The following is a 104,823-nucleotide window of genomic DNA, read 5'->3' on the forward strand; positions in this document are numbered from 1 at the left end:
AATATATGGCCTTTTCATTTAATGTTTTAACCTGTATACGTTTATGTTTATATATTCAATTTTATGCATGCTGGCATGATGACTCAATTGAATTGACTTAATGGGTGTTAAAATTATTGCTCCTATATTGTGCTACTTCTAATCTGAGCGAAGTGGCAAAGTGCCAAGACGTGCGTATATGAAACATATTCCCACTTTGTCCAGGTTCAGTAGCAGCTCAATGTAGGAATATTAACAATGGATAATTTCATAACACCCCTTATCTTAGTATAGGAGTCCATCGAATTTGATTTTTTAACGAAAGAAATATCATGTTTTCTATCACTGAATAGAAAGTTAAACAACAAAATCAATGGCGTTTGAATCAGCTGCATAGGTGTTTGCGTGTTGGAGATACAACGAATTCAATGGCAAAATGTTGAGTTTCAATTCTGTAAGATTTACATTATTTACTTTAAGCATGTTTTATGGATCTTATTTTCCAAATCTACTGATATAATTGATTTCATAGGAATCCCCATTAAATAAACAATTACTTGATTTTTGAACCACGTTTTTACCACTCATAACAAAAACATTTCGTTTTTTCCTCCGAAACTTCGCACTGTCCAGGCGCGCATCAGGCAAACACCGCAATGCGACCAGACAATGCCAGGTGGCCCACCGTAGGCACGGACAAAGTATACTTTCGATCCCGCTGCACACAACGCATGTGTCCACGCATTATCACTTATAATACCGCGTGCCAGGCAAGGTCTGGCAATAGCCGATCCCACTCCACGCAACGCAGCAACACGGAACACGCGTGCATGGCGTAATTGCTGTTACATATGGTGGCCCTGAAGGGACATCGCATATCGCAAACGTGTGCGCACACGTATGCGATGTCGCGAAATTTATCGCGAATGTGTGCACACACGTATGCGATGTCGCAAAATTTATCGTGAAAGTTTGAAACTTGCGCGCGCAAATTTCAAAGTTGCGCAAGTAGCAAGTTTGCGCTCGACAGTACTAGTAGTAACGATTGCACGAGGAACAGCGTGCGCGCGAAGGTTTATTAGTCAGACCCTATTTATATCTAACAGTACGTCTAGATTCCAGACTAGCTGCTACAACTCCCCAGTTCATTAGGAATTTTACTGAAAGGTATGCGACAAGGTATGCAATAAAATTCACGACTTAGCAAACAAATTCGCATACGTGTGCGCACATATTCGTGATTAATTTCACGACATCGCATACGTGTGCGCATATATTCGCGATAAATTTTGCGACATCGCATACGTGTGCGCACACATTCGCTATAAATTTTGCGACATCGCATACGTGTGCGCACATATTCGTGATAAATTTTGCGACATCGCATACGTGTGCGCACACATTCGCGATAAATTTCGCGACATCGCATACGTGTGCGCACACATTCGCGATAAATTTCGCGACATCGCATACGTATGCGCACACGTTTGCGATATGCGATGTCCCTTCAGGGCCACCATAGTTACAGCCTGCCAGACTATGTAAGTTTGGAACCAATGCCATCAGCGTACAATAACATGCGATAGTAGACTAGTCTGGTTGCAGTGTTGTCTCGCCGTTGTACAGAATTATCTCGTTTCGCCTTTGTACCCCACCCTTGCAAAATGCTTTGCGGAAAGGTGCGGAAAGCTTCATATGGAGCTGATTGTCTCATTTAGGGCGCCGCCAACGATTGAACAGAGATAGGCGTGTAGAATTCGATGCCGAGAATGCTGTGTCATTTTTAAATCACTGTATGCTGCTCATTTTAAGTACTCCGCACAATTTGTTCACTCGGTATCTGAAACTACAGTTATTCAAGATCATAATATAAGACTTAATACAGCAGTTAATATGTGAAAATTAATTGGTAAATATATGTGGCCTTTGTGAAAACGCAATTAAATGTAACAAAGTTATGTGGCTCTTCGTGAAAACGGAAATCTCATTTGACCTACTTTTACGTATTTCCGTGCAATGGGTTTTGTACGCGAAGCCTTTGAGGTGAAGACCGGTGTCAATCACCCATCTTGTGAAGAACAAGCTCCCTAGCGGGGTCAATATCGCCAGTATGCAGACGACAATGATGTTATGGCCACCTCGAAGCAGAAGTTTCAGGCTATACTGAACGTCTTTGCTGAAGGATACCGAAGGCTTGGTCTTAGCCTCAACCTCAAGAAGACCAAGGTCCTCTACCAGTCTGCTCCCGATAATGTGCCCCATGCTCCTATCATCCGAAATAATGGACAACTCCTTGCCAACGTGAAGCATTTCTCACACCTTGGAAGCCACCTTGCGTCGGAAGCAGATATTGACGCGGAAAACCAACACCGCCTCCAGTCTGCTGGCAGCGCTTTCGGTCGGCTGAGGAAAGAGTCTTTGACGAACGAGACCTTCGTTTGAAAACTGAGATACAAGGCAATAGTCCTCCCAACACTGCTCTATGGCTCGGGGACCTGGACAACATACAGGCACCATCTGAAAGTTTTGGAGAGGTATCAAATGGGAATTAAATGGGAAGAGAGGAGCATCCAAATCAGCGTTCTGGAGGAAGCGAACAGCACAAGCATGGAAGCCATGGTTATCCGTATCCAATTGCGATGGACGGGTCACGTTCTCAGGATGTCGGACATTCGCCTCCCAAAACAAGTGCTAATTGGCCAACTCCGAGAGGGGCTCCGTTCAAAAGGAGGACAGAGGAAACGCTTCTAGGACACCATGATGGCGAGCCTCAAGAAATTCAACATTGATGTCAACACCTGGGAGACACTTGTACTGGACTCACTTTCGGGACTACTATCGCAGGACTTTCCTGCCGTATGCAAATGTATGTTCACAAAAGAGAGAGGCTTGGCTCAACTCGACTAAAAAGTAACAGCAGAAATACGACAGGCTTGTCACTCGGGATGGACTGCGGATCCTTCGAATTGCGCCCTGTTTTTGTATAAGCGTTGGATTGTCTTCAGCTTTTAATTTCAAACCATCAACGCAGGAAAGTTTTGAAATTCAACGACTCGTGCATGCATGCATTTATAAGCTCGGGTTTTTTTTTTTACCCAATTCATGGTCAATATATTTTGATTCCAACAAAATTGTAGCAACGTAGAAAGGGTAACGGCTCTTTTGGACACAATTTTGTATGAGCAAAAGAGTCGTGAAAAAGGAAGGATCTATTCGCAATCTTGGGAAATCCGCCATCTTGGGAAAAAAAGTGCCGCACTTCTGACATAAAAGAGGTGTTGAAGGATGGAGAGGGAGGTGCGTCTCTTTTTTGACATAATATGTGTAAACGTGTATGTGTGAACATGTGAGTCGATGATTATTTATTTTTACCTTGAGAGGTTGTGTTAATGGGGGATCACGTTTACGTGAAAATGAGAGCACTTACAATGCGAAATACAAACAAAAGGAAACATAACCCACTTTTTCCCTGTATAAATTGAAGAATATTAGTCGCAATAAACATAGACAGAAAGTGACATATTGGTGTAAACGTGTATGTGTGAATATGTGAGTCGATGATTATTTATTTTACCTTGAGAGGTTGTGTTAAGGGGGGATAACGTTTAAGTGAAAATGAGAATACTTACAATGCGAAATACAAACAAAAGGAAACATAAAAATCCACTCTTCCCCTGTATAAATTGAAGAACATTAGTCGCAATAAACGTGGACAGAAAGTGACATCTTGTTTCTGTTTGTACTTCATTGATATTTCAATTGAGATCCTCTTTGCTAAAATGTCTTCTTGCATGCCAAGTACACATCAGCTTGGAACCAGTCGATTGTAATCAGGCCAAACCAAAAAAAATGGTGTGTCTACGGTAACGGCCTAAAAAAAAATCCAGGTAGGTAGGTAGAGAAAAAAATTTATTTTGTAATTTTTTTTTTTTTCATTTCAGTTCTGCATGCCCATGTATAAAACCACTATTCAAGCATTGAAGATATCAATCGATACATTTCAATCCAAATTAATTTGTATCGTCGGCCAGGGTTCTCCCCAGGATTTTTTCAAACGTGGGGGAAGATTTGCTTCAACAACCCGAAAATGTTTGAACTTTAGAAGCTCTCTGGTGCACTTAACAGCAAATCTGGGGGTCTTTATCTTCAGATTTGTCCTTGAAATTCAGAGGAGATCTTGTAGGTCACTGATATTTTTTTGTAATTAAAGAAAAAAAATCAAAATTGTTTACTTAAAAAAAAAAAAACATTTCACAACCTGTGTTTCACTGCTTCCTAACAAGAAAAGTATGAATTACATTTACATGTAAGTTTCAAATTAAGAAATTAAGGTGGAAAAAAAAACAAGTTTTGCTTCCGATTACATGCCTTTCAAAATAGCGTCAGTAGGTCGGAAAACTATTTCCCCATTTTTTGAGGGGTGCTGATTAATGGAGCATCATTCGTACTAATCATAGAGCAAGGAATCATGTTTATTTTGTGCCTGGATTATTTTCATTTGCGCCACGAAAATTGTCAAGACTGGCTATCAAAAGTGATTAAAACTTGCCTCACCTAATTAAAAATATATTTGAGGTAGGTGATTCCACTTTATGCTTAACATACATCACGGCCGCTGGCACCGCCAACATTCCGCCTGGCTGGGCCGAACATCGCGCCGTGCTCACGGCCCACGTGGCCGAGAATCTTGCACTACTGCAGAAACACGCTACACTCTAAAAAAGCATTAGTCAGATTTGACAAGAAAACAGTTAAATATGACTAGCCATTCAGGGTCAGCTGGGTGCAACTGAAAATCAGTCAATCTGACTAGATTTTTCCAGTCAGTATTATTGACTTGGAAAAAATAGTTATGCCAATAACTGAATTTGGAGTCGAACCCAACAACTTTTTCTAGTCATAGTATGAAACTTTGCATGTTTAACTAAATTCCTAGTCAATTTTCAATAACTAGGAAAACCAGTCAATATTTTGACTAAGTTGTTTTTAGAGTGTACGATGATTCGCCACAAGTTCAAGCTTTGCAATCTCGTCATTTTAATGGAAAACACATACACAGAAAGTAAAGATCACGTTCTGTGAATTAATTCGCAGAAATTATTTTTCTCTCTAGCGATGTTTGTTTGGTAATATTTTTACGATCCAACTTCGGCCCAATACATCATCATGCTGTAATGATACAAAGTATGGACCGGAGAGAGGCAGTAGTCACTGGTTCCGGTCCTTCATCATAGCATCGATTCCGTTAGCTGGCGAAGGGAACCAGTGTACCATGCTGTATGTTAGCTGGGTGCTGCAGTCGACAGAAAACGTCATCGTGTGCATTTTGATCACACATGCATCGGAAAACAGGATTTTGGTCAAGATATTGCATGTCAAGATGAAATAATGACGTATGTAACGATCAAATTGTGCATTTTAATGGCGTGTATGATAATTATATTGTGCGTATCAGGGGCTAAAAAATGTGATCGGCATTTTTTTGGTCGGCGTATTGTGCCGGTGTGACAGATAATTCTGTCCCCCCGGACACTTTTACCTAGGTAAATTTGTCCACCTCTAGGTAAAAATGTCCCCCTGCCCAACGGTGAAAGTGTCTCCCGGTAAATATGTCCCCATGCAGTATGTACTGAGAGCAGCAGCGTGTCGCACGCGCCAGTACATGCTGCAAGATTTGAGGCAGTGATTATAACGTGTACCCTCTACATTTTAAATGTGTCCAATAGGAAATTTCGTTACGCGCTATGATGGGAACACAGACCAATCCAAGGAGACGTTGTATCATACTATCAATGAGACGAGGGCCATCGCCATGCATCGCCGCTGTGTTGACCTATTGCGGTAGAATCGCGATAGACTTCACCGTACTCCGAATCGAAACATTGTTTTCACGTATCATCTAATAGACTGAATTAATTAGCTGTTTCGGTGTACACACGAAAACAGCTCTTGTTTTCGTTAAGATTTTTTTTTTTAGCTGTTTCGGTTACACACCGAAACAGCTCTTGTTTTCGTTAAGATTTTTTTTTTTCTTTTTTCTTTTTTTTAGCTGTTTCGGTGACACACCGAAACAGCTCTTGTTTTCGTTAAGATTTTTTTTTAGCTGTTTCGGTTACACACCGAAACAGCTCTTGTTTTCGTTAAGATTTTTTTTTTTCTTTTTTCTTTTTTTTTTTCTTTTTAGCTGTTTCGGTTACACACCGAAACAGCTCTTGTTTTCGTTAAGATTTTTTTTTTTCTTTTTTCTTTTTTTTAGCTGTTTCGGTGACACACCGAAACAGCTCTTGTTTTCGTTAAGATTTTTTTTTTTCTTTTTCTTTTTTTTTTCTCCTTTTTCAGACTTTTTCTCCATAGGTTTAACACACGTTTCTTCTACCAGTCCACTTTGCCACTTTTAAAATCCGATTGATTTCAGACTTGGTACATACTTAAACCACCACCCACAGATGGTCCTAGAAGAAATTTGTGATCATGACGTCATCGGGTGTCAGGTTACATCACATCAAAGATGCATTTTTCCCCATATGTTTTGTACACGTTTTAAAACACTCCAGTTTGGTATCTTCGTAAATCCGATCGACTTTAAACTTTATTTATACTTAGACCACAACCAACAGATGGTTCTAGACGAAATTCGTGATCGTGACGTTATCAAGTGTCAGGTTACGTCACATTAAAGATGCATTTTTCCCCATAGGGTTTGTACATGTATTAAAACGCTCCATTTCAGCACTTTCGTAAATCCGATCGACGTTACACTTGGTACACACTTAGACCATCACCCACAGATGGTACTTGAAGAAATTCGTGATCGTGACGTCATCGGGTGTCACGTTACTTCACATTAAAGATGTACATTTTCCCTATATATTTTGTACACGTTTTAAAACACTCCACCTTGGCACCTTCATAAATGCGATCGACCTCGGACTTGATACATACTTAGGCCACCACCCACAGATAGTCCTAGAAGAAATTCGTGATCGTGACATCATCAGGTGTTGGGCCACATCACATTAAAGATATGTTTTTTCCCCATAGGTTTTGTACACATTTTAAAACACTCTGGCCCTTTTGTAAATTATGCGATCGACGTTAGACCTGGTACTGTACACATTTAGACTACCACCCACAGATGGTCCTAGAAGAAATTCGTGATCGTACCAAAGCCGAGATGGGTTATAGATGAAAATTCATGTGATGTCATCATCAAATGTCATGTGACGTCCCTTAAAGGGGCATTTTGTTCTTTATAGGCCTATATTTACAGACCTATATGTTCGATTTGGTTATAACTTGACATGTACGTAAAATGTGCTGTTATAGATGACATTTTTAGTGACGTCACTAATTGTTCATCACGTGCACAGAGTATTTCGAATATCCGAAACAGCTTGTGTTTGTCCACAAACACATTTCTAGTTTTTCTTTTTTTTTTTCTTCTCCTTTTTCAGACTTTTTCTCCATAGGTTTAACACACGTTTCTTCTGGCAGTCCACTTTGCCACTTTTTTAAATCCGATTGATTTCAGACTTGGTACATACTTAGACCACCACCCACAGATGGTCCTAGAAGAAATTTGTGATCGTGACGTCATCAGGTGTCAGGTTACGTCACATTAAAGATGCATTTTTCCCCATATGTTTTGTACACGTTTTAAAACACTCCAGTTTGGCATTTTCGTAAATCCGATCGACTTTAAACTTAATTCATACTTAGACCACCACCCACAGATGGTCCAAGAAGAAATTTGTGATCGTGGCGTTATCAGGTGTCAGGTTACGTCACATTAAAGATGCATTTTTCCCCATAGGGTTTGTACATGTATTAAAACGCTCCATTTCGGCACTTTTGTAAATCCGATGGACGTTACACTTGGTACACACTTAGACCATCACCCACAGATGGTTCTTGAAGAAATTCGAGATCGTGACGTCAGCAGGTGTCACGTTACTTCACATTAAAGATGCACATTTTCCCTATATGTTTTGTACACGTTTTAAAACGCACCACCTTGGCACCTTCATAAATGCGATCGAACTCAGACTTAATACATACTTAGACCACCACCCACAGATGGTCCAAGAAGAAATTTGTGATCGTGACGTTATCAGGTGTTGGGTTACGTCACATTAAAGATGCGTTTTTCCCCATATGTTTTGTACACGTTTTAAAACAATCCACTTTGGCACCTTCGTAAATCCGATCGACCTCAGTCTTGATACATACTTAGACCACCACCCACAGATGGTCCTAGAAGAAATTCGTGATCGTGACGTCATCAGGTGTTGGGTTACATCACATTAAAGATGCATTTTTCCCCATAGGGTTTGTACACGTTTTAAAACACTCTACTTTGGCACTTTTGTAAATTATGCGATCGACGTTAGACCTGGTACACACTTAGACTATCACCCACAGATGGTCCTAGAAGAAATTCGCGATCGTACCAATGCCGAGATGGGTTATAGACAAATTCATGTGATGTCATCATCAAATGTCATGTGACGTCCCTTAAAGGGGCATTTTGTTCTTTATAGGCCTATATTTACAGACTTACATTTTCGATTTGGTTATAACTTGACATGTACGTATAATGTGCTGTTATAGATGACATTTTTAGTGACGTCACTGATTGTTCATGACGTGCACAGAGTATTTCGAATATCCGAAACAGCTTGTGTTTGTCCACAAACTCATCTCTAGTTTTTTTTCTTCTCCTTTTTCAGACTTTTTCTCCATAGGTTTAACACACGTTTCTTCTGGCAGTCCACTTTGCCACTTTTTAAAATCCGATTGATTTCAGACTTGGTACATACTTAGACCACCACCCACAGATGGTCCTAGAAGAAATTTGTGATCGTGACGTCATCAGGTGTCAGGTTACGTTACATTAAAGATGCATTTTTCCCCATATGTTTTGTACACGTTTTAAAACACTCCAGTTTGGCATCTTCGTAAATCCGATCGACTTTAAACTTAATTCATACTTAGAACACCACCCACAGATGGTTCTAGACGAAATTCGTGATCGTGACGTCATCAAGTGTCTGGTTACGTCACATTAAAGATGCATTTTCCCCCATATGTTTTGTACACGTTTTAAAACACTCCAGTTTGGCATCTTCGTAAATCCGATCGACTTTAAACTTAATTCATACTTAGACCACCACCCACAGATGGTCCTAGACGAAATTCGTGATCGTGACGTCATCAAGTGTCTGGTTACGTCACATTAAAGATGCATTTTCCCCCATATGTTTTGTACACGTTTTAAAACACTGCAGTTTGGCATCTTCGTAAATCCGATCGACTTTAAACTTAATTCATACTTAGACCACCACCCACAGATGGTTCTAGACGAAATTCGTGATCGTGACGTCATCAAGTGTCTGGTTACGTCACATTAAAGATGCATTTTCCCCCATATGTTTTGTACACGTTTTAAAACACTCCAGTTTGGCATTTTCGTAAATCCGATCGACTTTAAACTTAATTCATACTTAGACCACCACCCACAGATGGTTCTAGACGAAATTCGTGATCGTGACGTCATCAAGTGTCAGGTTACGTCACATTAAAGATGCATTTTTCTCCATAGGGTTTGTACATGTATTAAAACGCTCCATTTCGGCACTTTCGTAAATACGATCGACGTTACACTTGGTTCACACTGAGACCATCACCCACAGATGGTCCTTGAAGAAATTCGTGATCGTGACGTCATCAGTTGTCACGCTACTTCACATTAAAGATGCACATTTTCCCTATATGCTTTGTACACGTTTTAAAACACTCCACCTTGGCACCTTCATAAATGCGATCGACCTCAGACTTAATACATACTTAGACCACCATCCACAGATGGTCCAAGAAGAAATTCGTGATCGTGACGTCATCAGTTGTCACGCTACTTCACATTAAAGATGCACATTTTCCCTATATGCTTTGTACACGTTTTAAAACACTCCACCTTGGCACCTTCATAAATGCGATCGACCTCAGACTTAATACATACTTAGACCACCATCCACAGATGGTCCAAGAAGAAATTCGTGATCGTGACGTCATCAGTTGTCACGCTATCTCACATTAAAGATGCACATTTTCCGTATATGCTTTGTACACGTTTTAAAACACTCCACCTTGGCATATTCATAAATGCGATCGCCCTCAGACTTAATACATACATAGACCACCACCCACAGATGGTCCTAGAAGAAATTCTTGATCGTGACGTCATCATGTGTTGGGTTACATCACATTAAAGATGCATTTTTCCCCATAGGGTTTGTACACGTTTTAAAACACTCTACTTTGGCACTTTTGTAAATTATGCGATCGACGTTAGACCTGGTACACACTTAGACTACCACCCACAGATGGCCCTAGAAGAAATTCGTGATCGTACCAATGCCAAGATGGGTTATAGATGAACATTCATGTGATGTCATCATCAAATGTCATGTGACGTCCCTTAAAGGTGCATTTTGCTCTTCATTGGCCTATATTTACAGACCTTTATGTTCGATTTGGTTATAACTTGACATGTACGTATAATGTGCTGTTATAGATGACATTTTTAGTGACGTCACTGATTGTTCATCACATGCACAGAGTATTTCGAATATCCGAAACAGCTTGTGTTTGTCCACAAACACATCTCTAGTTTTTTTTCTTCTCCTTTTTCAGACTTTTTCTCCATAGGTTTAACACACGTTTCTTCTGGCAGTCCACTTTGCCACTTTTTTAAATCCGATTGATTTCAGACTTGGTACATACTTAGACCACCACCCACAGATGGTCCTAGAAGAAATGTGTGATCGTGACGTCATCAGGTGTCAGGTTACGTCACATTAAAGATGCATTTTTCCCCATATGTTTTGTACACGTTTTAAAACACTCCAGTTTGGCATTTTCGTAAATCCGATCGACTTTAAACTTAATTCATACTTAGACCACCACCCACAGATGGTCCAAGAAGAAATTTGTGATCGTGGCGTTATCAGGTGTCAGGTTACGTCACATTAAAGATGCATTTTTCCCCATAGGGTTTGTACATGTATTAAAACGCTCCATTTCGGCACTTTTGTAAATCCGATGGACGTTACACTTGGTACACACTTAGACCATCACCCACAGATGGTTCTTGAAGAAATTCGAGATCGTGACGTCAGCAGGTGTCACGTTACTTCACATTAAAGATGCACATTTTCCCTATATGTTTTGTACACGTTTTAAAACGCACCACCTTGGCACCTTCATAAATGCGATCGAACTCAGACTTAATACATACTTAGACCACCACCCACAGATGGTCCAAGAAGAAATTTGTGATCGTGACGTTATCAGGTGTTGGGTTACGTCACATTAAAGATGCGTTTTTCCCCATATGTTTTGTACACGTTTTAAAACAATCCACTTTGGCACCTTCGTAAATCCGATCGACCTCAGTCTTGATACATACTTAGACCACCACCCACAGATGGTCCTAGAAGAAATTCGTGATCGTGACGTCATCAGGTGTTGGGTTACATCACATTAAAGATGCATTTTTCCCCATAGGGTTTGTACACGTTTTAAAACACTCTACTTTGGCACTTTTGTAAATTATGCGATCGACGTTAGACCTGGTACACACTTAGACTATCACCCACAGATGGTCCTAGAAGAAATTCGCGATCGTACCAATGCCGAGATGGGTTATAGACAAATTCATGTGATGTCATCATCAAATGTCATGTGACGTCCCTTAAAGGGGCATTTTGTTCTTTATAGGCCTATATTTACAGACTTACATTTTCGATTTGGTTATAACTTGACATGTACGTATAATGTGCTGTTATAGATGACATTTTTAGTGACGTCACTGATTGTTCATGACGTGCACAGAGTATTTCGAATATCCGAAACAGCTTGTGTTTGTCCACAAACTCATCTCTAGTTTTTTTTTTTTTCTTCTCCTTTTTCAGATTTTTTCTCCATAGGTTTAACACACGTTTCTTCTGGCAGTCCACTTTGCCACTTTTTTAAATCCGATTGATTTCAGACTTGGTACATACTTAGACCACCACCCACAGATGGTCCTAGAAGAAATTTGTGATTGTGACGTCATCAGGTGTCAGGTTACGTCACATTAAAGATGCATTTTTCCCCATATGTTTTGTACACGTTTTAAAACACTCCAGTTTGGCATCTTCGTAAATCTGATCGACTTTAAACTTAATTCATACTTAGACAACCACCCACAGATGGGTCCTAGATGAAATTCGTGATCGTGACGTCATCAAGAGTCAGGTTACGTCACATTAAAGATGCATTTTTCCCCATAGGGTTTGTACACGTTTTAAAATGCTCCATTTCGGCACTTTCGTAAATCTGATGGATGTTACACTTGGTACACACTTAGACCATCACCCACAAATGGTCCTTGAAGAAATTCATGATCGTGACGTCATCAGGTGTTACGTTACTTTACATTAAAGATGCACATTTTCCTCATAGGTTTTGTACACGTTTTAAAACGCTCCACTTTGGCACTTTCGTAAATTTGATCGACTTTATACTTGGTACACACTTAGACCACTAGCCATCGATGGTCCAAGAAGAAATTCGTGATCGTGACGTCATCAGGTGTCACGTTACTTCACATTAAAGATGCACATTTTCCCCATAGGTTTTGTACACGTTTTTCTTCAAACCATACACTTTGGCACTTTCGTAAACTTGATCGACTTTATACTTGATACACACTTAGACCACTACCCATAGATGGTCCTAGAAGAAATTCGTCATCGTGGCGTCATGAGGTGTCAGGTTACATCACATTAAAGATGCATTATTTCCCTATTGGTTTTGTACACGTTTTTCTTCAAACTGAACTTCGGAAGTACAAGTCTGATTGGGTTAAAACTTGGTATGCATACTCACATGGATGTGTTATAGATGGAAATTGAAGTGACATCATCATCAAATGTCATGTGAAGTTCCTTAAAGGGGCATTTTATTCTTTTATAGGTCTATATCTACAGAACTAAAATGTTCGATTTGGTTGTAACTCGACATGTACATATTATAATGTGCTGTTTAGATGACATTTATAGTGACGTCACTGATTGTTCATCCCGTGCTCAGAGTATTTCGAATATCCGAAACAGCTTGTGTTTGTCCACAAACACATTTCTAGTTTTTTTTTTTTTCTTCTCCTTTTTCAGACTTTTTCTCCATAGGTTTAACACACGTTTCTTCTGGCAGTCCACTTTGCCACTTTTTTAAATCCGATTGATTTCAGACTTGGTACATACTTAGACCACCACCCACAGATGGTCCTAGAAGAAATTTGTGATCGTGACGTCATCAGGTGTCAGGTTACGTTACATTAAAGATGCATTTTTCCCCATATGTTTTGTACACGTTTTAAAACACTCCAGTTTGGCATCTTCGTAAATCCGATCGACTTTAAACTTAATTCGTACTTAGACCACCACCCACAGATGGTTCTAGACGAAATTCGTGATCGTGACGTCATCAAGTGTCTGGTTACGTCACATTAAAGATGCATTTTCCCCCATATGTTTTGTACACGTTTTAAAACACTCCAGTTTGGCATCTTCGTATATCCGATCGACTTTAAACTTAATTCATACTTAAACCACCACCCACAGATGGTTCTAGACGAAATTCGTGATTGTGACGTCATCAAGTGTCTGGTTACGTCACATTAAAGATGCATTTTCCCCCATATGTTTTGTACACGTTTTAAAACACTCCAGTTTGGCATCTTCGTAAACCCGATCGACTTTAAACTTAATTCATACTTAGACCACCACCCACAGATGGTTCTAGACGAAATTCGTGATCGTGACGTCATCAAGTGTCAGGTTACGTCACATTAAAGATGCATTTTTCCCCCATAGGGTTTGTACATGTATTAAAACGCTCCATTTCGGCACTTTCGTAAATACGATCGACGTTACACTTGGTCACACTGAGACCATCACCCACAGATGGTCCTTAAAGAAATTCGTGATCGTGACGTCATCAGTTGTCACGCTACTTCACATTAAAGATGCACATTTTCCCTATATGCTTTGTACACGTTTTAAAACACTCCACCTTGGCACCTTCATAAATGCGATCGACCTCAGACTTAATACATACTTAGACCACCATCCACAGATGGTCCAAGAAGAAATTCGTGATCGTGACGTCATCAGTTGTTACGCTATCTCACATTAAAGATGCACATTTTCCGTATATGCTTTGTACACGTTTTAAAACACTCCACCTTGGCACCTTCATAAATGCGATCGACCTCAGACTTAATACATACTTAGACCACCACCCACAGATGGTCCTAGAAGAAATTCGTGATCGTGACGTCATCATGTGTTGGGTTACATCACATTAAAGATGCATTTTTCCCCATAGGGTTTGTACACGTTTTAAAACACTCTACTTTGGCACTTTTGTAAATTATGCGATCGACGTTATACCTGGTATACACTTAGACTACCACCTACAGATGGTCCTAGAAGAAATTCGTGATCGTACCAATGCCAAGATGGGTTATAGATGAACATTCATGTGATGTCATCATCAAATGTCATGTGACGTCCCTTAAAGGGGCATTTTGTTCTTCATTGGCCTATATTTACAGACCTTTATGTTCGATTTGGTTATAACTTGACATGTACGTATAATGTGCTGTTATAGATGACATTTTTAGTGACGTCACTGATTGTTCATCACATGCACAGAGTATTTCGAATATCCGAAACAGCTTGTGTTTGTCCACAAACACATCTCTAGTTTTTTACTTATTTTTCCACGTTTTGTCATATGTTTTGTACACGTTTTTCTTCTACCCATACACTTTGGCATTTTCGTAAATGCCATCGACCTCAGACTTAGCACACATTTAGACCACCACCCACAGATGGTCCTAGAAGAAATTTGTGATCGTGACGTCATCAGGTGTCGGGTTACGTCACATTAAAGATGCATTTTTCCCCATATGTTTTGTACACGTTTTAAAACACTCCAGTTTGGCATCTTCGTAAATACGATCGACTTTAGACTTAATTCATACTTTGACCACCACCCATAGATGGTCCTAGACGAAATTCGTGACCGTGACGTCATCAGATGTTAGATTACGTCACATTAAATATAAATTTTTGCCCATAGGGTTTGTACACATTTTAAAACGCTCCATTTTGGCACTTTCGTACATCCAATCGACGTTACACTTAATGCACACTTAGACCATCACCCACAGATGGTCCTAGAAGAAACTTGTGATCGTGACGTCATCAGGTGTCACGTTACTTCACATTAAAGATGCACATTTTCCCCTCTGGTTTAGTACATGTTTTAAAACGCTCCACTTTGGCACTTTCGTAAATTCGATCGACTTTATACTTGGTACACACTTAGACCACTACCCATAGATGGTCATAGAAGAAATTCGTCCTCGTGACGTCATCAGGTTTCAGGTTACGTCACATTAAAGATGCATTTTCCCCATAGGGTTAATTGTACACGTTTTAAAACAGTATACTTTGGCCCTTTCGTAAATGCGATCCATGCTAGACTTGGAACCCACTTAGACTACCACCCACGGATGGTCTTAGAAGAAAGTCGTCATCGTGGCGTCATGAGGTGTTAGGTTACATCACAATAAAGATGCACTGTTTCCCTATTGGTTTTGTACACATTTTTCTTCAAACTGATACACTTTTTAATTCTATACATGTATGTCTGATTGACTTAACACTTGTCAGACACTAGTAAGAGCAGCAGCCTAAGGTGGTCCCCAGTGAGTTCATAACGATGACGTCATCATGTGTCACGTGCCGTGAAATTAAATGAGCATTTCTTCGAATCGCTTTAACTTCGAAAGTACAAGTCCGATTAGATTAAAACTTTGTATGCACATTCACAGGGATGGTTTATAGATAAAAATTGAAGTGACGTCATCATCAAATGTCATATGACGTCGCTTAAAGAGGAATTTTATTCTTTTATAGGCCTATATCTACAGAACTATAATGTTGGACTTGACATGTACGTATTATAATGTGCTGTTATATAGATGACATTTACAGTGACGTCACTGATTGTTCGTCACGTGCACAGAGTATTTCAAATATCCGAAACAGCTTGTGTTTGTACACAAACACATTTCTAGTTATTTTTTATATTCATGAAGGGCAGACTAAAAGTCCAAAATGTATACCTTGTAGAGTGAATTCATCAAAACAATAACCTTCCGGGTTTCAAAAGAGGGGGACAAAAAAACCTGGGGGACAGAATTACCTGGAGGGGAAAAGAATTAACGGGCCAGGGAGGACACTTTTTCCTAGGTAATTCTGTCCCCCCGGACACTTTTACCGGGGGACAGAATTACCTTCCACACCGGCCGCAATTCCAACGTATCAGGCCGATACGCAGTACGCACGTTTGTACGTGGGGAGAACCATGCCGTCCGTCGGCCAGCCAGGCGTACCGGGTCACCCCGATGCGTTTGTGCAAAAAAGAATCGTACTTCGTAGTTTGAGATTTCAAGTTTTGAGATCGTCGCGATTTTCGCACATTTAACACAGGTATGTTTGTGTCAAATCATGGTCAGATTCAAGTGTGGAAAATGGATTTTGTTGGTGGCAAATAATTAAAAGTACTTGAAATGTTTGAAATTAGTCTATTATCAACCTTCATAATGGCAATAAAAAGGTTGAGGTCGGCAATTTGGCCGAAAAATTTCCAGGTCGGTCGGGTTACCGTAAACACACCATTTTTTCGTTTGGCCTTAGCAATACCCGTCGCACGAAAGTTTGACCGTTGCCTGCTTTCGCTGAGCAACCCTTTTTCTGTTCTCGGCTGAAATGTTTACAGCTCTATTGAAGGGCACGGCTCCCAACAACCAAACCATCGGGGTTTTTAACATCTAAAACAACAAACAAGCCACAAAAATGGCTTTTCCGTGCAGTGTTTGTTTTGACTTTAAACCGATTGCCAAGTTGGGACAGTTATTGATCCGGAATGGACACATCAAACCCGGATCTAAAATCATGCGATAGTCACTTCTTCCTGTTCTTATTATCTTGAGCACAGAAAAAATTAAGTAGCACATACATGTTCATTGTACAGCATTTTGTTGTGTGTACATTCAAACTTGACCATGAGTGATACTTGCCTCATGTGGCCTTAGATTAAAGAAGCCAATGTCGGTGAGCCTTTTAAAAAGCTATTCAGTGACCACATTTGGCAGCTGTAAGATTTTATGCTAAAACAAATCTTTTTAATCATTGCAACACCTTTAAGGTTTAAGTGTCCAAGCTGTTATAATACAGAAGACACCCGCTTTCCATTTATTTCCGAGGTCAATAGTTGATGCATTATGTTGTTCTTGACACTCAGCATTATAATTAAAGTAATAAAACTCCAAACAGCATGAATCCAAAAGTTGACATTTTGCTGAAAAGAAAAAGCATGAGGTTTATAAATAGTGATAATGCAAAAATATAGGGTGTCCAGTTCGTTTCTACCAGCCAAATGCATTAATATAAGCAGAAAGTATGTTTCATGACAAATTAATTTCGTAGCCCTTCAAAGCTGATTTACAACATACCAAATTGTTATGAAATTATTACGAAATACTTTACTTGACTGAAAGTGATATAGTCTCAACTATCCTGTGAAATCATGGCACCTGGTGTGCTATCATTTTGAAGACAAGTAGAATTTTTGTATCGACTTCCAACGATGTTGGGCCAACCACCGTTGAAAATATAACCTGACTTTTTTGTTTTAAAATACTGCCCCCAGTTCACCGAGTTAGTTCACATTTTGTTTGCAATCAGTTAAACATCCGCGAATGGGTGCAAGCCAGCTAGTTTGGTTCCTTGACCTGACAATTCCCCGGCGTCTATAAATTGCCCCGTTTTGTCTGAAGTAGGGTCAGGGAACCTACAAGAACAGCTTTTTGTTTTTATATTTTTTTCCCAGCATCTACGAACACAAAACTTTAAAGCAGGTCAGTGTACAATATTTGCTATAAAATACTAACCCCCAAAGCCATCCATTTCTGAAAATTACAGCAAAAGCAAATGTTGTATATTACCTTTAATTGTTCCACTGGCCACCATTGTTTTCATGCAGTCCTTGCCAAACATTCACGGACAGTCTGTGTATCCAGTCAATCAGGAAATATGTCTGTTTCTATTTCCTTCTCCAAACAGTCATACAAAAATTACAATGCCAGCTGGGCCAACACGGAAACTGGGGCATTTGGATGTGTTTCATGTCAAACTCATTTTGCAAAACAACTTAACGTCAACTTTGACATTGATTTTCCTTTAACCAACAATAGGCATGCACTGGTGTGTGACATCAACGGATGTGTGCTATCATATCCGGAATGTAAAGTCTGTACTAAACATTGTCTCCTCCTCATTTCTCATCTTGCAAGCAGCCAGTTTGGTACATGTTTTCATTGATAAAGACACCGGGAAAATGATCGAGTTCGTGAGAGTTTGGTAAATAAATAACTATACAGCAACTTGTCATGGACGCCATGTTCAACATAAGGTCAGGGAGTTCTATCTTTGTGACGTTTGCCATCCTCGCTTTTCTTGCCTTTGGATGCAAGTTCCAAGTGGTTGCCCTAGGTAAGTTAAATTCAATCAACTATTGCAGATCAATCAATTAGTGGCTGAGAAATTGGTAAATAAAAACAGACTCCGACTTGTCATGGACGCCAAGTTCAGCATTAGTTCAGGGAGATCTTTCTCTGTGACGTTTGCTATCCTCGCTTTCCTTGCCTTCGGGAGCTGGTTAATTAGGCAAAATGTGAGGCGTTCAGGCAAATTGAGACAGAACCAGGGCAGAAGTAGTCCAAGTGATCATTTGCGGGTATGAGGAAAGAGAATGAAATTGTCCATACATTACTGTTTGTTGCACTTCCGTTGACAAGTTATGACTGTTTAAAGTTGTTTTATATTGACATGTCAAAAAGTTAATATTTAGAAAAAAAGGCCTTTAAAGTTCGAGTGTTGTAGTCGTGGAAATGAAAGAAACTTTTTATCACAATTGTTTTCACTAAAGGTGTAGTACACAGTCTAACAAATTAACAAATATCAACAATCTGAAAAGAAAAAAATTGGAATCACCTTTCAATTCGTTTTTTTCCCCATTTTTCTCCGTTATGGCCTGTGCCCAGTTCTGTCTCATTTGGGCAGAATGTCTCACAAATAATATTTGGGAAAATAATTTTAACCGTTGACGATCCTATACTTGTATTGGTATTCGGTGTTACTTTTGTTTATCTTAAGGCTCTGGTTTTGTTTTGTGTTGATTGGAGAGTTAATGAAAATAATCCTTTTTTTTCACAATAATAAAACATTTTAGCTCGTCATTTTTAAATATTTAGCTCAGACTAATTTGTGACATCTGAGATTGATTCAAAAATACAGTATGGTGAAAACTACTTTTCATCCTTTATACTACTACTAATAATAATTACAATGCTTACTAATGCTATAATAGGGCGACTTTCCCATAGACTTGTGCACAAACCCAAACTGTCACCTAACCCAAGTTTACCTTATCCTTTTTGCATGAAATTCTGTATTTTTACCAATTGCACCACGAGGAATTGATCTAGATGGTTTGCGACACAAAAATTCCTTGTCATTAGGATTATTTCTAAGTATATGGTTTAAAGAAAAATGTGCACAAAACCTGTGGAGAAAAAAATGCATTTTGATCACGTCATGATGACGAAAATCTTCTCGGACCATCAGGGTGTTGGTGTAAGTAGGCTTATGTGCCAAGTCTAAAGTCGATCGGATTAACAAAAGTGCCAAAGTGTACTGGTGAAAGAAAAACGTGTACAAACCCTGTGGAGAAATGTCTTTAAAAAAAAAAATAAGGGAGGGAGAAAAAAAAAAGAAAAAAACAAATAATCTGGATAGCTAAAGGTTGGAATCGACATTTCTCTTAAAAGACGCCCGATCATGAGTACGGAGGGAAACAACCAACGGGCGAGCAGTTCCAAAGAGACACAGAACGTGGGAAAAGCTATTAAATTAGTATATGTTCTACATATCGGCACCGCTAGAGTGCATGGGTGGGAGGTAGCAGAGAGCCGGGTTAGACGCTCTAACACCCTGACAGGAGGATTCAAGTCAAACAAACTTGTGGAACAATTTCCATTGAAATATCTGTCGAACAGACTGACGGTGGCTACTGGAATGTAATGATTAGCCCAACTCCTCACCAACCAAATTAACGATTCGCTTCTGCACCTGATCTAAAAGAGAAAAATGGCAGGCAGAAGCTCTTTCCATATATGGGAACAAGATTCCATCCGGGGACGTATATAGTTGTCTTATACTAGTGCAGAATATCCTCAGGGGGAAAAAACTTCTGAGCTCGATAGAGACAGTCGACTCGCATGGAAGCACTCTTAGCGATACCGTACCTGAGGTATACTTCTCAGTGTTGGAGGTCTCGACCAAAGTCTTTTTCTGGGTTCGAGACTAGTCCCGAGACCATTTTTTTGAGGTCTCGACGATTTTGAGGTCTCGGAATGTTGTGGTCTCGGTCTCGACTCCAAATGTCTCGGTCTCGGACAAGAGTCTCGGATCAAGACCTTGACGAGGCCCGTTAAATATTTCAGTGTTTAAAGACAATTGTTCGATTAACCGCTTATGGAGTCGACACTGTATCACCAGGGCAAATCATAACGCATAGTGCATGTCAAAAGAATTTCCGCAGGGAGAGCACGCTTATCGCTAGCATATCGCCGCTCAGTTAGTAGCATTACTGTTTGTCAAAATCCATTTACAAACAGGATGTTGTGACGTCCGTCACGTGCGTGCATTGACTGATGGCGACAACTATAGACTGTGTGAAAAATACATTGCACACTGCACGCACGGTGGATGTGTGTAGTCTCTGCATAAATAATGAAAGGTTTGCGGAAACACCATGTGCGAATAATTTCTCAACTAAGAGAATGGTTCTGAAAAGAACCAGAGGTATAAACTCGACGTTCCGGTCAGTATGCTCTGACCGTCTTCAGGAGAGGTCAGAGCATACTGACCGGAACGTCGAGTTTATACCTCTGGTTCTTTTCAGAACCATTCTCTTAGTTGAGAAATTATTCGCACATGGTGTTTCCGCAAACCTTTCATTATTTAGTATCTTCACCATGCAAAGCCTCAAATCTTACTTAGTCTCTGCATGTAAACATCCATGCTGAAAGGTTCTCGCTCGTAGTATTACGGTGTAACGTTAATATTTCAGAAATTATTTTGAGTTGACGTTTAATTATCATAAAGTGCTGTCTTGTCGAATTAGAAATTATGTCAAGTAATTCGTTAAACATAAATTTTGCTTTTTAAGGAGCATGATTAGTTTGTGGACAAAACATCAGGAAAACGAAAGCACTCATCGGCTACCAACAGATTTTGTTTCAGTCAGAAGCGTATTACCGACTAGACTTAATTAGTACCAAGTCGGCTATTGTTCACGTACGTACGGTACCGGTTCCACGCACGCAAAATATCACTGCAATGCGCGAAGCCTGGTTCCCAGACCAAATGATGCTGACTATTGATGTTCAATAACCGACTTGGCGAAAACGTTTTCTATTTTGACACAACATATGGGAGTATTTTGAATCACTGGCGAATTCTATGCGAGCACTCTCATTACTTGTGCTTTGTGTCATATCACAAGTATATCACAATGATACATTTTATTTCTATACACAATTGAACAAGCTGAGTGATTTGGCCGTTAAAACGTCGCCCGATCTGCAAACATGTCCCGACGTATTGAGAAGAACTTTCCATATAACGGAATGAACGAGTCCTCATTTGCATTGCAGTGCGCTTCACGAATATATGAATAACGGTGGAGAACGTAACCTTCAAGTCGTTAGATATGTGACATATCTAGTCGCAGCCCGGCCGATTAGTACTAGTCTTATACTAGATGGTGTTCGACTGAAGTTCACAGACAAAATACGATATCAAGTCTAATTACCGACCAGGCAGAGACGAGTTCGGCCTTGCGTCTAATAATAGTTATTTTCATGTTAAAAAAGTAATCAAATTATCAGCAAGCTTTGACTTGAGTAGGATTGAAGCTGAGTGATCTATTTCGGTCCTCAAAGTTTTCATGGAACTTGGGCGCCGCCATCTTGGATTGAGTGTGCCCTCGCACGTTATTTATTTATGTATTTATTAATTAATTAATTATTTTTTTTAATGAGGTCTCGGTCTCGGTCTCGGATGGGGAAGTCTCGGTCTTGGTCTCGGACTATGAGGTCTCTGTCTCGGTCTCGGCCTCGGACTTTGAGGTCTTGACTCCTATACTTCTCCTAGTTTACACATTTGGACTGGCAATGAGGTCACTAGTGCACGTCTATGCGCCCAAGGGACTGTGAGTGACCACAAGCCCGATGGGGCGTAGACGTGCACTAGTGACTGAATTATGCCAGTCCATTTGTGTTTTATAACTCACCTCTGTCCAAAATATAAAATAAGAAAAGAAGTATTTCAGGGTTTGATAATTGAACTGTTTTAATTCAACAATTACCTCATAAGCAATTTAACTATAAGCAATTCAACTATTATTATTAAAAGGAACGGATTGTTGAGTATAGTGCCTGATCAGGTAGACTTTATGGGCCAGCCCAATCTCCCTCAATGTGGAAACTAGAGTTATTTGTCAGAATTGCTGTATGGCACCATAAGTCATTGCGTAAGTCATGATTAAGGGGCAAATTTGGGGACTTTTTTTTGTGTTTTGTTTCAGTGAAAATTTAGGACGCCATCTTCGATTTCTAAAATTGCATGACATCATCACTTTGCTGCATTAAAGTAAAGAAACGCTGTACGGACAAAATTGCTCAAGTTTATTACGTTATGTCCGGCCATTGGTATCCGGAAATTACGCGCGCGCGATATCTTGACGCGCGTCTAGTTCACGCTGACGCAAATTTCATGCACTAGCCTATATTAGTGAACCACACGTGACCGCGTTTCAGCCAACCTGGATAAAGAACAAGCAAGAGGTGTGTTATAGCTAGTATTAGTGGATATGTCGAGCGCGAGAAGGCGTGATAGTCCGGTACATCAGGCAAAGTCGACGAACCCATATGAATGTTTTCACTGAAGGTTATCAACCAGTCGTTTCCCCATCTCAAAACTTTCTATAGATCCCGGTTAAGTGAGTAGGCCACTTCACTGCGAGAAGTATTAGAGGAGTTCATAGGACAAACACTGTAGAGGGTTGAATGCAAGTCGTCAGCGTACATAGCGAGCTGAGACAATCGGGGGGATCGTTAATTATCCTCAACCCTCCATTATCTGCGCAGGTATTAAATGCTTGCATACGCGCGCGCGTTGTCACACACTAATTGAACGAAAATGCGTAGAAAAAGGACGCGTAGCTTTAGGGGGTCTGACGATATGCAAGAAAGAGAATGGGACCAAGGACCGAGCTCTGAGGAACACCAGAATTGACTGTGCGGGTAGGGAGAAGATTGACCTTTAAGGACAACTTTCAACTTGCGGTTGGATAGGAAATTTGAGATGATAGACGACATTCCACCTGCCACACCATTTGATTCCAGCCTGAGCTTGTAGAGAAGACCACTATGCCAGACTTTGTCGAAGATCAAATTTGAGATGATCAATGCTACAACAAGAGCTCCACCCCTGTTTTTAATGCCCTATTAAAATTGGTCAGTAATTAGGACAGCAGATCACCAGTCGAGCGGGAATGGTGAAATCCATACCGGCAGTCAGTGAGAAAGTCATTGTCCTCCGGCTCCGAGTATCCAATGATCATTCAAAGCTCTTGCTAATTTTTGGAAGCAGACTAATAGGACGATAATTAGTAGATTCAAAACTCGCCAGCTTACAAGCACCCTTGAAGATAGGGACAACGCATGCCACTTTCCAAGATGAAGGAAACACTGATTCAGACAAGCACATGTTAAACACCTTGGCAAGAACAGAAGAAAGTTCAACACATTTTCAATAACAAGGATTCCATTAGGGCCTTGGAGGCATCCAAGGTGTGAATGATGCGGGCAACCTTTTTAGGGTGATAAAAGGATCATCGTGTGTCACGTGACGATGCATATTATACAAGTAATAAAGTAATGAAACCCCAAACTGTATGAATCCAAAAATTTACATTTTACTGAAAAGAAATAGTATGAAGTTTATAAATAGCGATAATGCAAAATAAAAGGGTGTCCAGTTCTTTTCATACAATCCAAATGCATTGATATAAGCAGAGGGTATGAATCATGAACAATTTATTTCGTAGTCCTGTCAAGGTGATATACAACATTTACAATTGTGCAAAAAAGTAAACTACCAAATTATTATGAAATACCTTACTTAACTGTAAATGATTACTAGTCTCAACCATCCTGTATATTCATGGCACCTGCCGTGCTGTCATTTCCAAGACAAGTGGAATTTTTGTATTGATTTTTAACGATGATGGGCTGACCATCGTTGGAGAAAAAAAGCTATTTAAAAAAAAATATTTTGTCTCTTTTTTTTCGAAATCTGCCCCTAGTTTACCGAATTTAGTTAGTTTACATTGTGTTTGCAGTTAGTTACACAACGAACGGGCGCAAGCCAGCTAGTCGGGTTCCTCGACCTGAGAATTCCACGACGTCTATAAATTGCCCGTTTTGTTTGAAGTAAGGCCGGGAACCAGACTACTTTTACAGGCTTTTCGTTCTTGTTTTTGTTTTCCAGTATCTATGAACTCAAATCTTTCAGCAGGTCAGTGTGTACAATATTTGCTATAAAATACTAACCCCCAAATCCATCCACTTCTGAAAATTACAGCGAATGTTGTATAGTTTCTTTAACTCTTTCAGTGGCCACCTTTTAAAGTATTTTTTTATGCAGTCTTAACCAAAAATTCAGACACTGCGCATTTTAAGTCAATCAGAAAATATGTTTGTTTCTACTTCCTTCTCCACACAGTCCTACAAAAAATACGATGCCAGCTGGGCCAACACGGAAACTGGGGCATTTGGATATGTTTCATGTCAAACTCATATTGCAAAACAATTTAACGTCAACTTTGACATTGACTTTCCTTAAACCAAACAATAGGCATGCACTTGTGTGTGACATCTACAGATGTGTGCCAATGGGGAACCGTTGGTGTTTCCACTGTTCAAAGACACTTTTAAAATAAAAGACAAGTTGGACAAGACACCTGAACATATTTACAGTGTCATTTAGAGTATACTGAAAAATTCGACTCACATATTTAGCAAGTATTTATTTTCAAAGTGTCATTTAGAGTACATGTATACTGAAAAATTCGACTCATCTATTTCGCAAGTATTTATTTTCTGAAGAATTTGTGGACTTTTTCGATGTTTTTTTTAATGCATTTTTCAAAAATAAAAAATAATTAAAACAAAATCCAGGCGGCCTCCAAAAAGGAGGCGGGCGGGGACGAGAAACATGGGTTTGTTTTTACTTTGTCTTCTAATAAAAGCCTTTTGGTATGTTTTTTTTGGCATTGATTTCAACACCTCACCCGTCCCCTTTGGAAAATCCTGGAGCCGCCATAATCGTGTAACAAACGGGGGTTATGTTTTAATGATTGGACTGTTAGAATTGTTTGTGTGTGTAATGGAGGCCCGACCTTCAGCTTCCTGTACCGTATCGAGAAAGTCATTTTAACGCATGACCCAATGATTAGTGATAACGCTAAGTAATAGTCAATATCAAAAAAGAAAGAAACACGCTTTACATGTCAAAAGACATCACAGACCACTGTCCAATATAAAAAAAAAATCAGAAAGACAGGTAAAAACAGTCATAAGATAAACTGCATTAATTAACAGTAAGTAAAGTAAAGTCTGTCCCGAGCCAATATGGCCCATCAGGCCGACGTTTATGTCCGGTTTCAGTGGCATAAAACGATTGAGAATATTTCTATTCCCCTTGGATGGGATGCCAGTCTAGCTAATGCAGGTACCCATTTATACTCCTGGGTGGAGAGAGGCAAGTGGGGATGAAGTGGCTTGCCCAAGGACACAAAGTATGGCCAGCAGCTGGATTGAACTATATTCAAACCGTTACGGTTGCAGGAAAGTTTAAAATGGCTGCCATCTTGAAAAAGATTAATAAATACAAAATAAAAAGCGCCTTTTCCTCTTTTTTTTTCAAAAACCCGGACGAGAAACATGTTTTTTTAATTCGGCCTAATAGGCAATGAAACCATATTTCCAATTTTGACGGCGTTATTCAGAAAACGTACGTACTAATTAAGGAAATTAGATTTTCTTTTATGATTATTTTTTTTTTTCATTTGGACGGGTAGCCAACGCAACCGCTCCCTCGTATCCGCCCTGAACTGAATCCCATTTCTCTTTAAATGTGCATCTCAGACTTTCCAATTGTTTTTTTTAATTGGGAACCGAAGCTCCATAATTCTAACATTTAATCCATTCCAGTACCAGTGCGCCTTGTAGACGGTAGTGTACCCTCTGAGGGGAGAGTGGAAGTTTACTATCAAGGACAATGGGGTACTAACTGTCACAATAACTAATGGAGCATACACCCGGCCAATGTAGTCTGTCGACAGCTTGGATATTTACCTCCTGTGGTAAACTTGCACGCTCACTTAGGTCAAACAACAGCACCAATACTCTTTCATGACGTCGTATGTACTGGAAGTGAATCCAGCATTGATCAGTGCAGTCACAGGGGATGGGGGAATGTTGAAGGTTGTGATGGTAGTAGCGGCATTGGTGTAAAGTGTTCTCCTACACGGGGTGAGTTGCTGATAAACATTTAACAACAAATTTAATTTAAATATAATGAGTCGATTAAATAATAAAAAATGTTCACAATTTCATGTGAAGCCTCACATATAGGTGCCTATATAGAAATCACTTTGTTAATGGTTAATTGTGAATTCCCAACCATTTGAACAGCATATCTTCATTTTAAAAATGCTCAGGGATACATATTGCATACATAAAAATTAACTAAAATAACATATAGATTTGTTTAAAACTGCTGCGATATCATGATTCAGTCTTGTTAATTGGGCGAAAATATCCGTTATGTTTCTTATATAAAAAAAACTGCGCTCCCCCCCCCCCCCCCGCCCTCTATCATAGTTTGCCAAGCTGATGAGACAATACCGAATGGTCGCCTTTAGAGATAGAGGTAGTCATGAATATAATTAATAAACAAAACAATAATAAATACACAATTCAGGTAACCAGAAGATGCGACGGTGTTGCACCCTCATCATAAATGGGGCTCTAGTTAAATTTAAAGGGGCATGGTGTGTCATGGCTGCCATAAGCCAACTACATCTTGCCAAAGGTATCAACTGATGTATAAACTCATTGCTAAAACGTAACTACGGATAAATGCACTTGGCATCATTTAATTTAGCCATGTATAGGGCAAACGTGTTGCAGACCGACCGACCCTTCTTCAAAGGCAACATAACATGAGAACCATAGAAATATATATGGACGCCATTACCTTTATGTATTTTTATGTACCAGCTTATATACACAAGGAGAACATCTTATTTTACAGACGTGTTGACTAACTGAAACTGAAATTTGATAATGTAACATCATGTGTGATTGTTGTCTTAATGTTTCGGTACAGACACTGAGCGCCCCGTCATCACATGCCCATCCGATGAGACGATCGAGACGGATCCTAACCAGAACTTCGCAACATTAACCCTCCCCAACGCAGCCTCTGCATCCGACAACAGCGGATATTTCGAAATCACCATTGACGTAGATGGTTCTACGCACCGTGTTAATGACACTGTCAGTTTGAGCATTGCAAACTCTCCACACGTATTGCTATACACTGCGAGTGATGTGATCAACAACGTTGCATCGTGCCGCACGCAAATCACCGTTCGTGGTAGGCCATCATTACACGAAATACACTCAAAATAGTGAAATAACAATGAGTTCAAATGCAACCTTTCAATTTCAGCTGCACCCGAAGTGCCAGCCTACCTTCCTCGTTGTGACCGATCGACAAACTGACCAACTGACTGACTGACTGACATATTAACCGGCCGATCAACCAACTCACTGGCTGGCTGGCTGGCCGGCTCCCCGGCTGGCTTCCCGGCTGGCTGGCTGGCTGGCTGGCTGGCTGGCTGGCTGGCTGGCTGGCTGGCTGGCTGGTTGGTTGGCTGGCTGACCTGCCAGGTGGATCAGACGATCGCGACCGTAATATTTGCACTACCATATGGTCGCCCTTAGAGGTATAGGTAGTCATAAATAAATTAACAAATACAACAAAATGAATACAAAATTCAGACAATCAGGATCTGTGTTGTATAACAACGGTAAAATAATGCCATTTTTTTACGCGAAGTACGGCGTATAATAGCAACCAGTGTAATCCCAGAAGATGTAACTGTGTTGCGCCCTCATCATATTAGAGGTCTCTAGTTTACCTTTAATGGGGCATAGTGTGTCATGGCTACCAATACAGCTAAAACGTTATTGAGCTGCATGATGCAGATAATATCATGCAGACCGACCGATCGACCGACTGACTGACAAAATGACAAACTGACCATCCCACTAGAGCTTATCGGCCCACCAACTGACCGATAGACTCAACGACCAATGACGCATTGACCATCTTATCACTGACTGATCGACTGACTGACCAACTTGCCGACCCACCGACCGACATATCAACAACCCACTGACCGACACAACGACTCCACAACCCACCATTTAATTAAACGACCAACCACTGACCGACTGACTGACTGAATGGCCGATTGTCACATCGTCCTGGATCCACCGACCCACCCACCACCCACTGAATGACCCATCAACTGACTTCACACGCTATGTGTGAAGTCAGCTTTCATCCCGTCTGCATGAGTTTGTTTGAAGATTAACAATGTTTTGTTTCAGACACTCAGCTGCCGGTCATCATCTGCCCACCCTATCAGACCATCGAGACAGATCCAAACCAGAACTTTACTACGGTTACCCTACCTGATGTAACCTTCGCTTCTGACAACAGTGGATGGTTTGACATCGCCATTTACGTGGATGGTTGGTACAGTGTTAATGACTCTGTCAGTTTGAGCACTGCCAACTCCCGACACGTATTGCAATATGTTGCAAGAGATGCTGGCAACAACGTCGCACAATGCCTCATGCAAATCACTTATAAGGGTAAGCGGAAAAAAAACGATAAAATGTAATGGGATAAATTACTATAGACGTATGACGTTTTTGTTATCCCGAACCGTTATGTTTTGTGATATTGGCCTACAGTCCCTGTTAAGTCAAAAGTAATGCGTTCAATTCAGACTCGTTTCTCAGTTTGTTTGACCGAATGCAGTCAAAGGAATATATTTGTATGTGAATAGAAATTACACAAAGGTGTTTGTGTATGCACTGCTTCAGGTTTGATGATGTCACAACAATTACCTACCATTTAACGTCAACAAATTGAGCTGATTGTGTATTGATCGTTGGGTACTTAATCGTTGATTTCTAGCACACACAAAATGGTTCTATGATTATTCTTCTCGTCTGATGACTTCGTCGTTTTGAAACTTCGCAAAATATTTTTTTTTGAAATTTGTTTAACAGCAATTTCTGCTGACTTTTGATGCAAAGCGTGTTCTTCAGAGAGTTTCCTCTGTGTTAAGCATCCTTTCCTGAACATGTTAAATATTGTTTAGATTGTAATAAAATATTTCCTGTTTCACTTTTTTTTCATTTATCATGTTAATCCGGTGGTAAAGGGCCAATCGACTTTAAACACAAAGCAATACTCTCGTGTCCGGTGGCGAATAATAATTGGCATGAATTGGATTATTCACGTTTTCTTTCAGATACTCAGCCGCCAGAGATTTCCTGCCCATCCAATCAGACGATTCAGACAGATCCAAAGCAAAACTTCGCAACATTTATCTTACTCGACGCAGCCTCTGCATCCGATAACAGCGGATGGTTTGAAATAGTCATTGACATAGCTGGATCTTCGTATGAGTATCATGTCAACGACAGAGTCAGGTTCGATACTGAGCAGTCCCTCTATGTAATGCAGTACACTGCGAAAGATGCCAGCAACAACATTGCCACCTGCATCACGCAAATCACTGTCATAGGTAGGCAGTTATTTCCATTTCTTACACCCGAACACTTTTAACATAGAAACATTTTTTTTTTTTTTGAAATAAAAACTAAGCGCAATCATTACCCCAAAACTGAGTCGCATTTCCTCACAAGTGACGTTTCAAAACATGCGGCGTATTTGTTTCTGGTAATGGAAAGTAATGTTTGTAGTAGACGCTGCAGATTTGTTAGCCTACACTCCTCTGCGTATTCGTCTGTAAGTGAGGCGTACGTGAATAAAACGTAGTCACGCTTGATACAACCATATTGTAAGAAACCACGTCGCACGATCAATTAAAACGGTTGTGTCAAGTGAACCGGCCACGTGCCCACTTCTTGTTCTCTGTTTGGTGAACTTTTTGCGCCACAGATCTGACCCCACCTACTTTCACCACCGGTTGCCCGGGCGACATTTATCGTCTAGTGGACCTCAACATAGAATCAGTCCCCGTGGCGTGGCCTGTCGTGACAGCATTAGATCCGAACTCGCCGTTGCTATGGAACGCCAGCCATCACCCTGGTGACATGTTTCCCGTTGGTAATGTTACCATGGTAACCTACACAGTCGCAGACCAAGACGGTAACGTTGCGTCTTGTAACTTCACGGTTGCAGTGACAGGTAGGTACCCATCTCCAAAACAAACAAAAACACTTCTACATTTCTATTCTGTTTCATAAATTTTCTCAGTTTGAAATTACTTTATAAGACATTTTATAAGATTTGCACACAACATGGTGTCATCGTTCTCACTTTGCAGGGGTTGAACTTCGCTGTCCGGCCGATATCACAGCTGCCACTGATCCGGGAAGTAACGACACTTCTGTTTCGTGGGCAAAACCCCGAGTGATCTTCAGTTCACCTCAGGGGCAGGGTACCAGTGGGATGCATTTTGATCAATTGTCATCAGGAGACCACTTGATTGCCAGTGGTAGTGGTGGCATATACTCCCGTGATGATGGAGGGACAGCAATTCTGTTGCTTTCGGACAACTATCCTGGGGAGTCCTTCGGTATCGGATCGACTCCCGTTTTCTACCAGGTAGAGGGCACAAAGATCGAATGCGATTTCCTCGTCACTGTCGAAGGTAAAACAAAAAATAGACTGCTGCTTCGGGTACCATTTTTCTTTGACTTTCTACTATTCGCGCATGATACTGCTTTACATTTGGCCTATGTGTGGTATTAGAAACAGTCATTAAATTTATTGAACACATAATAAACAAGACAGACTAGCTGTTTCCAGAGTGCACTGACCTCTATTCAACCGATTCAAAATGGCTGTGCACTGGGAGATTTCATCCATTTGTTCAAATGGGCTGGATTTAGCCCTTTAATTTGTGTCACATGGTAATCCCTTTGCAAACTATTGGGCCAGAGGGAGACGTACACAAGTTCTACTCACAAGTTACAGTCAGTCAGTGAGACAGTCAGACAACAAAGAGAACTAGTGGCTACTCCCTGCCGGAACCAGCAAACAAAATAGGTTTAAACTGGACATTATATACCGAACCGCAATATAACACACAGGTGTTTTTATTAGACACCCTTTATACTTCCTGTAGCGCCCAAAACCGCTGGAGCACTCTGTGATTTTATTGATTCTTTGGTGAATAAACACAGTGTATTACAATGTTTATACCATTTTAGATAACGAGCCTCCTACGCTTGACGACTGTCCAGCTGACGTCATCATCCCTGTCAGCTCATCGGCCAATCAGGTGCATCACAGGTGGACTCCTCCAATGGTCTCTGACAACTCTGGTCGTCAAGTGGATGTGACGTTCAGTTGCTTAGCAGCCACAGCCAGTGACTGCGACCAAGCTGGAAATGGAACGTTTTCAGTCGGAGTTTCCACAATTACGTACAGAGCTGAAGATGCGTCTGGGAATGAGAACGCTTGCACGTTTACTGTGACGGTTACAGGTTTGTGTCCAGTGTACAGACTCTTTGGATTTGGTTTGCAATTCAGATCTCAATGACTCCATTATGTTTTTGGTTAGTTTCATCGGCTTGGGTAAAATTGTGTCCCTCTAATATTGCAGCCCTCACTTAGTTAGTCGTATATCAATTGTACAAAGGAGATATGTCTGTTGGCACTTGTAAATAATTATTTTGTTTTGTTTTCTCAGCTGTGGAATTCGTTTGCCCAGCCAATATCTCGGTAATAGCGATTCCTGGCTTGAACAGTACCAGTGTTAGCTGGTCGGAACCGGATCTAACTGGATGGGACGGACCTACAAACTTAACTTCAAGCTCAAATCCTGGTGTTGAGTTGTTGATAGGAACTCACCGAGTAGACTTCCAACAATATTTTGAGGCATATAACCTGAACTTGGAGTGTTCGTTCTTTGTAGCGGTATTAGGTGAGAATTTTGAAGTATTTGAAGACTTGGCAAAGATAGTTCAAAGGGTTTGTTTCAACCCCTAAGCAGGATATCATTTTAAATCGATGTTTAACATTAACTGAGTGACAGATTGGTATAAAAAATATTGTCGTGCTGGACATAAGATACAGAATCGTGATAAGACACACTGGCTACTAATTACAGTCAATATGTTTTTACCATTCTAGACAACGAGCCTCCTCAGCTTGATGACTGTCCAGCTGACATCATCATCCCTGTCAGCTCATCGGCCCATCAGGTCCATCACAGGTGGACTCCTCCAATCGCATCTGACAACTCTGATCGTGAAGTGGATGTGACGTTCAGTTGCTTAGCAGCCACAGCCAGTGACTGCGATCAAGCTGAAAATGGAACGTTTTTAGTCGGAGTTTCCACAATTACGTACAGAGCTGAAGATGCGTCTGGGAATAAGAACGTTTGCACGTTTACTGTGACGGTTACAGGTTTGTGTCCAATGTACAGACTCTTTGGATTTGGTTTGCAATACAGATTGATCAATGACTCCATAAAACTTTTGGTTAGTTTCATCGGCTTGGGTAAAATTGTGGGCCCTCTAATATTGCAGCCCTCAATCAGTTAGTCGTATATCAATTGTACAAAGAGGATATGTCTGTTGGCACTTGTAAATAATTATTTTGTTTTGTTTTCTCAGATGTGGAATTCGTTTGCCCAGCAAATATCTCGGTAGTAACGAGTCCTGGCTTGAACAGTACCAGTGTTAGCTGGTCGGAACCGGATCTAACTGGATGGGACGGACCTACAAACTTCACTTCAAGCTCAAATCCTGGTGTTGAGTTGTTGATAGGAACTCACCGAGTAGACTTCCAACAATATTTTGAGGCATATAACCTGAACTTGGAGTGTTCGTTCTTTGTCGTGGTATTAGGTGAGACATTTGAAGTATTTGAAGACTTGGCAAAGATAGTTCAAAGGGTTTGTTTCAACCCCTAAGCAGGATATCATTTTAAACCGATGTTTAGCATTAACTGAGTAACAGATGGGTATAAAAAGTATTGTCGTGCTGGACATAAGATACAGAATCGTGATAAGACACACTGGCTACTAATTACAGTCAATATGTTTATACCATTCTAGACAACGAGCCTCCTCAGCTTGATGACTGTCCAGCTGACATCATCATCCCTGTCAGCTCATCGGCCAATCAGGTACATCACAGGTGGACTCCTCCAATCGCATCTGACAACTCTGCTCGTGAAGTGGATTTGGCGTTCAGCTGCTTAGCAGCCACAGCCAGTGACTGCGACCAAGCTGGAATTGGAACGTTTTCAGTCGGAGTTTCCACGATTACGTACAGAGCTGAAGATGCGTCTGGGAACAGGAACGGCTGTACGTTTACTGTGACGGTTACAGGTTTGTGCTCGATTCAATCTCTATATTTTAATTTGATTTGCAGTACAGATCTCATGGACACCAAGTATCTGCTTTAGTTTAGTTTCATTGGCAAGGGGAGAAACTTGGGCCATATTAGATTGCAGCCGTTTTCCACGTGTATAGTTTGTCGTATATTCCTATATAAATTAGAACAAATATTTCTTCCTCAGATGTACGCACTAGATCACGCTTTTGTACTTTGTTATAACTATTTGGTCTGTTTTCTTAGTTGTGGAACTCGTCTGCCCAGCAAATGTCTCAGCATTAGCAAGTCCTGGCTGGACCAGTACCAGTGTGAGCTGGTCGGATTCGGATCTAACTGGATGGGACGGACCAACAAACTTCACCTCAAGCTATAATCCTGGTGTTGAATTGTTGATAGGAACTCACCGAGTAGACTATCAGCAATGGTTTGCAGCATACAACCTGCTCTTGGAATGTTCTTTCTTTGTTGTGGTACAAGGTGAGATATTCCGAGTATTTGAAGAATCGCAAAAGATAGTTCAAATGGTTTGTTTGGACTCCTTTTCAGGATATTATATTAAAACAAACTTGAGCATTAACCAAGTGAGAGACTGGTGAAGGAACTGTTGGTCGTGCTTTCACAACAGGTCAGTGCCCAACCAACACAACCAGTGACGGTCTGAGATGGCCTGTAGCAGTAGCTGGATCCACTGCCAAGTCTGTACAGCGATGTTCACTGACCACTGCAAATGGTTTGACTTCAGAATCTCTCACAGTCTTTGAAACTTTCTCCCTGGTCCGAAATGTTCCTTGTTCTGCCTGATATATCTAAATTTCTTGTAGTCATCAACATCATCTCTCCACCTCTTTTTCGTTTGCTGTTTTTGGCCGGAAGTCTCAATTTTGGGGGGGTATTAATGTGTACAACTCAGTTCCTTCAGGAAAACTGTTTTGTTCACGTGAATTAATGTTTTGATCATTTTTTATGAAGCTGGTCAACCCATAGCTGTCCGGAACTGTTCAAAGTTTGAGCCGCCTCTGTACTTCCGATGGGACGAACAGGAGACTCGTGAATGCGGGGAAGTCCAGGAGGAAGTCTCTCTCAAAGACGTGGTGAAGGTAATTGTTGGGTTTTTTTTATCTTAGGACGTTAGTTGGTATGATGGCTCAATTTTCCAAAAAAAAAAACATTCAAATGGCGGCTCTTGCAGAGAGGATCTAGTTTATGACCGCACCGCAAGCAAATGAGTAATCAGAGGAGGTATTTTAAAAGACTTAAATATGAAGATACCATAATGTGACCATGAATCATACTCGTTGACAGGTTGAGGTTAGCAAAGGCAACGCAATCGAAGTGGCCGAGTTTCTTGCCAATCAGACGTCAGAGTCATCTAAGGAGGCTGAAGATGTTGAGGTGGTTGCCAATATTTTGAAGAACATCGCAAAAGCAGAATCGGGGGACACGGAGGTATGTTGAATTGCCATTCCAGACGGAAGACTTAAATGATTCAAAGAAGAACCAGTAATTTGGTAGTATAATCTGTATCTGAAATAAGTGATAATCTCGATTTTATTGAAGGTGACAGAACTAGTGCTAGAGACTGTCAGCAATGTCATCATGAGTGTTGGGCCTGAAACCTCTGATGACTCAGAGCCCACTACAATAGAGGCTAGTACCTCCTCAGCCATCGTTAAATCCGTGGAGACTCAAATCTCCCTGACACTTCAGCAAGAGGGTAAAGTTAGTATACGTCAGGACTCTATTCACGTGGAGGCGGTCAGTCTTGACCCAAACCAGGCAAGGAATGGACTCAGCTTCGTGTCCGTGAAACATTCCAATGTCACGCATCCTGCACAAGGGTCACCGCAAGAGGGCACCCTTGCTGGTACCAAGGTCGAGACTTTGAACTCCAGTGTGATACCGAAGGATCTCGATGTCTTGGCATCGGCTCGGTTGCCTGACAACATCATCGACTTGCTACAGTCCCCTTATGGTAAGTCCATCATTTATGATCAAAGACTATGTCAAGAATCGATACTTTGATTTTTCAAAAGAAGAGCCTTCGCGGTGATGGCATAGAGTCTACAGATGGTTTAAATCCAGCCGTTGATTGTGCTTGTGTTCCTCAAGAGACGCATTGCTGTACTTGAAGTGGAGTTAGGTGGACATGTTGAGATAAGGAAAAACACTTCGGTATGTTGAATGGGGATGACCAAGATAGTCATTTCACTGATCCAATCCTACAACATTTAAACTGTAAATACTTGTTAAAACTCACTAAAACATAAACCTCTGTATCAATTTTATAAGATCTTATAAAACTTTAAATGGAAGACACTACGAAACATCATCAATTGTATTGTTGATCACATTTTTTGCAGGGGAAATGAAAAACAACCAAGATGAGAAATTTACCTTTTTACTTATTTCTTCTAATGCAGATAACAGCTCTGCCAAGCTACAAGCCAGTTTCCTGATCTACGCTGATGACACGTTGTTTCAGTCTGCTTCAATCAGAGAGTATCGAGGGGAGGGTAACTCGACTCGTAAGGTCGCTGGATCTGTCGTCTCACTGACTGTGGAGAATGTTAAACTTGTCAACCTCACTGAACCAGTCGTGATTCAATTCAAGGTGATCATGAGATAATTAATATTCTGATGAAACAAGCGAAGATTTTAAAATGTAGACTACTTCATTATTTCAGTAGGGCATGTCTTGGCAATTTAACTTCAATGTCCAAGTTAATCATTTTAGATTTTACTCTCAATTGTGTAACCTTTTAGCGATCTTTCAATCTCGCTAATCAGGAGGAATCAAGCGAAGTCTACTGCGTGTCCTGGGACTTTGAGCTGGAAGATGGAGTCGGAGATTGGACAACAGATGGATGCGCGCTTACTGAAGTGACCAATAAGACAGTCGCGTGTAATTGCTCTCATGCCACCAATTTCGCAATCCTAGTGGTACGTGTAGGGTAATCTTATTGTGATCCAAACCACTAAAGCTTTTTCCCATTTAAGAAATGTAAAAAACGCAGGCTCGAGTGACTAGACTCCCGCAGGGCACAAACCAAAAGAGTACCCCTTTTAGTAATGAGGCAGCTTAATATAGGAGCAAGTTGAGAACTGGCTACACCTGGCTCTCTTTATGAAAAGGTCACACTACTTTGAGCAATACGAAAAGGGTAGGTCCGTTAAGGTAGGAAAAGAATGAGATATATTGACAAAAACAAAAGTTTTATGAAATATACTTGATTTTCCTGGGGTTTTTTTAAAATTATTTTCCAAATTCCTATCTTCAATGCCAACAAATTGTTTATTTTCATTCTTTATATTTTTTCCCACATCTGCAATAAGGAGATTGTTTACTTGATTGATTCATAAATGTTATTACGAATATTTTCTGGATTGGTAACTGGTTTGTCGTTTCTTTCAGGACGTGAAGGGCCAAGCACCTGATGATAAAGATGACACTCCTGCTAAGCGAGCGCTTGATATCATCAGCCAGGTTGGCGCTGCACTGTCAATCATAGCTCTTGCTATCACGCTGATCATATACTTAGCCATTAGGTAAGATAATGTAATGAAACGAACAGCAAATTTCAAGCCAACCATGTTTCTCTGTATAATTACTACCATTTGCACACCCGTATGTTCTTTTGTGTAGGTTTGTCTCTGTCACAAAAAAAATCTTTACTTTTTTAAAGGAAACTGCGGAGCGGCAAATCTCGTCAGATCTTTATCCACTTCTGCTTCTCTTTGTTCATGTTGTACATCGTGTTTCTTGCTGGTGTTGACAATGCTAAGGTTAGCATTTTACATAAGTATCTTTCACAACGCAGGCAACTTTAAAGTTAGTTTAAGGTGTGTATGTCTCCTTTGACCAAGAGACAGACGTAGCAAAGTCAAGTCGGTATTAAGGTCAGTGTCCATATCTTGAAAAACATTGATTGCACCCGTTCTTTGAACATTTCATTTTGCTTTTCAAACGATAATAGTACGTTATATGTTTGTAATTACATGTATATCTCCTTCAATTTAAAAGGGCTCTGGAGGCAGTTGTGTGTTTGTGGCTGCTTTACTCCACTACTTGACTCTGTCCACCATGATGTGGATGGCTGTTGAAGCCAGGAACATGTACGTCAGTACGGTGAAGGTGTTCCCAGAAGACACGCCTCGATATATGCTCAAGGCTTGCCTCATCGCTTGGGGTGAGTTTATGTCTCAGCTCAAACATCACTTGAAAACAGACAACAAGCAAATTATTATTATCAATATTGAGCCAAATCCTGGAGTAATGACATACGTTTATTAAAAAGTGTTTGCATTCCTTTAAGATTTTAATCTCCCTTTTTAGGTACACCATTAATTGTGTTGATAATCACATTGGCTGCAGCATCACATCACTATGCCAACGAGCATTAGTAAGTAAATTGATTCACCACCCCCTCCCCCCTCTACCTAATTATCTTTATATGAGGCGCGCCCTCTATTGAACAGAATTTTATTCCAGAAAAACCTGTAATATTTTTACAGGTAATTTAGCACTGTGTTTCAGCTGGTATTTCCTACCTAAACAAACAAAATCATTGTTCTACATTTGCAGTTGCTTCCTTGAACCTGGTCTTGTGCTGTACCTCGGCCTCCTTGTTCCAATTGGTCTGATCCTCATCCACAACATCATTACATTCATCTTGGTCATGCGCAGTCTCCTGAAGGTCAAAGAGGCATCTCGCTCACAGCAGATCTCTAAACGCCTCCAGAATGCCGTGGGAATCTCCGCCCTCATGGGACTGACCTGGTGTTTTGGGTTCCTTGCCATCAACGAGGCGGCATTTGCATTTCAGCTCATCTTCTGTCTGGCCAACTCTTTGCAGGTGGGTGTAGTTTCTTAGCGCCTATTTTGAGCACGGTACAGCCACACTTACCACACCTTTACTAACCTAATTGTAGCTCACGGGGATAGGGCCTTGTGGCTTCCTTTCAAGAACCCAGAGTTTATTTTACCGGTACTTTCATTAGATGTGCTGAAGTAGACTACCACTCCTCGGTCCTCCGTCGCGTATCTTTACCTACTCGTATCGATTTTCTTCCTACTTTCATCCTAACACGTCTGTGTTCTAAGGTGTATGGTGGGGTGATTTCTTTCTACAGCTTCACTGTGTAACTCTTTCCAAGATTTTGCTTAACAGATTTGTATCTCTGTCTTTTTCTCTTTAACTTACTATTTCAATTTTAAGTGTATCATGTTAACAATATGGGTGGGAACTACATAACCAACATCACTGTAAATGGAGAGACTCTCTTAGATAACCAAGCCCTTTGAAAGCGTCGTAATTATGTGTTCCAATTGTAGGGTGTGATTGTGTTCGTTATGTTCTGCGCTCGACGTGAGGAGGTCCGCACCACCCTGGCGCCCTACATGAAGCGCATCTGCTGCGGCCATGAGTGCCGCTTGCCAACATTGCATCCTGGAAAGTCTAACGAGTCGGAAATGATGTCCGCAACGGCTCACACTTTGCCGTCATCCGGGAAGACTGCGGAAATGGAGATCTCTGTGACATCACCGCAATAGGAAGACTACGTTGCAATTGTTAGGTACCGTGACCATTCAGCTCTGATATGAAAAGCCCCCCCCCCCCCCACCTCGTCCGGTCCAGAGCCAGTCCGGTCTTTAGCCCAGTATCGTCTGGTACATATGCCTGTCTCACCAGAAGTCCACAGCAGCACAAAAGAAGACTTATCGACTTGTGGCAAGAGATTGAAGGTTTGTGACAAGAGATTCAGGGCTTGTGATGGGGCTCTTTTTTTCGCTCTGCAGATAAAATCCTTCCAAATCCGTTGGTAATTTAGGGTTCCATTGAGTGAGAAACCGCATGGCAGCGGTTTTGGTCAGTGCCGACGAAGGTTTTCTATTGTTTCTATTGTTGAGGGATGAAACCACGAGCGGGTTTCGTCTTACCCCAGGTTGGAAGAGTTTCTGATCAGCCACCGGACCCGGTAGCTGAGCCGGTACGAAGGATTTTTGTGGAGCGAAGGAGCTTACCGAGGGGGGCTTTTCATACCAGGGCTGAATGGTCACATGCCCTTAGAAAGGTTCACAGTTAAGGTTGAGCCATGCTTGTTCCATGCATCTGTTGAGGTATGGGGTAGTTGTGGTATCAGGATTACAGTGAAGCAAAAATTTAAAGTGTTTAAGCTCCTTCAGCGTTATTCTATGTTAATCACTGAACTTTAGCCTGTGGTATTTCATTTTCGCAGAGGTTGGGGTTTCATCGGCAAAAAAAATCTGAAATACAAACACGTTTTTTTCTCCTTATACTTTGCCTCCGTTAAATCAAAATGGGGGGGGGGGGGGGGGGGGGGCTCGTATCATACTTTCAATGGGTGCGCTGTTCAAATCCGACGATTGATAACACTATATCACGGAAAAATGTACATATACCCCCTAACAAGCTGGCTATGTACATATTTTGTCCAAGGCGGGCACTATTACATGTACTTGCCCAAAAAAAGGTTGGGTACGGAGCATTTTGTTTTTTTCATGAATTTCTGTGGAAAACCAAAATTGACGGAGCTAAGGGGTGGGTTGGGGGGTTTTGCCCCCTCCCCCCCCCCCCCCAATCCACGCTTGGTCATTCTGTAAACTGTTTTGTAGCCAGTTGTAGCCATTTTTGTAGCAAACTTGAGCCGATTTGTAGCAAATTTTATCAAATGTTATGCATGTTTTAAGTTGTGCATATATGAATATGCTGCAAGGAATTATAGGTTATAAATTATAGACAACAAATCAGTTAGTGTTCCAAAATGATAGTTAGTAAAACATTCGGAAAAAAATACATTATTCGACATGAAGTCTTTTAAAATCAGTGAAGGAAAAAACAGAGTCGTATTTTTCCCAAGGCAAAATTTGTAATCAGAAACCACTTCAATAATATGCAGGATCGAGAGAAAATATTTTATGGAGAATCGAATAATTATAAGAACCGAGTATCAAATATTTAGCATAACCGATATTTTTGCAAACTGTTAGTGATCGCTACAGCTGACATAAATAAAGCATTGTATTACAGCGATATATATTTTTAAGACAAACCGACTGTAGGCAAGTTGATAGCCACAATGTTAACCCAATGCTGAGCCAACACGAATCCCTCAACTAGATAATTCAAATAATAAAATGAACGTAATTATAATAACTTTGTTTGCTTTTTTTGCCGGTTGTATATAAGCTGTAATGGTTCACCACATTTGATATATAGGCCTATAATTTATGATTTCCGAATATTGGAGCAATTTGTATATTTTAAAAGTGTTGTCGGGGGTTTTGTTTGGTTATTTTTTCAAAGAGAAACTACGTTTGAAAGGAGATTAGGTACGAACAACAAACATCTTTACTTGTTCTGTGCCATCCAAATTGACAAATGTCGACTCACCGGGTGATTTGTTTGTTTGTGTTTGGGTATGGGGAAACTTATGAGTGGTGTATATACCTCCAATCTAGTGAATTTGTAAAACTGCATGTTGGTTAAAAAAAAAACAGTTTTGAAAAAAATATTAAAAGAAGATGATTGTCTAATATTAAAGTGTGGTCTTGCGAATTACCGGGGCGGATCTAACTGTCTGGAAACGGGGGTTGTTGATATGGGGGGGGGGGAATTAAAGTTGTGCAAAAGGAATGCCGCGCTAGGCATGCCGCGCTAGGCATTCCTCCCCCCCCCCCCCCGCTCCGGAAAATGTTGAAATCTGCGATGCTTTCTCCTGCATTCAAAGGCAATTGAGAATACATTTTGGCCCAGTTTAATAGAAAAGGGAAGTAGTTGCATTCCCGGTCCAGATCCGCTACTTGAAGTAAGAATGCTACACATAACAAAATTTGAAATACACAAACAATTTCCGTTCAGTCGTTTGTAGACAGTCAGAAACAGACATCCTGAACCCAATGTTTGATTCACTAATAATGTGCCCATTGCAGACGTGTGTCCTCCTAGGCACATTTCTTTGTTGTCAGCTTGTGAGATGGTCAGGTTTGAGATATATTATATGCAAACGTTTATCGGGAACAAGTTCAGTATTAATTAAACACCATAGAGTAGCTTTGCGAGATGGATGGTACCAAATCCCCCCTCCCCTCAAAACAAAAATATGCCGGTGCAGCGAGCGAATGAACGCACCTAGGAAGTACACTGATTACATGCATGTCATACCCTCCATTCCCCCTCTCAGCCCCCCCCCCTTCCATCGCTACAAGTAACCCGTTTTTTTGCGAGTACGGATTCGACCGTTTACGGGGTAGGCCTAAGCCTATTATTTTGGCAGCACTGTAGGGCTCTCTTTACCAACCTACAACCGGGCTAAGCCACACATCACAGTCAGTCAGTGAATAAAAATGAGACCTTTTGTAGAACAATGCAACCAGTCACGAGGAAGGAACATCACTTTGCTCAGTTAAACTGTTGTGTGATAAGTTGTGTCAGGCATCTCCAGGAAATCTGCCTCTCCGCTAAGGGTTGATCGGATATGTCGATACACTCTTGAACTTCCAGTTATTAATAGCATTAACAACAGCGTTTATTCTCGTACAAGTATTTCCGTGAACGCGCTTTCAAGACCCAGGGGTCAGGAGAACAATGCTCATAGCATTTACAAGAACTGTGCATTCACTTTCGCAGCCAATCAGCAACGTCAGCCCAAAGCACGTGAGTTTACATGAAGGTTGACCTATTCATGGCTATATGCTCCCTGATCCCCAACATGAATACACGGAAATTCTGTTCTTACGTGAAAGTTGCAACTGAAATAGGCTTGCATTGTGCTTGCCCCAAGTCTTAAAATAAAAGCAGCAATGTTGTGCATTTTTGTTTTGATTGTTGACTAACTTTAGAGGTTGAGTTAATGTGAGATCATGTTTCAATGAGAATGAGTCATCACATCGCCAAATAACCTCCTCCCCCCAAAAAAGAGCAATAAAAAAAGCCCACTTTTCCTCTGTATTAATTTAAGAACATTAGTCGCAATAAACATGGGCAGAAAGTGACATCTTCATTTTTTTGTTACTGCATTCATATCTAAATTGAAATCTTGCTTGCTGAAATTTCACTTTGCGTGCTAAATACAAATCAGATTGGAACCAGTCGAGTACGTGTAATTAGCAATACACGTCGCGCGAAATTGTGACCGGTGACTTCTTTCGCTGAGCAAAATTAACAAACAAGCAAACTTTAAAACAAATTGCCTTTCATGCTGTGTTTGTTTTGATTTCAAATCGATTGCCAAGTTGAGATGAGCACTGTTGATCCGGGATCGACGCATCAAACCCGGATCTAGGATCTTGTGATAGGAACTTCTTCTCGTTTTTATCATCATGAGAGAAAAAAATAATAAGCACATATATGTACACGTGCTTTGTCCAGCATATTTTGTGTGTTCATACTTGAAACTTGGCCATGAATGTTGCTGTCCCATTTGGCCTAAGAAGCCAACGCCGTTAAGCCTTTCAAAGAGGTATTCCATGACCACTTTTAGCAGGTGTGAGATTGTATGCTAATGCAAATATTGATATGCATGGGTACAGCTTTAAGGCCAAGGTGTCGTAGCTGTTAAGAATACAGAAGACACCAAGAATCAGGGGCGTAGCAAGGTCATATTTATTTGGGGGAGGGGCAACAATTTCTTGAAAAGGGCACTTGCACATCCATGTTGAAATAAAGACACATTTTTTTATTTCTCCGGACAAATTGGCATTCTTAAAATCAAATAATGGCAGGGGGAGCTGGTTCCATTAGTCGATGGGGGTGCTGTTTAAAACCGACAAGTATGCACACTAACGGACAATAATTATATGGCGCTTTACAGGGCGATAAATGCGCAAAATTTAACAAAAACGGCACTCGTAGAGGCTGCTGGCACGAAAAGGGCACGACTTTTTTGCAAAAGGGCACTTGTAAACAAAAGAAGGACACTCTTAAAAATATGGGGGGGGGTTAAGCGCTGGAAAAAAAGGCATTTCGATGGAAAGGGCAGTCTTTACAAAATACTGGGGATGGGAAGAAATACCCCTTACCCCACCAATACTTTCATTCATTTTTTAGGTCAATAGTTTATGAGGTCGGAGGTCAAAAGCTCACGAATAACGTTGTTTATGCCATTCAACAATTGAGTAAACAATATGTACCAATATATTTCCAGAACTCGAAACAGTATGAGTCCCAAAATTGACATTCACCATTACTGTGACGAAATAGCATGAAGTTTAGAAATAGCGATAATGTAAGATAATAGGTTGCTCAGTTGTTTTCCAACAAGCCAAATATAGATTGATATCAGCGGAAAGTATCTTTCATGAAAAGTTCATTGTGTAGCCCTATAACTCTTTCAGTGGCCGCTATTGAAGTGATATATTTTGTTTATTCCTCGAGCAGTCTTGCCAATTCTTCAGAGACGGTCTACGTATCCTGTCAATCAGGAAATATATTTCTATTTCCTTCTTCAAACAGTCATAGCAAACATTACAATGTCAGCTCGGCCAACAAGGAAATTGGGGAAAGTTGGATATGTTTCATGTCAATTAGGCCTACTTACACTCTCAGATGGGTAAACAACATTGCAAAGTCAACTTTGACTTTGACTTTCATCAAACCAAACGTAGCTGCACGGGTTGAGACATTGACTATGCGGAATGTATATATAAGCCGTACTGAAATTGCTTCCTCATTTTCCATCTTGCACGGAGCAATGTTGGTACATGTTTTCAATGAAAAAGACACAAGGAAAATAAGTGAGTGTGACATTGGAAAATTTATACAGAGTTAGAACAAGTTGTCATGGACGCCATGTTCAACAAAAGGTCGGGGAGATCTTTCTCTGCGGCGTTTGTCATCCTCGCTTTTGTTGCCTTCGGATGCAAGTTCCAAGTGGCTGTTTTGGGTAAGTAAATTTCCATTTACAATCAAATTGAAGACTGAATCCCATTTGGTCCTGCCGAAATTGACTGAATATTCCGATATTGACTGAATGAAGGAATTGTTTTTGTATATATATTTTTGGCATTTGGAGGGGATGGTTAGCAACCTCAACAGCTCCCTAATATTTCTCTCTGAATATGTGGCTCAGACTTTCCAAATGACGAATAAGTTAAACAAATAATCAATTAAGAAAGAAAGCTCGATTTTAACCGTTTATCCATTTCAGTCCCAGTGAGACTTGTATACAAGCCTATAGACGGTAGTACGTGTTCCCTCTGAGGGGAGAGTCGCCTTTAGTCAAGTCCCACGCGCTTACCCTGACACGTGACGCACCCCGGATGCTGACACGTAAAACGACTAGCACGAGCAAGCGAAGCCGCGAGGGCCTTTACCATCTCGCGGAGAACGCTTATGTTTTTCCTTACATTTGTCTACCGATTTGGTAGACATGCATAATGCATTACCCGTTGTGAATTGACCAATGAACTGCAGAATTACTAACGTAAATCAGCCGTCGTCTGGCGCCAGACAGCCAGCGCGCCATGGCGCGCGTGCTGTTGCTGGTAACCGCAAACCACCGTTAGATGATTGGTTTATACTGCTTGATTTATATTACGTGAATAAATGAATAAGTGATTAGTTCCACGAGATAGTAAAGGCCCTCGCGGCTTCGCCGCTCGTGCTAGTCTTTTTTACGTGCCAGCATCCGGGGTGCGTTACGTGTCCGGATGGTCCGGGTATAGGCGCGTGGGACTTGACTAAAGGCTCAGAGGAGAGTGGAAGATTACTATCAAGGCCAATTGGGGTATTGTATGTCACGACACGTGGAGCATAAACCTGTCAAATGTAGTCTGTCGACAGCTTGAATACTTACCTCCTGTGATAGACTCACACCACCACTTCGCAACGATACTCCTTGATGATGTTGTATGTACTGGAAGTGAAGCCTATTGATCAGTGCAATCACAGTGGATGGGGAATTCAGCAGGCATTTTTTTTTTCAGACTCTCCATAAGTTTTGTACTCGTTTTTCTTCCACCCATACACTTCGGCACTTTCTCAAATCCAATCGACCTCAGACTTGGTACACACATTTACGTTATGGAAGGGTCTTTTAAAGTATTCAGAGCTCGGTTGTTGAAGAGTTTAAGCAATTTTTAATTGTTGTGGCCCGTGTTGTAGGATGTTGTCATTTTTATCAGATATTTGTTCAGCCCTTTTTATCAGCTCCTTTTATCTGCCCTTTTTGCCTGGTTGGGATTCCAATTGACTTAAGTCCTGGTTTGGTGTGTAATTTGTATAATTGTTGTAAAATTGGGCCCGTTTTGCAGGGTTTTGCAATTTTTATCTGCCTTTTTAACCCCTTTTCTCAGCTTGTTTTAGCCCTTTTCATAAGCCTATTTTTTCGGACCTTTTTATTTGGATGGAAATTCCAATTGTCTTTTGTCCTGTTTATACAGTTCTGAGGGTGGCCATTGTTTTGTGGCGTTTGTTCTTTTTGGTGTGGAGGGGGTCTTGTCTTTTTTTTCATTTCAGTTATCAATATCGATTTTTATCCGAACCTTTGTAATTTTACCTTAATTGTAATCAGGGGTACGAATGAGCACATCATTTGATGACAGTTTTTGTACTTTTGTTCATTCCGTGACAGCCCCTGCTTACATTTTAGATTGTAATGTCTAAAGATTTAAAGTAAATAAAAATAAAATAGTTATCTTCACGTCATCTAGTGTCAGTTTACAGAGTCATTTCAAACAGCCGAAACAGCTGCTGTTTGTCCAAAAACACTTTTGTAGTGATAATATTTTTTTTTTTAATTTCCATGCAGGCTCCTGTTTGAGTGGGTGTGATTCCGGCTATCATGGATCGTGCGTTTGCGATAATCTGTGTATGGTGCTCGACGACTGCTGTGCGGATTATTTCAACCTTTGTTATGCTGCGGTGACTACCACGCCGCATACCAACTTTGGTAAGTAATGTTGGCTCACTGGCAGATCACAAGGGGTTAGGTTTGTGTCTTATCAACTTTATTGTTTTCTTTGTACACTAGTGACTTTTGTCCTGAAAATATATCATCTGTCACGACAAAACATGCTGATGACACCGCCTCACCTGGGCTGATCACCAATAATTCTGAGGCGGAGTACATGTATTGGTATGATATAAATTAATTTGTCGAGTGGTGCGACAGAAATCATCTGATTATAAATGTACAGAAAACCAAAGAGATTATATTTCATTTTCGGAGGACGAGCCATAAAGGAACCGGTTGAAATTGACAATGCAGATGTCGAAATTGTTCATTAGTTCAAATAATTGGGAACAGTTGTGGAAAATCAGTTAAATTGAAATGCGAAAACAACAAGGATCCAGAAAAAAAGACAATCAACGGCTTTAAGGAGACTAAAATCTTTGAACGTGAACTGTCCAATTATAAATTGTTGTATCAACGTACCATCCACTTGAATGTTATCTTTTGTTGAAAAACTTGGTCAAACTCACTTACTTTGTGCAATCGGGAAAAAACTTGAGTAGTAGGAAAGGGGGGTCCTGACCAAATAGTAAAAAAAGAGTGGCAAGTCTGGACACGCAGCTAGCGTCTCTACAAATTGTGAAAAATGGCCCCGGGCGACGAGTCTAGATTTGCCCCACCAGGCGCGACCTTAAACGTGTTGGGCTAACCTGGACACGCAGCTTGCGACCTTGCAACACGCGGGGAAAAAAGTTGCTCCCAACCTCTGAAAAGGTAGGGATCTTTAATAGCGGCGTATTATTGCAACTTAGTTGGATTTGATAAAGAACGTGTCAGAGATTTATTTGAAGTGACCCAAAATCAATTTTATAAAAGCTTTAAAAAAGCACGCCGATCCCTACGCTAACGCTATAACTAGGTGGGCCTTACTGATAACATTTATTCACTGGGAATCCGAACTTGAATAAGAGATATTTCTCTTTTGTCAACTGTTTATTTAACCGTGTTTTTTTTTTCTTTCTCGAAGTCCGACTCACTCATTGTTTTTTTTAGCTTTGTGCTAGTCTTTGACCCCTTTTTGAGCTCTTTAAAATGTTTGAGCTCACTTGTAATCAATAAAAACTCTTCGTGCGTTATATCTCCGTCGTTGATGGCCCGAGACACGTATTCTTCAATCGTGCTGAGTTTAGAGTCTGCTAATATTCTAATGGGGTTGTCCTTCCAACGTCAATCCAACGAGAGCTGATATTACTACCGGAGTCTTATATAGCGCACGTATCTACCAACAATAAGGTCCTCAAGGCGCTGGTATTTATGTCTGTTATCAAAGAAAGGAAAATAAAATTCATGAGAAATATGAGACCTTTTATGTAGCACTTTATAAGGGTTTACAAGGTGCTGCAGCGCATATAGCAACCACTGCCAGAAACACCGGTGCAAACCCCTCTCTTAGCGAAAAGTGTTACTGGGTCATAGGTTATTTAACATGCATTGCATCAAACACGGGACCTACGGCTTTACGTCCCATCCAAAGGACGAAGCAATATTGGTAAAGTGCCTTGCTCAAGAGCACAAGCACAATGTCCCCACGGTCAGGATTCGAACCCACGTACCACGACACACGAGTCAAACACCGTAACCATTGGACCACAGCACCCCACATGTGATAATTATGATACCCAAGATAGCCGGGATACTGACAGACCTGCTTCAACTCCCAATCATACGTACTTGATCTTGTCGATTACTTTCTTTTATTTTCATAAGTGCGCCCTCGGTGGTTTCTCTCTTTTAAGATTTGAGATCAAATCTCTTCGATCTTTTTAACTCTGTACACCTTTGTTTCTTCGTTGCTATTTAACAGCAGTACATCTCTCGAAGCTCAGAATAAATAGCAATCATCGGCTTATTAGCTAGACTCATGTTTTTTTCTTAATTTATAGCGATTTTAAAATGAAACGATTTCTAAATCTCAGTTTGTCGATTATACCGTTTTTCAGTATTTTGAAACCACCAGCTCTACTTGGGTCAGATTCGCGCGAAAAAACGGAGGCGATTTTTACGATGTCTGACGGTCGATCGTCGTGGAATGTTTCGCTAGAACTCAACTGTTGGCAGTGAATAAACACAGTGCAAATTGATTAGCGTGGTAAGATCCCGTATGCACCACTTAAAATTAGGTATTAGTATTGCCTTGGGTAAATTGAATAATTGAGAGACTTCTCTGTTGAAACGCAATTTGAGATTAACGCCGCTTACCACTAAGGCCAAAAAAAAGTCTCCGGCTTCTGGTATGCGCGCGCGTCGCCGTAGCCATGCGCGTCGGCAAAATGAATTTTTTTTTTTCAATGAAAGATGATGTCTCTAAACCGCCAAACTCACTGGTTTGACTGGAATCCTGCTAGTGCACAATTTTAACGTGTTTTTAGATTGGGTTATGGTCGAGAATAAGCTTTATGTAACCTCTCTGGACTCCCATATATTTGCACTAAGTTTAGTCGGGCACCATTTGCAGTCATCAGCCGACATTTGAAGCAAAAATGTCAGGTAAAAAAAAAAAAACCGCGTCGCCGCACTACTTTTTGGGCAAGCTCCATACCAGAAACCGGAGACTTTTTTTGTACGCCTAACGTCACCTTTTTGGATTCTCGATTTACTCGAAAACTCACTCCCGGTAGAGAATTCAAAATGAAATCGAAGTTGTATCATCCTGGTTGTACGGTGACCGAACCGATGACTCCGGGTGGTAACGGTGGTAAATGACACGGAGAAATAAAATCTAAATCATCACCTGACACGATAAGACTTCCTCTCAGTGTTGCCCCCCCCCCCCCCCGCATCTCTAAGTACTTCCCTCTGAGGTTCACTTATTATACCTTCAATATATTCAACACTATATTTTTTACCTTGAATGATCAAGTTATTTTTTCTTTTTTTTCAAATAAAACTTCGATGACAAATTCGAAGCGAATTCAGTTGTACGTTGATTAGTGTTTTTGTGAGCCTCCTATATTGTTTTCGGATAAAGTTACTAGTTGATTATCTATTTGTTTTCTTTCTTCGTTGAGCGAATGTAAAGCATATTCCGTTCTATATCTCTTTCGTACGCTACTATTAGATTGTTTATAACTGTCCTTGGGTGTCTCGGGTACCAGTCGCTCGATAAAATCTCTATTTGTTCTAAATTGTACATGTCAATCAAACTCAACGGATCTCTCAACGGGGTTTCCAACGTCAGCAGAAGTTTTAGCGGGTCTCCCTTCTACATCTGCCGTCTGCCAATCAATCTAAGTGGGTCTGAAAATAATATTCAAATATCCGGCGTTCAACATGACCTTTTTTACGCGTACAGATTTTTGACGGTTTAGATTCTCTACGACGTCTTCTAATTTAAACGCCTGCTCGTTTTGAAACAAGTGAAACGAATGCATTTACTTTTGGGTATTTTTATATTAAAACAGAGACTAAATGATGAGTCATTTGCATGCGAATAAGATGAAACAATTGGAAATTGCTACGGATGTATCCAAACGAATCAAGCGCATCATGCTGTGACCTCTGCGCCAGAAAAAAAGATTAGACAGCACTAAAACCAGTGAACTCGAGATTGTGGTAAACAATACCAACGGGTTTTTAACCTCGTTTCCCGACATGACCTCGGACTACAAACTACCTCGCATCAAGACCAACGCGGATGTAGATCGTTGGAAATCGCATCCAATATCATTCTATCAAAATCAGATAAATATCGCGGTATACTGCGCTACTACGGGGTGTGGTGTTATCTTCGATCTTTTAAACGCGGGCAACAAGTACATTTGGGCCATCTTTAGCTTTCATTTGTATTTTACGGTCAGAAAGATCCTGTACGACCTGGCCGCTCCTATACCGGGAGACGACACTTTTAACTCTCTAGCCCTCCGACGCAGAAACTAGCCCTTTTCAAACAAATTCTGGTGATCTTCCATCTAATCCTAGCCAGAGGCACCCACTACGGATATATGCAGTCACCTTTAGTGTGTGACCCCGGGTGAGGCATATCTGAGCCTGACAACCTGGGCTGCCCATATACACGTGCACAAAACAAAGTCACTTGCGGGTAGCCAAGTGCACGACTTGACCACAGACTATGTATACAACATCTGTTTCCTGTCAATGACCTCCTTATTTATAGTCTACAGACATGTCGAGATTGTATACATATAGATACAGTGTTGTGTAGCCTCAAACCAAGGCGTTAAATGTCTGGGTCCCCGGAGGGACCCCTTACTGTAAGTGTGTTAGTCAATGGGCCGTCTGCGTCGGAGGGCTAGACAACAAGAACAAAAATCACAGATCATTCGTCGACACCTGTCTATTGTTTGGCATCGATCAAATAAATCCTTCGGCCTATTACTGGAATACATCTTACGTGCCCGTACCCGTAAAAGATTATTATACGACACCCCTATTCTCTAAATTCTGAAGAGTGAAAATTCACTCCATTCCAGTGAAGATTCACACACACAGTCGGAAACTAGGGACTAGACGTTTTAGAGTTAAATTCCTTCAATCGTAAATATCACGTTTTCACTCGAGCTTCGACTGAGGTGCTTCTATTTTTTTTCAGATTTTTCAATCTAAAATGAGAATGATTTTCTCTTTTAAACGTCTTGTCCTTGATTTCACTCTTTGGAATTTAGAGAGTGCACCTCGAGCACAGTCAGTATCGTACTAATATGATGGATGAAACTAAAATGGGCTTTGGTTTGGCAGACCCAACCGAGGGTTTGGGGCGTAACAGCGATTACACCGTGGCCTACGTCAGTCAAACTCAATCGGTATAAAAGGCCTGGTTAGATTTATACCCAGCACGAGTTCGTTAACCCCCGCGGGGACTATCAAAATCAACGATTCGATCAGATCTTACGAGTCAAATATGGTCGAAAATGTGTATGTATATAGAGAGGGAGGTTTTATAGAGAAAAAGGTTGCGCCATGATGACGTCATAACAAGTCATGTAACGTCACATCAAAGGTTTATTTGTCTGAAACCTATATATCCCAAGAACTATTTGTAAGTACGTAAACGGGGGTGTGTTATAGATGAACTTTAGATTTATCACGTGGCAGAGTCATTAAAAGCAGCCAAAACAGCTGGTGTTTGTCCCCAAACACTTTGCTATATTTTCCTTTTTTTTCCTCCCTTTTCAGAGTTTTTTTCTTCATGATGGTTTGTACACTTTTTCGTCCACCACGTTTACTTTGCCACTTTTGTAAATCCGATCGACTTCAGACTTGGCGCATACCTAGACCACCTACCACAGATGATCCTAGAAACTGTTTGTCACGATGGTGTCATCAGCTGTCAAATAATGTGACATTTAAAGTGCATTTGTTCTCCACAGCTTTTGTACACGTTTTCTTCCACCCTTTGGTGCTTTTCTAAAATGTAATCGACCACAGACTTGGTACAAAAATATACCACCACCTGCAGATGGTCCCAAAGGATTTTCGTAATCATGACGTAATCAGGTATCAAGTTACGTCACATAAAAGGTGCGTTTTTAAAGCCTTTTGAAACACAAGCCAGATTGGGTCGAGAATTTGTAGGTAAATAGTAAGAGAGTAACGTGTTATTGTCGACAATTGGAGTGATGTCATCATTACGTAATCACATGTCATGTAACGTCACATTAAGGGGCATATTTCCAAGGCCTGTGTGTATAGAATTCCAAGTCGGATATTTTTGTAAGTTGGTAAGTTGATAGGCACTAAGACCGGAATGTAACACAAGTAAATTGAAGTGACGTCATTACATGTCATGTGACGTCTCACTAAAGGGGCAGATTTCGACGGCCTATGCCTAATGAACTATAGGTTTGATTTGGTTATAAATTGTTTTGTTTCTATACCGGGATATTGTTTACATGTAACTAAAGTGACGTCATCATTACGTCATCACATGTCATGTGACTCATTTCAAACTTCATTATTCTAAAGTCTGTATCTATAGAACTATTGCTTGGATTTTTTTTCTTAACTGTTTTTCTAAAACTTTCTAAACCGTTAGGTTCTTAGACCGGGATGCTTCACATGAATATTCAAATGACGCCTGATGACGTCGTTATATGTCATGTGACATTAAATTAAAGGGGCGTTTTTCTAAGTTCCATATCTATAGAACTACTGGTCGGATTTGGTTGTAACGTATGATCCTGAAGTAATCATAATGATGTCATGTACGTCACATGGGTTATCGATCCAATTTTAGGTGACATCGTCATTTTGTTATCACAAGTCACAGAGTCATTTCAAACAGCCGAAACAGCTAGTGTTTGTCCAAAAACAACACATTTCTAGTTTTCATTTCCTTGTTTTTGTTGGCAGCTTTCATTGTCGAGGGAAATCGATTAACCTCGAAAGAAGGTGAAATTCAGGCTTAATTGTTATGATTGTATTTCAAGCGCTATGCTTTCCTGTAGGCTTTGTGTTCGTATTGAAAACGGTTTAAAACAAATGTAGTTTATGATAATTTATTGACCCCTCAGCAGACTCAAATCCGCCTACATTCACCACCGGTTGCCCTGGCAACATCACTCGCCTGGTTGCTATGGACATTGAGTCGATTCCTGTGTCATGGCCAGAATTGAATGCATCAGACCCAAGCTTACCGTTGCTATGGAACTCCAGCCATCAGCCTGGTCACATGTTCCAAACTGGCGAGGTTTCCATGGTAACATACATTGTGACTGACAATGAAGGAAACTCAGCACATTGTGACTTCACCGTGACAGTGACAGGTTAGTTTCGTGTTAGAAAATTTTAACAGCATACATTTATTTTGTAAAACATTAGTTGTCTTGTAGCGTCTTCTACACGACAACACTGACCTATACTTTATGTGAGTTTATCTATATGTACCAGGCTTGTACCATTACCCCAGCCCATCCCGATTCCATCCAATCCGACCTCAGCCCAGCTAACCCTCAACCAGCGCCACCCTACCAAACCAATTATCACATCCCAGCAACCCCACCCAACTCGCCCCAACAAAGCAACCCACCTTCCTAATCCTCAAACGACCCAACCGAACCAAACTACCCGGACCAACCACACCCCATCCAATCCAGAGCAACCCATCCCACCCCATGCCATCAGAACATCTATCGTGGCATCTCTCAATTTTTCACATTTAAAGAACGTTTCCAAGTCGTTCCTTAATATCTTGGAATCTATTAGGCCCCTGTCGACAAACAGAAAAACGTTTAGGTTGGGCTTAGAACCACACGGATCTCACAAAAGGGATTTATCATCACATTGTGTCAAAGTTCACTTCCACAATGTGGACTTCCGATCCACGACGACAACCATGTAGCACTTTTAGTTTTCATATAGACTGTCATGAATGAAATATCAGGTAAACTATATCCATGTTATTGTTTAATAGTATCTCTCTAACTGTACAGGGGTTGAACTTCGCTGTCCAGCCAACATCACAGCTGCTACTGACCCTGGAAGTAATACCACCTCTGTTTCATGGGCTCAGCCCCAAGTGATCTTCAGTTCACCTCATGGGCAGGACACCAGTGCGATGCGTGCGCATCTTGATCACGTCTCATCAGGAGACTACTACTTTATTGGCTCTGATGATGACGACGTCAATGATGACGATGACAGTGGTAGTGGTGTTTTATACTTCCGTGATGATGGAGGGACACCAATTCGGTTGCTGTCCGAGAACCACCCTGGAGAGTTCTTCAGTATAGGATCAACTCCTGTTTTCTACCGGGTTGAGGGCACCGAGATCGAATGCGATTTCGTCGTCATTGTCGAAGGTAAAAATACTACTGTTTCGTGAACCAAATAATCATTCTTATATTTTACTTTTTACTTTGAGTTTGATGCAGCAATGGACTTAGGAAACATAAACAAAATCTAGGAAACATGCAAGTGCTTTGAAACAGTAAATCTAGTCTTAACAATATTATATAGGAAGGCACGGCAAGCCTAAAGTTTCTAGAGCGCAAAAAAAAAACTATATTCAACCATTCAGAATGGCCATTCAGTGGAAGTCTTTTCCTGCATGTAGCCTACCAAATAGGCCACAGCCCATTCATTTGCGTTTATACATGGTAACTCTAGTGCAAACTTTTGGAGCAAGGGGAGACTCGGACAAGTCTTAGTTGCAAGTTACAGTCAGTAAGTGAGACAGTCAGTCAGGTGCAAAGAGAACTAGAGGCTTCCTCCTCAGCTACCGGGACCAGCCTAACAGAGGGTTTAAACTGGACATAAAATACCACACCGTAATAGGACAAACTGACTTGTTATTAAAGTTTATAAGTTAATACATTTGTACCATTGTAGATAATGAACCTCCAAAGCTTTATGAATGTCCAGCTGACGTCACCATCCCAGTCAGCTCATCGGTCAATCAGGTGCGTCACAGGTGGACTCCTCCAATGGCCTCTGACAACTCTGGTCGTCAAGTGGATGTGACGTTCAGTTGCTTAGCAGCCACAGCCGGTGACTGCGATCGAGCTGGCAACGGTACCTTTTCAGTTGGAGAATTTACGATGATGTACAGAGCGGAAGATGCATCTGGAAATGAGGATGTTTGCACGTTTACTGTGACGGTTACAGGTAAGTGTCCCATTCAGGCTCCTCTTTTTGCATTTGTTCGCTGTGTAGAACTCAAAAACTTAAAATATCTAAGAGGTCAGTGCTGTTATCCGTTAGGACAGGCATGGGTAGACATGTTATGTTCCTTTGTTGTAGGGTCCTCTAAGAAGGCAGCATCCAACTACGTGTATAGTTTGTCGTGTAAGTTTTAAATAAGAATAAAGCTTTGTTCTACAAGTGTACAAACAATAAATAACCCTCTACAAGTGTACAAACACCAAGTCGGATATTTTTGTAAGTTGGTAAGTTGATAGGCACTAAGACCGGAATGTAACACACGTAAATTGAAGTGACGTCATGTTGACGTCGATACACGTCATGTGACGTCTCACTAAAGGGGCAGATTTCGACGGCCTATACCTAATGAACTATACGTTTGATTTGGTTGTAAATTGTTATGTTTTTATACCGGGATATTGTTTTCATGTAATTAAAGTGACGTCATCATTACGTCATCACATGTCATGTGACTCATTTCAAACTTCATTATTCTAAAGTCTGTATCTATAGAACTATTGCTTGGATTTTTTTTTCTTAAACTGTTTTTCTAAAACTTTCTAAACCGTAAGGTTCTTAGACCGGGATGCTTCACATGAATATTCAAGTGACGCCCGATGACGTCGTTATATGTCATGTGACATTAAATTAAAGGGGCGTTTTTCTAAGGTTTACATCTATAGAACTACTGGTCGGATTTGGTTGTAACGTATGATGCTGAAGTAATCGTGATTATGTCATGTACGTCACATGGGTTATCGATCCAATTTTAGGTGACATCGTCATTTTTTTATCACACGTCACAGAGTCATTTCAAACAGCCGAAACAGCTAGTGTTTGTCCAAAAACAACACATTTCTAGTTTTCGTTTTCCATGTTTTTGTTAGCAGTTTTCATTGTCGAGGGAAATTGATTAACCTCGAAAGAAAGGTAAATTTCAGGCTTAATGTTTGGATTGTATTTCAAGCGCTATGCATTCCTGTAGGCTTTGGTTCGTTTTGAAAACGGTTTAAAACAAATGTAGCTTATGATAATTTATTGGCCCCTCAGACTCAAATCCGCCTACATTCACCACCGGTTGCCCTGGAAACATCACTCGCCTGGTTGCTATGGACATTGAGTCGATTCCTGTGTCATGGCCAGAATTAAATGCATCAGACCCAAGCTTACCGTTGCTATGGAATTGCAGCCATCAGCCTGGTAACATGTTCCAAACTGGCGAGGTTTCCATGGTAACATACATTGTGACTGACAATGAAGGAAACTCAGCACATTGTGACTTCACCGTGACAGTGACAGGTTAGTTTCATGTTAGAAAATTTCAACAGCATACATTTATTTTGTAAAACATTAGCTGTCTTGCAGCGTCTTCTACACGACAACACTGACCTATACTTTATGTGAGTTTATCTATATGTACCAGCCTTGTACCATTACCCCAGCCCATCCCGATTCCATCTAATCCGACCTCAGCCCAGCTAACCCTCAGCCAGCCCCACCCTACCAAGTCAATTATCACATCCCAGCAACCCCACCCAACTCGCCCCAACAAAGCAACCCACCTACCTAATCCTTAAACGACCCAACCGATCCAAACTACCCGGACCAACCACACCCCATCCAATCCAGAGCAACCCATTTCACCCCATGCCATCAGAACCTCTATCGTGGCATCTTTTCAATTGTTCACATTTAAAGAACGTTCCAAGGTCGTTCTTTAATATCTTGGAATCTATTAGGCCCCTGTCGACAAACAGAAAAACGTTTAGGTTGGGCTTAGAACCACCGAATCTCACAAAAGGGATTTATCATCACATTGTGTCAAAGTTCACTTCCACAATGTGGACTTCCACGATGACAACCATGTAGCACTTTGAGTTTTCATATAGACTGTCATGAATGAAATATCAGGTAAACTATACCCATGTTATTGTTTAATAGTATCTCTATAACTGTACAGGGGTTGAACTTCGCTGTCCAGCCAACATCACAGCTGCCACTGACCCTGGAAGTAATACCACCTCTGTTTCATGGGCTCATCCCCAAGTGATCTTCAGTTCACCTCATGGGCAGGACACCAGTGCGATGCGTGCGCATCTTAATCACGTCTCATCAGGAGACTACTACTTTATTGGGTCTGATGATGACGACGTCAATGATGACGATGACAGTGGTAGTGGTGTTTTATACTTCCGTGATGATGGAGGGACACCAATTCGGTTGCTGTCCGAGAACCACCCTGGAGAGTTCTTCAGTATAGGATCAACTCCTGTTGTCTACCGGGTTGAGGGCACCGCGATCGAATGCGATTTCTTCGTCATTGTCGAAGGTAAAAATACTACTGTTTCGTGAACCAAATAATCACTCTTATATTTTACTTTTTACTTTGAGTTTGATGCGGCAATGGACTTAGGAAACATAAACAAAATCTAGGAAACATGCATGTGCTTTGAAACAGTAAATTTAATCTTAACAATATTATATAGGAAGGCAAGGCAAGCCTTAAGTTTCTAGAGCGCAAAAAACTATATTCAACCATTCAGAATGGCTATTCAGTGGAAGTCTTTTCCTGCATGTAGCCTACCAAATAGGCCACAGCCCATTCATTTGCGTTTATACATGGTAACTCTAGTGCAAACTACAGTCAGTAAGTGAGACAGTCAGTCAGGTGCAAAGAGAACTAGAGGCTTCCTCCTCAGCTACCGGGACCAGCCTAACAGAGGGTTTAAACTGGACATAAAATACCACACCGTAATAGGACAAACTGACTTGTAATTAAAGTTTATAAGTTAATACATTTGTACCATTGTAGATAATGAACCTCCAAAGCTTTATGAATGTCCAGCTGTCGTCACCATCCCAGTCAGCTCATCGGCCAATCAGGTGCGTCACAGGTGGACTCCTCCAATGGCCTCTGACAACTCTGGTCGTCAAGTGGATGTGACGTTCAGTTGCTTAGCAGCCACAGCCAGTGACTGCGATCGAGCTGGCAACGGTACCTTTTCAGTTGGAGAATTTACGATGATGTACAGAGCGGAAGATGCATCTGGAAATGAGGATGTTTGCACGTTTACTGTGACGGTTACAGGCAAGTGTCCCATTCAGGCTCCTCTTTTTGCATTTGTTCGCTGTGTAGAACTCAAGAACTTAAAATATCTAAGAGGTCAGTGCTGTTATCCGTTAGGACAGGCATGGGTAGACATGTTATGTTCCTTTGTTGTAGGGTCCTCTAAGAAGGCAGCATCCAACTACATGTATAGTTTGTCGTGTAAGTTTTAAATAAGAATAAAGCTTTGTTCTACAAGTGAACAAACAATAAATAACCCTCTACAAGTGAACAAACACTAGATAGTCCCCTGACGACGACTAGAGCAGGCTAGTCAAAACGTTCAGACCAAACTTAACTCACTCAGCCTTAGTGAAGATAATTGCGGGAAGTCCCACCGCCTTTTCAACCTTCTTAGCGAAAGTAGATAATAAGCATGACAAGTTCTGTTCAGAACTAAGCAGGACGGTTCTTACAAGAACTAAATCTACTAAGCGACAGTTGTTATTACCACATGGTGTTACCACAATCCGAAATTATATCGACAATCCACCATGCAAAGCCTACAATCTTGTAATAGATAACTCTCCAGGTACTGAGTCATTAATATTCGGTCTTCTTTCTCAGCTGTGAAACTCGTGTGCCCAGCAAATGTCTCGGCATTAGCAAGTCCTGGCTTGAAAAGTACCAGTGTGGGCTGGTCGGAACCGGATTTAACTGGATGGGACGGACCTACAAACTTCACTTCAAGCTCAAATCCTGGTGTTGAGTTGTTGATAGGAACTCACCGAGTAGACTTTCAGCAATATTTTGAGGCATATAACCTGAACTTGGAGTGTTCGTTCTTTGTAGTGGTATTAGGTGAGACATTTGAAGTATTTGAAGACTTGGCAAAGATAGTTCAAAGAGTTTGTTTCAACACCTAGGCGGGATGTCATATTAAACCGATGTTTAGCATTAACTGAGTGACAGATTGGTATAAACAGTATTGTCATGCTGAACATAAGATACAGAACTGATATAAGACAAACTGGCTACTAATTACGGTCAATATATTTATACCATTCTAGACAACGAGCCTCCTCAGCTTGATGACTGTCCAGCTGACGTCATCATCCCTGTCAGCTCATCGGCCAATCAGGTACATCACAGGTGGACACCTCCAATGGCCTCTGACAACTCTGCTCGTGAAGTGGATGTGACGTTCAGTTGCTCAGCAGCCACAGCCAGTGACTGCAACCAAGCTGGAATTGGAACCTTTTCAGTCGGAGTTTCCACGATTACATACAAGGCTGAAGATGCGTCTGGGAATAAGAACGGTTGCACTTTTACTGTGACGGTTAAAGGTTTGTGTCCAGTGTACAGATTCTTTGGATTTGGTTTGCAAAACAGATCTCAATGACTCCATTATGCTTTTGGTAAGTTTCATCGGCTTGGGTAAAATTGTGGGCCCTCTAATATTGCAGTCCTCAATCAGTAAGTCGTATATCAATTGTACAAAGGAGATATGTCTGTTGGCACTTGTAAATAATTATTTTGTTTTGTTTTCTCAGCTGTGGAATTCGTTTGCCCAGCAAATCATTCGGTAATAGCGAGTCCTGGCTTGAACAGTACCAGTGTTAGCTGGTCGGAACCGGATCTAACTGGATGGGACGGACCTACAAACTTCACTTCAACCTCAAATCCTGGTGTTGAGTTGTTGATAGGAACTCACCGAGTAGACTTTCAGCAATATTTTGAGGCATATAACCTGAACTTGGAGTGTTCGTTCTTTGTAGTGGTATTAGGTGAGACATTTGAAGTATTTGAAGACTTGGCAAAGATAGTTCAAAGGGTTTGTTTCAACCCCTAAGCAGGATATCATTTTAAACCGATGTGAAGCATTAACTGAGTGACAGATTGGTATAAAGTGTATTGTCTGGCTGGACATAAGATACAGAATCGTGATAAGACACACTGGCTACTAATTACAGTCAATATGTTTATACCATTTTAGACATCGAGCCTCCTCAGCTTGATGACTGTCCAGTTGACGTCATCATCCCTGTCAGCTCATCGGCCAATCAGGTACATCACAGGTGGACTCCTCCAATGGCCTCTGACAACTCTGGTCGTCAAGTGGATGTGACGTTCAGTTGCTCAGCAGCCACAGCCAGTGACTGCAACCAAGCTGGAATTGGAACCTTTTCAGTCGGAGTTTCCACGATTACATACAAAGCTGAAGATGCATCTGGGAATGAGAACGTTTGCACGTTTACTGTGACGGTTACAGGTAAGTGTCCCATTCAGGCTCCTTTTTTGCATTTGTTCGCTGTGTAGAACTCAAGAACTTAAAATATCTAAGAGGTCAGTGCTGTTAGCCGTTAGGACAGGCATGGGTAGACTTGTTATGTTCCTTTGTTGTAGGGTCCTCTAAGAAGGCAGCATCCAACTACATGTATAGTTTGTCGTGTAAGTTTTAAATAAGAATAAAGCTTTGTTCTACAAGTGTACAAACAATAAATAACCCTCTACAAGTATACAAACACTAGATAGTCCCCTGACGACGACTAGAGCAGGCTAGTCAAAACGTTCAGACCAAACTTATCTCACTCAGCCTTAGTGAAGATAATTGCGGGAAGTCCCACCGCCTTTTCAACCTTCTTAGCGAAAGTAGATAATAAGCATGACAAGTTCTGTTCAGAACTAAGCAGGACGGTTCTTACAAGAACTAAATCTACTAAGCGATAGTAGTTATTACCACATGGTGTTACCACAATCCGAAATTATATCGACAATCCACCATGCAAAGCCTACAATCTTGTAATAGATAACTCTCCAGGTACTGAGTCATTAATATTCGGTCTTCTTTCTCAGTTGTGAAACTCGTCTGCCCAGCAAATGTCTCGGCATTAGCAAGTCCTGGCTTGAAAAGTACCAGTGTGGGCTGGTCGGAACCGGATTTAACTGGATGGGACGGACCTACAAACTTCACTTCAAGCCCAAATCCTGGTGTTGAGTTGTTGATAGGAACTCACCGAGTAGACTTTCAGCAATATTTTGAGGCATATAACCTGAACTTGGAGTGTTCGTTCTTTGTAGTGGTATTAGGTGAGACATTTGAAGTATTTGAAGACTTGGCAAAGATAGTTCAAAGAGTTTGTTTCAACACCTAAGCGGGATGTCATATTAAACCGATGTTTAGCATTAACTGAGTGACAGATTGGTATAAACAGTATTGTCATGCTGGACATAAGATACAGAACTGATATAAGACAAACTGGCTACTAATTACGGTCAATATATTTATACCATTCTAGACAACGAGCCTCCTCAGCTTGATGACTGTCCAGCTGACGTCATCATCCCTGTCAGCTCATCGGCCAATCAGGTACATCACAGGTGGACACCTCCAATGGCCTCTGACAACTCTGCTCGTGAAGTGGATGTGACGTTCAGTTGCTCAGCAGCCACAGCCAGTGACTGCAACCAAGCTGGAATTGGAACCTTTTCAGTCGGAGTTTCCACGATTACATACAAGGCTGAAGATGCGTCTGGGAATAAGAACGGTTGCACTTTTACTGTGACGGTTAAAGGTTTGTGTCCAGTGTACAGACTCTTTGGATTTGGTTTGCAAAACAGATCTCAATAACTCCATTATGCTTTAGATAAGTTTCATCGGCTTGGGTAAAATTGTGGGCCCTCTAATATTGCAGCCCTCAATCAGTAACTCGTATATCAATTGTACAAAGGAGATATGTCTGTTGGCACTTGTAAATAATTATTTTGTTTTGTTTTCTCAGCTGTGGAATTCGTTTGCCCAGCAAATATCTCGGTAATAGCGAGTCCTGGCTTGAACAGTACCAGTGTTAGCTGGTCGGAACCGGATCTAACAGGATGGGACGGACCTACAAACTTCACTTCAAGCTCAAATCCTGGTGTTGAGTTGTTGATAGGAACTCACCAAGTAGACTTCCAACAATGTTTTGAGGCATATAACCTGAACTTGGAGTGTTCGTTCTTTGTAGTGGTATTAGGTGAGACTTTTGAAGTATTTGAAGACTTGGCAAAGATTTGTCAAAGGATTTGTTTCAACCCCTAAGCAGGATATCATTTTAAACCGATGTTTAGCATTAACTGAGTGACAGATTGGTATTAAAAGTATTTTCGTGCTGGACATAAGATACAGAATCGTGATCAGACACACTGGCTACTAATTACAGTCAATATGTTTTTACCATTCTAGACAACGAGCCTCCTCAGCTTGATGACTGTCCAGCTGACGTCATCATCCCTGTCAGCTCATCGGCCAATCAGGTACATCACAGGTGGACACCTCCAATGGCCTCTGACAACTCTGCTCGTGAAGTGGATGTGACGTTCAGTTGCTTAGCAGCCACAGCCAGTGACTGCAACCAAGCTGGAATTGGAACCTTTTCAGTCGGAGTTTCCACGATTACGTACAAAGCTGAAGATGCGTCTGGGAATAAGAACAGTTGCACGTTTACTGTGACGGTTAAAGGTTTGTGTCCAGTGTACAGACTCTTTGGATTTGGTTTGCAATACAGTTCTCAATGACTCCATTATGCTTTGAGTAAGTTTCATCGGCTTGGGTAAAATTGTGGACCCTCTAATATTGCAGCCCTCAATCAGTTAGTCGTATATCAATTGTACAAAGGAGATATGTCTGTTGGCACTTGTAAATAATTATTTTGTTTTGTTTTCTCAGCTGTGGAATTCGTTTGCCCAGCAAATATCTCGGTAACAGCGAGTCCTGGCTTGAACAGTACCAATGTTAGCTGGTCGGAACCGGATCTAACTGGATGGGACGGACCTACAAACTTCACTTCAAGCTCAAATCCTGGTGTTGAGTTGTTGGTAGGAACTCACCGAGTAGACTTCCAACAATATGTTGAGGCATATAACCTGAACTTGGAGTGTTCGTTCTTTGTAGCGGTATTAGGTGAGACTTTTGAAGTATTTGAAGACTTGGCAAAGATAGTTCAAAGGGTTTGTTTCAACCCCTAAGCAGGATATTATTTTAAACCGATGTTTAACATTAACTGAGTGACAGATTGGTATAAAAAGTATTTTCGTGCTGGACATAAGATACAGAATCGTGATCAGACACACTGGCTACTAATTACAGTCAATATGTTTTTACCATTCTAGACAACGAGCCTCCTCAGCTTGATGACTGTCCAGCTGACGTCATCATCCCTGTCAGCTCATCGGCCAATCAGGTACATCACAGGTGGACACCTCCAATGGCCTCTGACAACTCTGCTCGTGAAGTGGATGTGACGTTCAGTTGCTTAGCAGCCACAGCCAGTGACTGCAACCAAGCTGGAATTGGAACCTTTTCAGTCGGAGTTTCCACGATTACGTACAGAGCTGAAGATGCGTCTGGGAATACGAACAGTTGCACGTTTACTGTGACGGTTAAAGGTTTGTGTCCAGTGTACAGACTCTTTGGATTTGGTTTGCAATACAGATCTCAATGACTCCATTATGCTTTTGGTTAGTTTCATCGGCTTTGGTAAAATGTGGGCCCTCTAATATTGCAGCCATCAGTCAGTTTAGTCGTTTATTAATTGTACAAAGGAGATATGTCTGTTGGCACTTGTAAATAATTATTTTGTTTTGTTTTCTCAGCTGTGGAATTCGTTTGCCCAGCAAATATCTCGGTAACAGCGAGTCCTGGCTTGAACAGTACCAATGTTAGCTGGTCGGAACCGGATCTAACTGGATGGGACGGACCTACAAACTTCACTTCAAGCTCAAATCCTGGTGTTGAGTTGTTGATAGGAACTCACCAAGTAGACTTCCAACAATATTTTGAGGCATATAACCTGAACTTGGAGTGTTCGTTCTTTGTAGTGGTATTAGGTGAGACTTTTGAAGTATTTGAAGACTTGGCAAAGATTTGTCAAAGGATTTGTTTCAACCCCTAAGCAGGATATCATTTTAAACCGATGTTTAGCATTAACTGAGTGACAGATTGGTATTAAAAGTATTTTCGTGCTGGACATAAGATACAGAATCGTGATCAGACACACTGGCTACTAATTACAGTCAATATGTTTTTACCATTCTAGACAACGAGCCTCCTCAGCTTGATGACTGTCCAGCTGACGTCATCATCCCTGTCAGCTCATCGGCCAATCAGGTACATCACAGGTGGACACCTCCAATGGCCTCTGACAACTCTGGTCGTCAAGTGGATGTGACGTTCAGTTGCTTATCAGCCACAGCCAGTGACTGCGACCAAGCTGGAATTGGAACCTTTTCAGTCGGAGTTTCCACGATTACGTACAAAGCTGAAGATGCGTCTGGGAATGAGAACGGTTGCACGTTTACTGTGACGGTTACAGGTTTGTGTCCAGTGTACAGACTCTTTGGATTTGGTGTGCAATACAGATCTCAATGACTCCATTATGCTTTTGGTTAGTTTCATCGGCTTGGGTAAAATTGTGGGCCCTCTAACATTGCAGCCCTCTATCAGTTAGTCGTATATCAATTGTACAAAGGCAAGGGCGGATCCAGGGGGGGGGGGGCAAAGGGGGCCATGCTTCCCCCCCAAAAAAAACGAAACCATTTTTTTTTTTTTATGTCACATCGCAATAAAGGCAGGCAATGAGTATAACACCATCTTTTCCTCAAAAAAACATTGGTTAAAGTGGTCAGAAATTAATTGCCTCAGATCGCACCACAAAGCATCTAGAATCCAAAAATTTTTCGGGGCCCTTAAGCGGGCCCCGAACCCCACGCCGTAATTTTTTGGACCCACTTTTTGGGGGGACCAAACAAATTTTTGCCCCCCCCCCCCCAAAAAAAAATGAGTGTTCTGGATCCGCCCTTGTACAAAGGAGATATGTCTGTTGGCACTTGTAAATAATTATTTTGTTTTGTTTTCTCAGCTGTGGAATTCGTTTGCCCAGCAAATATCTCGGTAGTAGCGAGTCCTGGCTTGAACAGTGCCAGTGTTAGCTGGTCGGAACCGGATTTAAATGGATGGGACGGACCTACAAACTTCACTTCAAGCTCAAATCCTGGTGTTGAGTTGTTGATAGGAACTCACCAAGTTGACTTCCAACAATATTTTGAGGCATATAACCTCAACTTGGAGTGTTCGTTCTTTGTCGTAGTATTAGGTGAGACATTTGAACTATTTGAAGACTTGGCAAAGAAAGTTCAAAGGGTTCGTTTCAACCCCTAAGCAGGATATTATTTTAAACCGATGTTTAACATTAACTGAGTGACAGATTGGTATAAAAAGTATTTTCGTGCTGGACATAAGATACAGAATCGTGATCAGACACACTGGCTACTAATTACAGTCAATATGTTTTTACCATTCTAGACAACGAGCCTCCTCAGCTTGATGACTGTCCAGCTGACGTCATCATCCCTGTCAGCTCATCGGCCAATCAGGTACATCACAGGTGGACACCTCCAATGGCCTCTGACAACTCTGCTCGTGAAGTGGATGTGACGTTCAGTTGCTTAGCAGCCACAGCCAGTGACTGCAACCAAGCTGGAATTGGAACCTTTTCAGTCGGAGTTTCCACGATTACGTACAGAGCTGAAGATGCGTCTGGGAATACGAACAGTTGCACGTTTACTGTGACGGTTAAAGGTTTGTGTCCAGTGTACAGACTCTTTGGATTTGGTTTGCAATACAGATCTCAATGACTCCATTATGCTTTTGGTTAGTTTCATCGGCTTTGGTAAAATGTGGGCCCTCTAATATTGCAGCCATCAGTCAGTTTAGTCGTTTATTAATTGTACAAAGGAGATATGTCTGTTGGCACTTGTAAATAATTATTTTGTTTTGTTTTCTCAGCTGTGGAATTCGTTTGCCCAGCAAATATCTCGGTAACAGCGAGTCCTGGCTTGAACAGTACCAATGTTAGCTGGTCGGAACCGGATCTAACTGGATGGGACGGACCTACAAACTTCACTTCAAGCTCAAATCCTGGTGTTGAGTTGTTGATAGGAACTCACCAAGTAGACTTCCAACAATATTTTGAGGCATATAACCTGAACTTGGAGTGTTCGTTCTTTGTAGTGGTATTAGGTGAGACTTTTGAAGTATTTGAAGACTTGGCAAAGATTTGTCAAAGGATTTGTTTCAACCCCTAAGCAGGATATCATTTTAAACCGATGTTTAGCATTAACTGAGTGACAGATTGGTATTAAAAGTATTTTCGTGCTGGACATAAGATACAGAATCGTGATCAGACACACTGGCTACTAATTACAGTCAATATGTTTTTACCATTCTAGACAACGAGCCTCCTCAGCTTGATGACTGTCCAGCTGACGTCATCATCCCTGTCAGCTCATCGGCCAATCAGGTACATCACAGGTGGACACCTCCAATGGCCTCTGACAACTCTGCTCGTGAAGTGGATGTGACGTTCAGTTGCTTAGCAGCCACAGCCAGTGACTGCAACCAAGCTGGAATTGGAACCTTTTCAGTCGGAGTTTCCACGATTACGTACAAAGCTGAAGATGCGTCTGGGAATAAGAACAGTTGCACGTTTACTGTGACGGTTAAAGGTTTGTGTCCAGTGTACAGACTCTTTGGATTTGGTGTGCAATACAGATCTCAATGACTCCATTATGCTTTTGGTTAGTTTCATCGGCTTGGGTAAAATTGTGGGCCCTCTAACATTGCAGCCCTCTATCAGTTAGTCGTATATCAATTGTACAAAGGCAAGGGCGGATCCAGGGGGGGGGGCAAAGGGGGCCATGCTTCCCCCCAAAAAAAAACGAAACCATTTTTTTTTTTTTATGTCACATCGCAATAAAGGCAGGCAATGAGTACAACACCATCTTTTCCTCAAAAAAACATTGGTTAAAGTGGTCAGAAATTAATTGCCTCAGATCGCACCACAAAGCATCTAGAATCCAAAAATTTTTCGGGGCCCTTAAGCGGGCCCCGAACCCCACGCCGTAATTTTTTGGACCCACTTTTTGGGGGGACCAAACAAATTTTTGCCCCCCCCAAAAAAAAATGAGTGTTCTGGATCCGCCCTTGTACAAAGGAGATATGTCTGTTGGCACTTGTAAATAATTATTTTGTTTTGTTTTCTCAGCTGTGGAATTCGTTTGCCCAGCAAATATCTCGGTAGTAGCGAGTCCTGGCTTGAACAGTGCCAGTGTTAGCTGGTCGGAACCGGATTTAAATGGATGGGACGGACCTACAAACTTCACTTCAAGCTCAAATCCTGGTGTTGAGTTGTTGATAGGAACTCACCAAGTTGACTTCCAACAATATTTTGAGGCATATAACCTCAACTTGGAGTGTTCGTTCTTTGTCGTAGTATTAGGTGAGACATTTGAAGTATTTGAAGACTTGGCAAAGAAAGTTCAAAGGGTTCGTTTCAACCCCTAAGCAGGATATCATTTTAAACCGATGTTTAGCATTAACTGAGTGACAGATTGGTATAAAAAGCATTGTCGTGCTGGACATAAGATACAGAATCGTGATAAGACACACTGGCTACTAATTACAGTCAATATATTTATACCGTTCTAGACAACGAGCCTCCTCAGCTTGATGACTGTCCAGCTGACGTCATCATCCCTGTCAGCTCATCGGCCAATCAGGTACATCACAGGTGGACACCTCCAATGGCCTCTGACAACTCTGCTCGTGAAGTGGATGTGACGTTCAGTTGCTTATCAGCCACAGCCAGTGACTGCAACCAAGCTGGAATTGGAACCTTTTCAGTCGGAGTTTCCACGATTACGTACAAAGCTGACGATGCGTCTGGGAATACGAACAGTTGCACGTTTACTGTGACGGTTACAGGTTTGTGTCCAGTGTACAGACTCTTTGGATTTGGTTTGCAATACAGATCTCAATGACTCCATTATGCTTTTGGTTAGTTTCATCGGCTTGGGTAAAATTGTGGGCCCTCTAATATTGCAGCCCTCAATCAGTTAGTCGTATATCAATTGCACAAAGGAGATATGTCTGTTGGCACTTGTAAATAATTATTTTGTTTTGTTTTCTCAGCTGTGGAATTCGTTTGCCCAGCAAATATTTCGGTAATAGCGAGTCCTGGCTTGAACAGTACCAGTGTTAGCTGGTCGGAACCGGATCTAACTGGATGGGACGGACCTACAAACTTCACTTCAAGCTCAAATCCTGGTGTTGAGTTGTTGATAGGAACTCACCAAGTTGACTTCCAACAATATTTTGAGGCATATAACCTCAACTTGGAGTGTTCGTTCTTTGTCGTGGTATTAGGTGAGACATTTGAAGTATTTGAAAACTTGGCAAAGTTAGGTCAAAGGGTTTGTTTCAACCCCTAAGCAGGATATCATTTTAAACCGATGTTTAGCATTAACTGAGTGACAGATGGGAATAGAAAGTATTGTCGTGCTGGACATAAGATACAGAATCGTGATAAGACACACTGGCTACTAATTACAGTCAATATGTTTTTACCATTCTAGACAACGAGCCTCCTCAGCTTGATGACTGTCCAGCTGACGTCATCATCCCTGTCAGCTCATCGGCCAATCAGGTACATCACAAGTGGACTCCTCCAATGGCCTCTGACAACTCTGGTCGTCAAGTGGATGTGGCGTTCAGTTGCTTAGCAGCCACAGCCAGTGACTGCGACCAAGCTGGAAATGGAACGTTTTCAGTCGGAGTTTCCACGATTACGTACAGAGCTGAAGATGCATCTGGGAATGAGAACGGTTGTACGTTTACTGTGACGGTTACAGGTTTGTGCTCAGTGCAATCTCTATATTTTAATTTGATTTGCAGTACATCTGCTTTAGTTCAGTTTCATAGGCATGGGGAGAAACTTGGGCCATATTTGATTGTAGCTGTTTTTCCACGCGTATAGTTTGTCGTATATTCCTAAATTGGAACAAATATTTCTTCCTCAGATGTACGCACTAGATCACACTTTTGTACATTGTTGTAACAATTTGGTCTGCTTTCTTAGTTGTGGAACTCTTCTGCCCAGCAACTGTCTCAGCATTAGCAAGTCCTGGCTCGACAAGCACCAGTGTGAGCTGGTCGGAACCGGATCTTACTGGATGGGACGGACCGACAAACTTCACCTCAAACAACATTCCTGGTGTTAGATTCTTGATAGGAACTCACCGAGTAGACTATCAGCAATGCTTTGCAGCATACAACCTGCACTTGGATTGTTCATTCTTTGTTGAGGTACAAGGTGAGAGATTCCGAGTATTTAAAGAATTGGCAAAGATAGTTCAAAGAGTTTGTTAGGACCCCTTTCAGGATACATACGTATATTAAAACAAGTTTAAATATAAATGAGCGAGAGATTGGTACAAATGTCGTGCTTTCACAACAGGTCAATGCCCAACCAACACAACCAATGACGGTCTGAGATGGCCTGTAGCAGTAGCTGGATCCACTGCCAAGTCTGTACAGCGATGTTCACTGACCACTGCAAATGGTTTGACTTCAGAATCTCTCACAGTCTTTGAAACTTTCTTCCTTGTCCGAAATGTTCCTTGTTCTGCCTGATATATATAATCTTTCTTGTAGTCATCAACATCATCTCTCCACCTCTACTACACCTTTTTTTCGTTTGCTGTTTTTTGGCAGCAAGTCTCAATATTTTTTTTTTGGAATTTATATGTACAACTCAGTTCCTTCGGGAAAACTCTTTTTATTCACGTGAATTAATGTTTTGATCACTTTTAATGAAGCTGGTCAAGCCATAGCTGTCCGGAACTGTTCAAAGTTAAAGCCGCCTCTGTACTTCCGATGGGACGAACAGGAGACTCGTGAATGCGGGGAGGTCCAGGAGGAAGTCTCTCTCAATGACGTGGTGGAGGTAATTGTTGTTGTTTTTTTATCTTAGGACATTAGTTGGTATGATGGCTCAATTTTCAAAAAAAAACATTCTAATGGCGGCTCTTGCAGAGAGGATCTAGTTTATGACCGCACCGCAAGCAAATGAGCAAGCAGAGGAGGTGTTTTAAAAGACTTAAATATGAAGATACCATGATGTGACCATGAATCATACTCGTTGATAGGTTGAGGTTAGCAAAGGCAACGCAATCGAAGTGGCCGAGTTTCTTGCCAATCAGACGTCAGAGTCATCTAAGGAGGCTGAAGATGTTGAGGTTGTTGCCAATATTTTGAAGAACATCGCAAAAGCAGAATCGGGGGACACGGAGGTATGTTGAATTGCCATTCCAGACGGAAAACTTAAATGATTCAAAGACAGACCAGTAATATATAATAGTATAATCTGTATCTGAAATTAGTGATAATCTTGATTTTATTGAAGGTGACAGAACTAGTGCTAGAGACTGTCAGCAATGTCATCATGAGTGTCGGGCCTGAAACCCCTGATGACTTCAAGCCCACTACGATAGAAGCTAGTACCTCCTCAGCCATTGTAAAATCTGTAGAGACTCAAATCTCCTTGACACTTCAGCAAGAGGGTAAAGTCAGTATACGTCAGGACTCCATTCACGTGGAGGCAGTCAGTCTTGACCCAAACCTGGCTAGGGATGGACTCAGCTTCGTGTCCGTGAAACAGTCCAATGTCACGCATCCTGCACAAGGGTCACCGCAAGAGGGCACCCTTGCTGGTACCAAGGTCGAGACTTTGAACTCCAGTGTGATACCGAAGGATCTCGATGTCTTGGCATCGGCTCGGTTGCCTGGCAACATCATCGACTTGCTACAGTCCCCTAATGGTAAGTGCATCATGTATGGTCAAAGACTATGTCAACAATCGATAATTTGATTTTAAAACAGATCGGGGAAATGACATTTGCGGTGCTGACAGAAGTCTATCAAGCGATGGTTTGAATCCAGCCATTGATTGTGCGTGTGTTTTTCAAGAGGCGCATTGTTGTACTTGGGTTGAGACATGGAGACGCACTTGGGTATTTTGAATGGTCATGAACAAGATGGCCAACTCACTGATCCAAATTAACCTACAACATCAGTTAAAGCGATAAGTACTTCTTAAAACTCAGTTACAAACCAGTTATCTGAAACGAGTAGATTCAAAGCATCTTTCAAGGAATGCCACAGTGAAGCGTACTTTTTTGTTGATCACATTTTGCTGGGAATGTGGAAAACAACCGTGAGAAACCTACATGTTCAGATATTTCTTCAACTGTAGATAACACGTGTGCAAAGCTACAAGCCAGTTTTCTGATCTACGCTGATGATACGTTGTTCCAGTCTGCTTCACTCAGAGAGCATCGCGGCGAGAACAACTCGACTCGTAAGGTCGCTGGATCTGTCGTCTCACTGACTGTGGAGAATGCTGAACTTGTCAACCTCACAGAACCAGTCGTGATTGAATTCAAGGTGATCATGAGATAATTGATATTCCGGTTCACCCAGAGTAGAATACTTCAGTATTAAATTAGGGCATATTCTTGCCAACTAAACGTCAATGTCCAAGTTAATCATTTTCAGATTTTACCCTCAATTTTGTGTGACCTTTTATCAATTTTCCGATTTCGAAAATCAGGAGGAATCAAACGAAGTCCACTGCGTGTCCTGGGACTTTGAGCTGGAAGATGGAGTCGGTGATTGGTCAACAGATGGATGCGCACTTGCTGAAGTGACCAATAAGACAGTCGTGTGTAATTGCTCTCATGCCACCAACTTCGCAATCCTAGTGGTATGTATATCTCAGTCTTTTTGTGATTCAAACCACTACAAAGCTTTAGAATGTAACAATAGCATGCTCAAGGTGACTAGACTCCCCCTTTTGATTACTTGTACCAAGCTTAGACCGTGAAGCACAACATAAAGCAAAACAGTAGGCCTACCCCTTTCAGTTCGAAGGGAGCTAATATGGGAGTAAGTTCAGAGCTGGATTAGACACTGGGTCTCTTTGTAAAAGAGTGACACTACTTTAAGCCATACGAAAGTGGAAGGTCCATTAAGTCAGAAAAAGAAGAAATATAAGAAAACACATTGTTTTATAAATATTAATGATTTCCCTGTTTTTACCTTTTTCAAAATTCCTACATTCACTGCCAACAAAATATGTTATCTTCATTCTTTCAATTTTTTTCTACGTCTGTAATTAGGAGATCATACATAGATGCTATTAGGAATATCATCTGGATTGGTAACAGGATTGACGTTTCTTTCAGGATGTGAAGGGACAAGCACCTGATGATAAAGATGACACTCCTGCTAAGCGAGCGCTTGATATCATCAGCCAGGTTGGCGCTGCACTGTCAATCATAGCTCTGGCTATCACGCTGATCATATACTTAGCTATCAGGTAAGATAACTGTAATGAAACGATCAAAAAAATTAAACGCAACCATGTTCTGTGCATGCTTATAACTCAAACGTTCCGTATGTTGTCTTGTCGCCGTAAGACGATGTTACAATTTCAACAACAAATCTTTACCTTTTTTTTTAGAAAAATGCGAAGCGGCAAATCTCGTCAGATCTTCATAAATTTCTGCTTCTCATTGTTCATGTTGTACATCGTTTTCGTTGCTGGCGTCGACAATGCTAAGGTGAGCAATTTTACATAAGTAATCTTCAAAACGCAGGAAACCTAAGTTAATTTAAAGGGAGATAGATATGTGCTGCCACCAAGTGGGCAAAAGTTGCCAGGTCAGGTCGGTGAAGTGAATTTCCATATCTTGCAAAGCACTATATAGCTGATTGTAACGTCCTTTGTCAATTGCATCATGATTTGAAATTATAACAGTGCAGTATATTTCAAGTTATATTGACTTCAATTTAAAAGGGTTCCGGAGGCGGTTGTGTGTTCGTGGCTGCTTTACTCCACTACTTGACTCTGTCCACTATGATGTGGATGGCCGTTGAAGCCAGGAACATGTACGTCAGTACGGTGAAGGTGTTCCCAGAAGACACGCCTCGATACATGCTCAAGGCTTGCCTCATCGCTTGGGGTGAGTTCCTGTCTTAACTCAAACATTATTTTTAAATAGATACCAAGCAAAATCACTGTTATCTTCAGTTGAATCGAGATTGGAATCAAGTGGAATCAAGAATACGATTTCAATCTCCTTGTTTAGGTATTCCATTGATTGTGTTGATTATCACCTTGGCTGCAGCATCACATCACTATGCCAACGAACATTAGTAAGTGAATGATCATGTTAGATTTTTAATCTTAGGGCGCTGTTTAGATTCCCCAATTACTCACAACCTCTCTCTACCTAATTATCATGCATATAGAGTAGTTCTCGAAACGTCGGCTTTGTCCCAAACTTCTGCTTACTTCACTGTATTCAGGGAATTTAAGAACCTTCTACAATCTAAACTACTCCAAATTTTATTCTCTTACGAATATGACTCCTCGAGCAGACCTTGGACCCATAATGAGCCGAATTATCCAGAGTCAGAGGTCTACAATCTCTTAACACAAGCCGAAACTGGAAACAAAGACAAAGTTTCGAAAATGTCCAAATACTTATACAGATGCGACTGTGATACATATGCAGGTTATTAAGCACTGTATTAAAACTGGTATTAATTAACTACCTATATTAAAAAATAATGATCAATATTTCTTCGTTTGAAGCTGCTTCCTTGAGCCTGGTCTTGTGCTGTACCTCGGCCTCCTCGCTCCCATTGGTCTCATCCTCCTCCAAAACATCATCACCTTCATCTTGGTCATGCGCAGTCTCCTGAAGGTCAAGGAGGCATCTCGCTCCCAGCAGATCTCAAAACGCCTCCAGAATGCTGTGGGAATCTCCGCCCTCATGGGCTTGACCTGGTGTTTTGGGTTCCTGGCAATCAACGAGGCAGCCTTTGCATTTCAGCTCATCTTCTGTCTGGCCAACTCCTTGCAGGTCGGTTTTCATTCCTTGGCACCTCATTTCAGCGCGGTACAGCCTCACTTAATTCCCACACTTTTACCAACTATGTAGCTCACTCTCTTGAGACGTGACTCTGTCATGAGTTTAACAACCGGGACATGCATGGTCTTGTCCTTCCTTTGAGCTCTGTTGCCCCAAAGAGTTTGTTTTAAAGGTACATGCACAATCATCAGATGTGCTCAATAGACTCTCGTTCCAATCCTCCATCGCGTATCGTACCTTCACCTGCACTTATCGATTTTCCGCCACCTTTTCCTAACACCGCTTGTGGGCTAAGGGTTTATGGTGAATGATCGACGTGTAATTTTTACGGCCTCACTGTGTAACTCCTTACCAAGAACGTGCTCTCCTATTGTAGCGTGAATTTAAATTGGGTTTTTGTCCTCCAAGTCTCGCCAAACGTAGGCAAAAGGCACACACATACAGGATAACTCCAGAGAAACTCGAATTTATTCAGCAAAACTCTGCGGTCAACTTGCCGCACCGCTGCCAGAACATGAACTGCTAATTCCCAGCATAGAATAACACAGGCAGGCAGAACTTAGTACATTGTAACAACTTAGCCCGCCATGGAGTCTAGTTTTAGGAACTAATTTCCGGACCGCGCGCTACTTGTAACAAAGGAACTAGGTCAGCACAGTGTAAACAACGCGCCGTCGTAGCCCTCCGTCAGAGCCCTCCGTCGGCGGCTATAGTGAGCAAAAAAGAAAAAATACAAACTGTCCGTAACACTCCATTTCTCTCTTGTACTTACTTTTATATTTTGTAGGTGTAGACCCTTGCTTTGTGGCTTGTTAAATAATTATGTAAAGTAGGGGCGGGAACTACGTACCAACATCAATTTTGTGAACGTACGAAGTCTGTTTGATAACCAAGTCGTAATTATTTGCTCCCATTGTAGGGCGTGGTTGTGTTCATCATGTTCTGCGCTCGACGTGAGGAGGTCCGCACCACCCTGGCGCCTTACATGAAGCGCATCTGCTGCGGCCATGAGTGCCGCTTGCCCACACTGCATCCTGAAAAGTCTAACGAGTCAGAAATGGTGTCAGCGACGGCTCACACTCTACCGTCAGCTGGGCAGACTGCAGATATGGAGATCTCTGTGACAACACCGCAATAGGAACACTACGTTGCAATTTGAAAGAAAGGTTCACTGTCAAGGTTGAACCATTATTGTGTCATACATTTGTTACGTTCTAGGGTAGTTGGGGTATCATTATAACATGTAAAGCAGTTATTGACGCTTCCAGAGCCCCTAAAACGTCGAGTTATTATGTTAATCATTGCAATAACCTATAGTGTTTTATTTCATAAACTGTTTAGCCAATTGTATAAAATGTTTAGCATGTTTTAAGCTGTGATTGATTATATGATTAAAATGTAAAGTATTAGATAATAGATAAGAAACGTACAGCTTCTATAGAATTAATTGATTATTGTAAAATTATTATTATTATAACATGTAAAGCAGTTATTGACGCTTCCAGAGCCCCTAAAACGTCGAGTTATTATGTTAATCATTGCAATAACCTATAGTGTTTTATTTCATAAACTGTTTAGCCAATTGTATAAAATGTTTAGCATGTTTTAAACTGTGATTGATTATATGATTAAAATGCAAAGTATTAGATAATAGATAAGAAACGTACAGCTTCTATAGAATTAATTGATTATTGTAAAATTATTATTTTTATAACAGTTGAAAAAAATTAGACATTTGCGACGTTTGATGAAATCCGATAAGGTGCAAACACGAGGTTGAATTCGCTTGGGTTTTCCTTGAAGTGGCATTACGGCCTGAAATCCCCCTCCATTGTTGATGTTCATGTCTTACTGTTCTCGAGAAAAGGGGGAGAAAAACGGTTGTTTACATCAGACGCGACAGACATTTGTGGCATAACTATTCAATGCAGCGTATACACGTTGTTTGTGTGTGGTACACAATACACACAAATACACGTCCGCCCCCGAGATTCGTTCTGGCATGTTTCTCGCAAGAATAACACAAAAATGCCCAGTTTTTAAAGGATGGTTGTTAGGACGTTTATATTCTACTTTTAAATGATTTTTCTATTCAAAACTATTTCCCAATTCAATACTGTTTCCCAATTGGGCGTATTCCAGGCCATAACTTGCTTTTGAGGCAAATACAGTGGAATCTTGACAAGTCAAACCTCAAGGGAACAGGTTCTAAATTTGACTTAGCAGAGTTTTGAGTGAATCAGGTTTGTATATCATTGTTATGCTACTGATGGCAGTGGATTCTTTGTTTGACTAAACAGTTGTTTTGAGTTTGAATTATAGTTTGAATTATCAGAGTTTGAATTATCGAGATTTCACTATAGTTGTAATCGCAACCCACTTCATGAACATGCACGATCAAGTTAAAGTATTTTATCGAGTAGGGCCTATAGAGTATGCATAACATATTCCAGTTTTTAACATAATTGATATTTTGAGTCTGTTAATGATTGCTACAGCTTATACATAAATTCTTTCGCATTGTAAGGCAATTTGAGAGTAAATTTAGGAACTTTTAGCATGGGGGGGGCTGCAAAACCCACCCCTAGATCCAATACTGGAAGTTATAATGCTAGACATAACAAAATGTTGAGCCTAAAAATAATTTTCATTCGGTCGCTTGTAATAAAGACAGTCAGAAACAGACAATCTGCTTTCATTGTTTTAATTCAGTAATAAAGTTGTTATTAATCTTTGCTGTTTTCCGCTTGTGACCTGGTCACTTTTGAGGATACTTGATATAGGCTGAGCAAAAATTGAGCAAGAAAAAGTACGGCAGTAAACACTTTGTGCAGTAGCGTAGCGAGATTTTTTTTAGGGGGGGGGGGTTACCAAATTTCCCCCGAAATTTCAATATGCCGGGTGCATACAGTCAACAGAGCACCACGCGCAAGCAAGGCACATCAGAAGTAACATTTTTTAATTTGTGTGCTAAGGTGTGTCAGGCATATAAAGAAAATCGGCATCTCGGCCAGTGGCGTAACTTCTAAGGGGAAACTGGGGGTGCACATATTTTTCGGGGGGGGGGGCACTGAAGGCAAGTGATATATAATTGTGTTCATATCCAGATTTTAAATGGGGAGTGCAGCCTGCGGGGGGCTCGTACATCCCCTGACACCCCCCCCCCCCCCCAGTACGCCCCTACTCTCAGCTGAACGTTGATCAGATACAAATACACTCTTGAGCTTTCAGTTGGCAATCAGTATTACAAACAGCATTTTATTCTCGTACAAGTGTTTCCGTGAACAGTTTTTCCAGACTCAAGGGTCAGGAGAGCAAAGTTCGTGACATTTACTTTACGCATGCACGCTCAAGGCCATTCAGCGAGGTCAGCCCAAAGCACGTGATGTTTACACGAATATTGACCTGTCCACTGTGCCCGTTACGCCCAAACTATTGCATCGGTCCCAACTATAGTGCGGCAGTTGGGTCGGCCCAACTATAGTGAGGACTGGAGTTGCGTCGGACGCTCGAGACAGGGTGTTAATGTTCCGCGGCGCTGGCACCCGATGTATTCGTCGTGCATGCATGCCACAGGGCTGGCCGGCAACGTGGTACTGCCTTGTTTGATGAGTTGTCCATCTGGGTTTTATAGTCCAGCAACATTTTTTTATGCAAAATTCAAAGATTGGCGTGGCCCAGCTAAAGATGGGCCCCACCCATAGCAAATTTCATTGACATTGTTCCCAAGTAAAGTCAGGTGTGTATCAGAGCTGTAGGGAATGTTTTGTAGTCGTACAGCAGCGTAAACTATAGTTGGGACTGCAAAATTCAAAGATTGCCATGGCCCAACTATAGATGGGCCCCACCAATAGCTAATTTCATTAGTTCCAAGTAAAGTCAAACGTGTAGCAGAGTTGTAGGAAATGTTTTATGGTTGTACATCAATGTAAACTATAGTTGGGACCGAAAAATAAAAGATTGGAGTGGCCCAACTATAGATTGGCCCCCATCAATAGCTAATTTCAATGGTCCCAAGTAAAGTCAGACGTGTATCTGAGCTGTAGGAAATGTTTTATCGTTGAACATCAATGTAAACTATAATAGTTGAGACACCGCAAAATAAAAAATATTGGAGTGGCCCAACTATAGATGGGCCCCCTTGATGACCCCCAACTACAGTTGGGCCAGCCCATCTATGGAACTACAGTTGGGACCGTCCTATCTATAGTTGGGACCGTCCTATCTATAGTTGGGACGATCCCAACTATAGTTGGGACCGATACCATAGTTGGGGCGTAACATGTGTTGCCTATATGCTCCCTGACCCCCAACATGAATACAAGGAAATTCCGTTCATATGTGAAACGTGCAACTGAAATAGGCATACACTGTGCTTGCCCCGCAACTTGAAAAAAACCAGCAATGTTGTGCATTGTATTTTTGATTAATGATTTTAACGTCAGTGGTTGTGTTAATGTAAGATTGTGTTTCAGTGAAAAGGAGTCAAAACAAAGCACAATACAAAAACAACAGAAACCAAAAAAGTCCACTTGTCCGCTGTATTGATTGAAGAACAACTGTTGTAATAACAATGGACAGAACAAGGCATCTTTTACTTTATTCATATTTAAATTGAAATCATTCCTTGCTGAGATTTCCTCTGCTCAATACAAATCGGCTTAATTGGATCCAGTCGATTGTAATTAGCAATACACGTCCCACGAAATTTTCACTCGTGGCTTCTTTCGCTGACCAACTCTCTTTCTGAGCAGAACAGCTGTTCTCGGCTAATGTTTAGCAGCTCTATTGAATGGCCCAGTTGCCAACAACCAAACCATCGTTTTTATGATCTCAAAAGGCAAACAACCGAACAACACAATTAAAACAAAATTGCTTTCCACGCTGTGTTTGTTTTGATTATAAACCAAGTGCCAAGTTGAGACAGTTGATCCGGGATCGACGCACCAAACCCGGATATATTAAATCGTGCGAATTACACTTCTTCCTGTTCTTATCATCTTGTCCAAGGAAGAAAGAAATAAGAAGGACATAGGCCTACATGTTCTTTGTACAGCATTTTTGTTTTGGTGTAATTGAAACGTGACCACGAGTGCTGCGTGTCTCATTTGCCCTAAGTAGCCAATGTCGTTCAGCCAATTAAAGGGATATTTCGTGACCACAACTTGCTGATTCTAAAATTATATGCTAACGCAAATAATCATGACGTGGTTTACTTATTTGATATATTTAAGGTCGAATTTCAGTGTTGAAGCTTTTAGAGTGTACAGAAAGTTACCAAATTGCTGTCTTCTATTATTCTGTTGTGGACACTCGGACACGAAGCGAACGCATTCTTTTTTGAGTTTACACTTTGCTGCAGCTTAATTAACTTATACCATCAATTTCTTAAACTGTGTGTAGTGTGAGTCTCCTAATCAAATTTCACCTGTAAAAAAAAATCAGGACGTTATAAATAGCAATCATGTAAAATAAAAGGGTGTTCAGTTTTTGATTGGTATCAGCCAAACTTGTTTCATGACAACTTCATTCCATAGCGCTTTAACTCTTTCGGTTGCCACGGTTTGAAGTAATGAGTGTTTTTATATTCCTCGTGTAGTCTTGCCAAATCTTCAGAGACGGTCTGTGTACCCTGTCGATCAGGAAATATATATATTTATTTCTATCTCCTTCGTCAAACAGTCAACCAAATATTACAGTGCCAGTTGGGCCAACAAGGAAATTGGGGGCCTTTTGAATATGTGTCATGTCAATTAGGCCTACTTTCGGTGTCAAATGGCAACTTAATGTGAAGTCAACTTTGACATTGAATTTATCCCGCCAAAAAAAAACACGCACTGGTCGTGACATCGACTTCACGTAATGTATATAAAAACTACACTTATAATTGCTTCCTCACTCTCCAAGGAGCAATGTTGGAATATGTTTTAAAATGAAAAATACACAAGAATCTAGTCAGTGAGAGATTAAATAAAGACTTGAACTGGTCATGGACGCCATGTTCACCATAAGGTCAGGGGGATCTTTTTCTGTGATGTTTGCCATCCTCGCTTTCCTTGCCTTCGGATGCAAGTTCCAAGTGGCAGCTGTAGGTAAGCGAAATGCATGTTTACACCATTTGCCAAAAGAAAAAGATAGTATTTCATTATTTCCTTCAAGAAGCAAGCAATGTATTCAACATAATCAAATCCATATTGTTTATTTAAATAAGACCCTGGTACATTTACTCTTAATTGCAACTGTGTTGCATGATAAACAAAATGTTCGGTGAACGAAAGTAATGCACGTGCGGCGTGAACTCCCCGGGCCAACCTAAGTCTGTAGGGACCAAGTTTGACACCTATTAGGTTGTGGTCTTCTCAAAACAATGCTCTGCCCTAGACGAGAGACCACTCAGAGCGACCTCAAGGCTAAGGATGCAGGTCCGTTTGGTGAAAATATACCGCTGATTGTGAATGATCGCTAAATTACCCACTGTTAATTGCACAATAACCCGTAACAAAGACACCTGAAACAGAATGTGTCGGTTACCTCAAGCAACAATAATAATTTATTTAACAATAATCAACAAATGTATAGTAATAGGAATTAATTGCGGTGGTTGTTCTATTTTAAAAGACCTCTTAAAAGAGTCATTTCGTGTCAAAATCGAATTGTTTTATACTTTGTGGGATGAAAGGACTTGGGGAGCAAGTAACAAAAATGGACTTGTTAATTACAATTTTGAGGCTGCAAATATTCATTTTTTGCGTTATTTTCAAAGCTCATCAAGCCAAACTGCGAAGTAATGTCACAAAAGTAACTATATTACTACAAAGTATCATCCTTACCCTTACAAGAAAAAAATAGAAACACTTCTAAAAAATCACCTTTATATTATTTTTAGGCCCTACAATACAGCATGTTTTTACAACTAGCAAAGTTGCATTTTATACCCCATTTTTAACCCTCCGAAATGGCACTTGCCAGGGCAATCAGAATAATTTCCCTTCGGCTATACTTAGTTCAGACATTGGTCTTTTCCTATCTGGTGAGACAATCTTGGGTTATTGTATATCCTTTGTGCAGTAGCGCTCCAAAAATAGTAAATTTCACAAAAAAAATTCAATTTGATTATGTCCGACTCGTGAATAAAGCATATTATATATTAAAATTTAGAGACGTGTTTAACATAACGAAAACTCAAATAAGATTATCTAACATGAATTTGTGAATTGTTGTAATGTTCCGGTAGGACCTAGAGACACTGAGCTCCCGGTCATCCCCACTTGCTTCTCTCCACCCAGGAGTATAAATGGGTACCGGCATTAGCTGGACTGGCATCCCATCCAAGGGGGATAAAAAATATTCTCAGTGTTTTATGCCACTGAAACCGAACGGTCTGATGGGGTATAATTGGCTCAAGACACACTTTACTTTGCTAACTGTTAATTAATGTAGTTTATGTTATGACTGCTTTTACCTATCATTCTTATAAAATTGGGTTTTTTTTTTTTATTGTACAGTTATGGAGGACCAAAAGTGGACAACCCATTTTCTCAAAAATCTGCTAGAACAAAACCAGAATTATGGTTGAAATGAAGTCCTCTTTCCGAATTTTCATTTTTTTTATTATCAAACATTTGGATATTATATTTTCTTGTACGCAGGCGGCCCAAAAGTGGACAAACTAAATTTTCAAATTTTAACGCGCAGAAAATCAGAAAGAACGTTTACGACCAAACTAACTTTCTGAATTTCTGCTAGCATAAATCGGAAATTGCTTTTACGACCAAAACAAATTTCCGAATTTCCACCAGCAGAAAAATGAACCAAATTTCAATTGTTTGTACTAGTAGCAAATCAAGGTGGAGATTTTTTGGGGGGGCTACTCCATAAGTCGTTTGGGGTAAGAAACCCTCATCAGCAGAATTTTAATCATAGGCCTTAAAGAAAATTAATATTTAAAAACGATAGGGGAGGAACTTGACTAATGATTTTTTTTATAAACCTTAGCAAACTAGGGGGTTGTTTTCAGTCTCCTTAAAAAAAGTCCAGAGCAAACGCGGCTGAAGTTTGGTTAGTCGCCAAATATAGGCTACAATTCTAATAAAAGAACAAGTTGGCGTCTGCCAAGGGCGGATGCAGGGGGGCCAACGGGGGCTATGACCCCCTCTCCCACCAAAAAAAAAACGAACCCAGTTTTAATTTTGTTTTAAGTGATGTGGCAGTACAGGCAGTCATTGCGCACACCACCATCTTTTCCTCAACAAGATTGTGTTAAAGTGATCAGATCGCACCACAGAGCATCTAGAATCCAAAAACAAATGTTTCGGGGCCGTTAAGCGGGCCCCGAACCCCAAGCCCTTATTAATTTTTATTGGGACCCACTATTTGGGGTCCACATTTTTTCTTTTGCCCCCCCCCCCCCCCCACCACCAAAAAAAGGTGTTCTGGATCCGCCCTTAGTGTTGGCTTATAAAAAAAAGAAAAATGTAATTTTATGTCATTCCGACTTTTGTTGGCTAGATCATCAAACACAATTACGTTTTGGTACATCCACAATCAATCGACCTGCTCGACTCAGATGAGGGTTTCTTACCCCAAATGACCTATGGAGTATCCCACACACTCAAAATCTCCACCTTGATTTTCTACTAGTACAAACAAATGGAAACGTTCATTTTTCTGCTAAAAGAAATTCGAAAATTTGCTTTGGTCATAAACGCAATTTCTGATTTTCTGTTAGTAGAAATTTGGACATTGTCACCACTAACTATGAAACTCGACTTTTAAAGTGATGACCCCGGTCAAAAAGAAACTAAAGTACAAAGACAGAAAGAACTGAAGATGAAAACAAGGAAATAATTCACCAATTAATTATATTCACAAACTCAAACTATTTACAATATTTACAAAGATCCGGACTCGTGGATCAAACTTGTCATAATCAATCTCAGTAAGGAGTTTTACTTTCTACTCCGACCAACAACTAAGTCTACCAATTCAATTTCTCAAGCTCAACTCGTAAATTTTTAAAAATCACAAATCTCTAACTAAGTGTACAACGACACAATCCAAAATCAAATCCAACTGTAGAATATGGATCTAAAACTCTTGTTTAAATTCAGCCTTAGCTCCAAAATTCAATTCAGAATTCAGTCCAATCAAATATCAATAATATGGATCTAAAATCCAACCGTGACAATTTTGTTCACACTTAATTCCTTCAAACAGCTAAATCAACTTCAGTTATATTTCTTATGATTATTCCAAAAACAAAATCACAGCTTTCTGCAAATTTAAGACTTTACAATTTTAACTGAGGCACTTTCCTTAATAAAGGGTCTCGTCTCCGTGGCACGTTTCCAGCTGATAGGACACAGTCAATCGGCACGGGACACACTATGTACAGACTGACATCGTAGTCGTTCTGCAGTCGTTACTATTCATCATGAACCCAACTCGTACTGTGAGGTTTCCGGCCATCTACAATATAAAACAGTTACCGAAACCCATCCAGTATTTTGTTCTAAAATTACAGTTTATCCATAAATCTCAAGATGTCAAGTATAGTTAGACTTCGTGTCAAGGTTGCACTTCAACTCAGGTATCATTTCAAGCACTTTTTACCAAGAAAATTATTATTCTTAACAATCACAGTCAATTGGTATAAACTACAGATTCTAATTTTCGGAAGTTGAGAAATAATATTAAATACAACACTTACGGTTATTTCTTCATTACGATGCTTGTGAAGGCTGAGTGTTGCTATGAGCGTGGTCTACAGGACCGGGAAGGTGGCTTTTAGCCTTGCCGAGACTATTTTGGCACTGATTTTGCCAAACTGGCGGATCAGACAAGATCAGTGGAAGATTTCACCGATTTGCTGATGAAAACAGGCTGTATCAGGCGTCTTCTAGCAAGATGGTACCGGTCTCTGTCACACTCAGCTCAGATCTCTCTAATTTGTTGGTGTGTCTTCTCTCTCGATCAGAGAATGCACTGGTCAGAAAACGCACACAACTTCTACTTGACAACAACCAACATTCTTTCACACAATACTCACATTCACAGAAACAAACTGACATTAATAACCATGGCCACACGGACAATAATAATTACGTAACCCGACGCACGGCGTTTTAGCAGGTTAACCAAATCAATGCCTTAATTTTTAGTGGTTGGAAAAGAAACTACCGGGAAAATGTGCGTACACGATTGGCGAAAAACTTTTGGCATGATCTACTTTACAACACGGGGGTGGCGCAATAATCGTAGCCCGCGTAATAAATACAATTACGTAACAGAAACGAAGCGAATTTTAAGACGATTGTGACAGACATTTGCTTTCGTTATAAACGCATTTTCCGATTTTCTGCTAGTGGAAATTCGGAAATTTGCTTTGGTCATAAACGCAATTTCAGATTTTCTGCTTGCGAAATTTGGAAATTTGCTTTGGTCGTAAAAGCAATTTCCGATTTTCTGCTAGTAGAAATTCGGAAATTTGGTTTGGTCGTACATTCTTTCTGTTTTTCTGCGCCTTGAAATTCGGAAATTTGGTTTGTCCACTTTTGGACCGCCTGTGTACAAGAAACTAAATTATCCCACTTTTTTACAATAGAAAAATGAAAATTCAGAAAGAGGACTTCATTTCAACCATAATTCTGTTTTTGCTCTAGCAGATTTTTGAGAAAATGGGTTGTCCACTTTTGGTCCTCCATAGTTCAGTGCTTTGTGATGTCCTTTTGACATGTAAAGCGTGTTTTTTTTTTAACAATTACTATTATTTAGTATTGTTACTCATCATTGGGTCATGCGTTAAAATGACTTTCTAGATAAGATGCAGGAAACTGAAGGTCGGACGTCCGTTACCCACACAAACAATTCTAACATTCCAATTATTAAAACAAAACCCCAGTTTATTATACGATTATTTTGGCTCCAGGATTTTCCAAAGGGGACGGCTGAGGTGTTGAAAACAACGGCAAAAAAAAAGACCAAAAGGCTTTTTATATGAAAGGAACCAATATTTCCTATACTGAGGGCGTTACAAATGTATTTAGGAAAAAAGTACTGAAGTACTAAAGTGTTGATTTTTTTCAGGGGGCATCATTTTGAAGGGAATCCCATTTCTCTTTAAAAGTGTAGCTCAGACTTTCTTAAATTATTGGAAGGAGTAATTTAATTAAGACCGAAGCTCAATAATTCTAACCGTTAATCCATTCCAGTACCAGTGCGCCTTGTAGACGGTAATGTACCTTCTGAGGGGAGAGTGCAAGTTTACTATCAAGGTCAATGGGGCAATGTGTGTCACAACGCATGGAACACAGAAGAGGCCAATGTAGTCTGTCGACAGCTTGGATATTTACTTCCTGTGTTAAACGTGCACACTCACTTCGGTCAAACATCTGCACCGATACTCCTTGATGACGTCGTATGTACTGGAAGTGAATCCAGCATTGATCAGTGCAGTCACATGGGATGGGGAAATGTTGAAGCTTGTGGCAGTACTATTGGTGTAAGGTGTTCTCCTACACGGGGTGAGTTACTGATAAACCTTTGACAACAAACTTATTTGAAATATAATGAGTCGATTTAATTATTACAAAAATCCTCAATCTTAATGTTATATGTGAAGGCTCACATATAGGAGTCTTTATAGACCAGCCTGAGAAATCACTTCGTTAATTGAAGGAAATTGTTTCCAACCATTTGAACAGCATATCTTTATTTTCAAAATGCTCAGGGATACATATTGCATACATAAATTACTAACTAAACTAACATACATATATATATATGTGTTTAAAACTGGGATATCATGATTCAGTCTTGTTAATTGGGCGAAAATGTCCGTTATGTTTCTTATATAGACACTGCGCCCCCCCCCCCCCCGCTCTCTATCATTAATTGCCAAGCTGATGTGGCGACCAAAATAATTGCAATACCGAATGGTCGCCTTTAGAGAACGAGGTAGTAATGAATATAATTAACAAATAAAAAAAAATAATGAATACAAAATTCAGGCAACCAGGCGCGCGTTATTTGAAAAGCAATGGTAAAATAATACCACTTTTATACGTGAAGTTCGGCGTAAAGCACCGTGTTAATGACATAGTCAGATTGAGCATTGCAAACTCCCCACACGTATTGCAATACACTGCCAGTGATGTGATCAACAACGTTGCAACGTGCCGCACGCAAATCACCGTTCGTGGTAGGCGATTATTTCTCTTAAATATACTCCAAAATGTAATAACAATGCATGAGATCAAACGCAGCATACCTTTTAATTCTAACTGTTAATTCTAACCTTTGTTCCCCAATACCGATGTTCCCCGAAATCCTTACCCTAACGGTTCCTTACACTAACCCTAACCATTACTTGAACCCTAATCCCAAGGATTTCGGGGAACATCGGTATTGGGGAACATCGGGTAAACCCCCTTAACGGCCGACAGCTGACCAACTAACCGGCTGTTCTTGACCTACTGACCCACCAACAACCAATCTACTTACCCTTTTTAACCGACCCACCAATTCAACGACCGACCACTGACCGATTGACAACCGACTGACCCATGCCGACCCACCGATCGACCCCGTGAATTGCCCACCAACCAACTGAATGACTTGATAATATGATAGATGTTAGCTCTCCTCCTGTGTTCTTTCGCCCCTGAAAGGATCGGGTCAGGCTCCAGGTCCAAACAAGCTATTCGGGATCAGCATGTAGCTGATCCTAACAGGTAAAGAAATGGCGGTTAACCTAGTAATAAAAATTGGTGTTGAGATTAATAATGTTTCCTTTCAGATAATCAGCCGCCGGTCATCACTTGCTCAACCAATAAGACCATCGAGACAGATCCAAACCAGAACTTCGCAACATTCACCCTCCCAAACGCAACCTCGGCGTCCGACAACAGCGGACATTTCGAGATTGTCATTGACGTAGATGGTTCTTCGCACCGTGTTAATGACGTAGTCAGTTTGAGTATGGCGAACTCCCCATACGTATTGCAATACACTGCCAGTGATGCAAACAATGTTGCAACGTGCCGCACGCAAATCACCGTTCTGGGTAGGCGATATATATATTGTGTTATATTATAACCTCAAAATATAACAATAATCAACATGTAATAAGAATCACTTTTAATGCATTCTGACTTATTTGCTGAACCCAAAGTGCCTGCCTTCTGGGCTCTGAAGAACTCGGTTACGTCTCGATAGTCCAAAGGACCATTGGTCTGAAATCCCATTGGTCCGACGACCCATTGGTCCGAAGTCTCCTTAGTCTAACGAAACATAATAATTTGTAGTTCCACTGGTTCAGGTTGAATGACCCTAACCGTAATCCTATGGGGCGTCGGGCCAATGGGACGTCGGACCAATGGTACTTCGGACTATAGAGACGTCCCCGAAGAACTCACTGACTGGGTCAGTGAGTAAAATATTGCCCGAAACTGACACTTTTGGGTCCAAGTCGGCTATGCTTAGCACGTTAGTTTCTGGAAGAATCCCGAAAGGCGTTTGATGATGCCAGAGGGGGCTTAGGGGCAGAAAGCCCTCTCATTTAATTAAGCCTTTACTACGCAGTTAACATTCCCAATAGCCATACAAAACAAGATATGAAATACTGACTTTAAGAGGATTGACAATAATATTATTGTCACTGTCTCATCTAACTATCTACGAAAGCCCAATAGCGCCACTGCAAGTATATATGTTACAGATTATGTAATTCGTTATTACGGAGTATTAATTCGTTATTACGGATTATTTAATTCGTTATTACGGATTATTAATTCGTTATTACGGATTATTAATTCGTAATTACGGATTATTAATTCGTTATTACGGATTACTAATTCGTTATTACGAATTATTAATTCGTTATAACGGATTATTTAATTCGTTATTACGGATTACTAATTCGTTATTACGGATTATTAATTCGTTATTACGGATTATTTAATTCGTTATTACGGATTATTAATTCGTTATTACGAATTAAGTCTGATGTTTTCACACGCGGAGAGCACGTGACCAGGGGCCTATGTATATAGCGCCGCTAGGCGGCACTATCTTTAAATGGAAGTAGCATCATCGGAATGAAACGCTCGCACTCCGGTGCCATACCTGCCGAGTATTGACTCAGAACGTATGAGTAATTCGTAATAACGAATTAGTAATCCGTAATAACGAATTAATAATCCGTAATAACGAATTAAATAATTCGTAATAACGAATTAATAATCCGTTATAACGAATTAATAATCCGTAATAACGAATTAAGAATCCGTAATAACGAATTAAGAATCCGAACTAACATATACTTGCAGTGTCGCTAATGGGCTTTCGTAATTATCTCAATGTAACTTCATTCGTCATGTCTGATGTCTGGATCCGGCACGAAAGTGGGTCAGGATCTAGGTCCTAACGAGGTATCCGGGATCAACAAGTATCCTAACAGGTAGAGATACGGCGAATAAACTGTGTATGAAGATTAATAACATTTCCTTTCAGAAAACAAGCCGCCCGTCATTACCTGTCCATCCGATCAGACCATCGAGACAGATGCAAGCCAGAACTTCGCTACGGTCATCCTTCCTCCTCCTGTCTCTGTATACGACAACAGCGGATGGGTTGAAGTCACTATTGACGTCGGTGGTTCTGTGCGTCGTGAAAATGACACACTCAGTTTGAGTCTTACGCGCTCTGTACACACATTGCAGTACACTGCCAAAGATGCAAGCAACAACGTTGCAAACTGCACTATGCAAATCACTGTCATAGGTAGGCAGTTATTTCAAAGTTTCACGCCCGAACATTTTTAACATTTTCCTTTTTATTTGAAACCATACCCAAACATGTTGCATTTCCTCATAAGACTTGATGTTCAAAACATCGATATTTCATGACATCGATTAATCCAGCGTATTTGGGGTTTTTTTCTGGTAATAAAAAATAGATTTTGGTAAACGTTTATAAACCTACACTCCTTTGCTTATCCGTATGCATGTGATGCCGACGTGTACCAAACTTACTCATGCTTGATACTCTTCCAAGAAACCATGTCACATTTTCGTCGACGATCAATTCAAACGTTTGTGTCATGGGACCCGGTCACGTGTCAACTTTAATTCTCTCTTAGCCAATCTATTTGTGTCACAGATCTGACGCCACCTACATTCACCACCGGTTGCCCGGGTGACATTTATCGCCTAGAGGACCTCAACATAGAATCAGTCCCTGTGGCGTGGCCTAACGTGACAGCATCAGATCCAAACTCGCCGTTGCTATGGAACGCCAGCCATCACCCTAGTGACATGTTCCCCGTTGGTAAAGTTACCATGGTAACCTACACAGTCGCAGACCGAGACGGGAACGTTGTGTCTTGTAACTTCACGGTGACAGTGACAGGTCTGTTAAGGAGAATACACGAGAAAGTGTGGATTCGTAATTTAAGAATTCACGAGGCGCGAAGCGCAGAGTGAATTCGTGAATTAAGAATCCACACTTGCGAGTGTATTCTTCGACTTAAACCATTGCGTTAACAGAAGTATTGGAAAGCATGTTGCAACCTGGCGCCACTTTTTCATATATCATCTCAAGGAAGGTCATTCGTTGCAAAAATGACGATTAGACATGAATCTGGGACTGAGAAATGTTTCCAATATTGTTAGGAAAGTCTCCATAGACTTTGTACACAAGCACGGAAGTGGCGGCAGGTTGCAACATTTTTCCTGGCATGTTTAGCATGTGTATTCACCACAACCGTACAACCAAGTCATTTTGTGTGTATAGGCTCCTTACGTCAAAATGGACAGTTCAGACGACGATTTCTTTTAGACTAAAGAGTAGATTTTGCAGTGACAGCAGAGAATCTGACAGTAAAGATGCATTGGTAATTTTGTGAAAGCAAATTTTCACGCAGACGGTCCTATTCAGGCTCATTATAGAGAACAAATTTGTCTAACGTGTTCAAAGTGTGGGCTCATAATTCCGAATCCACACTTAATTAAAGATTCGTCGTTCCGAATCCACACTTTGTGACCAGTGTAAGAGATTCGTAGATCCGAATCCACACTTTTAACAATAGTGTGACGTCATAGAAAAGGTTTAAGTACCTATCTCCAAGACAAAACAATATCTACATCTCTGTTCTGTTTCATAAATTTACTCGGTTTTATATGACTTTATAAGACACTTTATACGGTTTGCACATAACATAGCATGTCATCGTTCTCATTTTGCAGGGGTTCAGCTTCGCTGTCCGGCCAATATCACAGCTGCCACTGATCCGGGAAGTAACGACACTCTCGTTTCGTGGGCAAAACCCCAAGTCTTCAGTTCACTTCAGGGGCAGGGTACCATTGGGTTGCAACCGGATCACATGTCATCAGGGGACCACTTGATTGGCTCAGATGATGATGACGTCGATGATGACGATGACGGTGGTAGTGGTGGTCTATACTCCCGTGAAGGTGAAGGGACACCAATTCGGTTGCTGTCAGAGAACCACCCTGGAGAGTCCTTCATTATCGGATCAACTCCTGTTTTCTACCGGGTTGAAGGCACCGAGATCGAATGCGATTTCTTCGTCATTGTCAAAGGTAAAAATTTAAAAAGGACTGCTGTTTCGGGGACCGAAAAATGCTTTTTAGCTTTCCACTATTTGAGTATGATGCTGCAATCGACTACGGTAACATACTAAATCCTTAGGTAGAGGTGCGTATGATATTGGAAACAGTACTAGTAATGAAGTTTATTGAAAATATAATAAAAACAAGACAGGGCAAGCCTGGTAATTAGCTGTTCCCAAAGCACACCAAGCTATATTCAACCGATTTGAATGGCTTTTCACTGGAAGTCTTCTCATGCATGCTGTCTGTAAAAATACAAGTTTAAGCTTGAAATCATGTAGCACCCTGCTTGTAATTAAAATTAATGTGTTTATACCATTCCAGATAACGAGCCACCTACGCTTGATGGCTGTCCAGCTAACGTCATCATCCCTGTCAGCTCATCGGCCAATCAGGTACATCACAGGTGGACTCCTCCAATGGCCTCTGACAACTCTGGTCATCAAGTGGAGGTGACGTTCAGTTGCTTATCAGCCACAGCCAGTGAATGCGACAAAGCTGGCAACGGAACCTTCTCTGTTGGAGGTTCCACGGTGACGTATAGAGCTGAAGATGCGTCTGGGAATGAGAATGTCTGTACGTTTACTGTGACGGTTACAGGTAAATATCCATCAGTTCAAATTCGTTTTTCGGACTTGGTTTGCTATACAGCTGTCATTGACTCCAATTTAACTGTCTGCTTTTGTTCAGTTTCATCGGCATGTGTAACAAAATGGGCTCTCTAAGATTGCTGCCGTTTATCCATGTTTATAGTTTGTCGTGTAATCCTAAATAAGAATTAAGCTTTCTTCCTCAATTGCACAAACTAGATAACTCTGCTGGTTTTAGTCATAACTATTTGGTCTGCTTTCTCAGTTGTAGAACTCGTCTGCCCAGCTAATGTCTCGGCATTAGCAAGTCCTGGCTGGACCAGTACCAGTGTGAGCTGGTCGGAACTGGATCTAACTGGATGGGACGGATCAACAAACTTCACCTCAAGCTCCAATCCTGGTGTTGAATTGTTGATAGGAACTCACCGAGTAGACTATCAGCAATGGTTTGCAGCATGCAACCTGCTCTTGGAATGTTCGTTCTTTGTTGTGGTACAAGGTGAGATATTCCGAGTATTTGAAGAATCAAAAAAGATAGTTTAAATGGTTTGTTTGGACTCCTTTTCATGATATTATATTAAAACAAACTTGAGCATTAACCGAGTGAGAGACTGGTGAAGAAACTGTTGGTCTTTGTTGAGGTACAAGGTGAGATTTTCCGAGTATTTAAAAGACTTGGCAAAGATAGTTCAAAGAGTTTGTAAGAACCTTTCTCAGGATACATACGTATATTAAAACAAGTTTAAATTTAAATGAGCGAGAGATTGGTTCAAATGTCGTGCTTTCACAACAGGTCAGTGCCCAACCAACACAACCAGTGACGGTCTGAGATGGCCTGCAGCAGTAGCTGGATTCACTGCCAAGTCTGTCCAGCGATGTTCACTGACCACTGCAAATGGTTTGACTTCAGAATCTCTCACAGTCTTTGAAACTTTCTTCCTTGTCCGAAATGTTCCTTGTTCTGCCTGATATATCTAATCTTTCTTGTAGTCATCAACATCATCTCCACCTCTACTACACCTTTTTTTCGTTTGCTGTTTTTTGGCAGCAAGTCTCAATATATTTTTTTTTGGTATTTATATGTACAACTCAGTTCCTTTTTATTCACGTGAATTAATGTTTTGATCACTTTTAATGAAGCTGGTCAAGCCATAGCTGTCCGGCACTGTTCAAAGTTAGAGCCGCCTCTGTACTTCCGATGGGAGGAACAGGAGACTCGTGAATGCGGGGAAGTCCAGGAGAAAGTCTCTCTCAAAGACGTGGTGGAGGTAATTGTTGTTTTTTATCTCAGGACGTTAGTTGGTTTGATGGCTCAATTTTCAACAAAGGCATTCTAATGGCGGCTCTTGCAGAGAGGATCTAGTTTATGACCGCACCGCAAGCAAATGAGCAAGCAGAGGAGGTGTTTTAAAAGACTTAAATATGAAGATACCATGATGTGACCATGAATCATACTCGTTGATAGGTTGAGGTTAGCAAAGGCAACGCAATCGAAGTGGCCGAGTTTCTTGCCAATCAGACGTCAGAGTCATCTAAGGAGGCTGAAGATGTTGAGGTGGTTTCCAATATTTTGAAGAACATCGCAAAAGCAGAATCGGGGGACACGGAGGTATGTTGAATTGCCATTCCAGACGGAAAACTTAAATGATTCAAAGACAGACCAGTAATATATAATAGTATAATCTGTATCTGAAATTAGTGATCATCTTGATTTTATTGAAGGTGACAGAACTAGTGCTAGAGACTGTCAGCAATGTCATCATGAGTGTCGGGCCTGAAACCCCTGATGACTCCGAGCCCACTACGATAGAGGCAAGTACTTCCTCAGCCATCGTTAAATCCGTAGAGACTCAAATCTCCCTGACACTTCAGCAAGAGGGTAAAGTCAGTATACGTCAGGACTCCATTCACGTGGAGGCAGTCAGTCTTGACCCAAACCTGGCTAGGGATGGACTCAGCTTCGTGTCCGTGAAACAGTACAATGTCACGCATCCTGCACATGGGTCACCGCAAGAGGACACCCTTGCCGGTACCGAGGTCGAGACTTTGAACTCTAGTGTGATACCGAAGTATCTTGATGTCTTGGCATCGGCTCGGTTGCCTGGCAACATCATCGACTTGCTACAGTCCCCTAATGGTAAGTGCATCATGTATGGTCAAAGACTATGTCAAGAATCGATAATTTGATTTTAAAACAGATCGGGGAAATGACATTTGCGGTGCTGACAGAAATCTATCAAGCGATGGTTTGAATCCAGCCATTGATTGTGCGTGCGTTTTTCAAGAGGCACATTGTTGTACTTGGGTTGAGACATGGAGACGCACTTGGGTATTTTGAATGGTCATGAACAAGATGGCCAACTCACTGATCCAAATTAACCTACAACATCAGTTAAAGCGATAAGTACTTCTTAAAACTCAGTTACAAACCAGTTATCTGAAACGAGTAGATTCAAAGCATCTTTCAAGGAATGCCACAGTGAAGCATACTTTTTTGTTGATCACATTTTGCTGGGAATGTGGAAAACAACCGTGAGAAACCAACATGTTCAGATATTTCTTCAACTGTAGATAACACGTGTGCAAAGCTACAAGCCAGTTTTCTGATCTACGCTGATGATACGTTGTTCCAGTCTGCTTCACTCAGAGAGCATCGAGGCGAGAACAACTCGACTCGTAAGGTCGCTGGATCTGTCGTCTCACTGACTGTGGAGAATGCTGAACTTGTCAACCTCACAGAACCAGTCGTGATTGAATTCAAGGTGATCATGAGATAATTGATATTCCGGTTCACCCAGAGTAGAATACTTCAGTATTAAACTAGGGCATATTCTTGCCAACTAAACGTCAATTTCCAAGTTAATCATTTCAGACTTTACTCTCAATTTGTGTAACCTTTTATCGATCTTTCGATTTCGAAAATCAGGAGGAATCAAGCGAAGTCCACTGCGTGTCCTGGGACTTTGAGCTGGAAGATGGAGTCGGCGATTGGACAACAGATGGATGCGCGCTTGCTGAAGTGACCAATAAGACAGTCGTGTGTAATTGCTCTCATGCCACCAACTTTGCAATCCTAGTGGTATGTGTAGTTGAATCTTATTGTGATTCCAAACTACTAAAGAAAGCCTTTCCCATTTAAGAATGAAACAAAGTAAGCTCAAGGTGAAAATTTCCAACTCTACAGTGAATGATAGCTCAGGCACTGGAGCACCTCACCTGTTCGATTATGCCTTAATTGAATGTTTACAAACCAGATCTTTATTAATTGGAATTTCGCAAATAGGCATAATTGTTTTTTTTCTTAAAAAATGTTCTGGATTCGTGGACTGATTCTTCGTTTCTTTCAGGACGTGATGGGCCAATCACCTGATGATAACGATGACACTCCTGCTCAGCGAGCGCTTAATATCATCAGCCAGGTTGGCGCTGCACTGTCAATCATAGCTCTGGCTATTACGCTGATCATATACTTAGCTATCAGGTAAGATAATTGTAATTAAACGATCATCAAAATTAAAAACAACCATGTTTCTCTGTATGCTTATTACCCATTACACACCATATTCCATTGTGTTGTGTTGTGTTGTCGCTGTCAGAAAAAAAATCTTCACTTAAAAAAACAAAATCTTTACTTTTTTAAAGGAAACTGCGAAGCGGCAAATCTCGTCAGATCTTTATCCATTTCTGCTTCTCCTAGTTCATGTTGTACATCGTGTTCCTTGCTGGTGTTGACAATGCAAAGGTAAGCATTTATTTTACATAAGTATACTCCAAAACGCAGAAAATGTTAAAGTTAGTTTTAGGTGTATATGTCTGATGTAACCAAGAAACAAACGTAGCCGGCTCACGTCGGTATTAAGGTCAGTGTCCATATCTTGAAGAACACTGATTGCAAATTCTTTTGTATTGCATCTTGATTTGAAATTATAATAGTACTGTATTTGTTTGTAATTACATGTAATTCTTCAATTTAAAAGGGTTCAGGAGGCGGTTGTGTGTTCGTGGCAGCTTTGCTCCACTACTTGACTCTGTCCACCATGATGTGGATGGCTGTTGAAGCCAGGAACATGTACGTCAGTACGGTGAAGGTGTTCCCAGAAGACACGCCCCACTACATGCTCAAGGCTTGCCTCATCGCTTGGGGTGAGTTCCTGTCTCGACTCAAACATTACTTGTAAACAGATACCAAGCAAATTACTATTAATAATATTGAACCAAATCCTGGATTTATTTTAAAAGGTTTATTAAAAAGTGTTTGCATTCCTCTGAGATTTTAATCTCCCTTTTTAGGTACACCATTAATTGTGTTGATAATCACCTTGGCTGCAGCATCACATCACTATGCCAACGAGCATAAGTAAGTAAATGATTCTGTTAGCTTTTTTATCAGAGGGCGCTGTTCAGATATATCCAAAAATTCACCACCCCCTCCCCCTCTACCTAATTATCTTTTTTTGCGGGGGTTTCTCGAAAAGTCACCTTTGTACCAAACTTCCCCTTCATCACTGTATGCAGGGCGTTTTAGAAGCTGCAATCTTAACCACTCTAAATTCCATGATCCTCAAGCAGACCTTGGGCCAATAAGCCGAAGTCTCCAAAACTCAAAGGCCAACAATCATTCGATACCCGCCAAAATTAGAAACAAAGACAAAGTTTTCAAAATTCCAAAATGTTTACTGTTACAACTGTGACATATTTTTACAGGTAATTTAACACTGTGTTTCAGCTGGTATTTCCTACCTAAACAAACAAAATCATTGTTCTACATTTGCAGTTGCTTCCTTGAACCTGGTCTTGTGCTGTACCTCAGCCTCCTTGTTCCAATTGGTCTCATCCTCATCCACAACATCATCACATTCATCTTGGTCATGCGCAGTCTCCTGAAGGTCAAAGAGGCATCTCGCTCACAGCAGATCTCTAAACGCCTCCAGAATGCCGTGGGAATCTCCGCCCTCATGGGACTGACCTGGTGTTTTGGGTTCCTTGCCATCAACGAGGCGGCATTTGCATTTCAGCTCGTCTTCTGTCTGGCCAACTCTTTGCAGGTGGGTGTAGTTTCTTAGCGCCTATTTTGAGCACGGTACAGCCACACTTACCACACCTTTACTAACCTCATTGTAGCTCACGGGGATAGGGTCTTGTGGCTTCCCTTCAAGAATCCAGAGTTTATTTTACCGGTACTTTCATTAGATGTACTGAAGTAGACTACCACTCCTCGGTCCTCCGTCGCGTATCTTTACCTACTCTTATCGATTTTCTTCCTACTTTCATCCTAACACGTTTGTGTTCTAAGGTGTATGGTGGGGTGATTTCTTCCAACGGCTTCACTGTGTAACTCTTTCCAAGATTTTGCTGAACAGATCATGTATCTCTGTCTTTTTCTTTTTAACTTACTATTTCAATCTTAAAGGGAAAATACAACATTTGCAAACATCAAAAAATAAAACTACCAAATTATTTTGAAATACCTTGCTAGACTGTTAGTGAATGACAGTGTAAAGCATCCTGTAAAATCATGGCACCTGGTAAACTGTCATTTTCAAGAAAAGTGGTATTTGTATCAATTTCTAACGCTGATCGGCCGATCAGCGTTGGAAACAACTGGCTTTTTTTCAAATACTGGCCCCAATTGACCATCGCAATTGTTTGTAATCAATTACAAACCTATGAACGGGTACGAGCCAGCTAGACTGGTTCCCTGACCTTACAATTCCCCAATGTATGTAAACTGCTCTGTTTTTTCTTATATGGAGTCGGGGAGCCAGACTACAGGGAAATGATCGTTTTCTTGGTTTTTATAGCATTTTCGAACCCAAAACCTAAAAAAGTCAGTGTAACTATATTTGCTATATATTTCCAACCCCCCAATTCCATCCATTTCTGAAAACTACAGCAAAAGCAAATGATGTTTACTCCCTTTAAGTGTATCATGTTAACAATATGGGTGGGAACTACATAACAGACATCACTGTAAATGGAGAGACTCTCTTAGATAACCAAGCCGTTTGAAAGCGTCGTAATTATGTGTTCCAATTGTAGGGTGTGATTGTGTTCGTCATGTTCTGCGCTCGACGTGAGGAGGTCCGCACAGCCCTGGCGCCTTACACGAAGGCTGAATGGTCACAGACCCTTAGAAAGGTCCACAGTCAAGGTTGAGCCATGCTTGTACCATGCATCTGTTGAGGTATGGGGTAGTTGTGGTATCAGGATTACAGTGAAGCAAAAATTGAAAGTGTTTATTAAGCTCCTTAAACATTATACTCTGTTAATCACTGAACTTAAGCTGCAGGTGTTTCATTTTCGTAGGGGTGGTGGTTTCATTGGCAAAAAAAATTTGAAATGTAAACACGGTTTTTTTTCGAAACCGGGTGTGGGGGTGGGGGGGGGGGGGGAACGTACCATACTTTTAATGGGGGCGCTGTTCAAATCCGAGGATTAATAACACTACATATACCCCCTAACAAGCTGGCTCTGTACGTATTTTGTCCAAGGTGGACACTATTACTAGCAAAAAATTGTTGGGTGTCGGAGCATTTACCTTCTCATGAATTTCTATGGAAAACCAAACTTGACAGAGCTGGGGTGGGTTGGGGGCTTTGACTCCCCCCCCCCCCCCCCCTCCCTCCCTGGATCCACGCCTGATCATTCTGTAAACTGTTTTGTAGCCAATTGAAGCCATTTTTTTTACAAAATTTTAGCCGATTTGTAGCAAATGTTATCAAATGTTATGCATGTTTTAAGTTGTGCATATATGAATATGTTGCATAGAATTATAGGTTATAAATTATAGACAATAAATCTAGTTGAGTATTTCAAAATAATAGTTAGTATAACTTTTGGAAAAAAATCATTATTCGACATGAAGTCTTTTAAAATCAGTGAAGGAAAAAACAGTGGTATTTTTCCTAAGGCAAAATTTGTAATCAGAAACCATGTACATTATATGCACGATCGAGAGAAAACATTTTATGGAGAATCGAATAATTATAAGAACCGAGTATCAAATATTTAGCATAACCGATATTTCTGACCTGTTCTGTCAAAATTAGACTTTTCTGGGCATATGGTAAAAATGAGTTTTTTGCATATTGTTAAAATACGTTTTTTTTCCTTTAAATAAGTGGATTAATTTTTTAATCCGGTCATTCCTGTGCAAAGTAATGCTATTTTGAAGTTCATTGTGTTTAAAAGTAGAAAATGGAGAAAATGGCCACGAACGTCACAAAACAGTAATTTTTTTTAACTGATATTTTTTAAGAAATCGTCAAAAATACTACATTTAGAGTTTTACTTAGGGTTTCAAACTTGTATAGTATATTTTAGACATGTTCAGGATTACAAATATGCACAAATTTGAAAATCGAAAAGAAATCACCCCAACAGCGTTTTTTAAAGCCCTATCTCAGTTTTAATCTCTGCCCAGAAGCGTCTGCTTTTGACTGAACAGGTCACATTTTTGCAAACTGTTTGTGATTGGTACAGCTGACATAAATAAAAGCATTGTATTACAGCGATATATATTTTTAAGACAAACCGACTGGAGGCAAGTTGATAGCCATAATGTTAACCCAATGCTGAGCAAACACGAAACCCTCAACTAGAGAATTCAAATAATTAAATGAACGTAATAATAATAACTTTGTTTGCTTTTTTAGCAGGTTGTATATAAGCTGTAATGGTTCACCAGATTTGATATAGGCCTATAATTTATGATTTCCCAATATTAGAGCAATTTGTATATTTTAAAAGTGTTATCGGGGTTTTTGTTTGGTTATTTTTTAGGAGAAACTACGTTTGAAAGGAGATTAGGTACGAACAACAAACATCTTTACTTGTTCTGTGCCATCCGAATTGACAAATATCGACTCACCGGGTGATTTGTTTGTTTGTGTTTGGGTATGGGGAAACTTATGAGTGGTGTATATACCTCCAATCTAGTGAATTTGTAAAACTGCATGTTGGTTAAAAAAAAAAAAATTTGAATAAAATGTTAAAAGAAGATGATTGTCTAATATTAAAGTGTGGTCTTGCGAATTACCGGGGCGGATCTAACTGTCTGGAAACGGGGTTGTTGATATCGGGGGGGGGGGGGGGGGGGTAATTAAAGTTGTGCAAAAGGAATGCCGCGCTAGGGTCCCCCCCCCCCCCGCTCCGGAAAATGTTGAAATCTGCGATGCTTTCTCCTGCATTCAAAGGCAATTGAGAATACATTTTGGCCTGTTTAATAGAAACGGGAAGTAGTTGCACTCCCGGTCCAGATCCGCTACTTGAAGTAAGAATGTTACACATAATAACATTTGAAATACACAAATAATTTCCGTTCAGTCGTTTGTAGACAATCAGAAACAGATATCCTATATTCAATATTGTATTCACTAATAATGTACCCATTGCAATCGTGTGTCTTCCTAGGCAAATTTCTTTGTTGTCAGCTTGTGAGATGGTCAGGTTTGAGATATATTATATGCAAGTTTTTATCGGGAACAAGTTCAGCATTAATTAAACACCATAGAGTAGCTTTGCGAGATGGATGGTACCAAATCCCCCCTCCCCCTCAAAACAAAAATATGCCCGTGCAGCGAGCGAATTGAACGCACCTAGGGGGTATACTGATTACATGCATGTCCATACCCTCCATTCCCCCTCTCAGTCTCCCCCCCCCCCCCTCCCCCCTTCCGTCGCTACAAGTAACCTGTTTTTGGCAACGATTTTTCTGGGTTTGTTCAAAATATAACATCATGGGTTAAGTACATTTCACGATAACAGTCAAAATAACACAAGGCAGGCTTGGTAAATTTGGTCCCAGAACACGGATTCGGCCGTTTACGGGGTAAGCCTAGTATTTTGGCAGCACTGTCGGGCTCTCTTTACCAACCCACAACCGGGCTAAGCCACACATGACAGTCAGTCAGTGATCAAAAAGAAGAACTTTTGAGAACAGTTGCAACCAGTCACAAGAAAGGAACATCACTTTGCTCAGTTAAACTGTTGTGCGATAAGTTAATTGTGTCAAGCATCTGCAGGAAATCTGCCTCTCGGCTAAGGGTTGATCGGATATGTCGATACACTCTTGAACTTCCAGTAAGTAAGCAGCATTAACAACAGCGTATATTCTCGTACAAGTATTTCCGTGAACACTCTTTCAAGACCCAGGGGTCAGGAGAACAATGCTCATGGCATTTACATTTACTCTGTGCATTCACTTTCGCAGCCAATCAGCAACGTCAGCCCAAAGCACGTGAGCTTACACGAAGGTTGACCTATTCACTGCTATATGCTCCCTGATCCCCAACATGAAGACACGGAAATTCTGTTCTTACGTGAAAGTTACAACTAAAATAGGCTTGCATTGTGCTTGCCCCAAGTCTCAAATAAAAGCAGCAATGTTGTGCATTTTTGGTTTGATTGTTGACTTTAACTTAAGAGGTTGAGTTAATGTGAGATCATGTTTCAATAAGAATGAATCATAACAATGCCAAATCCCCCCCCCCCAAAAAAAGAGCAATAAAAAGCCCACTTTTCCTCTGTATTAATTTAAGAACATTAGTCGCAATAAACATGGGCAGAAAGTGACATCTTCATTTTTTTTGTTACTTCATTCATATTTAAATTGAAATCTTGCTTGCTGAAATTTCACTTTGCGTGCTAAATACAAATCAGATTGGAACCAGTCGAGTACGTGTAATTAGCAATACACGTCGCGCGAAATTGTGACCGGTGACTTCTTTCGCTGAGCAAAATTAACAAACAAGCAAACTTTAAAACAAATTGCCTTTCATGCTGTGTTTGTTTTGATTTCAAATCGATTGCCAAGTTGAGATGAGCACTGTTGATCCGGGATCGACGCATCAAACCCGGATCTAGGATCTTGTGATAGGAACTTCTTCTCGTTTTTATCATCCTGAGAGAAAAAAAATAATAAGCACATATATGTACACGTGCTTTGTCCAGCATATTTTGTGTGTACATACTTAAAACTTGGCCATGAATGTTGCCGTCTCATTTGGCATAAGAAGCCAACGTCGTTAAGCCTTTCAAAGAGGTATTCCATGACCACTTTTAGCAGGTGTGAGATTGTATGCTAATGCAAATATTTATATGCACGGGTACAGCTTTAAGGCCAAGGTGTCGTAGCCGTTAAGAATACAGAAGACACCAAGAATCAGGGGCGTAGCAAGGTCATATTTATTGGGGGGAGGGGCAACAATTTCTTGAAAAGGGCACTTGCACATCCATGTTGAAATATAGACACATTTTTTATTTCTCCGGACAAATTGGCATTCTTAAAATCAAATAATGGCAGGGGGAGCTGGTTCCATTAGTCGATGGGGTGCTGTTTAAAACCGACAAGTATGCACACTAACGGACAATAATTATATGGCGCTTTACAGGGCGATAAATGCACAAAATTTAACAAAAACGGCACTCGTAGAGGCCGCTGGCACGAAAAGGGCACGACTTGTTTGCAAAAGGGCACTTGTTAACAAAAGAAAGACACTCTTAAAAATATGGGGGGGGGTTAAGCGCTGGAAAAAAAGGCATTTCGATGGAAAGGGCAGTCTTTACAAAATACTGGGGATGGGAAGAAATACCCCCTTACCCCACCAATACTTTCATTTATTTTTTAGGTCAATACTTTAAGAGGTCGGAGGTCATTAGCTCATTAATTACGTTGTTTATGCATTCAACAATCAAGTAAACAATGTGTACCAATTTCTAGAACTCCAAAAAGTATGAGTCCCAAAATTGACATTCACCAATTACTCAACGAAATAGCATGAAGTTTAGAAATAGCGATAATGTAAGAAAATAGGGTTCTCAGTTGTTTTCAAACAAGTCAAATATAGATTGATATCAGCGGAAAGTATCTTTCATGAAAAGTTTACTGTGTAGCCCTATAACTCTTTCAGTGGCCGCCATTTGAAGTGATATATTTTATTTATTCCTCGAGCAGTCTTGCCAATTCTTCAGAGACGGTCTACGTATCCTGTCAATCAGGAAATATATTTATATTTCCTTCTTCAAACAGTCAGCAAACATTACAATGCCAGCTTGGCCAACAAGGAAATTGGTGGAAGTTGGACATGTTTCATGTCAATAAGGCCTTCACTCTCAGATGGATAAACAACATTGTAAAGTCAACTTAACATTGACTTTTCTCAAACCAATCAAAGCAAGCGCGGGTTGTGACACTGACTATGCGGAATGTATATATAAGCCATACTGAAATTGTTTCCTCATTTTCCATCTTGCAAGTAGCAATGTTGGTACATGTTATCAATGAAAAAGACACAAGGAGAATGAGTGAGTGAGATATTGGAAAATTTATACAGAGTTAGAACAAGTTGTCATGGACGCCATGTTCAACATAAGGTCGGGGAGATCTTTCTCTGCGGCGTTTGCCATCCTCGCTTTTGTTGCCTTCGGATGCAAGTTCCAAGTGGCTGTTTTGGGTAAGTAAAATTCCATTTACAATCAGATTGAAGACTGAATCCCATTTGGTCCTGCCGATATTGACTGAATATTCCGATATTGACTGAATGAAGGAATTGTTTTTGTATATATATTTTTGGCATTTGGAGGGGATGGTTAGCAACCTCAACCGCTCCCTTATACTTCTCTCTGAATATGTGGCTCAGACTTTCCAAATGACGAATAAGTTAAACAAATAATCAATTAAGAAAGAAAGCTCGATTTTAATCGTTTTCAATCAATCAATCAAATCACATTTATTTCCTCTTTATGACAAAAATGAAAATGTAATATAATTACTTAAACATATAAAGGCCACTAGAGGTGGCAAAACCTTAAAAGCATAGCTTGTATCAGGCATGCCATTACACAAAACAGACAAATAATAACAGGAAAAAAAAAACAATTAAAAACAAAGACCAATTACACACATGTATAATTCTAAGCAGTTAGCAAAGTTGTGAAAAAGTTATAAAAATAATATTAATAATTAATAATGGGCTACGAGTAGGATCGTCGTGGATACAGAGTCCAATTATGGCAGAGGCATATAACATATAAAATATATTACATTACATAAGGTACAATTTAAGTTTGCGTTTGAAAATATTATAAGACCTTAAACATCTGAGAGACAATGGTAAATTGTTCCATATTTTAGGTCCGGTGTATTTAATGTTATATTGAAAGGCAGATGTTCTATGTTGCGGTATGTGGAAATGTAAGTTAGTAGACACACGAGTATTATAGTTATGCAAATTGCAGTTTAGTACAAACATGTTTGAATAGGAAATGGGCAGTAAATTGTTTTTAAACTTGTACATAAACAGAGCTTGTTGGTATTTATTTAGGTTTGTTATGCTTAAATATTTTAGTTCACGCAAGAGAGGTTGACTATGGGCCCTATATGGTGAATGTGTAATAATTCGAACAACTCTTTTCTGCAATTTTATTAGTTTATCCAAATTCGTACGGAATGTATTCCCCCAAACAATGTTACAGTAAGAAAAATAAGGAAGTATTAATGAACTATAGAGAGTATTTATTACCTCAAAGGGAACAGTATGTTTTAGTCTGTTGATAACTCCAATACTCTTAGAAACTTTACTTACAATCTCATCGATGTGATATTTCCAAGTCAATTTTTCATCGATGATTACACCTAAAAATCTAAACTTGTCTACTTTCTTGATAGTTTTGCTATCCATTAAAATATTTAAGTTTGATGAGTTATTCTGTTTTTTCCTGTTACTGAAGATCATATAATTACATTTAGATGAATTAAGAGTTAAGCGGTTAGCTTTTAACCAATCACAGATACTGACCAGTTCATTATTGACAATATTATACAGGGTAATAAGATCTTTGTTACAATAGAATAAACTAGTGTCATCAGCATATAATATAAAGGATAATAAGTTAGATGTCTTTGAAATATCATTAATATAGAGTAGAAATAACAAAGGTCCCAACAGAGAGCCCTGGGGTACTCCGCATGAGATGCCTTTTAAATCAGAGAGGCAGTTATTAAAAGTTGTACACTGTTTACGATTATTCAAATAACTCGCAAACCAATCATGGGCAACCCCACGGATACCATAGAAATTTAATTTATGAAGAAGAATATCATGGTTTATAGTATCAAATGCTTTTGATAAATCTAAGAATATATCGATTGAAAAAGCATTCTCCTCAAACGTTTGGACTACTTTATCTGCTAGGTCA

General features: G+C 40.7%; 3 protein-coding genes and 1 pseudogene across 4 annotated transcripts; all 4 read left to right on the forward strand.

Moving 5' to 3' along the window:
* The first annotated feature begins 18,339 nt into the window (after positions 1-18,339).
* Positions 18,340-39,978, forward strand: LOC119724530 (adhesion G-protein coupled receptor G6-like). 2 transcript variants are annotated; one of them, XM_038195628.1, is made up of 20 exons: positions 18,340-18,650; positions 27,681-27,950; positions 28,973-29,239; positions 29,908-30,183; positions 30,561-30,809; positions 30,949-31,275; positions 31,838-32,113; positions 34,217-34,450; positions 34,599-34,703; positions 34,943-35,070; positions 35,276-35,419; positions 35,531-35,945; positions 36,394-36,584; positions 36,737-36,913; positions 37,386-37,519; positions 37,657-37,756; positions 37,995-38,160; positions 38,307-38,373; positions 38,556-38,826; positions 39,306-39,978. In XM_038195628.1, the coding sequence occupies exons 1-20, from the start codon at positions 18,548-18,550 to the stop codon at positions 39,522-39,524; spliced, it is 4,119 nt and encodes a 1,372-aa protein (XP_038051556.1). In that variant the 5' UTR covers positions 18,340-18,547; the 3' UTR covers positions 39,525-39,978. The 2 variants fall into 2 exon arrangements, with proteins under 2 accessions (XP_038051556.1, XP_038051555.1); XM_038195627.1 differs by lacking the exon at positions 39,306-39,978 and having other exon boundaries at positions 36,761-36,913; positions 38,556-38,987.
* Positions 39,979-44,772: 4,794 nt separating this feature from the next.
* LOC119725112 (hyalin-like) lies at positions 44,773-60,441 on the forward strand. The gene is made up of 10 exons (XM_038196474.1): positions 44,773-44,875; positions 46,742-46,882; positions 53,416-53,667; positions 54,334-54,702; positions 55,232-55,507; positions 57,504-57,872; positions 58,356-58,631; positions 59,217-59,450; positions 59,660-59,935; positions 60,143-60,441. The coding sequence occupies exons 1-10, from the start codon at positions 44,773-44,775 to the stop codon at positions 60,439-60,441; spliced, it is 2,595 nt and encodes an 864-aa protein (XP_038052402.1).
* Positions 60,442-60,595: 154 nt separating this feature from the next.
* Positions 60,596-77,093, forward strand: LOC119724531 (hyalin-like). The gene is made up of 28 exons (XM_038195630.1): positions 60,596-60,861; positions 62,372-62,605; positions 62,815-63,090; positions 63,298-63,531; positions 63,741-64,016; positions 64,224-64,457; positions 64,667-64,942; positions 65,489-65,722; positions 65,932-66,207; positions 66,415-66,648; positions 66,858-67,133; positions 67,673-67,906; positions 68,116-68,391; positions 68,599-68,832; positions 69,042-69,317; positions 69,545-69,778; positions 69,923-70,027; positions 70,284-70,411; positions 70,614-70,757; positions 70,871-71,285; positions 71,720-71,910; positions 72,077-72,229; positions 72,711-72,844; positions 72,989-73,088; positions 73,325-73,490; positions 73,617-73,683; positions 74,126-74,396; positions 75,325-77,093. The coding sequence occupies exons 1-28, from the start codon at positions 60,681-60,683 to the stop codon at positions 75,541-75,543; spliced, it is 6,078 nt and encodes a 2,025-aa protein (XP_038051558.1). The 5' UTR covers positions 60,596-60,680; the 3' UTR covers positions 75,544-77,093.
* A 10,114-nt stretch (positions 77,094-87,207) lies between these two features.
* LOC119725113 lies at positions 87,208-97,782 on the forward strand (annotated as a pseudogene).
* The last annotated feature ends 7,041 nt before the right edge of the window (positions 97,783-104,823 follow it).

Source organism: Patiria miniata, unplaced genomic scaffold (assembly GCF_015706575.1).
Source record: "Patiria miniata isolate m_02_andy unplaced genomic scaffold, ASM1570657v1 HiC_scaffold_18, whole genome shotgun sequence".
NCBI lineage: Eukaryota > Metazoa > Echinodermata > Asteroidea > Valvatida > Asterinidae > Patiria > Patiria miniata.

Coding starts and splice junctions, on each gene's coding strand:
- LOC119724531 (XM_038195630.1), top strand. CDS start 60,681: ATGGCCTCTGACAACTCTGGTCGTCAAGTGGATGTGACGTTCAGTTGC. Junction 70,412..70,613: donor CTCTCAATGACGTGGTGGAG/GTAATTGTTGTT, acceptor ACTCGTTGATAG/GTTGAGGTTAGCAAAGGCAA. Junction 70,758..70,870: donor CAGAATCGGGGGACACGGAG/GTATGTTGAATT, acceptor ATTTTATTGAAG/GTGACAGAACTAGTGCTAGA.
- LOC119725112 (XM_038196474.1), top strand. CDS start 44,773: ATGGACGCCATGTTCAACAAAAGGTCGGGGAGATCTTTCTCTGCGGCG. Junction 44,876..46,741: donor GTTCCAAGTGGCTGTTTTGG/GTAAGTAAATTT, acceptor ATTTCCATGCAG/GCTCCTGTTTGAGTGGGTGT. Junction 57,873..58,355: donor TTTCTTCGTCATTGTCGAAG/GTAAAAATACTA, acceptor GTACCATTGTAG/ATAATGAACCTCCAAAGCTT.
- LOC119724530 (XM_038195628.1), top strand. CDS start 18,548: ATGGACGCCATGTTCAACATAAGGTCAGGGAGTTCTATCTTTGTGACG. Junction 29,240..29,907: donor CATGCAAATCACTTATAAGG/GTAAGCGGAAAA, acceptor GTTTTCTTTCAG/ATACTCAGCCGCCAGAGATT. Junction 30,810..30,948: donor CTTCACGGTTGCAGTGACAG/GTAGGTACCCAT, acceptor CTCACTTTGCAG/GGGTTGAACTTCGCTGTCCG.